General features: G+C 39.6%; 1 protein-coding gene across 1 annotated transcript; it reads left to right on the top strand.

Moving 5' to 3' along the window:
- Positions 1–35722: 35722 nt before the first annotated feature.
- znf804b (zinc finger protein 804B) lies at positions 35723–143865 on the top strand. The gene is made up of 4 exons (XM_065245500.2): positions 35723–36396; positions 118144–118287; positions 139259–139389; positions 139684–143865. The coding sequence occupies exons 1-4, from the start codon at positions 36283–36285 to the stop codon at positions 143015–143017; spliced, it is 3723 nt and encodes a 1240-aa protein (XP_065101572.2). The 5' UTR covers positions 35723–36282; the 3' UTR covers positions 143018–143865.
- The last annotated feature ends 314 nt before the right edge of the window (positions 143866–144179 follow it).

Here is a 144179-nt window from a genome sequence, read left to right as displayed (position 1 = left end):
GGGGTTGGGTCTTTTGGTCATGTTAGCCTTATGCTAGCTCCATGCTAAGTCATACTAGCTTCATGCTAGTTTCGTGCTAGCTTTATGCTAATTTCATAATAAATCTTGCTAACTTCATGCTAATCATGTTAGCATCATGCTAGCTTCATACTAATTCATGTTAGCATCATGCTAACTTCATGCTAATTCATGTTAGCATCGTGCTAGCTTCATGCTAATTCATGTTAGCATCGTGCTAGCTTCATGCTAATTCATGTTAGCATCGTGCTAGCTTCATGCTAATTCATGTTAGCATCGTGCTAGCTTCATGCTAATTCATGTTAGCATCGTGCTAGCTTCATGCTAATTCATGTTAGCATCGTGCTAGCTTCATGCTAATTCATGTTAGCATCGTGCTAGCTTCATGCTAATTCATGTTAACTTCGTGCTAGCTTCATGCTAATTCATGTTAGCATCGTGCTAGCTTCATGCTAATTCATGTTAGCATCGTGCTAGCTTCATGCTAATTCATGTTAGCTTAATGCTAATCATGCTAGCATCATGCTAGCTTCCTGCTAATCATGCTAGCATCATGCTAGCTTCATGCCAATTCATGTTAGCATCATGCTAGCTTCATGCTAATTCATGTTAGCATCATGCTAGCTTCATGTTAATTCATGTTAGCATCATGCTAACTTCATGCTAATTCATGTTAGCATCATGCTAGCTTCATGCTAATTCATGTTAGCATCATGCTAGCTTCATGCTTATTCATGTTAGCATCATGCTAGCTTCATGCTAATTCATGTTAACATCATACTAGCTTCATGCTAATTCATGTTAGCATCATGCTAGCTTCATGCTAATTCATGTTAGCATCATGCTAGCTTCATGTTAATTCATGTTAGCATCATGCTAGCTTCATGCTAATTCATGTTAGCATCATGTTAGCTTCATGCTAATTCATGTTAGCATCATGCTAGCTTCATGCTAATTCATGTTAGCATCATGCTAGCTTCATGCTAATTCATGTTAGCATCATGCTAGCTTCATGCTAATTCATGTTAGCTTCATGCTAATTCAAGTTAGCATCATGGTAGCTTCATGCTAATTAATGTTAGCATCATGCTAGCTTCATGTTAATTCATGTTAGCATCATGCTAGCTTCATGCTAATTCATGTTAGCATCATGTTAGCTTCATGCTAATTCATGTTAGCTTCATGCTAATTCATGTTAGTTAGCATCATGCTAGCTTCATGCTAATTCATGTTAGCTTCATGCTAATTCATGTTAGCATCATGTTAGCTTCATGCTAATTCATGTTAGCATCATACTAGCTTCATGCTAATTCATGTTAACATCATGCTAGCTTCATGCAAATTTATGTTAACATCATGCTAACTTAGTGCTAAACATGCTAACATGGTAACTTTTGGTATCATGTTTACGGAAAGTTATATTACTAAACTAAACTTGTTTTAAATTTCTCTCAATCTGTTTTAAACGTTCAGGCTAGGCTTTGTCAAGCCAACATAAAGTTTGTCTTCAAACTTTTCTATCTAGTTATTAGTGGTGCTTGCATTTATGCAAAGCATCACTATTACTATCTTGCATACTTATTATTATTATTATTATTATTATTATTATTATTCTTCTTTTTCTGGACACTTTTTCGGCGCGTAACTCGTCCCGCACGCTTTGTCGTAGACCCATAAATTAGGGCTCAAATCGACCGGCTTATTGAGGAGAGGTGTGCTATGACTTTTATAAGCGATCGGGTGCAGGATTTCCGAAAGGGGGGCGAAAAACCACCCAAAAAATCCCATTGACTTAACATTGCGCCCAACTTTGACGAGTCATAGCTCCGCTCGAGGATTTTGTAGAAACATGTGGGTTACAACATTTGAAGAGGGTGGTAGGCTCTGTAAGAACATGGATCACAATGGGGTGTAAGTTGTACCCCTGGGGTGTAAGAGGTGCCCAAAAGTGCCCCAATGAAAAGTCAATGGGGCAAAATCCCATAGACTTACCATTGCAAAAATTTTGACGGGTCATAGGTCCGAGCCAGGATTTCATAGAAACATGTGGGTTACTAAATTTGAAGAGGGTGCTAGACTCTGTCAGGACGTCCCCCACAATGGGGTGTAAGGTTACCATAGCAACCATTTTGGGCACCCTAGCAACCTATACCATAGACTGCCATTATAAAATGCCCGGATGGATATCTTTGCACCACAGTGTCATAGAGACATGGGGGTGGGCTCATTTTACTCAGGCATCCAATCAGTCTCACAGGATCCTTACAGACTTACTAAGCCACGCCCCTAGCAACCACTTTTGAGCACCCTAGCAACATAAAATACAAACAGTTATATCTCGGCATCAGAACATCGTAGAGACACGGGGGTTGGACCGTTTTACTTGTGACTAGGGGTGTAACAATTGGGCACATCATTGGCCACTCCCAAGCCACGCCCCTAGCAACCAAATTTGAGCACCCTAGCAACCGAATAAACAAAGCCTTATATCTCCGCATCAGAACATCGTAGAGACACGGGGTTTGGACCGTTTTACTTGTGACTCGGAGTGTAATCACTGGGCACATCATTGGCCACTCCCAAGCCACGCCCCTAGCAACCAAATACAGTACCCTAGCAACAGAGTAAACAAAGCCTTATATCTCCGCATCAGAACATCGTAGAGACACGGGGGTTGGACCGTTTTACTTGTGACTCGGAGTGTAATCACTGGGCACATAATTGGCCACTCCCAAGCCACGCCCCTAGCAACCAAATACAGTACCCTAGCAACAGAGTAAACAAAGCCTTATATCTCCGCATCAGAACATCGTAGAGACACGGGGGTTGAACCGTTTTACTTGTGACTCGGAGTGTAATCACTAGGCACATCATTGGCCACTCCCAAGCCACGCCCCTAGCAACCAAATACAGTACCCTAGCAACAGAGTAAACAAAGCCTTATATCTCCGCATCAGAACATCGTAGAGACACGGGGGTTGGACCGTTTTACTTGTGACTCGGAGTGTAATCACTAGGCACATCATTGGCCACTCCCAAGCCACGCCCCTAGCAACCAAATACAGTACCCTAGCAACAGAGTAAACAAAGCCTTATAACTCCGCATCAGAACATCGTAAAGACATGGGGGTTGGACCGTTTGACTCGTGACTCGGAGGGTAATCACTAGTGGATGCCATTTTTTCCCCTAGCAACCAAATACAGTACCCTAGCAACAGAGTAAACAAAGCCTTATATCTCTGCTTCAGAACATCGTAGAGACACGGGGGTTGGACCGTTTTACTTTTGGCTTGGAGTATAATCATAAATTGTCCCCTGAAATTTGCCACGGCAAGCACCACTCACATTTTCTTCAGGAAATGTACCTATCTAGTTATTTTTATTATATCTTATTATTCTTATGTCTGCACACTTTTTCGGCGCGTAACTCGTCCCACACGGTTTGTCGTAGACCCATAAATTAGGGCTCAAATCGACCGGCTTATTGAGGAGAGGTGTGCTATGACTTTTATAAGCGATCGGGTGCAGGATTTCCGAAAGGGGGGCGAAAAACCACCCAAAAAATCCCATTGACTTAACATTGCGCCCAACTTTGACGAGTCATAGCTCCGCTCGAGGATTTTGTAGAAACATGTGGGTTACAACATTTGAAGAGGGTGGTAGGCTCTGTAAGAACATGGATCACAATGGGGTGTAAGTTGTACCCCTGGGGTGTAAGAGGTGCCCAAAAGTGCCCCAATGAAAAGTCAATGGGGCAAAATCCCATAGACTTACCATTGCAAAAATTTTGACGGGTCATAGGTCCGAGCCAGGATTCCATAGAAACATGTGGGTTACTAAATTTGAAGAGGGTGCTAGACTCTGTCAGGACGTCCCCCACAATGGGGTGTAAGGTTACCATAGCAACCATTTTGGGCACCCTAGCAACCTATACCATAGACTGCCATTATAAAATGCCCGGATGGATATCTTTGCACCACAGTGTCATAGAGACATGGGGGTGGGCTCATTTTACTCAGGCATCCAATCAGTCTCTCAGGATCCTTACAGACTTACTAAGCCACGCCCCTAGCAACCACTTTTGAGCACCCTAGCAACATAAAATACAAACAGTTATATCTCGGCATCAGAACATCGTAGAGACACGGGGGTTGGACCGTTTTACTTGTGACTAGGGGTGTAACAATTGGGCACATCATTGGCCACTCCCAAGCCACGCCCCTAGCAACCAAATTTGAGCACCCTAGCAACCGAATAAACAAAGCCTTATATCTCCGCATCAGAACATCGTAGAGACACGGGGTTTGGACCGTTTTACTTGTGACTCGGAGTGTAATCACTGGGCACATCATTGGCCACTCCCAAGCCACGCCCCTAGCAACCAAATACAGTACCCTAGCAACAGAGTAAACAAAGCCTTATATCTCCGCATCAGAACATCGTAGAGACACGGGGGTTGGACCGTTTTACTTGTGACTCGGAGTGTAATCACTGGGCACATAATTGGCCACTCCCAAGCCACGCCCCTAGCAACCAAATACAGTACCCTAGCAACAGAGTAAACAAAGCCTTATATCTCCGCATCAGAACATCGTAGAGACACGGGGGTTGGACCGTTTTACTTGTGACTCGGAGTGTAATCACTGGGCTCATCATTGGCCACTCCCAAGCCACGCCCCTAGCAACCAAATACAGTACCCTAGCAACAGAGTAAACAAAGCCTTATATCTCCGCATCAGAACATCGTAGAGACATGGGGGTTGGACCGTTTGACTCATAACTCGAAGGGTAATCACTAGTGGATGCCATTTTTTTCCCTAGCAACCAAATACAGTACCCTAGCAACAGAGTAAACAAAGCCTTATATCTCCGCATCAGAACATCGTAGAGACATGGGGGTTGGACCGTTTGACTCATAACTCGGAGGGTAATCATTAGTTGATCCCATTTTTTTCCCTAGCAACCAAATACAGTACCCTAGAAACAGAGTAAACAAAGCCTTATATCTCCGCATCAGAACATCGTAGAGACACGGGGTTGGACCGTTTGACTCATTACTCGGAGGGTAATCACTAGTGGATGCAATTTTTTTCCCTAGCAACCAAATACAGTACCCTAGCAACAGAGTAAACAAAGCCTTATATCTCCGCATCAGAACATCGTAGAGACATGGGGGTTGGACCGTTTGACTCATAACTCGGAGGGTAATCACTAGTGGATCCCATTTTTTCCCTAGCAACCAAATACAGTACCCTAGCAACAGAGTAAACAAAGCCTTATATCTCCGCATCAGAACATCGTAGAGACACGGGGGTTGGACCGTTTGACTCATGACTCGGAGGGTAATCACTAGTGGATGCAATTTTTTCCCTAGCAACCAGATACAGTACCCTAGCAACAGAGTAAACAAAGCCTTATATCTCCGCATCAGAACATCGTAGAGACACGGGGGTTGGATCGTTTGACTTTTGGCTTGGAGTATAATCATAAATTGTCCCACGAAACTTGCCACGGCAAGCACCACTCACATTTTCTTCAGGAAATGTACCTATCTAGTTAGTGGTGCTTGCATTTATGCAAGGCATCACTATTACTATTGCTCATATTTATTATTATTATATTTTATTCTTACATCTGCACGTTTTTTCGGCACCTAACTCGTCCCGCACGCTTTGTCGTAGACCCATAAATTAGGGCTCAAATCGACCGGCTTATTGAGGAGAGGTGTGCTATGACTTTTATAAGCGATCGGGTGCAGGATTTCCGAAAGGGGGGCGAAAAACCACCCAAAAAATCCCATTGACTTAACATTGCGCCCAACTTTGACGAGTCATAGCTCCGCTCGAGGATTTTGTAGAAACATGTGGGTTACAACATTTGAAGAGGGTGGTAGGCTCTGTAAGAACATGGATCACAATGGGGTGTAAGTTGTACCCCTGGGGTGTAAGAGGTGCCCAAAAGTGCCCCAATGAAAAGTCAATGGGGCAAAATCCCATAGACTTACCATTGCAAAAATTTTGACGGGTCATAGGTCCGAGCCAGGATTTCATAGAAACATGTGGGTTACTAAATTTGAAGAGGGTGCTAGACTCTGTCAGGACGTCCCCCACAATGGGGTGTAAGGTTACCATAGCAACCATTTTGGGCACCCTAGCAACCTATACCATAGACTGCCATTATAAAATGCCCGGATGGATATCTTTGCACCACAGTGTCATAGAGACATGGGGGTGGGCTCATTTTACTCAGGCATCCAATCAGTCTCTCAGGATCCTTACAGACTTACTAAGCCACGCCCCTAGCAACCACTTTTGAGCACCCTAGCAACATAAAATACAAACAGTTATATCTCGGCATCAGAACATCGTAGAGACACGGGGGTTGGACCGTTTTACTTGTGACTAGGGGTGTAACAATTGGGCACATCATTGGCCACTCCCAAGCCACGCCCCTAGCAACCAAATTTGAGCACCCTAGCAACCGAATAAACAAAGCCTTATATCTCCGCATCAGAACATCGTAGAGACACGGGGTTTGGACCGTTTTACTTGTGACTCGGAGTGTAATCACTGGGCACATCATTGGCCACTCCCAAGCCACGCCCCTAGCAACCAAATACAGTACCCTAGCAACAGAGTAAACAAAGCCTTATATCTCCGCATCAGAACATCGTAGAGACACGGGGGTTGGACCGTTTTACTTGTGACTCGGAGTGTAATCACTGGGCACATCATTGGCCACTCCCAAGCCACGCCCCTAGCAACCAAATACAGTACCTTAGCAACAGAGTAAACAAAGCCTTATATCTCCACATCAGAACATCGTAGAGACACGGGGTTGGACCGTTTGACTCATGACTCGGAGGGTAATCACTAGTGGATGCAATTTTTTTCCCTAGCAACCAAATACAGTACCCTAGCAACAGAGTAAACAAAGCCTTATATCTCCGCATCAGAACATCGTAGAGACACGGGGGTTGGACCGTTTGACTCGTGACTCGGAGGGTAATCACTAGTGGATGCCATTTTTTTCCCTAGCAACCAAATACAGTACCCTAGCAACAGAGTAAACAAAGCCTTATATCTCCGCATCAGAACATCGTAGAGACACGGGGTTTGGACCGTTTGACTCGTGACTCGGAGGGTAATCACTAGTGGATGCCATTGTTTCCCCTAGCAACCAAATACAGTACCCTAGCAACAGAGTAAACAAAGCCTTATATCTCCGCATCAGAACATCGTAGAGACACGGGGTTTGGACCGTTTGACTCGTGACTCAAAGGGTAATCACTAGTGGATGCCATTTTTTTCCCTAGCAACCAAATACAGTACCCTAGCAACAGAGTAAACAAAGCCTTATATCTCTGCATCAGAACATCGTAGAGACATGGGGGTTGGACCGTTTGACTCGTGACTGGAAGTGTAATCACTAGTGGATGCCAATTTTTTCCCTAGCAACCATATACAGTACCCTAGCAACAGAGTAAACAAAGCCTTATATCTCCGCATCAGAACATCGTAGAGACACGGGGGTTGGATCGTTTGACTTTTGGCTTGGAGTATAATCATAAATTGTCCCTTGAAACATGCCACGGCAAGCACCACTCACATTTTCTTCAGGAAATGTACCTATCTAGTTATTATTATTATTCTTCTTTTTCTGGACACTTTTTCGGCGCGTAACTCGTCCCACACGGTTTGTCGTAGACCCATAAATTAGGGCTCAAATCGACCGGCTTATTGAGGAGAGGTGTGCTATGACTTTTATAAGCGATCGGGTGCAGGATTTCCGAAAGGGGGGCGAAAAACCACCCAAAAAATCCCATTGACTTAACATTGCGTCCAACTTTGACGAGTCATAGCTCCGCTCGAGGATTTTGTAGAAACATGTGGGTTACAACATTTGAAGAGGGTGGTAGGCTCTGTAAGAACATGGATCACAATGGGGTGTAAGTTGTACCCCTGGGGTGTAAGAGGTGCCCAAAAGTGCCCCAATGAAAAGTCAATGGGGCAAAATCCCATAGACTTACCATTGCAAAAATTTTGACGGGTCATAGGTCCGAGCCAGGATTTCATAGAAACATGTGGGTTACTAAATTTGAAGAGGGTGCTAGACTCTGTCAGGACGTCCCCCACAATGGGGTGTAAGGTTACCATAGCAACCATTTTGGGCACCCTAGCAACCTATACCATAGACTGCCATTATAAAATGCCCGGATGGATATCTTTGCACCACAGTGTCATAGAGACATGGGGGTGGGCTCATTTTACTCAGGCATCCAATCAGTCTCTCAGGATCCTTACAGACTTACTAAGCCACGCCCCTAACAACCACTTTTGAGCACCCTAGCAACATAAAATACAAACAGTTATATCTCGGCATCAGAACATCGTAGAGACACGGGGGTTGGACCGTTTTACTTGTGACTAGGGGTGTAACAATTGGGCACATCATTGGCCACTCCCAAGCCACGCCCCTAGCAACCAAATTTGAGCACCCTAGCAACCGAATAAACAAAGCCTTATATCTCCGCATCAGAACATCGTAGAGACACAGGGTTTGGACCGTTTTACTTGTGACTCGGAGTGTAATCACTGGGCACATCATTGGCCACTCCCAAGCCACGCCCCTAGCAACCAAATACAGTACCCTAGCAACAGAGTAAACAAAGCCTTATATCTCCGCATCAGAACATCGTAGAGACACGGGGGTTGGACCGTTTTACTTGTGACTCGGAGTGTAATCACTGGGCACATCATTGGCCACTCCCAAGCCACGCCCCTAGCAACCAAATACAGTACCCTAGCAACAGAGTAAACAAAGCCTTATATCTCCGCATCAGAACATCGTAGAGACACGGGGGTTGGACCGTTTTACTTGTGACTCGGAGTGTAATCACTGGGCACATAATTGGCCACTCCCAAGCCACGCCCCTAGCAACCAAATACAGTACCCTAGCAACAGAGTAAACAAAGCCTTATATCTCCGCATCAGAACATCATAGAGACACAGGAGTTGGATCGTTTTACTTTTGGCTTGGAGTATAATCATATATGGTCCCCAGAATTTTGCCACGACAAGCACCACTCACATTTTCTTCAGGAAATGTACCTATCTAGTTATTATTATTATTCTTCCAACCAAATTTCGGCAATTAATACGGCTCGAACCGCTTAACTTAGAAACTTCATTCAAACTCTCAAACGTGCGGACTATTCGGGAATAGTGGGCTATGACTTTTATAAGCGATCGGGGGTACGGTCTTCGCCCCAGGGGCGAAAAAGCAGCCGAAAAATCCCATTGACTTAACATGGAGACAAACTTTGACGAGTCGTAGCTCAGACCTAGAATTTCACAGAAACTTGTGACTTGCCACATTTGAAGAGGCTGGCAGGCTCTGTAAGAACATACCTCACAATGGGGTGAAAGTTGTACCCCTGGGGTGTAAGAGGTCCCCAAATTTCCCCATAGACTTATAATGGGGCAGGAATCATGCCCATATAAGGAACTAAAAACGTCCCGAATGGGATATCTTTGCAGCGCAGTGTCATAGAGACATGGGGGTGGGCTCATTTTACTCAGGCATCCAATCAGTCCCTTAGGATCCTTATTGAGCTATCAAGCCACGCCCCTAGCAACCATTTTGGGCACCCTAGCAACATCTCCCATAGACTGCCATTATAAAATGCCCAGATGGATATCTTTGCAGCACAGTGTCACAGAGACATGGGGGTGGGCTCATTTTACTCAGGCATCCAATCAGTCTCTCACCATCCTTATTGAGGTATTAAGCCACGCCCCTAGCAACCAAATATGAGCAGCCTAGCAACATAATAAACAAAGCCTTATATCTCTGGATCCGGACATCATAGAGACATGGGGGTCGGGTCTTTGGGTCATATTAGCTTCATGCTAGCTTCATGCTAAGTCATGCTAGCTTCATGCTAGTTTCATGCTAGCTTTATGCTAATTTTATAATAAATCTTGCTAACTTAATGTTAAATCATGCTAGCTTCATGTTAAATCTTGTTAGCTTCATGCTAAATCATGCTAGCTTCATGCTAATCATGCTAGCATCATCTTAATCATGCTAGCATCATGCTAATAATGCTAGGATCATGCTAATTTCATGCTAAATTCATGCTAACTTCATGGTAATCATGTTAGCATCATGCTAGCTTCATGCAAATTATGCTAGCTTCATGCTAATCATACTAACATCATGTTAGCTTTATGCTAATCATGATAACATCATGCTAGCTTCATGCTAATCATACTAGCATCGTGCTAGCTTCATGCTAATCATGCTAGCATCGTGCTAGCTTCATGCTAATCATGCTAACATCGTGCTAGCTTCATGCTAATCATGCTAGCATCGTGCTAGCTTCATGCTAATCATGCTAACATCATGCTAGCTTCATGCTAATCATGCTAACATCATGCTAACTTCATGCTAATCATGTTAGCATCATGCTAGCTTCATGCTAATCATGATAGCATCATGCTAGCTTCATGCTAATCATGCTAGCTTCATGCTAACTTCATGTTAATCATGCTAGCATCATGCTAGCTTCATGCTAATCATGCTAGCATCATGCTAGCTTCATGCTAGCTTCATGCTAATCATGCTAGCATCATGCTAACGTCATGCTAATCATGCTAGCTTCATGCTAGCTTCATGGTAATCATGCTAGCATCATGCTAGCTTCATGCTAATCATGCTAGCATCATGCTAGCTTCATGCTAGCTTCATGGTAATCATGCTAGCATCATGTTAGCTTCATGCTAATCATGCTAGCTTCGTGTTTATCATGATAACATTATACTAGCTTCATGCTAATCATGCTAGCATCGTGCTAGCTTCATGCTAATCATGCTAGCAACATGCTAGCTTCATGCTAATCATGCTAACATCGTGCTAGCTTCATGCTAATCATGCTAGCTTCATGCTAATCATGCTAGCATCGTGCTAGCTTCATGCTAATCATGCTAGCATCGTGCTTGCTTCATGCTAATCATGCTAGCATCGTGCTAACTTCATGCTAATCATGCTAGCATCGTGCTAGCTTCATGCTAATCATGCTAGCATCGTGCTAGCTTCATGCTAATCATGCTAGCATCGTGCTAGCTTCATGCTAGCATCATGCTAATCATGCTAGCATTATGCTAATCATGTTAGCATCATGCTAGCTTCATGCTAATCATGCTAACATCATGCTAACTTCATGCTAATCATGCTAGCATCATGCTAACTTCATGCTAATCATGCTAACATCATGCTAGCTTCATGCTAATCATGCTAACATCATGCTAGCTTCATGCTAATCATGCTAGCTTCATGCTAATCATGCTAGCATCATGCTAACGTTATGCTGAATCATGCTAATCATGCTAGCATCATATTTCATCATGATAACTTTTTTAAATCATGCTAGCTTCACACTAAAACATGTCAACAGCCAGGTAAACTACTAGACTAAATTTCTTTTACATTTCTGTCAATCAGCTTTTTGCATTTTCATGCACTGGTAATTCCTTGGGAATTGCATATCTAGTTTTATTTGATGATGCAGTTTTGGACCCATTGGCGGGTCACATCTAAAAATATAAGAAGCCTGGATCAAACCAAATCAAAGATGAGACACTTTTTATCTTCCCCCAAATTTGAAGCATTTATTCCTTTCATTCCAGAACCAGCCTGATTCCCTTTCAGTCGGTCACTACGACGTCACGTCGTGACCGACGAATTGGGAACTCGCTTAGAGAGACCAATCTGCTTCGTATACTACTAAAACGCCAATGAACTTGGCATTGAGATATTTGCATAATGCTGGCGCCGCCCCGCCAGGTGCCTTTATAAGCAGCAGGTGCAAATAGGGAAATTAGCTTTTTCGCTTCGAAAGCCGGCTTTATCTGCTACTGAGAAGCTACTTTACTCTGTTGGGATTTGATTGCTGAAGTTGGTTGAACTAGCAGTATCACAGCGGACGCTTCGCTTATTCCACGGCTCTACATCTGTTTATTGTTTTGAGTTTAGTGTGTGCGTTGCCTTCCTGTGCGCTCATCAACTAAGCATCTGAGTGAATTTCCCTAAAAGAGTGATACGAGAGAGCTTTGTGCCTTGTTAAAGGCAGCCACTCTCTCGTATATGCGGGGATCAGCGTCCTTTTCAGGATAGCTTTTCGCCCGTGCGATCTTGGATGCGAGAAGTATAAGGGTTCCAGTGACGGTCACGAGCGCTGTCTTCGTGCTCAGGCATCGAGCACTCCGGGGCTGCGTTCGTGGAGAGTTTCTGTTCTCTCTGTGAGAGCATAACCCTCTTGGATTGCGGAGACGACTGTCGTTTCTACGGGAACGCTGTCCGCGCCTTTGCAGTGCTGACGCCGCCATGGTGCGGCTGTCAAGCGCTCGCAGGGCGCCCTTCGCGTCACTACGCTGAGTAGGACGGAGGATGCGTCCTCCACCTACCGGCCTTCTCATCCTCAGCCGGTTGAGGCTCCGGTGGAGACTGCAGAGTCGTGTTCTACGATGTCTGCCGAATCCATTGGACCTCCTTCTGGTCCCGTCACTTCTGCAGCATCAGAGGGGTGTCCATTTTTCCTCCGAGGCAGAGTCGTTCCGGAGATGGCGGCCGTGCCCGCGAGCGGCGGAGACGGTAGAGTTGGAAAGGTTAACCCCTCTCCGCCCGAACCGTCCCGCCCACATGATTGGTACTTCGGAGCTGCTCGGGCCTCTCGGTCCTCTCCTCCTGTGCCTTTCTTCCCCGACGGCACGAAGAGCTGACGTGATTTGCGGCCGTCCGGCCGTTCAGCTTTCACCCCTCACCTCCCTCACCAACGGAGCCGCTGAGGGCGGGGACCCCTTCAGTGGAGCGGGATGCGTTCCTGGAGGGACCACCCAACCCTTCCCTCCCGTGTTTGTAGACAGTCGTCCGGTTACGGACGCTGCCCATCAGGCATGCCGGAGAGGCGGCTTCAGCCCTGCACGTAATAACGTTGCTGCAGGCTCACAAAGGATTTACCAGGGAGGCCGCGACCTTCAGTCGTGCGATGTCCACCTCAGTGGTTCAAGATCGCCACCTTTGGCTGTGTCTGGCTGACATGACGGACGCAGACGAGAACAACTTGAATGCTCCTGTCTCACAGACCGGCCTCTTCGGCGAGCCAGGGGAGTCGTACAGCTCCGCTGCACAGACTGAGGCGATCTCTTAGGTCATGCCCCGGCGGAACAGAGCTGCCCTTGGTCCACCACGCCGGCTCCTCAGTCTGCCTCTCGCCGTCGGCGTCCTGCGGCGACCACCTCCGTTCCCCTCCTCGGACCCCATCTCGGCAGCGCAGGGGAACCGGTCGTCAGCAGCTCGCCCCGCCCGCTTAGCCGCTTCCCGTGAAAATCGGGAGTTTAAGTGGCCAGTGAAGGGCGACCCGGATTGGCAGAGGATCACTCTTCAGGAGATGGAGCTCCTTCCCCCGATAGAGGGTCGGGTGGAAAATCCTTGGTTTGCATATGTTCCACCGGCTGTTTAGCCGGTACCCACTAACCACACATAGAGTGCATTCCTCTTCCCTCTCCAGGTCTCCAGAGGATCGAGAGAGCCGTGAGCGGGCACACACCAGCTCACCCTACCTCTCCTCTATCGCCAGCGGGTGACCTGAGGAGTCCGAGCTCTCCGCTGAGGAGACCGGACCACCAGCACCCTCATCGGAGTCTGCGCTCTCCGTAGAGGAGACCAGACGACCGTTACCCTCAGCGGGCTCAGGTCAGTGTCACACACACATACTGTAGATGTTTATGCTGTCACAGCAGACGCACCGGCAGTCCCACCTGTCTCGCTTCGCTGCCCCACCGCGGGTACTTCGGTAGTGTCGTTATTTCTCCTCGTACGGTGCCTGGGTGCTTGGCTTCAGTTCCCAGCCCGTTTCGTTGGGTTTTACGCACGATCCGCCTCGGTTACGAATCCGGCACACCCCAAAATTTCGGGCTTTCGTTTCACTGTAGTGAAAGCGTCCGATGCACATGTACTGCGTGCAAAAGTCGATATCCTGTTGGCGAAGGATGTTCGAGCCGGTCCCTCTTACCGAGATGATGATGATAGGGTTTTTCCAGCCTTATCTCATAGTACCCAAAATACGCGGCGGGTTACGATCGATTTGATTTACGCACCGGCTCTACGAAGGTGTTCTTTTTGGATGATAACGCCGAGGCTCGTATTTCAATATTCAGATCGGTTTGCAGCCTTAGACCTGTAGACGTGTACTTTATGTGTCCATCTCCCCTCGCTTTAGACCGTTTTTCGCTCTGCGTCGTGGGGTGGGCATATTAATACGAAGTACACCATTCGAGCTGTCTCTCTCTCTCCGTGTCTCCATGTGCTAGTCACGGCATTAAAATGTCAGAGAGAGAGCGTTGTTCGCATTCTGCTTTTTTCTACGTCGACTTATAATAGCCCGTTCTTGGCAGACGTGCGCGAACACAGAGAGTTAATGCTTTGGCATCTCGCTCGTTTAAGTCTTCAGGTCGACTGGGAAAGAGCAACTTTGCCCCGTGCAGAGGATCCTTTTTCTCAGTATGGAAATAAGACTCGGTCGACTAATTGACGTGTTTAACAAGAGCGCGCAACCAGTCAGTTCTGACTTGCCTCGGTTTAATTCGAGGGAAGTACGCGGTCCCTCTGAAACAATTTCAGAAGCTCCTGGACATATGACAGCATGCTGCGGTTGTGACGCCGCCCCAGCTGCTTCATATGAGACCGCTTCAGCATTGGCTTACGATCGAGTCTCGAGGAGAGCGTGGCACACCGACATACACCGTGTAAACATTGCACCTGCGTGTCATTTAAATTTTTCCCCGTGGTAGACCCGGCATTTCCGATAGAAGATATGCCCCTGAGGGGTCTCCTGGCATTCTGTATATTGCAATGCCCTCAGCACGGGATGATCAGCCACGTATGACGGGCTTGCAGTCTCAGGGGTGTGCATACCACCCCAACTGCCGCGAGCGGTGCGCTGTATATCTGGGACTTGTACGCTCCGCTATGGAGATGCGAGGGAAGGATGTATTAGCCGACACCAATAACATTGCGACTGTTGCGTTATTTACCGTTAAGGCGGTTTTGCGCTCTCGTCACCTGTCGCATCTCGCTCGTCATCTCCTCCTTTGGAGTCAGAAGCATCTGAGGTCCCTTCGTGCCATTTACATCCCGGGTTCGCTCAATTCAGCGGCAGACGCGCTTCCCGAGCTGCGCCCCCGGCGAATGGCGACTCCACCTCCAGACGGTCCAGCTAATTTGGAAGAAGTTCGGTTGTGCGTAGATAGATCTGTTTGCGTCGCCGGACGATACCCACTGTCGCCTATTTTATTCACTAACCGAGGGCAGCCTCGGCGTGGATGCGTTGGCACACAGCTGGCCGCGGGGGGTGCGTAAATACGCATTCCTTCCAGTGAGCTTTATTGCGCAGACACTGTGCAAAGTCAGGCAGGACGAGGAGAGCCTTTTATTAGTCGCCCCGTACTGGATTGGTTTTCAGAGTTAATGCTCCTCGCGACAGCCCCTCCCTGACGATTTCCCCTGAGGAAAGACTTTCTTTCTTTAGGAAGGGGCACATTATGGCACCCGCGCCCCGACCTGTGGGATTTCCATGTATGGTCGTTGAGCGCGCGCAAGGTTTAGGTGATTTATCGCAAGCGGTATCTAACACCATCGACGCGGTTCGAGCACCGTCCACAAGACGGGCTTACGCGCTTAAAGAAACCTTTTTCGTCACCCGGTGCTCTTCGCAACGCGAGGACCCCAGAGAATGCCCATTAACATTGTGCTTTTATATCTTTAACATAGGTTAGATGGTAGGCTGTCCCTCCTCCATTTAAGTTGATATCGCCGCTATTTCTGCTCATCACTCACTTATCAACGGCAGATCAGTTGGCCAGCATGATTTAATTATTACATTTTAAGAGGCGCTCGCAGGCTAAACCCCTCGCGCCCTCCCTCTTTCCTTCTGAGACCTGTCCATGGTGCTGAAGCCTTCAGGTCTCCCTTTTGAGCCTTTGCAGTCTACGAGTCTGATGTTTTTATCAATGAAAACTCTGACCCTGATAGCATTGGCCTCCATGAAGAGAGTAGGGGATTTACATGCATTCTCTGTTGACGTTTTGTGCTTTTAGTTTGGTCCTGCTGTCTCACTGAGACCCAGACCAGGCTACGTGCCCAAAGTTCCCACCACTCCCTTCAGAGATAGGTGGTGAGCTTGCAAGCGCTGCCCCCGGAGGACGCAGACCCAACCATGGCTTTGTTGTGCCCCGTACGCGCACTGCGACTACGTGGTTCGCACGCAAAGCCTCAGGACCTCAGACCAGCTCTTTGTTTGTTATGGTGGCCAGCAGAAAGGGAAAGCTGTCACTAAGCAGAGGATGTCTCATTGGATAGTTGATACTATCACCCTGGCTTATAATCTTCAGGGTATTCCTTGCCCCTTTAATTTGAGAGCGCACTCCACACGGAGCGTTGCCTCATCTTGGGCTCTAGCTCGTGGTTCCTCGCTAACAGACATCTGTAGAGCTGCTGGTTGGGCGACACCTAATACGTTCATTAGATTTTACAGTGTTCGTATTGAGCCTGTATCCTCTCGTGTTCTTTCCTCACCAGGGGGAGCACGGAGAACAGTCTCACAGGTCGGCTTGCAGCCTCCATCTGATGCTTCATAACTGTGTCAGTATGGAAGGCCTTCAGAACAAAAATGCGTAATGGTTTGAATTGTTCTTCCTCCGCTGCCTTGGCAGCCTTTGTTGCGGAGCATTGGCTGTCAGCCTTCACTAGCTGCATCCTCGCGAACCTACGTGTTGGCTCGGGCTCCACATTGTGTCCCACCGGGTTCCTTTGTGAGTATTTTTCCGTGGGGTTAATCCTACTAGCCCACGTTTCCCTTAGCAGAGCACTGCTTTGCTTACACAGCCACGGCTGTCATTTTACCTCAACTACGGTTGACTTTCGCCCACCATTAACCCTTAAGACGGGTGGTGGCTTCCGCAGCGTTCCTATCCCGCTCAGGTAGGGCGCTTCCCAGTCGCTGGCACTTCTGTGGGGTTAAAGGAACATCTAGTGCCCGGCCTTCTGCCTTAAAACCTAATTCTCCTTATCCTTAAGTGGAACCGGAGGGCTTTACGCAGACACTGGAAGAGGTCAGCCCCTAGTGGCGTTTTGGTAGGGATTCCCAATTCGTCGGTCACGACGTGACGTCGTAGTGACCGACTGAAAGGGAACGTCTCGGTTACGGATGTAACCCTCGTTCCCTGAAGGAGGGAACGGAGACGTCACGTCCCGTCGCCACAGGTGCTGCCACCTGCTGTTTATCGGCCGGTCTCATTTTCCCGGCTTTCTCAGCGAAAAGAAGCTAATTTCCCTATTTGCACCTGCTGCTTATAAAGGCACCTGGCGGGGCGGCGCCAGCATTATGCAAATATCTCAATGCCAAGTTCATTGGCGTTTTAGTAGTATACGAAGCAGATTGGTCTCTCTAAGCGAGTTCCCAATTCGTCGGTCACGACGTGACGTCTCCGTTCCCTCCTTCAGGGAACGAGGGTTACATCCGTAACCGAGACGTTTCACAGTTTGTATGTATTTTATGAGCTGGCTAATTCATATGAATTTTTATTAGGTGATTTGCAAAATAAATGCCTTGCTCAAGGGCACATGAGTCGCTAGATGTGAGAATAAGCCTTGCAATCTTTGGGTTACAAGCCTGGCACTCGAGGCAATGACTCCTATCCCTATTGGCAATGATGTTCTCCAATAATCATGTCAGCACACCAGAACTGAATTGGACTGAGACAAAAAGGGAGATAGGTGTTTAAAGAAGTGCTTACAAGTGGTCACAGATGTGTGCATGACTCACATCTGATTGCTCCCGCTGGGAATAAACGTGTGATGTTTGTGTGAGGTAGTGAGGGGAAACAACAGAGCAATGTAAGACTCAGACACTATCAGACAAGACTTCAGATGCACAGTTAATCTAGCCAATATGAAGCAATAAATTCTGCCCACACCGGTGACCTCCAAAAACACCCTTTTAGGTTTCACTATTAAGTATTACAAACTTACCGACATAATCTGAATCTAAAACTAAAAACGCTTCAGTGGTTGTGGGTGGGAGTTGGCACAAACTGTATGAAAAATCCCAGAGGAGGGAGTCAGAGACAGGATGTATAATTATCACTTTAACAGCAGCTCGGTTCTGTTTTATTTCTCTTTTATTGAGTAATTGGTCAAACAAGACAAAGATTTCACATTTGTTTCCCATGAAGGGCTACACCCCACAACAGTAGCCTGAAGTTTCATCCTTAGTATGAGTAATTTGGATGAAGAAGAGGGTTAACCCTTATGTGTTGTTGGGGCCATTTTTGGCCATTTTTGCAATTTTTTTGTCTTAATTTGGCCACAACTTTCTCTGTGTTTCAGCAAATGGAATGATTTTTGGTGACAAATCTTATATTTACACATATTTTAAGAAAATGCTTTGAAATTTTTCAAAAACGTAACAATATACCGTGGGCAAATTTACTACCCTTACGTGTTGTTAGCGGCCAAAAAAGGCCACTAAATTAAACTGCTGTAAAAATTTATCGGATGAAATTTTTTTCACATTTTTTTTGCATAAATCTGTTAATCAACCTCAGTACTGATCAAAACTACCAAATGTTTGCAAAAATTCCATGATTTTAACTCTTTCATTGCCAAGTTTATAAGTAGTGTCACTGATTTGTGGAAAAAAAACACACAAAATGACAGATTTTCAATATAAAACGTGACTGTGGACTGGATTTTCTTTTACCTTTTTTACAGTCTTGGGCATGCCAAAGATTGGTAAAAACATTGGCTTTGATGCATTTTTAGTTTTTGTGCAGCATCAGATTAAATTTTTTTCTCCCTCATTTATTGTTTGTGGCCATTTTTTCCCCATTGACTTCCATTATAACAAAATTTTTTGATTGCTGAGCCATGACACCTTATTACCATGCATTCTTGATTCTTTGTGCCTTTTCCTTTTGCAAAGAGGTAAAATTTGTCATTTTTACTGTTGATCACCATGTGGCACCATTAACCCTTTAGTAGCCTGTGCAAAAAAACAGAGCATAAATTCTGGTCTGTACATTGAGTTATATGGACTATAAAACCATTGTGTGTGTACGAGTGTGTGTGTACGAGTGTGTGTGTGTGTGTGTGTGTGTGTGTGTGTGTGTAGGGTTAGTGTTAGTATTGAGGAGAGACCACCTCCCTCGCGCACCAGTTAGTGCTGCACTGGTGAGAGGGATTTAGTCTCCTGTAGCTGTCCCTCTAGACACAAATCCACAGACACCAGCAGGCACCAGCAGCTCAGGAGTGAAGAGGGGAACATGCAAGTGGTGTACAGAACCAAAAAAAGAACAGTCAGGATTTGTATCCGTTGTGGTAGACACACTTGCAGAGAGCACCAAGTAATATGCTGCAAGTCCTGCTAAAAAGACTGAACACACACACGTACACATATACACACCAAAAAATTAGTTTGATTGTTTAGTTCTCCATCCATCCTCTACTCTTGCTTCATTGTTCAGTTTATTTGAAGTTGTTTTTGCATTTTGGTTCATAATAAATGTTGTTAATAAATCTGATGAAGAGAAGATTTTTTACAGATTTTTCCACACAGACGCACACACATGCAAGCACGCACGCACACACACACACACACACACACACACACACACACACACACACACACACACGCACACACACACACACACACACACACACACACTCTCTCTCTCTCTCTCTCTCTCTCTCTCTCTCTCTCTCTCTAATATGCTGTTATAGTCCATATAACTCAATGTACAATCCAGAATTCAAGCTCTTTTTTTTGCACAGGCTACTAAAGGGTTAATTGTGCCACATGGTGATCAACAGTAAAAATGACAAATTTTACCTCTTTGCAAAAACTAAAACCACAAAGAATCAAAAATGCATGGTAATAAGGTGTCATGGCTCTGCAATCAAAAAATGTTGTTATAATGGAAGTCAATGGGGAAAAAATGGCCACAAACAATAAATGAGGGAGAAAAAAATTTAATCTGATGCTGCACAAAAACTAAAAATGCATCAAAGCCAATGTTTTTACCAATTTTTGGCATGCCCAAGACTGTGAAAAGGGTGAAAAAAAATTCAGTCCACAATCACTTTTTATATTGAAAATCAGTGATTTTGTGTTTTTTTTTTTCTCAAATCAGTGGCATCACTTATGAGCTTGGCAATTAAAGAGTTAAAATCATGACATTTTTGGAAACATTTGGTAGTTTTGATCAGTTCTGAGGTTGATTAACAGATTTATGCAAAAAAATTTGAAAAAAATATTAATCTGATACATTTTTACAGCCGTTTAATTTAGTGGCCTTTTTTGGCCGCTAACAACACGAAAGGGTAGTGAATTGGAACAAGGCACAAGGGTTAAATTAGCCATGACAAATCCATTTAATAATCAAATAGGTAGAATGAAAGGAGAATTATTCAAAACCTACTTATTTCAATTACTCGGCTTGTATTGCTAAATGCTACTGTACTAATTCCTTCTCATTAGATTAATTATTTTCTTCTGTTTTACATCTCTCTCACATTTTCTCTCTTACTTTATGTTGTATGTGCGTGTCACTCTTCTCATTTCCACCCGCATATAAGGGTAATTGCAGATTTTGTGTGTTTTAACCCTGTGACACCTCTTTGTGATCTTGTTAGGACTGACCATAGGTTAAGATTGGTGATGCAATACATGGTTTAGAATTAGCAATTAACTGTTGCTAATTGTACATTTATTTATTAGGTTACATGGTTCAAATCTGTTTAGGAAGCAATTTTATATTTTAAGTGTAACTGAGCTCTAGTAGTTCAGTGGGTAGAGTACTGCAGTAACATTGCATTAGCACGCTTGTTCATGTTTCCTCTTTTTCTCTGTCTTATTATTCAAAATACAATGAATAGAATTATCCACAGTAAATGTACCTTATCTACCTCATGCTTGGTGCTCTGCGTGGGACTCTGAGAGTTTGCAGCTGTGCGTCCAGATGGGATACTGTTCCTAATGGACAACTGTAATGATTCCACTTCAATCTCTCTTGAGTCTCAGAATTCTCATAATCATGATAACGGCCCAGAGGGTATTAAACTACTCGGCCCTTTTTGTTGAGCAAGCCATAATGTAAAATATACTAATTTCTGCAAAACCGCAGAAAGGATTTTTCTTTTTCACAGAGGGACCTATTGAACTTCATTTTAGAAACCTAAAATATGCTGTTACAAATTACCAATACAACAAATCCTGTTTTAAATAGATGCTGAAATCGAAATTTTCGCAAATGATACTAGCACTATAATTTAACTTAAATTGCCAATAGTATGAAAAGATGTGTGCCATATATATCCTATATAATATAAAATCATAGATGATATGAAAAAGAAAATAGGAGAAAGAGATAGGAGGCGTTAACTGTTAAATCGGTTGTGCATTATAGAAGAGTATCTGTCACTTTGCAGAAGTGGTGCATTGTGGGTAAGTGCGAACAAGGGTTGACATTTACTTTCACGTCATATCATCTCCTGTCACATTAGGCCTCAATGCTCATCTTCTAATGTTAATAAGTCTTAACACCCTTTCCGCCCCCTTCCTAACACATAAATTCAGTAAAACACAATATCACATCTACATACACAACATTTACCACACACACAAACTCATACATACACAAAAATAACGTTAATGATGTCATGCTCTCCCAAATGCACAAACTCATTTTGTGTGACAAGAAAATGTGCACACATGCTCTAATCCTGTACTAGCAATCCCAGTTTGACCAAGTACCATAGACAATTGAATGAGTAGCGGTGTATCATTGCAGCCAAGGCATAGAAAAGATGTGACACACACACACACACACACACACACGCACACACACACACACACACACACACACGCACCTTCTGGTTTACATGTTTTCTGGGGACATTCCATAGACGTAATGCATTTTATTTTGTACAAACTGTATATTCTATTCCCCTTACCTGCCCCATTCCCTAACCCCAACCATCACAGGAAACTGTCTGATACCTTAGATTTTCAAGAAACATTATTCTGTTTGATTTATTAGCTTGTTTCCTCATGGGGACATCAAAATGTCCCCACAAGGTCACAAAAATACTGGTATTCCTATCTTTGTGGGGACAATTGGTCCCCCCAACGTGATAATTACCCGGCCGCACACACACACGCACACACACACACACACACACACACACACACACACACACACACACACACACACACACACACACACACACACATCTTATGTGTTCAAACCTCAGCCAAGCAGTGTTGTCACTGAATTACTGTACTCTAAAAGCGCATTGTGTTTGTTTGTTTGTGCAGAGTTGGTTGGCGTTATAGAGTTAAGCTGTCTCATTTCCCACCCTTTGTTAAAAAATGCTCTACAAAAGCTCTTCGTTATTCATGTCACCTTTTCGCTATGATTATTGTACAAAAATCACTTAGAACAGCTTGTTCCTAATGCTTTTCAAAACGGTTTTGATAATAAAGCAGCTTTTTCAGTTTTTTTATGGATGTAATGACACATTTTACCTCTTGTCTCTTTACAGAGCTATATCTGTTATTTATTTCTTCATAAAGAATCACTTAGAATTACTCTGCAAAAAAATAAAAAAATAAATAAAAGACGTTTTTGTGTTCCTGTAGCACAAATGGTGGTGCATTGCATCAGCAGTGCAAAAGGTCATGGGTTTGATCTCCAGGTAACACGCATGCTGATAAAATTTTACCTTGTAATGCACTGCTTTGGATCGGATGAAAATGTCTGTAAAATGCATAAATGTTAATGTTATAAAAGCCCACATATGTTAGACCAATAATATAATAAGATTTTTCAAACATTTCCAAAAAAAAAAGAAATAAAACCCACACACACTCACTAGTCATTTAAAATTATATGGACAGTGATGTTTGTAATGTGTTGTACAAACCTCAAATATTTCATTTATTTAAAATGTTTCAGGGATTGTTTTTTGTTCACAGTACTAGAAAAAGTTTGAATCAATGATTTTGTGTTTTTGTATACCTAATAATGTAATTTAATGTAAGATTTTTAAAGTGCCAGTCAGATGCAATTTCCTAATATTGTTAAAGCAACACTAAAGACGTATTGCTCTTTGCTCCCCCTACAGGTTAGAAGCGTAATTGTTCATTACCACTGTCGTAAATACTGCAGCATAGCTGGCTCTGATTGGATTGTAGGTCTGCCGTAAAGCAAGTTTTTGTAGTTTTCCCTCGAACTACAGGACCACTACCCGACGGTTGGAAACTTCTTTAGTGCGGTTTTGGCCGATGGAGGGCTGCAAAGCGAATGTGAAAGTGCCATTCACCCTGTTTTGAGTGGATTAACCACTGAAACTTTTTTGGAAACGTTATTTTAAGGTAAAAAAAACTCTTTGGTGTTGCTTTAAGGAGTCCCCAACAACAGGTTAAAATGCATGCAAAGTCAAAAAACAGTGTCATTTTTTTAAAATATAAATTAAATATTACCCTATTTCTCAGAGATCCCCAAATGATTCGTGTGAAGTCGTACAGCGACTCAGTCTGCCTAAACCCCACCTTTCGTTAGCCTACTCTGCTCTGATTGGTCAACTGACACAGTCTCCGCACAGTCCAACAATAGTGCAACACGCGTTGACCTTGTGCTGCTAACATGACTTACTGAGAAGACATTAGCGACATCAATACACATCATTCATCATTAATCCAAGCAATAAAAACAATGACAGACATTAACATTTTTAAACTCATCTAAGCAAGTATGCAAGCTGGGCTATAGCCAAACTGTAAACAGTAGTCCAACATGCGTTAGCCGCTTGCTAACGTGGCTCACTGACAATATATTAAGAGTTTAAATGCCGACATCAATACACATCATTCATTATTAATCCAATCAATAAAAAAGACGACAGACATTAACATTTTTACACTCATTTAAGCAACTATGTAAGCTAACCGGGCAATAGCAAATCTTTAAACAGCTTACTGATACGACATAAACTAGACATTTTAGAACACTCGGGGGAAAATAAACACATATCGTAATATTCATACTTACAGATATGGGTTGGGAGATGCATGTTGTTCCAAATAAAGCAAGTACTGAACCATCTTTCATTGCCAAATGTTTAGTAAATCCCTCCTTGAAAAAGTAATTTTAACCACCGATTCTTCACATCTTCATCCTTTGGTAGTGAAAACAACACAACCTTACCTTTAAAGCTGAAAACACATTGTCATGATGTTTACACACTAACTAGCTGAAGTGTCTGTGGGCAGGTCAGAGTTTTCGTATCTCTCGGGCAAGACTGTAGGTGAAGATTATTATGCAAAATGTTTATATCTGCGTAGATAGAGACAGGCAGAAGATTCAAACTATGTGACGAATCGTTTCAGTGATTCAGAGTCTACTCCCTACTTTAGAAGCCAATAAATGTATTAATCGTGCACTTTTTTTGTTTAACTAGTAATGCACATTGTTTACATTGATAGACAGCTATGTGATACACTGCAATACAGATCATTTTCGATTTTGGATCCGTGTGGCACTTTAAGTAACTATTAACTTTTTTTCTCGACAATAACTCAAGAATAGCAATTATAAGCTCTAATTATAACTTGCAGTTACATAAGTAATATGTTTCAATTATGAACAGTCCATGTTTTAATCCAGATTTAAGTTTAGTTCCAGCAATAATAATTAAAGCAATAATTATTCTTCTGAATTAGGTGGTGGAAATCATAATAATAGCCTGGGGACCTTACTTCAGAATCCCCCCAAATTCTGATTAGACAGGAACTCCAGCAATCATTGGAGCTCATTATCTGTGGAGGCAGGGGGCGTAATGATATAGCCGAGCCACTTTATTCTGAGAAATCAGAGAACATGTAGGCATGAAAAGATTAGAAAAGATTAAAAGATAATAGAGTTCCTCTTCAGTATAAATGAGCTTTAATTTAGATAGACTATAACTTTAACTTGCAGTTTCACTCTTCTTTCACTAATTCATGTTAAGAAACTATTTTAAATGACATTGTTAGTCTTGTCTCATCCAACCAGAGCAGCACAGACTCCCATGCCCCCCTTACATAGGATTCCTGCCAAATTACACTCAGGGGGACGTCCTGGAGACTAATTGTGGCTGTAATAATCTTTGGCAGTAATTCATTAGTTATGTGCTTTATATCTAGCGTAAACCCGGATGAGCCAAGCAGACCAGCCGTGATTTTACTGTAATGTGATTTGATCACTGCACATATCGTTCATCTTAGATAGTTATCTTTGAGCTACACCTTTGGAAGACTTAACAAAGAACAACTTTATGCTAATCTGATGAAAAAATTAAAAACACAATGGAATGGAAAATTCAATGACAGTTAGTATGACCTGCAATGCAATTATGTATTAAGACTCACAGTAATTGCTAGATAAATGCTGAAATTATGCTTCGGGCATCTCTGTCTCAGTTGTTTGGTGATTTCTTATAGCAGCATATAATGGAGAGATCATTTGAACTTGCTCCTAACCTTCACTACATCTTAGCCGATGTCTCTGATTGATCGGATGTCAAGTGGTTGGTATGCTTAGAAACAATCACACACACGTACTTAAACTTTTTACCTTGAGAAGAAGGTAGGGTTTGAAAGTATACACAGGCATCTTGTGCTAATATTATTTTCTATATTGATATCTTCTGTTTATTTGTCGATATTTGTTGTGTATTCTTCTTGCAGTTTCTGTTTGATCTTAGGCTTTGTATTGTTGAATTAAAATCAGTTCTGTTTCCCTTCTGCTTTAATAGCATCATGCACTTAAGCTGGCATGGACTGTTTGTGCCATAATCTGCTGATTCATATTGTCCCAGTTTGATTTGAGAATGCTCCAAAGGGCATCTTGCACCTTTCGAAGAGTGCAATAAAATATGAGATTTCGTATAAAGGAGTGAACCTGGCTGATATCACACGTTTTCGTGTTTGATTTGTGATCTACATAGAAATAGTGCGGAATCCAACAAGGTTTTATTCTTATAAATGATAGTTTTATCACTGCAAACTAAATTTTTACATAATTACAGAAATCTTCCAATTTCATCTAAAATCCTTTATGCATCCATCCTGCATGGCAATTGTTTGTGTTGTTTGCAGAGAGATTTTAAGGGACAGCCGAAACACTCATTAATCATGAATCATAACCTAACGTGGTATTATTCCGCACAGCACATAAATAATATATTTTTAGGATCAGGCAATATGGCCCTCTGGATAGCATCCAAACTTTTCATATGCAGGCCTCCATTGTGTGTGAAATTGACAAGGGATGAGAAACTTCCTCTGACTGGGTACTTCTGAATGCTTTGGAGCAATAGGTCAGAGGAACACAGTGAGAAATGCAAACACAGGCATTGATGCCATGTGGGCAGGCAATTCTTTATTTCAGGGAACTGTGAAGTGCAACACACAAACATGCTTAGATGACCCTCTGCTGTTCTCCTGCGTGGGTGTGTATATACTGTAATATATGCAAATATATTGTTGTATTTTAATCAAACCAATTAAGATTTCACACCTCTGCACCGAATTGGCAGATTAGATATGTCACTGATTTTGTGCCAAGATTTGCAGACGCTTTTATCCTTTCATGCATTGCATTTGGTGTATTAATTTGATCAGCCTATGCATTGCCAGAATCAAAGCATCATGTACCTGTTTCTCTTGATCCGTTGAGTCACAGGAACAGAAGGACCACAGGAGATTTCTATCCATTTTCTATTGATTACATTATGAAATTCACAGTCTTCCACCTCACCTCAAATTATATATTGTTTCTATTCAAAGGGTGTTTTTACCTTGATTGTTATTTTCTTCATGAAATCTTACTGTGTTTTTAGTCTCAAACACAGACTTTACTGAAATTGTTATTTCTTTAGTAACCATCAGTGTCGGCGCCAGAGAATACAGAATGAGGGGGCCTCCTGTTTCACTGGGGGGGCACCAGGTTCATCTTATTATTATTTTATTATTATTATTATTACTACATGGCACTGTAAAATGCTTGGTACTGAGTGGCCAGTCGCAACATTCAAAGGTATTTTATTCCTTGAACAACCGCCTGAAACACAGCCTCACCCGGGTACTGCGAGCGAGTCACGTTAACAGGGACAGTTTAATATCTAAAAATTAATACAGAATAAATATGCATAATTAATAACGTATATGAGATTGTATTTAGAATGATTAAACCGAATGTTCGTATTTTGACTTTTTACTTGTTTTAACGCGTCTGGCTTTTAGCCATTGGTTTGTATTTCTTAAAAAGAAGCTAATAAAAGACATCAAATCAAAATGTTATGTCTATATATTTACTCATATAGCAACTAGCCGTGAAATTAGCGGGATTGTTACAGCCAGCCAAGTTGTTGTCACAAATAAATCCCTCACTACAGTAAAAACATAACTTATAATGACGGTAAAGTGCAAGACTGGATAACTCACGCAAATCATAAAGACCAGTACATAACCAAATAACAGCAAAAGAAAACAATGTTACTGACATATCTAACACCAGAATGAACTATGCATTTTACCTTAAGAAGAGCTACAGGCGACGAGAGGACTTTTTAAATCTTTTTAAGAAGGTCCTTTTATTTGTCGCGAAATTTCTTCGTCTTGCTCAAATGCCAAGAATTACAAGTGTACATTATTTAGACAGATTGAGTTCTCACGCATGGCGATTGAGACCCCGACATGACAGTAACTTTCAGTGCAGACAAAACACTGGGGATAGCTTTAAGAATTTGTGTTGTTCAAATGTAGTGGCTGCGTGTATGTAACTGGCTGACTATATGTTAGCATTGCATTGTGGGTTAGTATTTTAATTATTATGTTTTTATTAATTATACTCCGAATTTTAATCAGTATTCATTGTATAACCAAATGTATTTGCAGCACATTTTTTAAAAATATTAAGTTCATTATTATTTTGAGAAGTAAGGGGGCACAGTGACTCAAGTGGCCGGGCCATGCCCCCTAGGGCCCGCTCGTGGCGCCGACACTGGTAACCATACACTTGGTTTTAATAAAGCTATGCTAAAATTGTTTGTTGTAGTAAAAGTGACATCTTATATTAATGTTTACATTAAAATAAATAATTTATGCGACAATGGTTTAAAAATAATAAAATATAAAAAATAAATAATGAATAAAGGTATAAACCAATACTTAAAGTGACATCCTAACGCAAACACCAAATCTAACCCTAAACCGAAGCGTAAAAACTGTTACTTAGATCTAACTCAATAAAATTAAGGCAACATTTTCCAATTTTAAAGCGCAACATACTTACAAGCAGCAGTCTTCTCAACAATGGTAACTACAAAACTCAAAAGAAGAAACAGAAACTCTTCCATATTTTGAAGATAAATGAACATTAAACACTAACAAGTCTTTCTTTTTAGTTAAAAACACATAAAATAGAGTTTAAATTAAAATTATACTCTCCACATGCAGTCCCGTGCAAAGCATGCTGGGAAGTCCACTGAGTTAGTTATGTTTAATAATAAAATCACATAGTTTCAACACAAAATTATTAAGTTAATTTCCTTCTTCCAAATTTAAGGGATTATACATGATAAAATGAAGTTGAATTTACTCAATGATGTGTTTGTTTAGAATTACTCAAATTAATCTGTAATTTAAACTCATTACAGAATAATTTTATATAAAAAAAATTGTAACACAGTTTACTCATTTTATTAAGTTAAATCTACTAAGGCACAGAAACAGTTTTTACATTGTAGGACAAAACACAGTTGAGTAACAAATACGTGACAGTGACACGTAAACAGAAATACTTGACACGTTCACGCAAAAAGGCGGAAAAATATGTCACTGTCACGGAAAAGACTCACAAATTTACATAACTATAGGTACATAATTTTGTGATACATATACATATACATATATATATATATATATATATATATATATATATATATATATATATATATATATATATATATATATATATATATATTTTAGGGGTGGCACGGTTCATGAAAAAAATCCGAACCGTTCGGTTCGCTTGTCTCGTGCCCTGTATGTGACCTCAGATAGCGTGTTTCCATTTGGCGCGAAAGAAGAGGTGACTGGTTTGGAGTATAAGTAACTGCAGGTTATGTCACGTGTAGAAATGGCATGTGGGAGAGAAAAGGAAGTCTGCCCGCAGTTGGAGCATGCGCCAGCGTCGTATAAGTTTGGTGTGTGAAAACATTTTTATTTCATGTTACCTATGATGACAGCGGAAATAAAACAATAGATAGAACTGAAGTCTATGGGTTGAATGTGTTCGAACCGCCTTCTCTCTGCCCATTTATCTAATCTGACGTACTGAACACATTTTACGTCTTTTCGTATTCAGCGCTACTTTCGCCTTTCATTGATAAAACGAAAGCGGCTGATTTCCGCGTAGTTTAATTTTGCTAGCGTGTGAAAGTTGCGCAATCTTATTTCATAAATTGCCCCTCAAAGTAATCAGGACAGAAGTGGTCAAAAGTGGACAAAAAGAGACGGATGTAAATATTACAGGTGTAAACGTTATGTTTCTCTCTCATCCACATATTCTATCTGCAGTATTTAAGCAGCCTCTCAGTGATAAATCTAAGAGCTACACTGAAGTTGGCATTTTGATTAATGCAAGTTATCTTTGTGTGCTAAAAATGCACACAAAGTTCATGTAGATGGCAATACACATTCTCTTTTTTGCCAAATAAATATAAAGCATGTTGAAATCATCAATGTCTTCCCTCTTGCTCTATCAGAATCTCATCTGGCTTTCCTCAGGGATGGTCCCAATAATGTGCTTAAAGTCAAATTCAGTTTGTGCATGAATACATGATATAACTTTTTTTTAATACTGCATCCTAAATTATGGATAATTAATACATTAATAAGATAATACATTTCTGGAGTGTTAAAAATTTAAAGAAAAAAAAAATATTAATATTAAGGAATATTAACCCAAGCTAATTCAATAAAAACGTAATATATATTATATATATTAAAAATGTGGAAAATAAGCTATGAAGCCATGCAAGTTTTCAGAATATTTATACAGTATAACAAAGTGCTTCAGGGAAAAAGTTCAAATCTATTTGAAGTTAACAAATCAAGCCCCGTAACAGGAAGGGGTCTGTTGTTGATGAAACACATGCATTTGTGAGTACACTTGTGAATCAGCTTCATACATTATGTGGTCCTTAGGAAATAAGGGCAAGCCAACTGTGTCATGTATGAGTGATTATGATAGCAGGAGATTTTTAAAATATTCTACTTATCATCCTCTTAGAGATTTGAAAAGGCCAGAATTAAAATATATAATGCTTGTTCTCGTACACAGTCTTGATAAAAGACTTTGCATGGGTGTAAGAAAGGTCTGCTGTATTCTGACCTCCACTTTATGTATTTTTACTGAGTGTCACTGGGTCGGCAATAAACACACACATTCACAGATTCTCACACACACGTTCTCACACACAACCTTATTGGATGTATAACCGGAGGTTGTCTCTCACACAGAAGTGGTTTTCTGTAATGAAATTCCCAGTCAGAGTCAGGGCACATAAAGCCATCCGGAAATAAATTCACCCACTTGAATCCCAGCCTTTCATCTGAAGCTTCGCTCTTGTGTGTTTGTGTGTGTGCATCTGTGCGTGTGTTTTGTTTAATTATTGTGAAGACGGGTGTGAGGACACTTTTACAAAGTGAGGACATTTAGGCCGCTCCTCACTATGTTTTTACTGCAATTGCCTCCAATGGCTGTATAAGCTTTTCTCTAAAGTGGCATTTTAATGCGAAACACATCACAGTTCGCATTAAAAAATTGTAATGTGGAAGCTGTGATGCGGAGCCTGGAGCCCACAGGGATTCCGAACCCAAGACTACCTGAAGGAGGAGGTCTGAGCTCGGTTGCAATGGAACTGTTTCACAGAAATGTGAAAGCACCTCGGACTCAGGTGCGCACTCGTCCAGGAAGCAGAGTAACCTGCGCATGTGTGTTAGGCAAATGTCGATCATTAGTTTCCACAAAGCACGATCACCATGACAACTGATAAATTCCACATTCCAAAGCACATATGCGCAGCTGTCGCCATCTCTGCTTGTGCCAAAATATTAAAAAACTAAAAATATGCTGAGTCGCATTTTGTTTTACATCCTCTTGTACGTGCGTGTTGGAGATAACTTGAGATTAATGCAAGTGAACTGGGGTTTGAAAGAAACCAGACCAGATCAACGCTGCGGGGTGCACCCAGTGTAAAAACGCCCTATGTTTTAGAAAGGTCCTCAGTTTTGCCCTGTAAATGGCGCACACTTCATGTGGACTTTTGGCCTTGTGGCCTTAAATTGCGCGTGCTTGCTTAGTCTTGCTTACGAGTCCGTATGTGTCCCATCTGTCATTTTTATGCTCTGAAGTGTGCTCATCAGCGCCCCCTTTGAACCCTTGATGCGGTCTTCGGTGAAGCCCGCACTGCAGCAGGCTTCGTGCACCAACCCAGAAGTCCTTGCGAAATAGAAATCGGACCAATCAGATGATGGAAGGGAGGAATTCACACTGTTGGGTCTTTAAACCCATCTCTTCCTATTTCTGGTGTGATGCTCGAATCTGTCCCAAAATACAACTTCGGTGCACCCTCTTGGACTCGCGTCAAGGGTCCCTAGGGTCTGCACTACATGATGTCATCAAAGTGTGCACTTTGAGGAGGTCCACAAGTCTGGAGTGTGCAATCTGGGACAGAGCTATTGATGACAAAATGAGAGGGAGTGAGAAAAAATTTTCACTGAATGCACACATAGTTTGCACTCTATCGCCCCCTATGACCTTACAACATTCACTGCGCCTATATATAGTCAATGCAATATCTCTGAAGAATGTTTTTTGGGTATTTCTAGATAAGCGTGAGTGGGTGTGTGACCTGATTTTGAGGGTGTCTGTAAGTGTGTTGATGATAGATTGTCTCTCTTGATGTTTGCATTGCTGAATTCAGCATTGTAAGAGTTATTAGATTACAGACAAGATTTATGTACCTACTTAAAATGATCTACAACAGACATTAAAGGAGTAGTTCACCCCAAAAATGGAAATGTTGTTACCATTTATTCACTCATGTGTCATTTCAAACCGATTCTATTTTTTTATTGCTGTAGGTAAAATGTCCAAGTTGCTTCATACAAAAATAGGGATTCTAATTTCTTCCGTTAAGCTTTAAAAAGACACCAAAGTAATATAGTTCACATGACTAAAACGCTGGTCATTTCCTCACACAAAGCATTTGTATTGACTTTGGACCTCTGCCGTATATTATGGAAAAGTATCTATTCATTATGCTTATAAAGTAACTAAAATATGTCAATGAATTCATGCTTTCATTGCATTTTTGCTGTCTTTCTCTCTTACACTATCAGCATGAACTGCCAGTAAATTTTGTATGCTGTAATTGTGCAGAAATCCTAGCAATAAATTTCTCTTACATTTACATTTAGATTGCAGAATATTTCATTTCTCTATACCTCCACAGACTGGGGAGTTTCCAGTCATTGCTTTGGTGTGTTTGAATCTAAATATATGTAATATATGGTTGCGACCCCTTCACCCTCTATATTTGAGTGTATGTATGCGTATGTGTTGGTACTGTACTGTATTATGACATCCTAGATTGCCTTGTTCCTCGGACTGAGAAGCATGTGAAAGTTACTGAAGGAAAATGGGCCAAAAAAGTTTAATATTTCATAATATCATCAGGATATATGAAAAAGAGAGTAAGTGAGAGAGGGAGAGAGCAGACAGAGTGAAGAGGTTTAGAGTGGATGTGTGTATGCGTATGACTGAGTGAAAACTCAGCAGGGGCAAAACTAGGAAGGATTTGATACCCAGTAATTCAGGAATGCAATTCACACAGCCTTTTTTTCTTTTAAATTACAGGCAATGCTTGATGGCTGGGGCATCTTTTCATAATGGGAAATGGTTTTGCTTCCACTCTTTTTGAAATATACACAAAAGAATTTGTACCCTGGAGATAATGGCAAATCAGCAGTTCAGAGTACTCCAAAAGCACAGTAACTCCAGCTGCTACCCCGGTGCATAATGGTAACACATCACGGTTTTATATATTCACACAAAGGAATAGCTCTGTTAAGTCCTGAGTGGCATCACAGTTTAATTTGTTTGCATTGTTTAATTTGTACAGTTCTGGTTAAATGTTCCAGAGACTACTAACACAAAGGTACGCGTCTGTCTTCAGAAGACAAAAGACTAATGTTTCCTAGAAATAAAGAAAATGTGACAGTCACACACAGATTTCATGGATTTTCATGTGGTCTAAGGATACAATATTGTAAACTACAATAATTGTTAAATGGAAAAAGTAGATTTACATGAAGGGATATGAGAACTCTTTTGTCCAGACTGACTTACAAAAAGTGCTTTTTTAACATGAGATCAACAATTGTATCCATACTCTCTTAGAACACAGACAATGGTAAGTGAATGTGAAAATGAATAAGTTATTGTTAAAAAAGATCCAGATAATTTACTCACCACCATGTCATCCAAAATGTTGATGTCTTTCTTTGTTCACTCAAGAAGAAATTATGTTTTTTGAGGAAAACATTCCAGGATTTTTTTCATTTTAATGGACTTTAATAGAACCCAACACTTAACACTAACAGTTTTTTTCAACAGAGTTTCAAAGGACTCTAAACAATCTCAAACGAGGCATAAGGGTCTTATCTAGTGAAACAGTTGTCATTTTTTACAAGAAAAATAAAAAATGTGCACTTTTAAACCACAACTTCTCGTCTATCTCTGGTCCTGAAAGCGCCAGCGCGACCTCACGCAATACGTCATCACGTCAAGAGGTCACAGAGGACGAATGCAAAACTACGCCCCAGTTTTTACAAGTGTGGAGAAAGAGGACCATTCCGATGTTGTTTTATGTGGAATGATACTAATTAATGTCTTTGTGTCAGATTATTGTTTAAAAATGGTCCGCAAATGTGCGTTTCATATGTAACAGGAGACCTTTCTACTAGCCTGGTTAGCCAGACCTACATCAAGATGTAAGGTCTGGCAACTCTTCACACAAACGGCTCAATGCAAGGGGCGGGATATAAGGTTGTCCCTCAAAATGCCTCTGCACGCAATAGGATAGCGCTATGACGGATCAGAGCAACGAAGAAGGTGACGTAGTTACCGTAACCAGTCGGCAAAACTCCAAACACATCTTTCTTGCTTAAAAAGGACTTCAGTAGGGTTTATTTGCTCTTCTCTCAAAGAAAAACATAAGTCTAAGTCCTCCAGAGTCGCGGCCAAAGCCGCTTCAAAAGATAGCTGTTCGCCAGCAGCAGCAGCAGCCATTCTCTGTTTTCAAGTAGGAACCGTTGCAGCTCTGTCGTCATCATGTTAAGCCCGCCCCACAGACACTACACACGATGTGATTGGCCTGAACAAGTTTTGGTTTTTGGAGCTGTTAAGTGTATTGTGAGTGCCTAGACTAAACCCTGGCAGCAAATATATTTTGCGGCCGCTAGGGTGCGTCTAGATTTCTAGGCTACCTTTCTACGTCACTATGCATTAACCTGAGGTCGCGCTGGCGCTTTCAGGACCAGAGATAGAATAGAAGTTGTGGTTTAAAAGTGCATTTTTTTTTCTTGTCAAAAATGACAATCGTTTTGGTAGATAAGAACTTTATGCCTCGTTTGGGATGATTTAGAGTCCTTTGAAACTCTGTTGAAAAAACTGTTAAGTGTTGAGTTAAGTGTTAAGTGTTGGGTTCTATTAAAGTACATTAAAATGATAAAAATCCTGGAATGTTTTCCTCAAAAAACTCGACTGAACAAATAAAGACATCAACATTTTGGATAACATGGTGGTGAGTAAATTATCTGGATTTTGTTTTAAGAAAATGGACTAATCCTTTAATATATAATGTTAATATATGTGAAACTCAAAAGCACTTGCCTCTTAAAGGAAGCTCATTAAGACCAATTGAACCCATTTTAAGGGAACCTAATGACCAATTATTCTTACTTGATGGTGCAGTCGAGTCTATTGAACTCAAGACGTGCTGACTTGCATCTACACCCCAGCCCCGTGCCAAAACATTGTTAGTTTTATTGCCCTTAAGTACAATGAGGAGCTGTCTGATTTCAGCACTAAAGTCAGCGGACAGCGCCAGTGTCCACGCGCCCAGCTTTAGATTTTCTATTACTGTTTCAGTATTAATTTCAAATAACAGTTTATTGAAATGCACTCAAATAGACTATATCAAACAAATACATACGCGTCATTAGTTAATGTAAAGTAACATTTTCATCAACATAATAGCCTACTGTAAATCCTACAAGATTTGCATGAGTGTGAAGGTGTGTTTCCTTATTGCTGGCAAAACTGGCCACGTTCCGTTGAAAGCTTCATTGCACTCTCTGTCAAATCCCTCCGAGGAGAGAGAGAGAGAGAGAGAGAGAGAGAGAGAGAGAGAGAGAGAGAGAGAGAGAGAGAGATTGAAGAAACCTGTACACTCGTTTGGACTCAGCGCAGAGCGCGGGCGATTGCGGCGCATGAGAAGCGATTTCGATCCGATTTCAAGTGAGTTGCTCAGGATTCAAGCTAGAGTTGTCATACTTAGAAGACGACACAAGCGCGAGCATTTGTTTTGACGATAACTTTAAACGAGATGGACAGAGACATTACTCAAATTCAAATCTGAAAGTATCACATGAATCCTCGTATGTGTGCTTCTACAGGCACACGTGAGGTATTAGATAAGACCATGACCTCCGTTGTAATGATTTGTTTATTTGTGCAAGAAGAAATGTTGAGTGATTATATGTAATGCTAAACAATCATCGCATATCAGACTGGAGAGCAGCTGTTTGTGTCTTCAGTGCGAACAAAGTGTGGGACAATCCGACTGCGACGATTAATATAAATACAGGTAATAATTATAGTATTACCCTAAATAGTAAAGCCTTCTCAGTGGACATCGCATTCAGTTCAGCTCCTCCATTGAAGCGATCGCGTCTGACTGTCCGTCCATTTGTAAAGTAAGTTGCCCGCCCGCTCGTCCCTGGATCCCGCTCATGGGTGACGCTGGACCGGATGGCGTGCTACTATCTTGTGATCAGCTCCACGCACCTCAGCAATGGACACTACCGGAGCATCAAAGGGGTTTTCCGGGGTCCGCTCTGCAAAAACACCGGAGGCGAATCACCGGTAATGTGCTCGATCGCACTTCTGTCACTTTTGCTATTTTGTTTTGTACAACGTCACGACTTAGGCTACTCATGTTTCTTCAAATGGTCACATATTTACGTATGCTTTACGAGTAGCTGATTCTGTTTTTATTTCTCTAAATGTTTATCTGATCAAGAGTGCGGTTTTAAAACCCTATCAGCTCATCCTAGCATACTTTATTCGAAATGACGGTGCTTGTGGTCACGACACCTTTGGATGAAGTTGAACGGTTGTTCCATAGGTGAATAAGATTTGATGATCTATCAAACGACTTGAATTTTTCCAGTATTACAGAGTTAACTGTCCGGTCACCAATAAGACTCAAATTGCATGTACATTGCATGACATATTTGTGTCTAAGGGTCATGCATCATGTTTAAAGTGCAAATAGACTGATGACAGGTTAACCTCTGCTGAACTTAACAGTGAAAAGCAATAAAAAAGACTTTGAGGTGTATGGTAGACTTGGTCCTCAAGCACTACTGCTTAGGGAATACATTTACATTAACAGTAATGAATTTGGCTGACTTTTTTTATCCATAGCAGTGACTTATAGTGCATTACAAGGTATACATTTCTTACATCTGTATGTGTGTTCCATGGGTTCAAACCCATGACCTTTTGCGCGGCTAACGCAATGCTCAACCACTACAGGAGCACATAATGAAACGCAACACTTAAAGGAAAGAGACCATTCTTATTGCAAATCTGACAAATGCAGTTTAATGTTTTTTTGATGATAAGGATGATGGGGACAATGTATAAATTAATCTCCTATTTGCCATATAGTTTCCTTTGTTTAAAGATGCCCATGGGAAGACCATGCTTTGGAGGGCATCATAGACTTGCTTCACTGGTCATATCACATTTAGATTGTGCTTAACAGGAAAAAAATGGCTATATATATATATATATATATATATATATATATATATATATATATATATATATACTTGCCAATATTGGATTATGACTTAATAGCTTCTTAAAAAAACTTTTACATTATAGATCAAGTTTAGTCCTTGTACAGTCTGTAAGAAACAAGAACAAACTGTAACAGAAGACCGCTGGGTGAGAAAAAATGCTGAAAAATGTTTTCGTATTGTCCTGGCTTTTTCACTATGTCTTCTTGGCAAGCAGCGTTCTCTCTTCTTCTTTCACGCACTTAATTGTGGCTCTGCTGTTGCATATATGTTTGTGTGCGTGTCTAAATTTGATCTCCAATACAGGCATTTACAAGAAAATTATGTATTCTATTAAGTGTTGTAGTCGAACAGACACACTCTAAATATGCAAATTGACTTGTATTATCGCACCCTGTAAGTAGTATGAGGGAGTTGTATGTGTGTATTTGTTGATGTGTGTGCGTGAATGTTTGTTTTCCGCTGGACCAGAGCCCCACAGGACGACCAGACATTGCAGGCTGATTGGAATGAGGCTGGGCTCGCTGGTGATGATTTTGATGGGTAATTTCAGAGCAGCTGTTGTGAAAGGTGCATTTGCTCCAGCTTAAATCAGAGTGCCATGTTTGCTCTAACTCAAAGCGTGAGGACACACACATACGAGCACACACTCACACGCTCAATGACTGAAAAATGACTTGGTTATCTCAGCTGCTTTGACTGACAGCCTCCATTGTCTTATATCGCATCACCATTATTAATCTTGTGCATATGTTGCAAGTGTTCTGAAAATGCCAGATATGCAATAAATCGTTTAGGCGATGCTAAATGTCTTCTTGTATGCTCATATTAATAATGTGGTAAATATACAAAGTTTTGATAGGCTTTTGTTATAACTGCCAAGTTTGACTCTGGTGCATTGTGTGAAAAGATAAAGAGCTTTTGAGGCCAACAGCGAGCTGCGTGGGAACCGTTCTCATTTAACAGAACAAAGGCACACTTTTCATAGTAGTAGGTAAAGCTGTTTGTTATGGAGGAAGTAACATATGTGGTACTGAGATCTCACTTTTTTTTCCATTCTTCTTTTGTTTTCATTCTTTTTGTTTGTTTGCCGTGTCGCTTGTTTTAATTATTTTCTCCAGTAGGCAAACATTCACCTACCAGCACTGAAGTACTGTACTGTATGAAATGCCTGTTGTTTCCTAGCTGAGCACTAGAGGGCACTTCTGCGGTCCAAAGATGTCAAAGTTTTTAGTGTAAAAGGGGTTAATTCTGGTTCTTTCTTCACCTTACTAGCACACAGGTAACAGTGTACAGAAATGGTTTGTAAAAATCATTCAATCGGCAAAAACAGGCAAGTCTTCTGTCTATAGCATCCTGTGGTTTAGCCCCTAGACAAAAACACAGCCTGCCTTACCAAAAAGGTTCTCCATCATTGCACATAACGGTCTCCTGTTTAACTCAGTGAACTGGAATGAGTCCCACAGTACTTATTTGGGATCAGCAGCAGTCAACACCTGTTTGTATGCCCTGCGGTTCACCCAGCACAATTTCTCTTGTCTTATGGGCATGCATCTTTGCTCCATGTGGAAAAGCTCTAACAGATCTTATGTTAAAGCTCACTCAGTATCTAGGTTATTCCCCTTCACTCCGCCCAGAATGCTGTGTGGATGTTTGATGTTGAGGGGCGGCAGGGACCCGGTTTGCATTCCAACCTGCCATCTCGTATCGCAATTTAAAATGCATGCCACTGAAGAGGCATATGTTAATGGTTTTGCCTGCAAGGGAATGAGACAAATACACAATGTGTGTGGAGAAGCAATGAGTTTTAACAAGGTTGAACATTACAGCGATTGCGTTAGTGACGTGAGTGAAGTGGTTTGTCAATTTGTATTGGGTGCAGTTGAAATGCAGTAAGAGATATTTCTTAATGATTTTGATATATGTGCGTGTGTGTTTGTTTGTTTTTGCAACATATTGAAATATTATGATTATTTTTTTTATCTTTAAGCAAATTGCTTAGTTTTCTAGCAGACAAGTTGTTGGTGACTAGATTTTAATAAACCGTGCACCATGCTCCCTATGTATGTAGGTCGACAATTTAATTATTTATTGTAAAACATGATCAGACTCAAGTATATAAAGAACAACTGTGGCCAAAAGTTTAAAAAAGACACAAATATTAATTTTCACAAAGTCTGCCCCTTTTTGTCATTATTTGTTTATCGTTACTAATGTATAATAATTACAAGCATTTACGTTTATACAAAGATTTAATATTTGTAGTATTGACCTTTCTTTTTCAAGACCTTTGCGATTTGCCCTGTCATGCTGTCAATCAACATCTGGGCCACATCCTAACCGATGGGAATCCATTCTAACATAATCAATGCTTGATGTTTGTCAGATTTGTGGGTTTTTGTTTGTCCACCCACCTCTTGAGGATCAACCACAAGTTCTCAATGAGATTAAGGTCTGGGGAATTTCCTATCCATGGACTCCAAATTTGGATGTTTTGTTCCCTGAGCCACTTAGGGCGGTTTCACATTTGGTGCGATTGCCTGGTCCGAACCCGGGTTCGATTGCTCCGCCCCCCCATGCCCCCCATGGACTGTGTTCACATATTATTTTTGCATCCGAACCGCGGTACGCTTGCATCATCAAGCTGCAGCCGGCGCGTTCTCATGTTGCTTGGCAACCGCTGTAAACGAGAAGACGACAAGCGTGTGTCACGGTTCGATCCGTGTCATGTTTTGTGTTTGTCTCTGATCCTTGTCACCTGGACTTTCATTGACTGATTACATTAACTCATTACACCTGTTCCTTGTTTGATTGTCTGTGTATTTATACCCTTGTTTTCTGTCATTCACTCACCGGTTCATCGTCGCCTGTTACCTGTTGTGCTCTGTTTTGTTCCAGTTTTACCTGCCTGTTGGTTTGCTCGTGTTTTGTTTGATGTTATTTATTTGAATAAATGTAATTTTGTCCGTAACCTGCATCTGCATCCTCCTTCGTGTTCCTCGCCTTTCGTCCCGAATCCTGACAGCGTGATTGACGAACTGCAAGCAGATAGATGATTTCTGAATGCCTCCGCAAAAATTGACGTCGGCGGACAGCCCGTTGTCATCGAAACGACTTTAGTATGTTTGGGGCAGACAGACGCAAGTGCGTTTCTGTATTATTTCTTTGAAAACAAAACTCAAGGTTTAAAAAATAAGAACAAAAGTCAAGCAAGCATTCTATGCATTTTATTGTTAAGGAAAGTGCACGCACACAAACACACACGTCTGTTCTGGTGGGACATTCCATATATTACGTAATTAACAGCGGTTCACTTCCGCGATTTGGTACGATTGCGCTCACATCAGCAGCGAACCGATCTGGAGTTCACATGAACCGGACCCCAGACCACCCTTTTTAAGCGGACTCAAGTACGTTTTGCGGGTGCGCACCAGAGTTCGGAAGACAGCGTTCACATCATCCAAATGTACCGAACTCTGATGTCAATCGAACCCGGGTGCGCACCAAAAGTGCTAATGTGAAAACGCCCTTAGTTATCACTTTTGCCTTATGACAAAGTGTACCATCATGCTGGAAAAGGAACTGTTCATCACCAAACTGTTCTTGGATGGTTGGGAAAGTTGCTCTCGGAGGATGTTTTTGTACCATTAAAAAAACTTTTGGCTATGGCTGTAAATAATGCTGAAGAAATGACCAATATATTTACTTTTGATATATAGTACTGTACTACTGTGGAGCACTTGTGCATATACTCGCTTAATCGCATGTGTAGTCAAGTTTAGTATTAAATTAGTGTGCTGGCCACTAATTTAAACCACATATTTTGAATTCACCCCTCTTGGAAGGAAAGTCACTGGCCGCCACTGGTCATGACATTAAAACATGAATACATATAAATACATGAATGTTGTTGTACTTAACCTCTGTCTGCTGGACTAGCAGGAAGCCGATGTGAGAAATCATCAGATGATGTTTTTACATCAAGCCAGATGACCTTTAATAACCTTATGGTCAGAAAATGTCATATTGTTTTAAAAACCAATGTCTTTTTAGTTAGCAAGGACTTTTTATTGCTTGTCTGCATTCCAACATAATTATAATTTCTGCTTGTTGTTCCTAGTGCTAAAATCTAACTTTTTTTTAATGGCTGCCATTCAACTTATGTAAGGCAGCTTAATGTGCTTAATAGTGGCCAAGTTATGTATTATTGAGCTAGAACTTTTATTTTGATATTCGGCCAAAAAATAAAATAAATAATACTGTAAATAAAGAAGAAGGAGCAGGTGTTGCTAGACTTCTGGCCTCTAGTGCTCAGGGCTGTTGTGTGGAGGTGCACACTTCATCTCCAGACACTTTCACTTTAATTCACAACAGAAAGGTTTTGTTTGCTTCTCTCATTTTTACAAAGCATCTGGTCTGTCTAAAGAACTGCAAAACCTTCTCCTTCATTAAATGTTTAGATTGCACTAGTGCAACACTGTAAAAAAAATCCTTTTTGCACTTAAATGTTAAATCAAGTCATTAAAACGTGTTTGACAATTTAGAAGTTGCTATAAATAATAAAAATAAAGTTGTAATAACTTAAGCCAAATCAACTTAATGTTTTTAATCTATAATGTAATGGCTAAGGCCACACTAATATAATAAGTTTATTTTCTTTTTTCTTTTTAAAATTGTTTTATTTTGTTTTTGTAATTTTAGGATTTTGATTATAAATTAGCTTTGAAGAAGCTGTGCATTTTCAAGGTTTATTTTTACCCTTAATACATATTCACGATATATTGTTTATATTATTTCTCTTGCTAGAGTGCACGATAGTAATTGAGTTTTTAAAAGAAACAATAAGCTTAAGATTTGGGTCTTATTTTCATATTTTTATTTTATTATTTTTTTCTATGGTTGTGCCACCGTTTATGACCGCAGCGTGAGTCAGATGTCAGCTATTTAAAGAGTTATTTTTGAAGGTTTGAAATATGTAGTCTTTAAATATTTTGTATTTCTTTTTGTAAACGCATAAAAATGATTTTCCTTTTTATTTTCATTTGACAATATCTTCTGGTGATTTATTCATTTAGTTTTTGAACTTTGTCCACCCTATCTAAAATGTATTGGTTTCGGCCAATTAGCGGGAATGCATAAAGCTGTGGTCTATTACGTTAATGAGTTGTTAGTTTCTGGGGAAAGAATGCGAGACCGGGTTCTGAGAGTAGACGTTTATTTCCCTGTTTCTCACTTGTGGGAAATATTTTTTAACTTGAAAAAGTATATAATAAAGTAGTCCAACAGGACATTTAATGCCAGCAGTAGTAAATAAATGGACTTTATGTAAATATCCCCAGTTAGTTCTTAGGCAGAGCAAAAGTCATCCGGTATGTGCTTAAGTTGTTTTACATGTTACATTTTCATTTGTTCTCTCTGTGTCTCTCTCAAAGGTTTATTAATGATTTGTGATAATCAGTTTCTACTGTTATACTTAGCTCAGCTCTTTTTCAGCAGGGTAAGGCTCTGTCTCGCAGCTCTAATGGAGTGTAGCAGACATTGTTTAATATTCAGCCCCAGGCCTGGCCACGGTCGTCCTCAGCATTTGCCTGTCTGAATCTCTTTGTGTTGAGGTCCTGACGTTAACATGGCCAAGGAACACTAATCACACAGGAAAGGTTAATGATTCACTCCTTCTTTTTGGCTTACTGTGCGGAAAAATATAAACACAGGAAAACCCAAGAATTCACGTATAACGGGCCGATGCACCTGTTCTCTTTAACACATCTGGGGGTCAACTCTGTGGCACTGATTAATGAATGTGCCTGATCAACTCATTAAACGCTTTAAGAGAGCCTAATTCATCAAAGAGGTCATCTTATATTGACAGGCACACACCAGAACAGGGATTTCCCGGACTGGGATTATCTTAAACCAGGACTAGGCCTTAGTTTGTTTTCATGTTTGGACAGTTCTTACATTTATTTAATGGCGCTTTTCCATTGCATAGTACCCCACGGTTTGGTTTAGTTTGGGTCGGGTCAGCTTACTTTTGGGAGCTTTTCCATTGGGTGCAGTACGTAGTACCCAATACTTTTTTTCGTACCACCTCGGTTGGGGTTCCAAGCGACCTGAGCTGATACCAAACGTGACACAAAAACACTGTAGGTCACTGATTGGTCTGAGAGAAGCGTCATCGCTATAATGTAAATATTAGCTTTAGCTTACTGCTAGCTTGCGCTGTCTCAAGCAAACATGTTGTTATCTGTGTTCTGCTATAAGTTTCCAAACACCCTTTTAGCGATGAAAAACATCCGCAGGTTGAGAATCCGGGACACCATAACAGTTTTTTCCAGACTTTCAGTTTGTGGCGGCACATTCGCGATGAGCACGTCCGCATTATATATGCTTAAATGCAACTTGAATGAGGCTCAGCGGAGCGCCGTTGACTGACGCCACGGGTCGGGTGTTTGAACAGAAACTGTCATGTGAGACAGAGGTAGTTATAAACGCGATGTGCAAACATCTATTTGTGGTGTCCAATTTTAATTTTGTGGCAGACTGAGAAATAAATGAATGTATGGGAATGTACAACAACGCTCTCACTTGTATGATGTCACAGCAGTAGGCAGCGTAAATATAACGACACGCCTATAATCCCTCCCACTTCGAAGTGATACTAAACTCGATGGAAAAGCTAACCAAGCCAAAGTGAGGTGAGCTGACCCAACCCAAACTAAACTAAACCGTGGGGTACTATGCAATGGAAAAGCGCCATTAGTCTAGGACTAGTCTAATCCCTGTCCCGCCCCTAATTATTTTTGCGATTTACCTGAAAGAAAAAATATCTTGACATGCACTCTTAAAAATAAAGTTGCTACAAAGAGTTTTTACTACTCTGCAGTGATGCCATAGATGAACCATTTTTGCTTCTCTGAAGCACATTTTAGTGAAAGGTTCTTAAAAGCTCCATTTCTCACCTTTTTATAGTCTGTGAAACCTTTATCAACTAGAAAGAATATTTTCTGTGCATGTTAAAAGGTTTTTATGGAACCATACAGCCCGACAAAGACCCTTTCAGGAACTTTTGTAGCCCAGGATGTGTAGCATATGACTAAGTAATAAAATACACATTGTTTTCAAATAGTAGGCATAATTAAATGTTTATTAATGGTACTCACTTACTGTATGCAATGAATAGGAACGAAAGGTAAGGTGAAATATTCAACAAGAATGCATGTGAAAGAGAGAGCGAGAGAGAGAGAGAGAGAGAGAGAGAGAGAGAGAGACAGAGACAGAGCCTTAGGCTGCCAATGCTCAAAATATCTCAACCTCACACTGTTTTTAGTGAGTTGGGGAAAGACAAAGGGAATGAGAGAACAAGTCTTGCTGGGTGCAAATGACATAATGTATGCATGGTGTGAATGGCTTGAGGATTTTTCTAAGATGTTTGAGAGCAATTCGTCCAGGCACTCAAAGGCCATTCTAATCAGAGGAAATGATTGTTAATGGGTTGTAAGTGTTTCCAAATGTCTCCAGAGGAGAGATTATGGGCAGTGAGAGAAAGAGAACGAGAGAAAGAAAGAAAGAAAGCATTCATATTTATCTCTGAGGTGACTCACTCCCTTTGAAAGAAAATCCTTTCGATGAACTTCTCTTAATGATGGGCTTTATTTGAAGAATGATGATATGCTGATGAAGAAGATAACCAAACACATTCCAGAATATCATTCATTTGTTTCAGTTTCTCAGAAACATTCAGTGCGAGAAACTAAGAAAACTTCCCACATTAGAGAAGTGTAGGCTTTTGGTCTCTTTTATTTTGTGGGTGTGCTTGAAACTGTGTGTTGTTGTTTGGGGAGTGACGACTTTGAAAAGCCTCTCACACTGTAAGTGGGGTGGCCAGTTCTAGTTGTCACAGTGAGTTGCTCTGAATCTGTTGTCATGGGGATAACATTGCCAGAGGTGAAGGTGAAAGTTGTGCATTTCTTTTGATAGACCAGATTGTTGAGAACAAATTTAGTAAAAAAGAATGAGAGAAGAAAAATGTGAAACCCATAGCACAAATTGGATCTCATTAATATCACAGTTATCTCACCTGGACACCAATGAGATTAAAAGGAGGGTAAATGGATAAGTGTCCTGCTGCCGTGAAGGTTTTTTTTTCATTTAAGATAAAGGTGCCAGTCATCTCAAATGTGTCTACCTTAGAGTTTTTAACAGTGTCTCAAAGTGTTATCAGATTTGCCAAGAGATCATTCATTATATTATGAAATTAAATATTTCTCCCACGACTATCTGCATCATTTTTATAGGTTTATACACTTAAAGGTGAAATAGAATGATTGAACGGGGTATTTTTCCTTGTTCTGTTATGTGACATGTAGACAAAAAAAATTGTTTGGGTCTGTAATGCCTTAGAAGACTCCTAAAACCTCTCTCAAATAGCTCTATTAGGGTGGGGGATTTTAAACAAGTGGTTTTGCACCTATTTGGCTCCCCCTACTGGCTTAACTTGCAATCTCATTACTGATTGGCTGACTTTGCTGCCACTCAAAAAATGTAGCCAATTAATTTGAAATGGGGGGGGGGGGGGGCAGTTAGATGCCTGTGATGTCATAAACATCAGTTTTTTCAGATTGGGCCGTTTTCTGGCTGACATTTCTAAAAGAGGAATTTCTATGAGACTGAGATGTTTAGCATGTCTAGCACTGTTTGTATGTTCGTGAATGCGGGTAGACTACCATTATTCAACAAAGACAAGGTAAAAATGGTTTTTCATTTTCTGTCCCCTTTAAAGGAAAAGTTCACCCAAAAATGAAAATTCTGTCATCATTTACTCACTCGCATGTTGTTAAAAACCTGTATTTTTTTTGTTTTTCTTATTAACACAAAGGAAGATATTTTGAGAAATGTTTGTAACCAAACCGTTTGTGGACCCCATTCACTTCCATAGTATTCTTTTTCCATATATGGAAGTAAATGGGGTCCATAAACTGTTTGGTTACAAACATTTCTCAAAATATCTTCCTTTGTGTTCATCAGAACAAAGAAATTTATGCGGGTTTGTGTAACAACATGAGATTGAGTAAATGATGACAGAATTTTCATTTTTGGGTAAACTATCATTTTAAAGGAAAAGTTCACCCAGAAATGAAAATTCTGTCATCATTTGCTCACTCTCGTGTTGTTACAAACCTGTATTTTTTTGGTCTTGAACACAAAGGAAGATATTTCGAGAAAGGTTTGTAACCAAACCAACAAGAAACCCCATTGACTCCCATAGTCGGAAATATACTATGGAAGTCTATAGGCTTCTAATCAGTTTGGTCAGACACCCTTTGATCAGAACAAAGAAATATATACAGGTTTGGAATTGGAACAACAATTCCAGTTAGTAAATTATTACAGAATAAATTTTTTGGGGTGAACTATTCCTTTAAAAAAGAGAACAATTTATGTAATGTGTGTATTTCACCTAAATAATTTTAAAAGAAACATCTTAAACAACATTTGAGGTATAAAACTGAGTAATAAAATCTCCCCTGGGCAAGTATAGGACAGGTTTCGCCTGCTGTGTATTGTAGGCACCAGTCAACGGTTCCCCTGAGGATAACAGCATAATAAACATACCAAATTATATCTAAATGGTTTCCATGAGTGCTACGGTTAGGGGATACAAAATATCAGTATATAAAACAGTCAATAGAAAATCTCCACCATGATAGAAAAACAATTGTGCATGTGTGTGTGTCTGTGCGTTTTTCCTGTGATGACCATAAACAAGAATGAAAGGCTGTTATTACCAGCAGCCATGTGTCATGTGTTGGATGAATGCCCGTCTAAAGCATGCAGGTTAACTGCTTTGAATTGAATAGATCACGTGGATTCGATGTGCACGTATGTAATTTCCAACAGAGTAGTCTGCAATGCAACAATACACTGATTTTGCGTGATTGCTTTCTATATGCTGCTATATGCTGTCTTTATCCCTGCAATTACAGATAAACTGTTGTGGATTACAGTCACATTACGTGTGGTGTTGTGAATGTATTCTTACACGCTGGTTTTAGAGATCTAGATTTGAGAACAAAATGCAAAAGATAAGTCAATCATTTAAGAGGTGGTTTCCAGGACAGGGTTTAGATGAATCTATAGGCCTTGCCGCCTTATTATTTAAAGGTGACATAGAATGATTGAACAGGGTATTTATCCTTGTTCTGTGATGTGACATAACTTTTGTAGACAATTTGTAGACAATTTTTTTTGTTTGGGTCTGTAATGCCTTAGAAGCTTCCTAAAAACCTCTCTCAGATAGCTCTATTAGGGTGGGGATTTTAAACAAGTGGTTTTACACCTATTTGGCTCCCCCTACTGGCTTAACTTGCAATTTCATTACTGATTGGCTGACTTTGCTGCCACTCAAAAAATGTAGCCAATTATTTTAAAGTGGAGTGGCAGTGAGATGCCTGTGATGTCATAAGCATCAGTTTTTCAGATTGAGTTGTTTTCTGGCTGACATTTCTAAAAGAGGAATTTCTATGAGACTGAGATGTTTAGCATGTCTAGCACTTTTTGTATGTTCGTGAATGCAGGTAGACAACCATTATTCAACAAAGACAAGGTAAAAATGGGTTTTCATTCTCTGTCCCCTTTAAGGACATTTAAGTAGTTTTTACAAGCATACCTTACAAAAAACTATACTGGGGCTGGATTCACAAAACATTCTTAAGAAGAAAAATCTTCTTAACTGCCATTTTTATCTTTAAATTCAAGCTTAAGAAAAAAGTTAGGAATATTTTGTATTCTCAAAAAAGCTTCTTAAGAAAGTTCTTAAGAAAAAACTTAAGAAGAATTCCAATTCTCGAAAAATAAACTGTCTTAAATAACATCTTAAAGTTAGGATAACCTTACAGTAGTCTTAAATCTCAAAATGTAAGATGTTTTATAAGTTAAAGTGATTGTTTTAAATGTGACATGTTGTATTTTGTAGTCTGAAATGGCAATTGAATCAGTTTACTTCACATAGATTAGTTTAAAGAGGAATTCCGCACTCATAAAATGAAGTTTATTGGCTTACTCAGTAAATAATCATGAAACACAAGTAAGTATTAGTAATAGCAAACATTTATAACTTCCTCTGTAATAGCCTACATTCATTGTGAAATTACTTAACAGCTAAAAGTCGCTCTAAGCGGGAGGGGAACCGGTAATCGCTTCGCCATGTGAGTCGAGGGCTCCGAAACCGCGGTCACGCTTCACCCTCCGCGTCCATCTCTTGACGCGTGAGACAAAGCCATGGGCACGGAGAGTGAAGCACGCACAGCCAGAGCGCTCGACCCGCATGACGGACCGATTGGGACATTATGGAATTATATTTGCGCACCGCACCGCCTTGATACTAGCTGGCCTCTGTTACAACAGCGAATAACATACTGCACTCTAAAAAAATTGGTGCTTTATAGCACCAAAAGTGGTTCTTTACTCGTAATCATAGAAGAACCGATTTTAGTGCCATATAGCACCGGTGAAGCACCTGTGTAGAACCATATAGTGCTATGTAGAACCATATGTGGTGCTATATGGGCCCTATTTGGTTCTACACAGGTGCTTCACTTGTGCTTCACCGGTGCTATATGGCACTAAAAACGGTTCTTCTATGATTACGAGCAAAGAACCACTTTTGGTGCTATATAGGACCTTTTGTTTTTAGAGTGTGTAGTAGTCTTAATGCATCACTAGTTTGTATCGCGTTAATGATCACAAGGTACGTAGTCAAAAGATGAATGGATACGTGTATTGTTACCTCATTAGCAGGGTATCTTAATTCATTTAAAAGCTTGTCATTTTATTCTTAAGACACAAATTTAAGATATTCTTAAGAAAAAAAATTAGAACTTCTTAAGAAATGTTCAAGAATTGCACTTAGGAACATTCTTACGCACTTCTTATAATTTATCTTAAGAACTTTCTTATTTTTTGTCGTAAGAATGTTTTCGTGAATCCGGCCCTTGGTGTGCATCTTGAGACAAAACAATGTCACTGATATATTTTAAGATACACCAGTGCAAGATGCTTTTTAATCGAGGTAGCTAAAACATGCAGGATAGGCCTTGTCTGGGAAACCGGCCATATGAGTGCTAACTAATCCCAGGACATTTAATAAGACAATCCGCATAGTAACCGGCAATAAACCAACTGAAAGAGAAACAGGTTTTTATATGCATTGCTCTGTCTGTCGCTGTCAACACATCTGTCAGCTGTTGATTAACTAAAAGATTTCCTCAGTGTTTGTTTACGTATGTGCAGGAATAGGAGATGCTGAGGAACACAGTGATGGTACAACAAGCGGTCTCATTTTAATTCAGCTGATAAGGCTGTAACAGTATAAATTTAATACAGCGGAAACACAATAACATCGCCCTGACATTTTGAATGATGGCGGGGGGGACTTTTACTGTATTTCTCACCACCCAACGGTAAAATGAGCTGCTTAATGATAAAATTATTCATGCTTTACTCTTTTTTTATCTCAGACACTAAAACAAACTACACTTTAGTTTGTTGGGCCGATCCCAAACATTTCGTTCTCTGCTCTCTCTGTCTCCATGTATTACTTTAGCAGCTGGTTATGCACACGCACGGACACACACGCACACATTCTGGTTTCCATGTTTTGTGGGGACATTCGATAGACGTAATGGTTTTTATACTGTACAAACTGTATATCTTCCCCTAACCCCAACCATCACAGAAAACTTTCTGCTACTTCGCATTTTAAAGAAACGTCATCCTGTTTGATTCCTCATGGGGACCTCACAAATGTCCCTACAAGGTCAAAATGTACTGATATTCCTATCTTTGTGGGGACAATTGGTCCCCACAACGTGATAATTACCAGGCACACACACACAAAGAGAGAGAGACATGTTTCTTAGGAAACCTGGTTTACTCAAAACATATTTCAGCAGTCATTAGTATGTGTAGGGAGCATCAATGCATTGCTACAGCAACTGGCCAAAACATACAGTCTAACTATCAGTAATAAATCAAACACTGCCGTCATCCTGCATCAATCATTCTGTTTGTGCTCTGCAGTGCATTAACCAGTCTGACTAACTCCATGTTTTGTAATCAGTGACGTACCTCAAATCTGGAGGCTCGCAGACACAGTTAATGGAACATAACGAAAAAGTTATTTTATTGGTCCTAACATAAACACGACTGTCTAGAATGTTTAAAAAAAAATTAAAACCGTTTAATCTTAATGTGTGAAGCTAAATGTTTCAAAGATGTTACTGGGACAGTACCCTTTCGAAAAGCACATCTTTCCACCCCAAAAGGTTATATTACCTCAGAGTTACATATTAGTACCAAATGTATACATATAGTATATGTCAGGATCCTGTCAGGATCTTGTCTTGTATTACATCTAGTTCATTGTGACAGGGTTCTGACAGTACCATGTTTTGTGTGAGAACACGTGGCTATGGATTATTTATTATCAGGCCACATGTTTTCCTTGTCCCGTCACTTTTTACCCGATCCCTTACCTGTTATGATATTCACCTGTTCCCCTCATTAGTTCTCTTATTTAAAGTCCTTTGCTGACTCCCAATTTGCCTACTTATACTACGACCTAAAATGTACTGTTTTTGTGAAGAAAACGTACATACTTTTGAGTGTGTAGCAAAAGAGTATGCACCTTCTGGGACATACTACGATGACGTCATGCAACGTGAACGAAAACGTGGTTGCCTAGTTACGCACACCATGACTGTTAACAATATTTCATTCATTCTTATAACTTATGTCCAATATTTTTTTTTCTCATCGTTTTTTTCCACAATACATTTCACAATGTGTTCTACCAAGTTGAGGAGTGAAGCAGAAGTATCTTTGGGATACTCATTTCATCATAGTACGATTTGGGTAGTACTAATTCTAGTTTCGAATACTATTTAGGACGGATAGTATGCGAATTGGGACTCAGCACTTGTGTTTGCTGTTCTGTGCACGTTCCTTTTGTAATACTGTGTCCACATTTTGTTATCTTGCCTGTGAGTATTTTGTATCTAGTCTGTTATTTGTTTAGTTTATTGTTAGTTTCCTTGTATAGTTTAGTGTAAGTTTAGTGTTCATCCTGGCTTGTTTTGCCCCCTCGTGGGTTTTGTTTTCCCTTTTTGTTCAATAAAGTCCTGTATTGTTCATCCCTGTCTGCGCTTGGGTTCATCCGTTGGAAATTCCTAACAGTATATAAAGAGTTTTGTTCCAAAATGCGATTTTATTATTATTATTTTTTTGTTTAGTTACCACCAGAATCAGTATTGTATGTGGTCAGTATTAAAAAGTAAACTCTTACATTTACGCAAAATCTGATGTCCGTCGATCAAACGCCAGTCCTCCTTCTATGCAGAATGCAATAAATCCGCTCAAGAAATTACAGCGCACCATTCCACACATTGTAAACAACAATGGCGATGCTCACGGAATCTTTGTCCTACTCATCTACTTTGTACAATGACAGTGTTCTTAATATGACAAAGTAAGTAATTTGATTAATGACATTAATGTTTTTTTTATCAGTATACACTAGTCAACTAAATGAATATAACATGGCAAAGATGAATGCACATTTATATATTGATTCAATAGATTTATAGCATTTATGATTTATAATAAATCTTTGAAAATCAAATTATTGATTTGAATGTTTAATGTTATTATATTCTAAAGATGCTATGGGAAAGTTTGTAACAGAAAATAGTGGTTTTTATCTTGTCACTTTTTTGGTATAGAAAAATTAGTTCCCAAATTAGTCAAAATGGACTTATTACGTTTTGGAACCAAACTCTTCATTTGTACACAACCATATTAGAACCTTTTAGGGATAAAGGATAGCGTCCCAGTGACAGCATTTATCTGATTTTATATTTTATCTGACAGTGTAAACAGTAATGTATGACTTGGACCAAATTATTTGGAAAACTCCAAATGAGCACAGACTCATTCAATACTGTTTAAAAACATGGCTACGACCTCAGGTTGATAAAATGCCAAGAATGTGTTTTGGAGATGCAAAGAGTGGTAGAAGATACTTAAAATTTATTTTTTAATGTATTGTATATTGTTAATAACATAAATCCCATACATACATTTGTGTGATTTCATGGTTTTGATATAAAAATATAAGGACAAGTGAAAACCTAAAACTAATCCTACCCCAACCCTAACCATAATCTCTAATATCAGAGGGATATTGTAAGTGAAAAACAATGGTCTAGAAGCAGATAATCCTGATTGTAAGCTTAAACTTGAAACAAACTGTAAACTTATTTCTGAAATCTGATTGGTTGATTAAAATTTTTGTCCCGGGATCTACCTTACACTGTCAAAAATAAAGGTACGCAGCTGTCACTGGGGCAGTACCCTTTAAAAAAGGTCCTAATACTGTATGTACCATTTAGGTACAAAAATGTATCTTGTAACTGCCAATATGTATCTTTGAAGTACTTAGAGGCACTCTTTGGGTACAAAGGTGTACCTTTTTGAAAGGGTACTGTCCCAGTAACAACTTTTGTACTTTAATTTCTGAGTGTGTACGTTGCCCACGAGGACATCAACCACTTCAGGAGATCCTAAAATCTACAATATAAATATAATACAATTAATTTAATTTAATCATTTTACATCAACTATTAATATTATGTTAAGTAAAACAACAGATCAAAGAGGAAAACACGAGCAGGTGAACTCTCCAGGCGTCATCCAGCTAAATAAGAGTCTATACTGATCTAATGAAAACCGACTCGAACAGTCTCTTAGGAAATATCCCGCTTGTGTTAATGGCATAAGTGAATGGCGTTTTCCTGAAATAAACACTGCGCTCAACAAACACCACAAGTTTCAGCAGTAACTTCAATATGTACATGTTTGTTGATTATGAACTATATGATTAGCACTTCATACTGTGTTATTAAACTCTTTCATTCATTATAAGATGCTTTCTCGATCTCCTGCAGTGATTGAATGCAGACTGCAGCTCTTGGCCTGTTTGTTGCACTCAGCAGCACACTGATTTCCTCCCTGTCTCAGACAGGAATGAAGGAATACTGATGAAAGTCTTATTGTTTATTTGTGTGTGTGCGCGCGTTTGTGTTTGATGTCTGTGGCTGTGTGCAGCATGGCTGTAATCACAGCTTAGTCCGATCAACATGATGAGAAATAATTTTATTATAGCACACAAAGGCAAACACAGGTAATTAATTTCTTTGGCCCCCTATTAACCTCTCTCAAATGCACAAAAGTAGACACGCACAAAGAGACTAGCCTCACAAATTGCCAGTCCCATTGTTTTCTCCACTCTTTTGTTTTTTGTTTTGATTACTTTAATCACTACCAGAAAATTAATCATTTGTGTAAAGCGCGCATGATGGTCTTTTCCAATATTATCTTGGTATAGTAAAATGCATAGTTTATTACTGACAAAGGAAAGGATGCATGCTTGTTGTCATGTTGTACTGTAACACACTATCACAGTGCTGCAGTGAACATAATCTTTATTTATATTTTGTTATTTATAGAAAAGCACTTTAACACCTTAATACGTCAAGCATACTTTATTATTACAAGCCAATCATAGGGGTCACCCATGTGTACTAACACAGCAGTATTTCATTTTTATACTTGGAAACACAGCTTTTGGCTGTGTGGAAACACTTGCTGTTGGCTACTTATAGAAAAGCTGTTTGAAGTGCTTTTGGATGAAAGGTAATTTAATCAATTAATTCATGTCATTGATTAATTAACATCCCTACTTGAATACAACACCACCTTGTTTTGTCAGTCGTGCCTTATGTACAGTGCCGGATTGTAATGCATTTGACTAACTGTGTTTTTGTTAAAAACCCTGATTGACAAAACATGAGTCACTATCAGTCTATGTGTGCGAGCTAATTCAACTACTATCGGTTACTCAATGGGGTCAATATTTGTATTTTTCTAATATACAGTAAATTTATCCCCATACGTACTTTAATTATGATGTTGTTTCATTGCATGCTATTATTTCCCTCCAGCTTTTATTAGGCATTATAATACATTAGCATTTCACTGAGCAATACGGGAATGATTCACTGTTTATACATGCTGACTCAATGGCATCCACCAGACCAAAATGCAACGCTTCAGGCGCAGTCAAACTCATGAGGTCAAGGTTACAATGACAGCAGCATCCTGGAGGGTGTGATATTTTCTCGTTTTATGCCCGGGTTTATCTGTGTGTGCTTGATATATTCAGCTGAGTCCTCATTTTCAAGTCAATTTAATTATTTATTTATGTTCATCTTTGTTTTTGGAGTAAGGTCAATAGACAAGGGCGGACGGGAAGAGCCAGTGTCTGACCATGAGTATAAACAGTGATGCCAGTCCTAAGTGATTATGGAGAACTTCTCACCTCCTGAAAACAATGGCTATATTTTGTTTTTTACTGACCATCTTCTTAATTTAGGTAACATTTCTGATTAAATGATATACATATTTCCTGTCTGTGAAATCCAGACTAAAGTCTCGTAATCTAATTATAAGATTATGACAAGGGCGTCGATTTGGGTATCAATATTTGTGGAACACTGAATTGTCCATAGCACTAATTTTAACCAAACAATCAATCTTTATTTGATCTTCATCTTTAAAAACTTTATCAATATATAAACAACCAATGGGTGTCTGTTTCTTGTTTGTTTGTTTGTTTTTTTGCTTATTGCTTGTTTTATTTAACATGAATTTATTCAGGAATCATTTAAAGGGATAGTTCGGCCAAAAATGATATTAAACCCATGATTTACTCACCCTCAAGCTGTCCGAGTTGCATATGTTCATCGTTTTTCAGACAAACACATTTTCGGATATTTTTGAAAATATTTTAGATCTTTCAGTTGATTAAATGTAATGTTACGGGGTCCACCCATAGTCCACGACCTTCAAGTCCAAAAAAAGTGCGTCCATCCTTCACAAATTAAATCCAAACGGCTGCAGGATGATAAAGAAAGGTCTTCTGACTGAGGGTAATCTGAGCGGTGTTGTTGTAGAAATATCCATATTTAAAACTTTATTAATGAAAACAAATACCTTCCGGTAGCGCCGCCATCTTAGACTCCTCTGTATTCAGGAGAGAGTATTAGCGTAGCGTATTTCTACAACAACACCTCAGAAGATCTTTGTTTATCATCCTGGAGCCGTTTGGATTTAATTTGTGAAGGATGGACACACTTTTTTTGGACTTGAAGGTCGTGGACTATGGGTGGACCCCGTAACATTACATTTAATCAACTGAACGATCTAAAACATTTTCTAAAATATCCGAAAATGTGTTTGTCTGAAAAACGATGGACATATGCAACTCGGACAGCTTGGGGGTGAGTAAATCATGGGTTTAATATCATTTTTGGCCAAACTATCCCTTTAAATGAGATAAAAAAATGTTTACAATCACCAACTGTAAAAATAGTGCTATTTGTGGTATACACAAACGGTTAATAGTTCTCATTCTCTGAAAGTCCCATATCCGTAACTGTCATCGCTAATATAATGTAATATATGTTTTTCTGCTGGAGCAGATTGGGAGGAAATCTGATGGTTCAGTATTTTACTTGCCCTGTCAAAATTTTCACCGGCTTCACAAAAACTTAAAACATCAAAAATTAAAATAGGCCTATTCTATGTTTGAAGAGTTTTGTTGCAAAACGAGATAAATCAGTTTTTAACATTTTTGTCAAAACATGTTTATTATTATGTTATCATGTTATTATTTTGTTTTATGGTGCTACTTAGCTGTATTTTTTAATTTATGAAGGTTTAAATCAAGGTTCAAAACAAAACAACTGCAGTTGAATTTATATTCATTGGAATGCATAACCAAAAAATGAGATTTCTGAAAAAAAAAACGGTCTCGTTTTGCAATGAAACTCTTCATATGTTGTTTTAGAAATGTGTAACCTTAATAAATATGTCACCTATGATTAAGATAATGACATTATTTACGTCCACATTAATGTCAAAATCAAATTACGCCCTTGCATTAGGAGTATCAAGGTTTGATTTCAATCATTGATTTCACTTTAATTTCAATATTTAACAAGACCTTACTCAGTTAATATTAAAGATATCAAGGTTATATTTTTACCAAATGTCCTTTACATTATGCAGGATGATTTTTTGTAGGAAACGGTACATCACAAAAAATGACTTAGCTGGGTATTCACAGATTGCATCACTCTTGCAAGTGCGGCAAGTTCACTATAGCTCGCCTGTGCATTCAGTCTTGATAAATAATGGTAAGCAAACTTGGCTTTCTGTCCTCCAAGGTAGTTTAAACCCGAATTAAAAACCTGGGAAAGAGCAAATGAAGGAGAAGATTGGGGAGGACAAATGATGCTGGAAGATTTGTCACTAGGAAGACTGAATCGCTTATATAAACTCTCAAAAATGATTGACAGGACTTAATGTTAAGGCTACTCCTGAACATTTGATGAAAAGAAAGTATTTAGTGAAGTGTTCAATCTAATTTTTTATTTTCACTTTTGCTGTAAATGGTATATAGATATTCCAATAAATATCTTCTTTTGTGAGGTTGATAACAGTAAAAAGCATAAAGACTTGTAATTTTTGATGTCTATTCCAAGATACACTGTAAGAAGTTAAAAGTTGATTCAACTTAAAAAGCTACTTCAATTGGTAACACCCAAAATATTAAGTTTATTCACCTATAGTGAAACTAAAGTGAAATTTTAAGTTGGAATAAACGTACATTTTTTTAGCTGTTACCAATTGAAGTATTTTTTTAAGTTAATCTAACTTTTCACTTTTTACAGAGAGTCTTTAATGAGCTCCCTTCAGTGAAATGAATGTGAACGTTGTAATTATGGTGTGTTTGTGCTTTCGCTGTGCCTGTGTTGATTGGATCTCTTCATGTGGATGTGTGCGTTTGTGCACATTTCCTCTGATGAGCTATTCTGTTACCCACAATACGGTCATCAGACTCTCACAGATAAACCCAAACAGATTCACTGAAACCAAACGTGTGTGATTGAATGTGAGTGTGTGTGAAGAGCAGCTGGTTCTCTATGTTCTTTAAGATCCAGCAGAAGGGGTCCTATTTCCATGTGCACACCGCCCTCGGCACAATACTCCATCTCTTGAAAAACAGTCAAATCCACTCCCAGCCTTGCTGTGTCTCGCACACAAACATACACAAACACCAATACTATTTAGTTGCTGTTAGCTGCAGTGGGTATTCAATCCAAAACCACACAAAACAACACTTTTGGTGAACCTACCCACAATGCATTAGCGATCAGCTCCTCAATCATCTGATAAGTCTCTGTGCTGGCTGGGTATGGGCCATTTTCCCATTAAGATAAATATAACCTGGCATGGAAAAAACAACCACCATCCACACTTTTAGTAAAGAGTTATTTTCTCCTTCACACAGGGTAGGAGCAATATTTCAGGGGACTGGGACAAAAAGGGTTGGGTGTAACTAGTTACTAAGTAATTTGTTACTGTAATTGAATTACTTTTTCCTTGAAAAAGTAAAGTAAGTAATTACTCTTAATTTTCCAGTAATTTAATGATGTAACTGAACTAAATACTGTGTATGATCCCAACAATTATATATAATACAATAATAGATTTAACATCAAAATTTAAAGTCTAACGTTACAATGCATACTTTTTATGTATCCTTCTTATTTTAAATATTTGATGAGTTTATAAAAATAATAGTAACACTCTATAGTTTCCATTTCTTACTATTAACAAGTTTGTTATTAGCATTAATATTATTGAGATTTTGGCGGTTTATTAATACTTAAAAAGCACATATTAATGCCTAATTCTGCAAAACCTTATTCTACACTGTCAAAACTAAGGCACACAAGCTGTCACTGGGGCAGTACCCTTTAAAAAAAAGGTCCTAATATGAACCATTTAGGTACAAATATGTATTTTTGGACTACTAATATGCACACTTCTGGTACAAAGAAAACTTAATAACTACTTTACTAGTATTAATAAGCAATAATTAATAGTATATTGCGGCAAAAATAGGTAATAGTTAGTTAATTGTGAGAGTTGGACCTCAAAAATAATTAATGTACTTTTATATTATTTATTTGAGCCATTTCAAGCCTATCTTTGTATAATTTACTTAATAGGATAAAGAAAATAATAAGTAATTAAATACTTTTTGTTGAGAGATATTTGTAATCTAATTACATGAAATGAAGATGTAATTTGTAACTAGTAATTAATTACTTTTTTTGAGTAACTTAACACCGTTTGGCACCTATGCGTCTCTTAGTTTTATTCTGATTCCTCTGTTTCTTGTTATGGCTGCAAGTATATGGCAGACTATACCATATGGTAAAAGGGTTTTTAACAATGTTTTCTTCCATAAACAGGAAAGGTTTCATGCATGTGGCTGTTCGTTTACACGACAACAGCATTTTGGGGTCCTTAAAAGCATTCTTTTATAGACAGGTTTTAAAGTGCAAGATTTTAAAACGCTGCCTTGTCATCTCCGTATGAACTACGGAAATGCGAATCTGCGTTAACAGTGATGTCATGTGCATGTGTAAACTCAGTCTAGGCGTGCGCGAGTATAGACAGTTTCATCGGGCCCATGTGCGGTGACACGATAACCGTCTGGTCCGAAATTTACTACCAGGTTTCTGTTTGCTTAATGGTCTGACTAGTTGCTGAAACTAAACTCTTAAACAAATACCTCGTCAAAAACAACAAATGTTTTGGGTTCCTATGTAATCTACGTGTTGTTTATTTTGCTTATTATATAAATAAACTACTTTAAAAGGACTTTGATGTTATTTATTCTTCGCAGAGTTTACCGGAAGTTACGTGATGACCACGAACTCTGCATGTTTATGTTGTTAGTGCTGAAACCGTCTATAACCAGAACAACAGGACTGTTTGTTTTGCTCAATATACAGATTTAATTATGTCAATACATTTTTTTTTTTTTATAAAATCTTTATTACAAAAAACCTACCTCATCATCCGTCTAAACAAAACTGCTCGATATTTCCGCCATCTTGATGATCGCTCTGAAAAGAATGGGAATGTGCGCAAGCGTGTAGTGCTTTTACAAAGTAACATTGCCATCTACTAGCCTGACACATATAATACAGCATTATACTCATCTTCGCCTTGTAAATGCAAGCTTTTTTACAGCGCTGCCGTGTGTATGTAAAATTTATTTCATAAACGGGGTAGAAGAACTTTTATGTAACAGCAGACGACTCCAGGCCGGATCTGCACCGAATTTGGCCAATCCGGTGTGGATCTGGCTTGGAGTTGTCTTCTGTCTGGGATTGTTGCTATGTAAACATAGCCTCATTCCTTCTAGCACTGCCAATTTTATCATTTATTTATATTAATATTTTGACCATTCTTGATTTCGTCGCAAAGTATATGACTAGGTAGTATGCTCAAATTTGGGTAAAAAGCCCATCAACTCTATCAGTGTGTTATTGGAACACAAATGGAGACCTGGGGGCCTTTGTAACTATTATAAATTTGTCGAGATTTTCCATATAACATTTCAATATTTTGAACCAGTTTACCTCATTTTTTCCTTTTACTCGTTTACCTTAACTGAACGGAAGGGTTTACCTTTATGTCTCAGATCATCTTTTAACCAAGCCTCACAAACATGAGTAATTACATTTTTGATTTTCCAAACCATTTGACTGTAAAACAGCAACAGATTTAATAAAAACAAACAGGAAGTGAGGCTGTATCTTAGCAACCCTGTTACATATTGAAACAAACGCTATCATTTGTCATTGTCAATTAAACTCCATACTTGTCAAAAGTTATTAGCAAGTATTTTCTTCTTGCTTGAACTTCATATCAGTAAAATACTAGCTGCTAAGTAGTACAATTATCACATAAATCCACTGTATGCAGCTTAACTACTGTAGGTGTATCGCACAAACTTAATCCGCATTTCAGCGCACAATACACTAATGTTCTTGGCCCCATAATTGCCGCTTGCAGCTATATTTTTCCATATTTCCATTACTTTTCTGCTCCTAACCTAATTTATGTATTTTTAGCTCTGCTTACACAAACCGTGTTGTTCCTTAATGTTTGCCAGAACTTTATTACAAGTTAATCATTTTTTTTACTGAATTTCAGAGTGTTTCATCTCATCTTGATCATCGTACACAACAAGCGAGAAGGAAGATGTCTGTTCTCACACAACTCTGAAATATTACACTTATAATCGTTCTGTGACTCTATGCCCCCTCACATCCATTAGTAATGCCTGAACATCCTGACGGATGAGGAGCTCTGTTCGTCAGGCCTGGGAATACTCCATCACGCAGGGTGGGTGGCTGTTATTACCATAGATTACACGCTCGCGTTCCCTTTAAGATGACCTGTGTATGCGTGTGTGGAGGTGTTTGTATTCAGAGCTGTGGGTTTGTTTGTTTATTCATGGCTCCTCTGTGTGGATTCCATGCTGATCTTCTCTGGGATGTTGTGAGATAATGTGTCAATAATGCGGTTGCTCTCCGCGGTTAAAATGTGCCATTTTCTCGATTTGACCAAATCGCTTTGACTCATTAGGGCAGATGTCAGTATTATGGTATAATTTGTGTTGTAAAGTCAAATCGTGATGTGACGACCCATTCCCTTCACTGTAAAACCATTTGCTTTGACCCCTGAGCCATACATTCAGGCCGCTTGCTTTATGTCAAAATAATCACAAGGAATGATTGTATGTTATGTCACAAACGTTAGTGTTTCAAATCCACATGAGATTAGGACCTGTAGGGCAGTGTTAATGTGATATCATTAGCACCCGTGTCATATGTAATTTGAGTATTGCTGTATTGCTATACGATAGCTTCTCTGTAGTGTTAATGTTTTAATGTTGTACTCCGTATGCCTGTAAAGCTTCTGGATTGCTTTCTAATTCTGCTGAACTCCACATTATGTGTACGTTTTTAGAAATGCCTATGAGGGTGGGCGTAGGTGTGCCCTCTCTGTATTGACTAATCCCCTGTTCTTGCACAATGCGCACTTATTTGCTGCAAGAGGCAGCCGATAAATTCAAATTATGTTTATAGTCATTGGTCTTGTATGAGGAATGTAAGTGCTGCCACAGTCATTTTATAAGAGGAAAATGAAGGTGACAGTGTCAAGACATCAATTTATAGTGAGCAGCTGTACAAATGACATGAGGATTCAGAGTATGTGGTCCAAAGCTTCCACTTTTTGCTGGTACACGCTGTCCTAATGAGATCTAAGCAGGCGAATGGATATTTTGATAGATTTTAGTCACAACACTTCTGCCTCTGTGAAATTTCAATCATCTGAAGTCCTATTTCACAAACACTCCTAAAAATGAAGGTACTTCATGATTCCATTACTGTAAAAAAAGGTCAAGTCAATTCAACCTACTTTTGAAAGTTTGAGTTGTGATAAGTTGACATAACTTTAAGGGGCTGTCCACACGGAGACGCGTATCACTGTATACGTATACATTTGTTATCATATTGGCGTTTCATCCACACGGATCCGGCGTTTTGGGAGACTGAGGCTATGTCCACACGAAGCCGGTGCATTCCCTATCCGAAAAATTATCCGTAAACATGAAACCGACTGAAAGCGGTGTAGTATATATGCCGGGCCAGTATGGGGCGCTGTAATTCTGCCACAGATATACACTATACACGGAGAAGAAGACTTTGAGCATGCGCATAACCAACGTATGGTGTTGTCCAGCAATAGATTTTGCTGTAATAAAGCTAGTAGGCTTTAGTAGCTTCTGTAGCAAGAACACAATCACGTAGTCCGCCGTTATTGTTGTTGCTGTTACGTGTGACGCTTCCGACACGTGATGTGATGACGTTTTCGCTTCACAAAATATACGGATTGGCTGTACAGACGAAACCGCAAGGGTGTCGGTTTCAGATTTATCCACTTTAGGACCCGGTTTCAAAAAATAGCGGATTCAGTCTCCCAAATGCCGGATCCGTGTGGATGAAACGCCAATAGGATAACAAATTTATACGTATACAGTTATACGCGTCTCCGTGTGGACAGCCCCTGAATCCGCTATTTTTTGAAACTGGGTCCTAAAGTGGATAAAGTCTTCTTCTCCGTGTATAGTGTATATCTGTGGCAGAATTACAGCGCCACATACTGGTCTGGCATATATACTACACCGCTTTCAGTTGGTTTCAGTGGTTTCGTGTTTACGGATTATTTTTTTAGAGCAAGGGAAAAAAATTATCGGATAGGGAATGCACCGGCTTCGTGTGGACATAGCCTAAAATTATTTGGAATTGTTTAACTAAAATTTTTACGTTTATAGTGTTTCATCTGACGCACATGCGTTGTCGCAGTTACGCGTTTGGTCGGAACTTTACTTCCTATTGAAAATAACAAATGTTTTGGTTTCCTAAAGACGGGGGGAAACGGCGATCATGAATTATCACTATGTGAAGGGAGTTTTGGCAACCGGTTTGAGGTTAACATTGTATACATTATAGTACACATTTTACACAGCAATGTTAGCTCAGTGTTGTTTTTATACGCTTAAGCTATGAAGGGTGAACTAAGGTAATGTACTTGGTGTTTATTTAGCTTGTTATCAGAAATAAACTACTCTAAAAGGACTTTGTTGTTTTTGATTCTTAGTTTACCGGAAGTTACGTGTGTTCCACGAAAGTTGTTTGTTTATGTTTTTACTGCTGAAACTGTCTAGTAACATAAAAATATATGTTGATATGATATAATTCTTTTTACAGAAGAACAATTTTTGGTTCCTCAAGGAAAGGTTCTAGAAGAACCATTCCTTTTTTACTGTAACTATTAATAATCTAAAGAAACTATTTTCACTACAAAGAACCTTATTTGAACCAGAAAGCATTTTCGGATGCGTAGTGTTCTTTGTTAAACCATTCAGCAAGTAAAAATTGAGCACCTTGAGACACCTTTATTTTTTAACCCCTTAGGCGTCACCTCACCCTATTGAGTTAAATCTACACTTTTAAGGTACGTTCACATTATAAGCGACTTTGTTGCTATGTGTCGCTCGTCTCCTTTTAAAAGACGCGTTTCAATATCTAGTTGTCATAAACAAATGAGTAATGTCCACTCCAGTAACTGATAAAAGACGGATGACTTGAACTCCCCTCCTTCATTCTTATTGGTAGTCGCTCCCGAATGTTGCTCTTAATTTGCATAAAGTTAAACATTTCTCAACTTTGTTGCATGACTAGACACGCCCATCCAGCCGTCAATGTTAACCTTCGTTCCGTCGCCAAATGCCACCGGGCTTCCATTGAAATCAAGAGATTGCGTCGCTCTGCTAATGCTAGTCGCTTATAATGTGAATGTACCTTTAGAGCTTCCAACCAATATACAGTTTGTCATGATTACAGTTTTTTTCAGTCGCTAACAAGCGTTTGTCCAACCAGTTGTGACCATTTGGCCAATTGTGTTTTGTAGGTGTGAGTCTGTGTTAAGTGTTTAGAAAAAGTATCTGAAGTATGGGTAAGCGCTTGTTAGCGATTGAAAAAAACTGTAAATAGTTCACATGCAAAACACTGAAGTAAACGTAGGCGTCCCGCTGGCGGGACAGTAACATTTAGCAGAATATAAATGTTTAGGGGCACACTCTCTTCATAAATTAATCAAATCTCTCTACATAATTTATTTAGACCTTTCCAAGTTCCAACAATATAGTTTGTAGTGATAGATTAAAATTTACATCACAATATTAAAGTAAACTTAGGTGTCCCGTATTCAGGACAGCGACGCTTAACAGTTTAAAATGTATTAACCCTAACTCCTTTGACATTTAGTTGAAAATTACTAAGAGTTAGTTGACATGTAGTTGCAAGCTTTGTCTTGTGATAAGTTGACATAACTTAATTTGTTAATTTAAAGAACATAAAATATAAATAAAAAGATTACTTTGGGAAATTTAGCAGAATTGGAAATTATATGTCAAACCCCTCAGTTTAATCCAGTAAGTGCACAATTAAATGTAATATGTTTAGTATGTTTATGTAACTTGCTCCAAGTTTGTAACATTTTAGATGCTCTGACATTAAATGGAGAGATACAAAATCCTCAAATATATGTACCCGTAAAATGTCTGTCAGATGAGTTTATGAAGGGGAAACATTTTAGGCATGACAGCACTGCTAAGAGTTTAGGATGCTGACAAGCATAAAGAAGCTGATGATGGAAGAGAATCACTAATCACAAGCATTTGTGTTTCTATGTGTGTGTTTATCTGAGAAAGATGGAGAGATGTGTGTGTGTGTCTGCATGTGTGCATATGTATGTGTGCGTTTTGCTTGGCTTTGCAATTTATGTTATTAGTAAAGATTTTTTGAGGATAGCCCCTTTGAAGATTTTACAAGCAACCAAAGATGGTCTACATTTTACTTAAAATATATATTCCGACATTCTGAAACCTAAAGAGTACTAAAGGGCTAAACTGTAATTTAACGCAACAAATTTATAGCCTGTTAAGCAAAGTGTGAAATGCCTGTGGGTCTTCTGTAAGGAAGAAGAACATTATAGCCATCTCAGTATCAATACTTTTGCACTTTGCTATACTTAAAGTGCTACAAAAACATTTCTATTAAAAGTGCTGTAGGATGCTCTTCACAACTGGTCACATGAAAAGAGAGGCAGCAGAGTGTTGGGCTTGTACATGTTTGGGTGTGTGCGTATATTTGTGTTAAGTGCATGCTTGTTACTCTATATATCGTATGTATGTATTTGTTGTTAGTGTGGGAGGAAGATTTTAGTGCCTGGGATTGTGTCATCTCTTGATGTTCTCTGTCTCTCACATGCGTTCTTTATCTATCTATCTATCAATCTCTGTCTCTCTCTCTCTCTTTAATACATTTGTGATGTTTCCTTGAAGCTCAGAGGAAGGAATTGACACCTTTGATGCATTAGCAGGCAGAGAGCTCTGAAGCCCCAGATGAATCTCTAAAAGCTTAAGGACGAGTATGTGGTGTACAAGCGCATTATCAGTAGACATGAGGATGCTTCCTTTGCAGATTACCTGACCTCACTAAACCTGCGATTGCACAAGTTTTTTATTTTATTCTATTCTAAATAGTCACATACAAGGAAATGACTCACTGAAAATGATGCCAAGTAGATGAAAGATCTATATATAAAATGGAAAAATATAAACATGCAATCTATACGGGTATGGGTCCGTGTGGCTTTTATGCAAAGAAAATAATATGCACCCTTGCAGATGCTGAACAAAAAATTCGCCATCATCATGTTTATAGCTGGGTGTGTGATTGATTGAAGCCATGTGATAAAAGTATATATATTTCTAATATATATATTGTGTGTGTATATATATTATTAGCAATGTGTGTTATGGCTGTAGTATCTGTTAATAGTAGCAAGGCACAAGGCCACAGTGTGTGATTGTAGCACGGAAGAGAAATTGAAATTCATTGAGGGAGATAGAGGGCATGTCATTGGAAATCCAGTAAGACAGGGCTGCTGTTTTATATAGGCACAGACAAATACCCTTGACGACAGTTCCTTGGCATGGCTATAAAAATGCGGTAAGAGAGGCGAGTAGAAATAAATAACAGCAAGCCAAGGAACCGAGCATGTGCGCTGTGTGTTCAACTTTGTTTATATCAGAACCAGAACCGGGAAGAAATTGTGGCAGAAGGTTGACAGCAAACAGATACACTTTGGACAGCAAGGATTTTAATGCTATATTGTGTTTCGACATCATGCCAATCACTTCCAGAGTCAATGTAAGAGATTCACCCGTGAACCAGCGGTGGGGCAGTTTGTCTTTGATTAGAGGCGTCGGCTGTCACTCGATTGGTCAGAATGGCTTTCCTGACAGGCTGAAGAAGACAAACACTGCCATGAATCTGCTACATTTGTCAGTCATGTGAGAAATCGGCATTTGAGCAGCAAGATAAAGCATTCATCTTTTCTGCTTTTCACACCTTCATCCTGCACAAACATCCACCCACTCCAGTTTCTCTCCTCTGCACATCACTTTTTTAGTGAAGACACAAAATGTTTTCAATGTATAGACATTCAGTGCTCTACAGGACACTCAAAAAAATGCTCATGGCAAATCATTGGATGGCAATGATTTGTTAATTTTAGGTCAATTAAAATAGTATACATTCATTTATAAATGTGTTTTTGTTGCTTTGGAGAAATTTAAATTTTTCATGTTGTGTATATAATAAGGTTACTATAATAGGTTACTTGGATGAACAAATGAAATTTGAGTTGGTGTCCTGAACCCCATTGGCATTCATTTGATAATAAATCATCGAATCACCTAAACCATAAATCGTCTATTTTAGATCAATTTAAATAAAAAAAATTGGGATAAATGTAAATTGTTCAGGTTGTAAATGCAGTGGGTCGTACATAGCGCAAGTCAAAGCAGTTTCTCACTATTTCTGATTCTGGGTAAGTCAAGTAAAGTATGAGTACTGAAGAAAGCATGGGCTGAAACGTCTACTTTCTGGTCTGTTTTTACACTTTTTTCTACACTTTGCACTGTTGTCACTTTTTGCATATGAAATAATACAAATATTTTTGATGGACCTTTTTTGGTCTGATTGAATTTTTCAGTGTACGGCAAATTCCCACTATCTACTGTTTCTGTTTAAGAAAATGTAGCCTACTTTTAAGATTATTTAAGGTGATATACACTCACCGGTATACCTTACTAGTACCGGGTTGAACCCCCTTTTGCCTTCAGAACTGCCTTAATCCTTCTTGGCACAGATTCAACAAGGTACTGGAAACATTCCTCAGAGATTTTGGCCCATATTGATAGGATAGTTCAATATAGATTGATAGTTCCTTCAGGGAACGAGGGTTACATACGTAACCGAGACGTTCCCTTTCAGTCGGTCACTACGACGTCACGTCGTGACCGACGAATTGGGAATCCCTACCAAAGCGCCACTGGAGCTGACCCTTCCAGTGCCTGCGTAAAACCTTCCGACTTCACTTTACGAGAGGCGGAACCTGGGCTTACAGCAGAAGGCCGGTCACTACTTGTTCCTAAACCCACGATAGTGAACTAGGCAAACTGGGAAGCGAATCCAGCCTGGGCGGAACTAGGAGACGCTGCGGAGCCAACCCAGAGGAGATTGTACGAATGGGTGGCGAAAAATAGCCCATAGGTCTATGACGTGACTCTCATAACTATATTTATACTAGAGAGAGAGCAGAGCGGGATCTGCAAGGGACAACGTGGCAGATTAGCTCCACGGAAATACGCGCATAGGACACCTCACGGGGGCGCTATACGGGGGCCTAGCCAAACACAGGTTTTCAGGAATACAGCTAATGAGAGGCTGACAGCCGATGCTCCGCAACATCGACTGAAAAGGCGATGGAGGAAAGGCAAAACCTTATTTTGTGACGTTTTGACCTTATGGCCTTCCATATTGGCGCAGTCGTTCAGCACCAAAACGGAGGCTGCAAGCCGACACAGGAGCCGACTCTGAGTGTTTCTACCGGTTTGAGGAGAGAACACGAGAGGATACCGGCTCAATACGAACACTGTAAAATCTGGTGAACGTGTTAGGTGTCGCCCAGCCAGCCGCTCTACAAATATCTGCTAGCGAGGAACCACGAGCAATTGCCCAAGATGATGCCACACTTCTAGTAGAGTGGGCTCTCAAATTAAAGGGGCAAGGGACACCCTGCTTTTCATACGCGAGGGCGATAGTGTCTACAATCCAATGAGACATCCTCTGCTTAGTGACAGCCTTCCCTTTCTGCTGACCACCGTAACAGACAAAGAGCTGCTCTGAGGTTCTAAAGCTTTGAGTTCGGTCCACATATACACGCAAAGCGCGCACAGGGCATAACAAAGCCATGGCTGGGTCTGCTTCCTCCTGGGGCAGAGCTTGTAAGTTCACCACTTGATCCTTAAAAGGAGTGGTGGGAACTTTGGGCACGTAGCCGGGCCTGGGTCTCAATGTTACACTGATATTAGCGGGCCCGAACTGAAGGCACGAATCGTTGACCGAGAATGCATGAAGATCCCCTATCCGTTTAACCGAAGCCAGTGCAAGAAGAGTTAAAGTTTTCATTGTGAGAAATTTGATACTCACAGAATGCAGAGGCTCGAATGGGGCAAGCTGGAGTGTTTTCAGCACCATGGACAAGTCCCACGGAGGAATAGAGGGCGGGCGAGAAGGATTCAGCCTTCGTGCACCTCTTAGGAATTTAATAACTAGATCGTGCTGACCCACAGATTTACCGTTTATCGGCGAGTGGTGCGCGGATATTGCCGCGATATCTACTTTAATGGTAGAAGGTGACAGCCTCTTCTCCAGACGATGCTGAAGATACGAAAGCACGATTCTAATAGAGCATTCTCGGGGGTCCTCTGACTGTGAAGCACACCAAACAACGAACAGGTTCCATTTAAGCTTATAAGCCTGTCTAGTAGACTGCGCTCGCGCCGCAAAAATAGTGTTAGATACCGCTTGCGGTAAATCATTTAGAACCTCCGCGTCCCGTCCAGCGACCACACATGAAGGTTCCATAGATCGGGACGCGGGTGCCATAATGTGCCCCCTTCTTGAGAAAGAAGGTCCTTCTTCAGGGGAATCTTCCAGGGAGGGGCTGTCGCGAGGAGCGCGAGTTCTGGAAACCAATTCCTGGTTGCCCAATACGGCGCGACTAAGAGAATGCGCTCCTCGTCCTCCCTGACTTTGCACAGTGTTTGCGCAATGAGGCTCACTGGGGGGAAGGCGTATTTGCGTAAACCCCGCGGCCAGCTGTGTGCCAGTGCATCCACCCCGAGAGTTCCCTCGTTCAGTGAATAGAACAGGCGACAATGTGTCGTTTCTGGGGAGGCAAACAGATCTACCTGTGCTTTGCCGAAACGTTTCCAAATTAGCTGAACCGTCTGGGGGTGGAGCCGCCATTCGCCAGGACGCGCCGCTCGTGAGAGCGCATCTGCCGCTGTATTGAGCGACCCTGGGATGTGAATGGCACGAAGAGACCTCAGATTCTTCTGACTCCAAAGGAGGAGATGACGGGCGAGATGCGACAGGTGACGAGAGCGCAAACCGCCTTGGCGATTGATATACGCAACAGTCGCAATGTTGTCGGTGCGAATTAATACATCCTTGTCTCGAAGCTCGTTGCTGAAACGAATGAGAGCGAGATGCACAGCCAACAACTCGAGGCAATTTATATGCCAGCGTCTCTGGAATGTCGTCCAGACACCCGAAACTGCATGCCCGTCGTATGTGGCTCCCCACCCCGTGTTGGAGGCATCCGTGTACACAATGGCATGCCTGGAGACCTGTTTTAATGATACCCCTGCTCTGAGGAATGACGGGTCTAACCACGGAGTGAAATGGAGACGGCACGTCGGTGTGATCGTTACGCGGTGCGCGCCGGTGAGCCACGCTCTCCTCGGGATTCGGTCGTGAAGCCAACGCTGAAGCGGTCTCATATGGAGCAGCCCGAGCGGTGTCACGGCCGCTGCTGCCGCCATATGACCCAGGAGCTTCTGAAATTGTTTCAGAGGGACCGCGCTCTTGCCATTGAATGAATTTAGACAAGTCAGAATGGATTGCACACGCGCTTCTGTTAGACGTGCGGTTAAATTGACCGAATCCAGTTCCATACCGAGAAAAGAGATCCTCTGCGTGGGGCAAAGTTTGCTCTTTTCCCAGTTGACCTGAAGACCGAGACGGGCGAGGTGTTTTAACACACGGTCCGTGTGATCGCAAAGCATCTGACGGGACTGGGCTATTATTAACCAATCGTCGAGATACGCTAGAATGCGCACACCGTTCTCTCTCAGGGGTTTTAATGCCCCCTCGACTACTTTCGTGAATACACGGGGAGAGAGAGAAAGCCCGAACGGTAAGACTTTGTACTGATATGCCCGCCCCTCGAACGCGAAGCGGAGAAACGGCCTGTGTCGAGGAAGTATCGAGACATGAAAGTACGCGTCCTTCAGATCGATGGCTGCGAACCAATCGTTTGGACGAATGCATTGAAATATGCTCTTGTGCGTCAACATTTTGAATGGCAATTTGTGAAGCGCTCGATTCAGTAAACGCAGGTCCAGGATCGGTCGCAACCCGCCGCTTTTCTTGGGTACAATGAAATAAGGGCTGTAATACCCAGATTTCATCTCGGCTGGAGGGATCGGTTCGATCGCATCTTTCGCCAAAAGAACAGCGATCTCGGCACGGAGAACATGCGCGTCGGCATTTTTCACCGTGGTAAACCGAATGCCCGCAAATTTGGGAGGGCGCCGGGCGAATTGAATCGCGTAGCCGAGACGAATCGTGCGTAAAAGCCATCTCGACGGGCTGGGAAGCGCTTCCCACGCCCCCAGATACCGAGCGAGGGGAATTAACGGCACGATCGGAGTACCCGCGGCGAGGGGAGCGGATGTAACGGTTGCTGCGCTCTCTGTGATAACAGCAACGGAGGTGTTGTGAGGTGTGCCACTCACCTTTTTCCCCTGAAGGGGGGCAGAGCTGGGGAGATCTCGATGTAGAAGACTCACCCGTCGTGACACACCCGGTGGCGAAAGAGGAGGAGGAGGACGTAGGGCTTTGTGCCCGTCCGTAGCTCTCACGCTCCTCTGAAGACCTGGAGAAGGAAGAGGAATTCGCTCTTTTTGTGGTTTTGTGGGTGCCGGCTGAAAAGCCGGCGGAACAGAAAAAAAAAAACTGAAACCAAGGATTCCCCACCCGGCCCTCCTCCGGTGGGGGGAGTGGTGCCTTCACCATCTCCCGTAGAGCGATCCCCCCCATCTCCAGGTCGCCCGTCTCAGGGTCGTTTAGCCTTACGTTTTCCACCTCTCTTGGCAGGCTGCTGAGCGGGCGGGGCGGGCTGCTGGCGGCCGGTTCCTCGCTTCCTAGAAGAAGTGCCCCGAGGAGGAACGGGGGCGGCCGCCGCAGGACGCCCTCGGCGAGAGGCAGACTGAGGCGCCGACGTCGAAGGGGCAGATGGACGTTTCCGACGCGGCAGGATCTTCGCAATGGCCTCAGTCTGTTTCTGAGCGGTGGAAACCGCCTGTGCAAAGTTTTCCACCCTCTCGCCGAACAGGCCGGCCTGGGACACCGGAGCATCTAGGAGCTTAATACGGTCCTGCTCCCGCATGTCGGCCAGGCACAGCCAGAGATGGCGGTCCTGGACCACCAAAGTGGACATCGCACGTCCGACCGCCCGTGCGGTGACCTTAGTGGCTCTGAGCGCCAAGTCAGTAGCCGCACGGAGCTCTTTAAATGCGGCCGAATCGTGACCACCCTCGTCCAGGTCACGCAGTGCCTTAGCCTGGTGTACCTGAAGTAATGCCATGGCATGGATGGCAGAGGCCGCTTCCCCACAAGCACGGTAGGCACATCCTGTTAGTGCAGAGGAGTACCTACATGCCCGCGAGGGGAGGGTCGGCCGATCTCGCCAATGGGAAGAGGACCCGGCCGGACACAGTTGCATCGCGACGGGACGCTCAACCGGGGGGAGATCGGTGTACCCTCTAGCGGCCCCGCCGTCGAGGGTGGTGAGGGGTGAGGGCTGATACGGCCGCTTCCGGGAGGAAAAAGGATTTTTCCACGACCGTGTCAGTTCCTCATGAACCTCGGGAAAGAAAGGCACTGGTGGCTGGGTCTGCTCTGTTCTAGCAGACCCGAAGTACCAATCATCTAGGCGGGATGGCTCGGGTGGAGATGGTTGACGCCACTCCACTCCGACCGTACCCGCCGCCCGAGCGAGCATGGCCGTCATCTCGGGGTCGAGCGCAGTGCCCCCTAACCGTCCCGAAGGAGGCAGAGGGTCAGACTCAACGTCCGAGAGAGACGGCCCCCCCTCCGATGCTGCGGACGAAACAGAATCCCGTGTGGTGCCAGCAGTCCCCGAGGGCAACGTAGAACACGCGCTCCCGGTTTCCATTGGCACCTCCGGCTGTGGATCAGGGTGCTGAACTTCACTGCCACCGTCGGTGGACTTATTCAGCACCGTGATGTGCAAGTCGTCCTTCGCAAGCATCACGGCCGCCTTCTTAGCGCCGGATGGCTTGGAAGGGGGGCGGCGGTCCCGGAGGTACGCCACCCGACTGCGCAGATCCACCACAGTCATGTTCAGACAAACCTGACATGTACTGTCGCGAAACGCTGCCTCCGCATGCTCAAGCCCCAAGCATGAGAGGCAACGATCGTGGCCGTCACGAGGATTCATGTACAGCCCGCATCCGGACGATGCACACGGTCGGAATGTCATCCTGAAAAGGACGCCACCCGACCTGTGACACGAGAGAACGGCTGCCTTTACAAAGGCACAAGTTCAAGCTCGTGTTGCTCTTTTAGGGAATTCACTCTTTAGATGTAATGCGTGAGTTGATGAAGCACGCAGGGGAGAGGCAACGACACACTCAAATAAAATCAAAAAATAGAAATTAAAGAGGTGGAACAAATGCGAGTCTCCGCTGAGGTGCTGTCTGTCCTACCAACTTCGACACACACAGAGGTCCCAGAAAGGATTGCTTCTCAAGAGCAGAATGCTGCCGGCTTCGAAGCGAAAAGCTGATTTGATTACTGCACCTGCCTCTCATTATATACCCGCGCGGCTGGGCAGCGCAGCAGGTGCAAATAATCTGCATGCCAATTTCATTGGCCTTTTTAATAGCTTCTCAAAGTAGATTTGCCACCGCGGAGCGGTTCCCAATTCGTCGGTCACGACGTGACGTCGTAGTGACCGACTGAAAGGGAACTCATTGTCATGTTCAAGAAACCAGTCTGAGATGATTTGCGCTTTATGACATGACGTTATCCTGCTGGAAGTATCCATCAGAGGATGGGTACACTGTGGTCATAAAGGGATGAACATGGTCAGAAACAATACACGATGCTTAATTGGTACTAATGGGCCCAAAGTGTGCCAAGAAAACATCCCCCACACCATTACTTCACCACCACCAGCCTGATGTCCAATTTTGGTGAGCCTGTGTGAATTGTAGCCTCAGTTTCCTGTTCTTAGCTGTCAGTAGTGTCACCCGGTGTGGTCTTCTGCTGCTGTAACCCATCCGCCTCAAGGTTCGATGTGTTGTGTGTTCAGAGATGCTCTTCTGTATATCTCGGTTGTAACGAGTGGTTATTTGAGTTACTGTTGCCTTTCTATCAGCTCGAACCAGTCTGGCCATTCTTCTCTGACCTTTGGCATCAACAAGGCATTTACGCCCACAGAACTGCCACTCACTGGATATTTTCTCTTTTTCAGACCATTCTCTGTAAACCCTTGAGATGGTTGTGTGTGAAAATCCCAGTAGATCAGCAGTTTCTGAAATGCTCAGACCAGCCCGTCTGGCACCCACAACCATGCCACTTTCAAAGTCACTTAAATCACCTTTCTTCCCCATTCTGACGCTCGTTTGAACTGCAGCAGATCGTCTTGACCATGTCTACATCCCATAATGCATTGAGTTGCTGCCACGTGATTGGCTGATTAGAAATTTGCATTAACAGGTGTACCTAATAAAGTGGCCGGTGAGTGCACATTTAAGGAACTGTTTTATTTTTATATCTTTTTTATTTAAGTATAATATAGAATATATAAAAATAAAAAATAAATATATATACACATGTAAATGTTTCTTAAATACATACATGAATGTGCGTGTGTTTATATATACATAATAATTACACACAGCACAAACTCATATGTTATGCAAAAATTACTTTTATTTTGACATTTATCTGGATATCGCCATTAATTGTGCAACTGTAAAAAAATATGATTAAAGTGTTTAGTTCACAAATAAGTACTTAGCAACAGTGGAGCAGTGATACTTGAAGGGTTACCGTTGTATTTTATCACAGCTTAAAATGCGTTTCGACCAATCAGAATGAAGGACTAGAAATGCCCGTTTTATAATAAAAATTACATTAGGTCAATGTAATAAAATCATATTTATAAACCAAATTTGTTTAATGTAATAATGTTACGTGGAAATTTGCCACGTAAAAAAATTACATTCATCTGATGTGGGGTTTGATTTAAAAAAAAATTACATTAGGTCAATGTAATAAAGTCATATTTAGAAAATCACATTGTTTCAATGTAATAATTTTCCGTGAAAATTTGCCACGCAATAAAAAAACTGATGAGGCATTTTTTTGTGTATGTTTTAATGAAAATGTAAGCTTCTACAGTATATGTCAAAATCAAGCTTTTATACTTTAAAATAATTTGTTATTCAGACTGTAGACACAAGGTATTTTGTGTTCACAGGCAATTAAACATAACATATTTTCACACACATTCCTCATCTTCAATCTCAAAAGATGTTTCAATGGCGTGTGGATCTGTTAAGGCTTCCTTATTTAATTCTTCCTTTGTCTGCTTTTTCTAATCCACTTCAGGTTTCCATAATTTCTGCTCTGCGTTTTTTTTAAATCTATACAGTCTGCTCAAATCTGTTTTCTCAAAGGTGATCATTTCAGCGATGTTTATTTAATGCCACAAAGGCAATTACTGTACTTGAGAAGACATCAGTGGCGGCCAGTGACTTCTTTTTCGAGGGCGCACGATGCAAAGCTTGTTAAAACGTATTTAGTCTGTTGTGTGTGGCTCGTCATGTCAAATGAAGTAAAATAAATAGTGAATTTGTCAAAAAACTAATATTTTAATAAAAGTTGCAACCAGAAAACATTAAAGTACAAGTTCGATATTTTACACTTAAAGCCCTGTTTTCAGATTGTTTATGGTGAAATAGAGTTTTGACTGAAATTTCGACATATGCGGCTGCCCTGAGAATTTTCGGATGTTTGTGTTTCATCTCACACCTCTACAATGGGTTTAATGGTGCACTGGAACAATCCTTTCTAAAATGCATTAAACTTTCGTTTACAAAGACTTGAAATTCACCGAGTGGTCAGGGGTGTTCACTGATATGCTCACACAAAAATCGCTGCAAAAGATGCTTTCCAACAGGTGTTTTAGCATTCGTTGTTAACTTGTGGACCTATTTTTCCAAATGCCTCACCACCCGTATATTCTTCCGCTTAGAGCTTGAATAATAGACACTCCAGCCCAGGTGGTGGCGCTAATCCGCCATTGCCAATTGCAAGAAAAGAAACAAAGTTCCCGGCGCGGAGTAATACCGTACCTCACAGCACAACTAATACAAGTCAATGGAGTTGGCAAAAACTACGATAAAACCTGTTGGAATGCGTATTTTGCAGCGATTTTTGTGTGAGCATACCAGTGAACACCCCTGACCACTCGGTGAGTTTAACGTCTTTGTAAACGAAAGTTTAATGCATTTTAGGAAGGATTGTTCCAGTGCACCATTAAACCCATTGTAAAGGTGGGAGGTGAAACACAAACCCCCCAAAATTCTCGGGGCAGCCGCATATGTCGAAATTTCAGTCAAAACCGCTCTATTTCATCATAAACAATCTGAAAACAGGGCTTTAAGTGTAAAATACCGAACTTGTCCTTTCATACTGAATATTTTAGTTGCTGTTTATCTGTCTGCGCCGAACCACATGAAGTCAAGCACACCTATATTTTCACATGACGAGCCACACACAGTACACTCCAAACACATATTTTTAATTTGCACCCCTCGAAAAAGAAGTCACTAGCCGCCACTGGAAGTTTTATAACTACAATTGACTCTCAACAACCAATCAGTGGCGGCCAGTGAGTTCTTTTTTCGAGGGCGCTCAATGCAAAGTTGGTCACAACATGTATGTAGCCTGTCATGTGTGTGGTTCGTAATTTCAAAATATGTGTTCGGTGCGTCGAGTGAACCAGTGCGTCGAGTGAACCAGTGTGATCACGTTTCTTGTCAAAATAAGTGCCTGGTGCAGACATGTCTAAAGGGTTTATGATAAAAGAGACACTCGCGTTTGCCAGATACTCACGTAATTTCACGCGTAATCAAAGTTTACTGTTAAGTCTTGCGTGTGAAGTCTCTTTAATCATAAACACTTATTTTGAATTGTGCCCATCAGATGAGCCGTCACTGCTACCAATGTTAAGTTACTCTTGTAAAAGTTAGAACGTACCAATTTGTTAAAGCTTTTCAATTCAATTATTATTTTACTCTTGTGTAGCCTGCACAACACTGGTTATGTCGGAATTGGTAACAGTGTGGTTTAAAAATACATGTAATCCTGTCTGTGAAATCCAGGCTAAGGTCTTATAATTTAATTATGAAATAAGAGCATCAAAGTTTGATTTCACTCATTGATTTTACTTTAATGTCAATCTTTGACATGGCTTTACTAAGTTAATAATAAATATAACAAGGTTGAAACTTCACATAATGTCTTTCACATTATGTTGTATGATTGTAGTAAATCACATTCAGCAAAATTACTTCAGCTTGGTTTTCACAGACTGATTCACAAAGCTGTTACATCATTTTAAGTAAAATTCTTGAATAATTTAGATATTTTGTGTTACAATTTTAAGGAATGTAAAATATTTGTAAAGGAGACAATAATGCAGCATAATAATTTTTTTGTTATTTTCACTAACATTCAATTAAAGATGTTGATTGACAGCAAAGTGAACAGAAGGACGTTCATGTCAGCTTGAGTGGTGTTGGCTTTAAAAAAGTGCTGTCATAAAGTGCCGTGCTGGGGTGTAAACCACTGTGGATACAGAGCGGCAGTGAAAGGGAGTTAACTTGCTTTAAACGTGAGGTGTCGCGTGGGCAGATCAAATCTTTATGTCTTAGCTTTGAGTGTTATTCACTTTGTTTCTCACCCCTCTGTATGAATGGGAGACACTGATATGAATTACCCTCCATGAGCTATCTCTACCATTTGGAGGCACGCGCCAATTGTGATTATCTTTAGTAACAGATGTTCGGACATCATGCCCGTTTGAACAGAGAGAGGCAGGTATCGGCCTTTAACAGATGCGAACGTTACTTGTGTGTTGCAATAAAGTGAGCATCTGCTTTATATTCAAGATTAAATCCTGAAAAAAATAGTGGGTGAATTGGCCTAGACATGAGATCTAAGTACTATCCACTGTGTTATTGTCTCTTTATTTCTTGATTTAATTCATTCTATTCATCGCTAATAATAGCATGTTAAATGACAGACCTATTGAACCTCACTTTGCAAGACATGAGCTCTACTTGAGACTTTCACACCTCCACTTATACATAAGCACACACGCACTCGGAGAGTAAAATCGACTGCTTTTCAGATAAACGGTCTGATCATGTATGAACGCTGAAGGCAACGCTTTTATTCTACCTAGCCTTTCGAGTTCACAATGTGCGCACACTGGAGCATGAAGCTTACATGTGTGCTGTGATACACTGCCAATCTTCAATGATCCTCACACAAAAGGTGTTACACGGTCCATCAAGGCATACCATTAAAGAATTACTCACTGGCCTATTAGTGACCTCTTGACCCACTGATAAAGCCGTAGAGAGGATGAAGTTTATGGCTAAAAAAGGACAAGTTAGAATCAAAGGAGTAAAATTTGGGTAGAGGTGCTGAAATTGAGAACATTACTGCTCATTTGAAAGAAAGAAGAAAAGAGGGGTAACTATACTTGTCAGTGGTAGACATGCCTCACAAAAGTATATATGCCCCGTCTCATATGTGCCATCACACTCTTACAGACATATTTCACAAAAGAGTGTGCAGATGAAATGAAAGGCAAATGATGGCTTTAACTGGCTCGGTGAGAGAGGAGCTGTGATTTCCCCAGCCAGATTCTCATTTTTTCACACTCTGTATTGCTGTTATTTTCAGATTCATACATTTCTTCTCTTTCTTTGCCCATAAAAAGCACCATTGTACTGCCATTATTTTTTGGACAGCTTTAGAAAAAGCACCGTGGGGTTGTTCTGTGGTACAGTGATGGTATCAGATTGCAAAACCCTCCTGCCGAAGTCCTTTAAAATAAAAAATAGACCGCTCCTATTCAGGAAAAACTTCTGAATTTGCTTTTCACAGGTATTTGTTTAGGTAAAATTATCATTTTTTGTTGTGTTCTGTGAACTACTGACACCATACCTCCCAATTTTCAGAAAATGACGCTTGAACAAACTGGTTCTGGCCTTCTGCCTTTACTCTCTGTTTGCGCAAGATCTTTACAATGTAGATGCATAATGTTCAGTGTTCAAGTTGTGAGGATCAGACTAGGGCTGCACGATTTGGGTAATTTTTCCCATTGCGGTTATTGATGCTAAAATTGCGATATGCGATTATACTAAATGGTATCATGAGTCAACTTGATGGGTTTTAAAGAATATCCACACACAGTTTAGCTAAAATGTGTATTTGTAAAACTAGAAATGTTTTCGTATTGCCACGTGATGTAGCAACAGCTCAGTGTCAGTAATCCTAAATCCAAAATACCGCCATACAACAGACATAGAGTTTTTTTCTAGCTACCAGATCACTGTAAACCTCCTCTGTATCCATCTTCGCTCTGGTATAAGTGACGAAGCACACCACACACGTGCATGCCACACGTGCATTGCCGTTTTTGTTCATTTTTCTTTCTTTTTTTTAAACAGCAAGAAAAATCATCAAACTGTTATCAGGAAGTTTGTGTTCACAAGTCCACACATTTATTTATTTAATATAATTGCAACATTTTGCTGTCATATAATTGCACAGGCTGACATTGCGATTGCGATTGCGATGCGATTAATTGTGCAGCACTAGATCAGACTCATTCTGTATTTGCTTTGTGATTGTTTACTTAATAATTGGATCTGGGATCAGATATGGTTTTGAGGTGCATGAAAGGCAGGGGGCTTGATTTTTGAAAACACTTTGGAAAAGGGAGTCGGGAGCCGAGAACCAAAACAAACTTGTAGCCAATTAGCAGTAAGGGGCATGTCTACTAAATGACATCATTGCCTGGGTTGTGTATGTGTGTAACGGGTCTATCAAAAGAAGGTTCGGATTCTATTGAAGGAGGGGCATGTTTGCTTAGGTTATTTCAAATATCCACATTGGCTGTTAGAGATCATGCACCCCGCCTTTAAAGGAGAAGTGGGTTATTTTATTGCCACTAACTGTGACACACAGAATTGCCATGTGTTTTTCTGTCAGGAAGAGAACAACAATTGGCTGTTAATGGTACAGAAATGACACACTTGACCTTTAAATCGTTTAGTCTCTAATATTTTTGTGTGAATCCCATAGCGTGGCATTAACTTTAGTATTAGGGATGTAACGATTAATCGTGTGTCCCATAAAAAATTCCTGTCTTAAATCGATTCTGAATCGCAAGGCTGAGATTCTTTGTTTCATGCACAGCTTGTGCGTGTACTACGGCATTTGGCAATTTAAAGAACAGCGATATAAATATTCCTGCAGACATTTCCTGGAGTAGCGTTCGTAATGCTGCTACTTCTGTTTCACAAAAGAAGTTTCTGCATGAGAGCGCACCCTGGCGTTCGGATGTGCCGGGATTTCACCGTAATTCATTCAAATTCATTCATTGAGAAAACACGCATTTGCACACACGTATTTAGTATACAAGTCAAAAACAAACTACACCTTGTTTAAAGCTGCACTGTGTAGATTTTAGCGGCATCTGGTTGCAAATTTCTTTTGAAACACAAGCTACGGTAGCTGCCACAGGACAAACATGTCATCATGTGAGACAATGTAGTGACAAAATGCGCTCTTTAGAGCAGTTTGTCAGTTTAGGACTTGGGGAGAACCGGGGCAAAAGTAACGCGGGACGAAAGTAACAAAGCTATTTTCTCTGATAACATGCCCTGATTACATTTGCATCCCAAACTATGGCAGCATCTCAAGCACACAAACCCTTGACAGACCTGACAAATATCGCGTTATTTCATCACCGTTTCCGCGTTTAGATCCAGAAATGTGTTTTCAACCATGATAAGTAAATTCCTAAAGCGGTAATTCTTTTCTTATAACGCATTTCTGGTTTCATGTGTTAAAGTACTGATCAATCTACAGGTTATTTAGTGCTCTAACTGACACATCCTGAAGTTTGACTTCTCAGAGTTTTTCAAAATAAAAGTAAATCGTGTTTAAATGTGAGGAGATACTGTCGGGACTAAAGTAACACTTGTTACTTTTGTCCCGCTGCTCATACTGTTGTATATTTAAAAAAAATATTATTCTAATTTGATCTATGTCATTCTGTTTAATTTTTTTATTCTCAACAATTTAAGTTTGTACTGTTGGTTACTTTTAAAACATTTCATAAAACTGAAATTTAAAATGAAAATAATTTTTTAAAGATAAATTACATAATATGTTTGCAGTTACAAATTAACAGGGTCACAGTTATGTATATTTAATAAAAACATGTGTAACACAAAAATCTATTTTGTTTTCTTGTGTTACTTTTGACCCACCTGCAGGTGGGATCAAAAATAACAATTCACTAGTCATTACGTTTAAAGTAAAATTAAGTTGTTTTACATTTTTACAAAATTCCACCTGGTATTAATAGAACACACTTGTGAGTTACTGACCACAGCAAAAAAAATCTCTTTGTCTATAACATTATCTCTTAAAATTATGTTTTTCTGAAAAATGATACTTTCGCCCCCTGCTCTCCCCTACTGTAGAGACATTGCAATGCAAAATGGTGACTTCCAGGTAGGAGGACACACAGTGTATGTAGATAAAATTGCTTATTCTAAGGTAATAAAAACATTATGGTTCATTATGTAAGGTCTTTATACACCATAGAAAACATAGTAATGTATATTATATTTCATTTATAATCCTCCTAAAATGTACACATTGCACCTTTAAAGTAGAAATCATAGCAATAAACAGCAGCGCTTGCAGTTGGAATGTCTTGTAGCCCAAGTTTGGTTCACTTTAAACTAAATATCCCCAGTGTTTCAAATAAGAGAAAATGATTAAGGCTATTTCAGGTTTGATTATTGCCTCGGTTCTCTCAGCTGTAAAGCTGCATGTGCAATACAATCAGTTTTTAATGCTACACCGCAGCTTATTAAAAACACTTGCACGATAATAGAAAAAGCCACTCTGTTTTTTTAAAATAGCTCAGCTACTAAAATCTCATTCCCCAATACTGCTAACAGCACATTATTCAAAACAAAAAACGTAGCCTATGGTAAAATGTAACATTAATCAAAAATAAGTTTCTTTGTTTAGATCTGGAAGAGTCCAGGCACGAATAAAAAAAAGCACAAAGAAACCTTGAAAATAAAATAATAGAGGGAAAAAACAAATCTGGGTCACTTCATGCTACCTGTCTAAATGTAGCTTTATATCCCAGAGGGAGGTTAGAGGACAGACTGATAGAGTGATGAATAAAAAAAGCAAGAAAAGAAAGCCAGTGTATTCATTTCACACCAGCTGTCCAAGAAACTCCCTGCTACTTAAAGAAAAGACTTGTTTGCAATGAATCAAAGTGGACGGATGCTATATAATATATGTATGCATGTGAAAATACAACATTTATAGCATGTGGTATATATAGTGCATGTTTAACATTTCAAAGCATTGCTCTACATGATAAACTGTGCCGCTTTATGTGAGCTTTAAGTGTTTAGACAGTGGAGGGTCATAGATCTTTGTCATCAAACGCTTTGCACATGACACTGATCACGCTCGGCTGGTTCCAAAGGAGCCATCATGTTTACTGGCCCTACAGTCTGTCGTAGGAGAGAGAGTCTCTTGTGTCCTGGACTATATAACTGGTGCGTATCATCCGTTTGTTCGCAGCTCATTTCCCAGTCTCCTTAGGGCTTTGCCTTTACTGTAAGCGCCACTGTTTACAGGCTGTGTTTTTGCTGGGCTGTTGTTCACAGACACGGGGTGAATTATTGCTCGTATAGCTCTGCCTTTGATAAGTTACAGTATGTGAAATGATATTATTCTGAGCTAAAAATTTTGTTGAATCTCACTATTGCGATGATGGAGCGAGACGGATGATGTTTACATGCAGTTGAATTCAATTTTAGAGATGCTGTGGATTGGAAGTGGGCTCTGATTCAAGTCAGCACATTGATATTCAAATAAAGATTATCTTATATAAAGTGTGTGTATCTCTCTCTCTCTCTCACACACACACACACACACACGCACGCACGCACGCACGCACGCACACACACACACAGAGAGAGAGAGAGAGAGATTTGTCATATTCGATTGTAAGATATTATTATATAATGATGTATTGCCTTTTTTCGCTTTTAAAAGGTTTTCGACAAATGAACTTCAACTTACTTCTTATATCGTCTTTGTGTACAGTAGGTGACTTTGTATATGCAACAAACTGAAAGTAGAAAAGTGAAGGGGGGATTAAGTTATTTTTGCTTCAAATTTCTTCAAAAGTTGTTTATGAACTCTGTATTCAGACACAGTGCGTCATGCAGTGTGGGTGGAACAATGTGTATGTTCATAATCATAGGGGAATACTGGAGTATAATGATTTCCAATGCAAACTCTTTTCTATATCTCTTATTGTGTATTTAGAGACAGCAGTTAAAACAGTCGTTCTTACTTTTAGGCTTTATGATTTATATTGTACATTAGTCAAGTGGTGAGTAAACTGTGCCAGAACTGTTTATCAAACAAAAATCTTTTGAAAATATTTTTGAACTTAAAACCCAACAAAATGGAAATGTAAGGTAAATTGACAATTTTGGACTCCTCAGTGTTTACAATTTTACAATGTTTTTGTTCTAATGTTTGGGACCAGAACATAACTTGTTGACTTGTTTTTTGGGCCGAAACCAAGGGGCAACCTTCCATTTTCTCTTGTGAAGTCAACACGAAGTGACTTATTTAAAACAATTCCAAAAGGGAGTCAATCCCATAGACCCCCCCATGTTAAAATTAAAACTTTACAGCAAAAAAAAAAAAAAAAAAAACACTTTACAGCCTGGTTCAAAAAGTGGTTTTGGTCTATAAAGCTAATTTTGCCCTTCATGAGAACTCTGAGTGTTTTTTACAGTAACTTATCCGTTTAAATTATATTATAAGTATATATAAGTGTTAAAGTTCTGCTGCTGTTACTAACTTCGAGCTACTGTAGGTGGGCTGGTTTTAGCAACCAGGCACCTCAGATCCATCCACATTCAGTCTTTTTGCCCATTTTCAGTCATCGCGAGTGACGCGCTGCCAGGATGGTGACAGCAGGCCCGGCCACCTTTGGACTAAAGATATTATATAAAGAAGATATTTTAATAAATGATAGCAAGCGCTGCATTGACTTTCATAGTAGGAAAAACACATATGGAAGTCAATATGTACCATCAATATGTACAATATGTATAACTGTGTGATTACCATAATTTATCAAAATATCTTTTTTTGCGTTCAACAGAATAAAATAAAAACTCATGCAGAATTAAAACAACTTGAGGGTGAGTAAATGATGACAGAATTATCATTTTTGGGTGAACTATTTCTTTAGGTTAAATTTTTTGTTTACTGCCCAGCTCTTATGCTACGTACACACCAAACGCGGGCCATCGCGTTACTCGCTCTAGATTACTCGCGGGATTTAACTTCGTGTCATGCAAATTTTTCACTCAAGTTGAATATTTTCAACTTGGTCGAAGACGCGTTTGAGGCAAATAACGCGTGTTTTCGTGGCAAACGCGACGCTCATATTGCATCATTCGCATCACCCCACGCGATGACGCGTTTGATTGTGTCTTTGCATTAACTTTGTATGTTATCTACTCGCGCAAATCGTTGAACTCGCATCTGGTGTGAACCCACAGTTACACTAAAAATGTTGGGATGCTTTAATCCATGGTTGGGTCAAATTTGCACAAGCCTAACTGCTGGGTTATAAATAAACCTATTTTGGGTTGTATTAACTCAAATTCTGGGTTATTTCAACTAGGGATGTCAATTTATGCAGTTCCCCATATTCGATGATCGTTTAAATTAAGGATCAATCAAACTGTAATAGCACAATAAGTCTTTACTGCAGTGGCCATTGACCTGAAAGTGTGCGTAAATGGCAATCAAAATGCCAGCTTCCTTTGGGATTGTAAAATGAGTCAATAATGTAGTTGGTGTTTTTATAAAATCATCAATTTAAACTTATATCATAATGAAATATAATGACTAATAGACAGTGTTTAACTCAGCCTCACATGGGCACTCTGGTAACAGTCGCAAATAAGTCCATGATATATCAGAATTAAATTATAATCAAGTGTTATTTTCTCAGTTGTTCACCTCGCTTTCTGAGTCGTTGATACACTGTTTGTTGTTATCCAAGAAGCGTACGAAGGGCATTTTTCCCGTCGTCACCGCCAGCTTGGACCTGCAGCGCACTTTGAGCAAAGATACTTATATTATGGAGATAGCAAACTTCAGTATTCTACCATTAGAAAACCCATAACAGTCATCTTGGCTAGCGTGTAGCGCCTTGATCAGTGATATACTGTATGTTGCAGGCGTTCAGAGTCAGTCAGTTACAGTTTACATTTGACAGTTTCTTTCCAGAATTTAGAACAACATAGATTTAGTAATAACCCAACACTTGGGTTTCTCCATATTTGACCAAGTCCATTTTGTTGTACCTCACTCCTATTATAATTTAAAAAATGCACAATAAACTGCCAACCTTTTCAGACACACGATCATAATGCCACTCGGGCCGCTGCCAGTTTCCGACTATCAGCGTCTAGTATTCCATTAAGATCGCAACTGCAGCGTCCACCCGCTTCCATATTTCCCCACACATGCTTCTCGCTGCATATATATGAATTCATTTGTGCTGTTGATGATATTACACATTTATTGTAATGAATAGAAGAAGCGTTCTTTCTCCTAGCTTCATAACATCTTCCTGAATATACCGTAGTGTCACTTGCAGGTGAAGGCATATTTTACATGCAGCACTGAGTGTTCTGCACTTCTCTCACTTTGTCTTTTTTATCTTTCTCTACCAAATATTTTAACCAGATTACATCCAGGAAATCAAGGAGACAAGGTCTCATGAATATTCTGAGGTATCAAAGAACCGTCTATTTGAGTTACGGGAGATCATACCATCTCTGATCTTCTTATGAGGACGGGATCATGGCTCATATACTCTCTCTGACTCATTGCTGCCATTTGCTGTGACATTAAGCATAAAGACTTCCACTTCAATCTGTTGATGCACATCATCACTGTGCAGTCGGATGGCGCTGCGATGATTTATCTGTGGTCTGATCATTGAGTTGATTGACTTACAGTGGAAGAGATAATCTAATGGGAACTGAAAGCTATTGCTTCATGTTGGTTTAAAAAATCAGCCTAATTGCATGTGGGCCAAATGAAACTGGCAACATCTGTCTTCTACCCTTCTTACATGATGTAACAGCATGTTGTAACATGCTGGATTATAGCTGTCTTTGCCCCTTCATTTTCCTTGGAGTGATACTCGCTAAAAGATTTGTTACATTCATGTACTGAAATAGACGATTTTTTTCCATTCTCTTTGTGAATTGCCAGTTTTGTTATATGAACTTTAAACTGTGCTATTTTAATGCTTGAACCTGAGTCGCATTCCCCTACTATGGACAATCCAGCTCCAGTTTCCTAAACAGAACTTAATTGTGTCATTTTATTTATGGCTGCATGATGCCATTGTTTGGTGAAACAGATGCCAGAAGGAGTCCAAGAAACAGTTCCATCAGCAGGCGCAGTTCATTCTTACTTAGTTCCCAGCACCTGCCTTTCATAGGCGCCTATTACAGCAGCCCACCTGTCTGTCACTTCATCTCTAGAGTCTCACCGGCAGCCCTGCAGTAATCTATGAGAGACAGATTCTATTATTTTTGAACTTATCCTTTCCTACACTGTCTAACAGCTAACACAACGCGCCTTCCTGCCTGTAAGCCGGTCACACACACGCAGACCTGCAGATAACACCAAAACCATTTTCATATTCCCGGCATTCCGAAAAGTGGGGAGCTGGGATTCTGCTCCAGGGTAAGGAGCGATCTGCTCCACATGGAATCACCTCAGTGTTTCATAAACCCGTGTAAAATCTCTGAGCATCGCAGCTGGAGTGAGTATGAGTTCACACAGCTACAGTAGATACAGTATGTGAATTATTTTAACTTCAGCGGTGAAACGAATATATTTAACACACAAAATCAAAAACAATAATATAGGAAAAATATTTGTTCAACTTTTTTCTTTATAAAAAAAATAACGCTCAAACTCATCAGACAGTGATGTCAGGTGGCAATGTATCAACTAATGAAATTAGCCATTGAAGTTTGCTGAAGCCCGCTCATCTCTCCACATACTTCTCTGTCACTTTAGGTGCACCACGCTTTTTTTGTAGTCCGTTCAGATACGACGCGTTGCTAAGAAAGGCGCAAGGTACGGAGCTCAAAGAAACACATTTTAATTGACTTAATGCTTATGTTTTAGATTAATTAACATGACATGTCATAGCATTTCAAAAAGACAATTATTGTTATTATAAAAATATAATTCTGGGAATATTCTGGGAATATTTCAAGGCCCGGTACCAATGGTTGGGAATCACTGATTTAGAGCATTGGGATCGGTTAACAAGGGCCTAATGTACATATTTTTATGAAAACCTCAATTTCAACCAAAATCGACATCAAAATTGTCCAAAACAAATCATAATTACATGGTTCCCTACACTTTGTTTATAATGACTTCTAAACATCGCGCCTCAAAGCCATGTTTATTTGATTTTTAAAGCTAGTCCCCTAACACAGTGGTTCTCAAACTGGGGGCTGTGGGGCCGCGAGATGGTGCCAGGGGGGCCCCAGTTTTATGACATTTGATAAAATACATTAATTCGTCATAAATTCTGTGCAATGAAACCTCAGAAAAATAAGGCTACTAACCAACAGCAATATGTTGTATAATTTGATATGTTTTGTTTAATTAAAATGATTAAGTTTGGGAATGTTTTATGTCATAGATTGTCTTTTGGAGACCGCGAAGGGATGCACCGTAGGGGGGGCCACACGCAGAAAAAGTTTGATAACCACTACCCTAACAGAGTAGCCACATGTATAGCCTAGTTACCTACTATATGAACTAGTATTTACATTAACTATTGGTATGTTTAATTTATCAACCATTTAGTGACCTCATAATTTTCTAACAGTATATGAAAAGGATAATTTAAAAAAGCATATGTTGATTATTGAAAACCAATAAATAAATAAAAAATCGAGAAATACTTTGCTTGTAAAGCATGCCTGTTTTATTTGTCTTTGAATTAAATGAAAATTTAAATTTACGTTAATATCTAATGGCAAGGGTTGTGGTGTGGTCGAGATTGTCAAGCTATTTCAGCGTAATATGATGATAATGAGAGTTGAGGGCCGACTCCCTGAAGGATGTGTGCTCAGGGAAAGACAGACTGGTGCCTTAGATCACTGCTCCCATGCTAATGTCTGCTATGTGTGCCTGACTGCCCTTCACTCACCAGGAGAGCAAGCTTAACACACAGTGCCCGCTTGCAAAATTCTCTAAAAAGAGGGCAAATTTTAGAGATATGGAGTTGATGGTTGGCACAAAACTGTGGAGGATTTCAGTACCATGTGCTACACTCTCAGAAATAAAGGTACAAAACTGTACCTTTTCTGTCACTGGGGCTGTACCCTTTCAAAAAGTACAGCTTTGCACCTAAGGATTTCATTTTAGTACCTCAGAAGTACATTCTGGGACCAAAGAGAGCTTATTAGTACCTCAAAAAAACATATTAGTATCTAAAAGGTACATATTGGTACTAAATGTTTACATATCTGTACCTAATGGTCCATACAATACCTTTTTAAAGGGTGCTGCCCCACTGACAGCTAGGGTACATATTTCCAGTTTTATTAATAAAAAAATAATGTTTTTTGTGCAGATACATTAAAAATCTTAATAAGCTTCGTAATGGTTTGTTTATATTAATAATTTAGAATTTGAGTCGATGGGTACAGTTTCGCAGGAAATGTCAGTTTGATGTCGAATATTTCTCAAACAGAAGGCTGCATCCTCCGGAGATTTCATACGTCATCACTACGTTTACACTTGAGCAGCTATTTTCATAAATAGACATTTCAAACTCTCCGGTTTCAAAAAATTATTTCGTGCACACCTGTCCGTTTTCAGAAAAGTGTTCATTGACACGTACCCATGTATATATGCCATCCAGAGCATGCCAAACCTCTAGGTGGCAGTGTAACGAGAAGCTCAAGCCCACGTAAGCCAATCAGAATCCCGAAAACAGCAACAAATAACTTTCTGTTCATGAACAAGGTTGCACTTTTGGCGTTTGTGCGAGCTCTGGCGCATACTGTGATGTTGGCTGCCTAAACATACATTTAATATTGTGAAATAAGACAGTATTTAAAACGTACGCTGCCTACAAATACAACATTTAAATAATGTAACATTCTGAAACAGCCATTATTTGACTTCAACTCATTTTATGTTTCGAACTGAGATGGCAATACAGAGGCAAAAGTAATGGATTGCAGCTTTTAGTTTGCTAACGCTATGGTGAACTAAATTGAGTTAACCATGTAAGTACAGAATTATAATAATTTTTTTCTTTTTCTTTTAGATAAATCATCATTAATTATGATAAAAAGCATCATATATGTTTTTACTTGATCTTCATTTAATTTTATTTATTTAAAGCTTGTGAAATTTTCGCTGTGAAAATATCCACAGAAGCCGGCACAAAACAAACACATTTTTTATACTTTTTAATTGTTAGAACAGCTGGAAGGCTCATATCAATAAAGTTTTTTTCCTTGACACACAGAATCTTTTTCACATGAGGGCTGTTTCCACAGCAACTCCAGCATCTTCAGTCATTAGCAAGCTGACAATATTTTATTTTAATACGTTCTCTTAATGTGACCTCAAGGTGACGCTCACCAGATAATGTTCTCATCATTGAAATTCAGACGTGTAGTTATCTCCCGACCGAGCGCGGGAAGCTTTGGCCGTTGCCAAATGCGATCCTCTACTTCAACAGCACGTCAATAGAAAGCTCTGATAATCGTAGGGGCTGACGAATCGACAGCGCAGTGCCCTGGAAATTCATTATCATTCCTTTAGAAGGTACATAAACAGCATATGGTGGGGAGGCAGGAAACATGTGCGAGGGGTAAATTAGCTTGTAATGGTTCCCGTAGTGGAGGAAACCTCTACCACTGATGTGCCAGCCAGCCTCTTTTCTCAATCTGCTGATTTAAAAAGAACAAAAAGATCATGATGGCCTGCTCATGTTTCTGCTCACTACTTTATACTCTGAAAGGCAAAGTGAAAAGAGAGAGATGTTTGCAGGTAAACTGATGTGTTCTTATCTGTTTTTACATTACCAAGTGATCAATTAAGCATGCTAAATCTTTACAAAGCACGCCATCTGGTCGTGCTAACTGGAGCGGAGTTAGACAAACGACTGTTTGTCATTAGAGACTGACATTGAAGCGATTTTACAAGCTTCGATAACAACCCTCATTAAATGTCCATAAATAGTAAAAGGTAATTTACTAACACTGAGAATTCGTAGAAATATAAATCATGTTTTTGTTTTTTGAGACTGTACGCGCGATATCTTTCAGTTGAAATGCGAAGTTAAGGCACGGTTGGGTTTGTGTGTTATACAAGACAATGAATCATCAGCATCATTTCCATCCTGCTACTGTATATTAGCTGCCAGTTGTCTTAATATCCTCATCTCTGTTCCATATAGGATCTATTCCAGACAACTAGTTGACTAGCAGGCTAATAGTGGAATATGCTGTTAGACAGTTAGCATGGTAAAACTATTTCTATTCACTAGAAATTCACTATTCACTTTTAAAGTACTGTCACTACAGTGTGTGGGTCATTTTTTGGCCACGCCATTGCATATAGTATAACGCTGTTTTTTTTGTGCACACAAAATGCAGTGTCATAACATAGACTTCAAAAACACATTCCAGACCATTGCATTCGGTTCATTATCATCTAGCTGTACTCAAATCTAAACAGGGAGAAACAGGGCAAAAGTGTCTTTGACACTAACATCAAGACTTTTTTCAGGACGACAGGCCAGAAGAAAGGCGTGTAAAGCTGTCCTCCTTATGTAAACATTTCACAGATCAGAGAAAGATTGTTGGTGAGCGTTTGACATCGCTCTGATCTCTGGCCCGCGCCGCTGTCCTGTCTTTGCTGTGAGCGCCCCAGCGACGAGCCTGTCACTCGCATGATAAATTGCACGGTAATGACTTCCCATCATGCAGCAGCAGCACTGCTCTCAAACAGACTGATGGTTCGGCTTTCTTTGCGCAGCGGCAGATGAACTTCACCGGAATGCCGAGCAGGCACGACCTGGCTTTCCTCGCTTCCTCTTTTTCTTCTCTCTCATTCTCTTTCTCACTCAAAAACACGCTTTTACTCAGCCTCCGCTGATCGATACGCATCCATCCATCTCCCTCACACTTTCTATTTCGTTTCATGGTTCCTTCCTGGCTCTCTAAATTATCGAGACCAAGGTTGACCCTTTTCCGGTGGGACATCAATTATAAAAGCAACAGCAAACCCAAAAGTAACTATGAAACAAGGATGTGATTTATTATGAATAGCAAGTCATAAGAATTTGAGCAAGTGTTACTGCACAAACCAAAGATTATGTCACTTCTGTGTATAAATGTATTGCATTGTCTCACAGAAGGCTAACGTTAAAGATGGACAGCTGGCTCATACGCATCCTCCCTTAATTCATCCCAGTTTAATTCCATTTATTTCCCAGGTAAATTATTTTCATTAGCTGTAAATACATAACAGTATATAAATACATATAATGTCTCAAGCTGCTATACTATACTTTGGCCTTTATGTTCCAAATTTTAGCCTTTGTGTGATCTCTAGTGGGAAGACTTCTTTTCACTTTTCACTTATAGACGGTTTGCATTCCCATTCATTTTCAATTGGGGTCATTTTGACTATTTAAGTAAAATTTTTTATGCCTCTTTAGAATGACCAAATCAAGCCCAGTTTTTTATATGAATCTTGACAGATAATCTGGAAAAGTCACAAAATCTTATTCCACTGAAGGGAACCATGTTTTTAACTAATGAAAATTGGCTTGGGGGTAAGATCGACCCCAAGGGTCTTATTAGGGTTAAGAAGTTTTTACAAACATACCTGACAAAACACTACAGGTGTGCATCTTGAGATAAAACAATGTCACCGATATATGTTCAGATTAGCCAGGACAAAGTGTTTTTAAATGAAAGCAGCTCAAACTTGTATTTTAGTCTGGGACTATACTGTCAAAAATAAAGGTACAGTACAAAGCTGTCACTGGGGCAGAACCCTTTAAAAAGGTCCTAAAATGTTCCATTTAGGTACAAATATGTACCTTTAAAGGTACATATTGGCAGTTCAAATACAAATATGCACTCTTTGGGTACAAAGGTGTGCCTTTTTGAAAGGGTACTGTCCCAGTGACAACTTTTGGACCTTTATTTCTGAGAGTAATCCCTGTCCGGGAAACAGCCTTTTACAGTATAATTTGCGTCCATTGATCTCTACTGTACTGTACTCTGCTCTATGCTCATCTACTCCAATTTAATACATGGTGTTATGTGGTTAAAAAATTTAGACGGGTTACGGGTAACCAAAAGGTTACAGGTTCCAACCTTGCAAGGAACAGTTCTTGGCTGATCACCATTGTGTCCTTGAGCAGGGCACCCAAATACAGGTGGCTCTGTTGAAACCGCTTGTACAAAGTTGCACAAAAATGTCAGCAGTTCTGATTGTGTGGCCAGGTTTTGTTTTGCCTTTCATTGCTTTTCTCCCTCCTACTCACTGCTTTTTCTGCCGTACTCTTCTTTGGCTTATTTCTCCTGTGATGGATTGTGCATGGGGAGCAGCAGAGAAAATGGTACTTATAATAAACCTGACAAATGATACATTCTCGCAAAACTGGCTATTTTTTCTCCTCATTTCTTTTTCGTTGCATGCAATTAAAAGCGTGTTTACTGATGGGCTTTGTACTCAAATATAGGTCTAAAACAAACCATCTAGAATTGCAAATAATTGCATACAGCTCTCAACAAAGCAAATAAAAGGTGGTTTATCACAGAGAAACACTTTTGACAGTGTAATACTGAGGTTGTGAAAATCTTTGGCTTCGCTGTTAAAGGAAAAAACGTCTATCTTTGTTGAGTGCAAGGAGACTTGAAAAACTGCTTTAAGTGGAGTAGAAAACGGCTTTGTTTTCATTGTTTTATGTCCTATTAAATATAATTTTCACCTCATTGCTTCATTATTGTATTGCTCTCATGGAGTGGAAAAAAACGTATGGGTATAAATTCAGGAGTCTCTTGGGAATAATGCTCATACTGAATGTTTTTTTTTACATTGAAACAAACTGATATTCAGCAAAACATGCATACAGTACATCAGTGCACTGTAAAAAGGTAACAAAAAATAGTCCCTAGCTGTCACAGGGGTAGTTCTTTCAAAAGTATATATTTCTGCACCTACAGTAAAGAGTTTATATTAGAGGCACATATTGGTATACGAAACAGGGCCAGAGTGGGACTCATTTTCAGCCCTGGAGTTTTATGCCTTGGACCGGCCCACTTTAGTTCATGACTGACTATATAATAATATCATTAAATCCTCAGTAACCTTGGTCTGCAATAGTGCACTGTTCTCTGCAGCCTTGCAATTCATTGTATTTTTCAAATATATCATTTCCAATTCAGTGCAAATATAGTAGCCTAAACAATTATGATTTTTGCCATAATCGTGCGGCCCTACCATAAGGTATTTTAATATTATTCAAATAAACTTATTTAAAAATGACTGAAAGGGAACCAATGTGTTTGTCGTTTCCTCTATATTTCTATTTTTATAAAAATGTGGGTCTTGAGATTACCTGTTGGGTTGAAAAAGTTTGGTAACCCCTGATATACAATACACAAGCTACATTTATCAAGTATGCAGGGGAAACAGATGAAAAAATTTAAATCCTTATCCATTTTGACTAATTTCAGGAAAAATGTGTTTTCTATACCAAGAAAGTGACAAGATGAAAACCATTATTTTCTGTTACAAACTTAGCATCTTTAGCATAGCATCTTTATGTGATAATAAAATTCAAATCCATAATTTTGTTTTCAAAGATTTAATATAAAAACTGATTTTTTTTTTTTTCGCAAAAAGCAATAAATCCATGACATGTTTTTTCAAAATGCTATAAATCTATTGAATCAATATATAAATGTGCATTCATCTTTGGAATGTTATATTCATTTAGTTGACTAGTGGTATAGACTGATTCAAAAATTACTTTAATGAAAATCATTAATGGTATTTATGAAAACACTTACTTTGTCATATTAAGAATACTGTCATTGCAGCCTTCATCCTTGGGACGATGTCGCTAAACTTTTTTGACAGCGATCAGCTGTAAAATGTTTTGGTCCTGCTCGATTTCCATTGACTTTGAGTAAAATAATGTAAAGTTTTTCATAAGATCCCCTGGGGTCAATGTGTTAGCATGACAAAAGCTTGATGCTGTCCTGTAAGAACAAGCAACAGCCATCATTATTTCATCGCCCGAGTGCCCAAGTGGTTTACGTTTCTTTCCCGCCACAGGTTTATCAATGCCATCAAAAGTATTACTTTGTTTTTGTTTGTTTGTTGATCACGAAGTACAATGTAGATGAGGAAAACTAGTACTCAGTGTGTATTCAACGCGCCACCATTATTGTTTACAGTGAGTGGAATGGTGAGCTGTGATTTGTTGAGAGGATTTATTGCTTTCTGCAGAGAAGAAGGACTGGCGTTTATCGCATTTTGGGAAAAAGGGAGAATTATCGGATTTTGGGTAAAAATTAAGAATTTACGTTTTAATACTGACCAGATACAATAATGATTTTGGTGGTAACTCATTTAATAAATGGCGTTTATCGCATCTTGGAACCAAACTCTTCATATTGGCAAATAACGTAAGGTACTGTAGGCCTTCTTTGTGTTAAAAAAGAACAAATACTTTATATAATGGGCTTTTGTTTGAATTTTGTTTTACTTTTAAAAACATCATATTCATATGAAACTTACATTTTTCCAATAAACTGATGAGTTTTGTATCAAATAGATTTTTGATACTCTTACAATAGTTGATGAATAATGACTAGTTACTGTATATACGATTCATTGTAACTATGATATATGATTCGTAGATCCTTTTTCTCATAGAGGCCATTCGTATCAAGTCACGCTCGCTCAAGTTTATTTTAAATCTAGACGTGTAGCAAGCGCACTCAAATAGACGTGTCTAAAACAAAACTCGTGTTTACAGGCGAGGGCTTTGAAAAGCAGAAAAAGGGCCTCGTCCTCCGTTTTTCATGCGTTTTAGATGTTAATGGACCCTAATACAAGAATTCTTCCAACAAGTGGTCAGGACTCGGGACATAATCAACTTGGACAAGTGGGGCTGGATAAGTGCTGGTAGCCTAGGGACAGCAACCTAACCCGGCGGCATGAAACGGCCCTCGTGAATTCTCCTGGTCCTCCCTATATGGCCAATCCAGGCCTGATACGAAATGTATACATATATGTACCTAAATGGTACTAGGGCCTTTTTGGGTACTGCCCCAGTGACAAGTTGGGACCTTTTTTAAGTACTTTTTCTAACAGTGTAAGGAGACCGAGTCCTAGTAAACCTTAACACATGCAGACCAAATCAGAGTGATGTGCAAGAATGTAGATGGCCAAGTTGGTTTTGCGTAAACTATTTAAACCCAAAACCCATTAAAACAACAGAGTTTAGGGTTTTTCACGTTGTCAGGTCTCTGAACACAATCATTGAAGAAACACAAAAAGCAAGCACAAAAAAGCTCTTCCAGCGAATGTTTAGAGCAAGCAAGCATTCATATGCAGATGTGTAACCATTACTTAAAGATGACAGCTGTTTTTCGCTAGCTAAATAAATCTCTTCTAAATTTGTTTTGCTCAGCACTTAGCAGTTTAGAATGGCATACGAGAAGAAGGAATTAGACATTTGAGGCCTATAATCATAATGTGAACGATTAATCTGTTTCTTTTTTCCGTGCAACAGCATCTAACCTGAGCAATCCCAAGCAAACGGCAGAGGTTCCTACTATAAAAGCATGACATTTTTATGACATTACTGTTTAATGTAGCCATTCAGCACTTTTGCCATGCAGCTCCATAATTTAAATAGCACACTTCATTACGTTTAATTTAGCAAGAGATGAAAGGCCAACAATTGAAATGCCTTTTTCTTATGGCCAAGGTTGCAAAAACTTATTTACTGTCTAAAATTTCAAATGGCTGTAGATTTATCTTGTATAGCGGGCTTGTTACTGAAAAACTAGCCGATTTATTTACTTGTAGGTAGTTATCACCAACTGGATTAGTCATTTTCTTTCGGTATCACCACTTTGACAGCATCATTTTATATTTTTGTTAATGAATCTATTTCTTCTCCGAGCATTGCACCTAATAGCACATGTTAACAGGGACAGTTGCGTGGGAAAATATAGTGGCAATGATGGAGGATGGTGGTAAAGGATTGTGATACTTGAAGCATGAGACCACCCTGCGACTTAATGTGTCATTATCACAGCTTGTCAAGAAATCTTTCCAATCTGCAGATGATACTGAAGTTGGAGCGATGTGCATACAAAAAACTAACCACCAGTTTGTTATAAATCATTTTCAGCTATTAATTAATAATTGCTGGCACAGTCTGACAAATGGAGTTAAATCCAAGTTGTGACTTTTTGTTAGAAGGGTACTCAAGGTACAAAAACTACACTTAAAAATATAATTTTGAAACACTGTTTTGTTGGATAGTAGCACTTCAAAGCACACTTTAGACAACCAAAAAAAGTCCCTACTCGTGACACAAGAGACATTTCGCTGTGGTGTGCCAGAGTCTTTCCTCCCTGTTATTCTTTTGAGCATTTATAGTCCGCAAGGCTTTTAAATGCTGTAACTCTGCAACGCGATTAGTTTTAAAATGAAGTGTTGAGATTTTGAAGCATTATGAAGACAAGTTATGAATACCACACTCTTCACCAGCTGAGAGCATAAACGCCCACTGCACCTGTAATGAAATTGTACTATTCAAACATACAGAGGCAGCTCAAGGTTTAATGCAGGAATGTAGTGTCAGCTGCGGTGATTTAAAAGGAACCCTCCATTTATTAGACTTCCTTTACCTTGGACGAGGCCTTCTTGTTTCAGAGTATGTCAGAGACTTGGAATAATTTAGGTGTGACTTTGAACAAACCTAGCATGTCAGAGACTGTATAGTATCGAAGGAGAATGGACATCGATATTTCAAAAGGGAAAATAATGTAAGAGCCATACGAGAGATTGATAGAGTGCACAACATTCCCTTATGCCTTAGAGGTGTGTGCTTGTTTACCCCTCAGTTTTTAATGTTGGGTTCCAGTAAATAACAAGTTTTACACAATAGACAACAACAAGGAATCTTGTGAATGCTCGGAGCACCGTTTTTGCTCCTGAATTGCTTTTTTTCCCTTGAAGGATTAAGGTTTGAAATATGGCAGAGCTATTACCGTTCCTATTTGTACTGTAAGCGATCCGAAAAACAAAAACCTAAGGACAAAACTTAAAAAATGTATACATTACCACCACTGACACCAAGCAGACATTTTCTTAAAATAACTTAGAAACACGACCACCCCATATCGACACCTACACCCACATACCAATTACCACAATCTTTTAAAAACAGGCACAGCCAGGCCTATAATTAACACTCGTCAAGCGCCAAATGCAAATAAAAATCAGCAGTTGGCCGGTGATAGTTTTATAAATTCTAGGCACAGTGCTAACGGGTGTTGTCGACTTCATGCAGTGCTGCACAGACCAATCTGTGATTATGACATTAAGGTATAGGGAGAATGAGTCGTGAACTGTGCTTATGAACCTCTCTTGCGGTACTTTGAGTCATAATGCGTTTTTTTTTGTGAACTTCACCACAATTCAAAAGATGATGCGCAAACATAACCGACAGTGTCTGGCGTTTCAATGCTATAAATCAGAGACACAGGGTTGTTTACTGTGAGGTAAAATAGGAATGGGTGTAAAAAGGCATATCAACCTACAGCAGCTAGTATGAATTTCACAATGAACAATATATTTTTTCATATTTCTTAATGTTAGATGACATAAGTGTTAGTTGATTAATGTCTGTTCAATGATAAATTAATGTATTTTATGAAATGTAAAAAAATATTTTATAAAATGTTCTTAGGTTTCATTACACAGAATGTATGGTAAATTAATGTATTTTATAAGATGTAAAAAAATATATTTTATACAATTTTCTGAGGTTTAATTACACAGAAGTTATGATAAATTAATTTATTTTATAAAATGTAAAAAAATCATAAAATTTTCTTAGGTTTCATTACACAGAATTTATGATAAATTAATGTTTTTTTTATAAAATTTAAAAATATATTTTATACAATTTTCTGAGGTTTAATGACACAAAAGTTATGATAAATCAATGTATTTGATCAAAATGTTTAAAAAAAATATTGTATACAATTTTCTGAGGTTTAATTACACAGAAGTTATAATAAATTAATGTATTTTATAAAATGTACAAAATTATTTTATAACATTTTCTTAAATTTAATTACACAGAAGTTATGATAAATTAATGTATTTTATCAAATGTAAAAAAATAATAATGCTATTTTCTTAGCTTTAATAACACAGAAGTTATGATAAATTAATGTATTTTATGAAATGTAAAAAATATTTTATAAAATATTTTTAGGTTTCATTGCACAGAATGTATGGTAAATTAATGTATTTTATAAAATGTAAAAAAAATGTATACAATTTTCTGAGGTTTAATTTCACAGAATTTAAAAGTTTTGAAGTTAAATATGGTTAATGTCTATGGTTTAGGTTAATGTTAATTAACATGTATGATTCATAAGATTAATAAGATTAATAAATCCTGCAGAAGTATTATTTATTGTCAGTGGGTTAACTAATGTAGCTAACTATAATGTTAAAGGTGAAGTTGATTCTGAATCCACTGCATAAAGAACATATGCAAAGTTACAACCCTCAAAGTTCAATGCAACGGGAGATATTTGCTTTAACAGAAATCACTTTTAGAAAACTATAGTTAATGGATGGATTGCCTACAACTAAGCCTCTTTCTGGGTTAGTGACATCACAAACCCCCAAATTTACATACACCTTGCCCCTGGGAACACCTAGCAAAGGGGGCAATCACAACACACTGGGACAACTAACCAATCTGAGCATATTAAGTATTTTTGTGGGAGGAACTTCATAGGCCCAGGAACTGAACAGCCTGTTTTTATGAGGATGGAAACAGCGGTGCAAAATTAAGCACTTGTTACAGTGTACTCCATATAAACAATCAAACCTTAGAAAACTGCAGATTTCATATTTTAAATATGTTTAGTTAGTGCAGATGTAGTTTTAAAAAATACAACTGTAAAAAATATTTATTGGCCGGTGTGGCAAAAAGTTAGTTTTAGGCCCTGGGCGCAGCTCAAATTGGTTCCATTACTCCATATGGCATGTTTGTGACAACTATTAAAGTATTATGCTTGTCTATGTCTGCACTGAGTTCACACAGGGACGATTTCACAGGCTGATTATCATTTGTCTTTCAACTCTTAATTATCGACTTCAGGACCTCTGAGAGCGACAGCGTACACGACCACCCAGAAATCACACGTTCGGTACATGCCTTCACACAAACACCCTCACACGCTTTAATATGCTCTGGTGCCGTTGGTGCAGCAATGATTTAGAATAGCGTATAAACCCGGGATAAGTGGACTCCCGGGTGGGGATATTGTCTTTCCCTGGCGTCACACTGGCCTTGTTTTCTCAGAGTATAATAATATCTAATGATGATGAGCCTTGATTACCGCTGCAGAGAGTAGCAGGCTACTGAAGCATAGAGGAAAAAGCAATTTAGCCTAGCACAAAATCTGTCTCCCGCAGAGACCATCACCATAGTAGACCACGCTGAATCATTAAAGTTCTTACAGGGTCTGAATCCTAATAACACTGACTCTGCCACCTGTGTTTGTGCACACTCTGTTCAGGCAGGACAGTTCTAATCTAAAATCAGACACCCATCAGTTTGTCCTCATTTGTTTCTGGTAAGTGTCAGATGGCATCACCTAATTGTACAGCCATCAAAGTCCTCTAGCTGCTGTTTTACGGCACGATTCCTACTCCTGGCAACAAGCTAAAGAGACTCATTTTATTTAAAATAAATGGTGTGGTGTTTTATAATTTATTGTTATTTTATAGTTTGATACCAGTTTGGCCACAATGTTTTATAAATTCAATTTTTCAATTCAATTTTATTTATATAGCGCTTTTCACAATTGTTAATTGTTGCAAAGTAGCTTTACATGAGTAGATGTAGGGAAAAACACAGAAAATCAATAGATAATATAAGAAGTAGAATATAGCGGCTAAGGATAAACCGTACAAGCGAGCATAGTAATAATGTAACGTATACAGTAAAGAGCTTAGTTAAGCCAAAGTTGGCTGACTCTCCCGGGGATGAAAAAAACCCTAGGAGACAACCCAGTGGGAAAAACTCCTAGAAGGACAAAAACCCTTGGGAGAGATTAATATATATTTATATATATATAAACACAGTAGGGATAGGAAGCTGGTAAGCGGATTAAACTGGTTCAGCCAGTGGTCGTTGGTCGTGCATCGGCTGGGCATCACGTTAAAGGACAGCCAGTAGATCAGTGGTGTGATGACCTTCACAGCAGCAGGAACTGGGTCTGTTTGTCTCATTGTCCTTGGGGTCGAGACAGGAAGAGAAAAACAGAATTCTATTAGCGTAGGGGCCGTTCGCATGTAATGCAAGTGTCATACAGTATTGTGGTTTAAAATCCGCTTGGTTCCAGACAGGCTACCTATTGCGGCATAAGTATACTACCCATATGAGGGATGTGAGTGCTTTGTTCTAGACAAACTAACTATTGCGGGATAAGTACATTTACTGGACATTTTATGTGAATGCTTTGTTAAAGAAGAATGTCTTTAAATTGATCGACTTGTCTGATACTCGAACATTATTTGGTAAATAATTCCAGAGCTTAGGGGCTAAGTAGGAGAAGGATCTACCACCTTTAGACACTTTTGATATTCTAGGGATAATTAAGTGGCCAGAATATTGTGATCGAAGTGTACGTGGTGGATTGTATTCTGATAGTAATTCTTTATAATCATGTAACATATGAGGAGCTTTGATGCAAAAGCCGCTAATTGCCACCTCTGTCAAAAAGGAGCATGTATTATATAGTGATGCACCGAAATGAAAATTCTTGGCCGAAACTGAAAACCGAAAAAAGGAAGCCAAGGCCGAAAAACCGAAACCGAAACACCGAAATAAATTATTATGCCAATTATTAGTACAATTGCATTTATGGACATCACTGTGTACTAACTTTACTAGGGGTGTGTGACGAATAAAAAAACTCACAGTTCGGATCACATTACAGTTTTTGAGGCACAGATCAGATTATTTTTCGGATCAGCAAAAAGCAGGTGGGAAAAATCTATTAAACAATAAGAAATTTGCAAGAAATTGCAAACATTTATAAAAGAGAACAAAGTTGTACATTAATAAGGTCTGAAATTAGCATTAGGTACAGAAATCAAATTAAATGAATCATAACACAATTAATTAAATATTATTCTTTTTAGAGCTATTTGTCTCTTTGTCACGTGTTGTTTGATTAACATTAATGACACAGATTTAAGTAGGTTAATCTGACTGTAATCTATACATACTCTTAAGACATAAACAAATGTTTTTATTAGAAAAAGAATACTGTGGAGAGAATTTTGTTTATATGTGCCCTGTCAATAACAGCGAGATTTTATGTTTGCTTGTTTTTTTTTTAAACGCGTTTCTCTCTTATGTGCACTACCGAGGGCACTTAAACGCATGCACATACAGAGACCGAGGGTGAATCCCAAACAGCGCAACAGTCGCTCCACATAAAAACGTTACGTTGTGTTTCATTGCTTTATTCGCCAAATGTATGTTAATGGATTACAGTATGAGACACATTAGCGCGACTCTCTCTAAAGTTTACACATCAAGACATGCTTAATCTTTGCAGACGCGTGCAAACAGCTCGACCGTGAGTGAAACCTGCTTGAGCACGAAGGGGAGGGGTGGGTGACGACTGGACTGATCACCGTGAGTGAAACCCAAGCGCTAGCGCACAGATGGGAGGGGCGCGGTTGACATTCATTTTCGGTTTACATTTTCAGCTGGATTTTTTATTTCGGCCCGAAACCGATAATGCCATTTTCGGCCGAAATTTTCGGCGACCGAAATTTCGGTGCACCCCTAGTATTATACGTTCACCAAAGTACTTTAGCTTCAAATCCACGTAAACCTGACCTCAAACCATTCAGAAATATAACGTATTGTTGGCAAAATCTATTAAAAGTCTGATACAAGAATATTTATTTACAAGAAAACATCTTAGAAGCACTTTTTGCTCTTCATATACAAATAATAAGCTTTGTCCAAATGCACTGTATCTGTATGCATTTTATTTAAAGGGTTGGTCAAACAAGTCTCCAGGTTCTTATTAAAAGACATTTGGTCACTGTAAATTGCTTTCAGTTTAAATAACAATGCCGGTTTGAGATGAGAGGGCATGAGGTAAGAGAAGCAACATTTGACCATTAACAATTCTTTGCCGATGCGTCAAGTTGAGCTAACTTTAAACTAATGCAAATGAACAGTGACTACAAGTGGGTCTGTAGACAGTGGAGCTCATGTCATCCGCCTCCTGTCAGATACTGAAGCTGAGGGAAGGCAAAAGGGGAAAAGTTTACAGTAACTGTACAATTTCTCTCTATATAGTTGATCTCAGCCCACATACGTGGACATAATAAAAACAAAATGTGAGAGAGAGTTGATTTATGCACTGAAATTCGTCTATCTTGTTTATGATATAATGCATCATGTAATGCTGCAATTTTATACAAACTCTTTTCCCTACAGAATGCTAAATGTCTTGACAAGTTTTATTGTTGTAATTAAAAAAGACATCATAATTTTATCAGCAAACAAACTCTGGGTTGTAAGCAGATGTTCAGTAGCTACCAAGTTGTTCATTGTCATTAGGGCAAACAGCAGTAGATGCAATAGGCGACCTCCAGCATTGAAATAGTTAGTATGAATGGCCCTCAAAGGGATAGTTCCCCTAAAAATCAAAAACTCTGTTATCATTTACCTACCCTCATGTTGTTTTGAAACCTGTATGAGTTTTTTTTTTATTCTAAAATCCAAAAAATTTATAAATTATGGTAAGCACACAGTTGATGGTACCCATTGACTTCAACAGTATTTGTTTTACCTACTATGGAGGTAAATGGTACCGTCAACTGTGTGTTTACCACCATTTATTAAATTATTTTCAAATACAAAATAAAAACGGGTTTATAACAACATGGGGATGATTAAATCATAACAAAATTTATTTTTATCTGATGAACTATCCCTTTAACTTAGGCATAGTGGAGCTGTCCATGGTGCTGATCTGTTTTATTATCTATGCAGTGCTGAAAAATGCTTAGAAATAAGAACATAATTTGATAAGAGATTGAAGGGGAACAATCATAGACCGTGTAGTGAAGAATTATTCTTTGAACATACTGTAGAGCAGCCTTAAAGGTTCAAATGTATTATTTAAAGTGTAAGAAACAAACAGGATAGATTTCAAGATTTTATTTGCCACATACACAGTTATAAATATACAACCTGCAGTGTAGTGGAACTGTGGGAGGACACACAAGTCATGTGTATAAAGGGAGAAGAGCAGAGGAATCAAGCCATAACCATTTGCGAATCCTGTACTCATATTAGTGAATGTAACCTAGACCACTCTCACTACCTGAGGTCTGCCTGAGAGGAAGTCCAGGGCCCAGTCACAGTAAATATTTAGTCCAAGGTCTAAAAGCTAGGAACCCTGTTGGTGTGGGTATATTTTTTATAAAACTGATAAGTTCATAAAAAATAGTTATTCATATATATATTATCAATTAAACTCAATTATCAATATATACAATTATATACAATTACAATATATACAATTATCAACCAGGACCATAACTATATGTTTCAAAATGTTTAGAATAACTATTTGTTATGGCATTATCAGATGCTTGAAATTATTAGTTGCTTGAATCAGAGCCATATGGAGAGAATATTTTATATAATTGAATAGGAAAGCCACAGAAAATATCAAACATCATCCAGCAAATGAATGTTAAAGGGAGGCATCAGAATAAATGCATGTTTGTGGAATGAGAATGTTTGTACAACGCTTCTGCCAATCAGGTTCCATTTCCTGTCCAGCTGCCACGTGTATTATGCTAAAGCACTTAAAGAGCCGAGCATACTCTCGGTGTCAGAGTGCACATGACAGCTCCAGCATGCAAATTACCATTTTACTCCAACCAAAGTAATTAGACCTGAAAGGTTTCATTTGTACAGGAACCTACAAGGCACGCTCACGCAAACATCTTGACACATCTTCAAACAAACATTAAGTAAAGTACATTAAGCTGCATGATAAAATAAAACAAGAGTGATGAACAAATATCACAGTTGCACATTCAAGAACTTGTGTAATTGTCATTAATGAGGTTTATTAACTTTGATAAGGTTCTTTATTAAACATTTAAAGAGTTTTTTATCTATTTGATTATTCAAAGCCACCTTAATAAAATTATCTAAATCTAACCAGCATCTGAACAATTTAAAAATGTGTAAAAAATATATGACAAAAATAAATAAGGTATTACAATCTATTGTATTTCCATACATCGCGCAGTAAATGATTAATCAATAGATACAGATAATATTTAATAATATTTTGATAATATATAGTTCACCCCCCAAAAAATGAAAATTTTGTCATCATTTACTCTCATGTTGTTACAAACCTCTATATATTTCTTTTTTCTGACTAACACAAAAAAAGATATTTTGAGGAATATTTGTAACCAAAGCGTTCATGAGCCTCATTCACTTCCATAGTCTTCTTTATACCTACTATGTAAGTGAATAGGGTTCATGCTCGGTTTGGTTACAAACATTACTCAAAATATCTTCATTTGTGTTCATCAAAACAATGAAAATTATACAGGTTTGTAACAAAATAAGAGTGAGTAAATGATGACAGAATTTTTTGGTGAACTATCCCTTTAAGTGGGGAAATATCATGAAAATCTGACTTTTTTATTTTTAAGTGCTATAATTGGGTCCCCAGTGCTTTTATCAACCTACAAAATGTGAAAAAGATCAACCCAGTAACTTAGTTTTGGTAAACCATTCTCAATTTGACTCCCCTGGTGATGTCAGAAGGGGATAATACCACCCCTTAATCCGTACTATCCACAGCACTGCCATGTAGTGCAGAGATCAGCTCATTTGCATTTAAAAGGCAACACACAAAACAGCACATTTTTGCTCACACCTACAAAGTGGCATTTTTAAACATGTTAAAATAAATCATTATGATATTTTGAGCTTAAACTTCATTTACGTACTTTGGGGACACCAAAAATGTATTTGACATCTTATAAAGTCTTGTGAAATGTCCCCTGTAATACATGATGTGTATTTATATAAAAGTCATGTCTTATAGTGTAAAGAAAGGGATGTTGGCTGTTTAGATGAAGTGATGTGTAGCACAGAGCTGAAGCTTGGGTGTTAGTAAAGCCATTTCAGCCTAATGTTGGCACATTTCATTGTTTTATATACTATTAAAGGCATGCCTCTAGGGATATTACACGGTTGTTAACAAACCCTTTGCACCAAACTATTTACAACCCAGTTTGTTTGTGTGACTATAATAATAATTATTGTTTTTAGCACAACCATTGCCTTAGATTGACATTTAGTTGGTGCATAGATAAACACTGATATAATGATGTTTTCTTGTGAAGTGAATTAAATAGGGGGGTGCAGTATTAAAAAGTCAGATTTAAGACTGCAAGTTAATTCAACTACAATGCTTTTATAACTTTTAATATTTATTTTTAGTTGGCTCCACAACACAGCACTTAAAATTGTAGTTTGCTAAAAAATAGAGCCCGACCAATATATCGGCATTTTCCAAACTATCGGTTTCGGCATTCATAATGGCCGATAAATGAATATTTAAAAAAAATAAAATATGGACGAAACAGCCATCATTAGATTTCCTCACTGTTGAGCAGTTTCTCAATACCAAGTACGCCAAACTCGGACTTGTGTCCTTCGTAGTTCGAATTTGCAAGTTCAGACTCGGAAGAACGAACTCCTGATGCAAAAATGCATTCGCTATCATAAGTCCGCACTTCGCTATCATAAGTCCACACAAGTCTCCTCTGATGCATCCTCGATAAAATGGGTGAATCAAGAACACATCCGGGGATTTTATGTGAAATTGGGCTTGATGCGAACTTTGATTTGGAATAGTACTTGGTCCGCGACTGATGATGTTTCACAAGTCCACAAGAACACAAGTACAGACAAGAACGCATATTGAGAAACGGCCTTGGTGTTTTTGACAGAGCGCTCTGAACCAGTAGCTGCTGGAGGGGTCCAGATTTAGGCGTCTAGCCACTGCCTGAGTCAAGTGATCAGCAATTTATATTTTGCTGTTGCTATTTTTATTTATCAGAACTTAACAGAATTTGTCTCCAGTCCTATTCAAAGTTTTATTTATGAAGTCTTTTAAAACTGGTAACTTTGATTTGATTTTTGTGTTTATGTTTCATATCTTAAGTTTGTATTTTTATACATTTTATTTATCAGTACTTTAATATATTTTGATGTTCCTCTGTTCTGTTGTGACAATAAAAGAAACAAGTTTCTTTTTTTTAAATGCATTATCATATTATTTTAGTTAAAACTCATAAAAAACTACAAATAACTTATGTTAGGGAAATCTATTAATGTTTAGTTGTGCATTTCTGAAATAAAAAATATCTGCCGATATATTGGATTTTAAAACCAACAAACATTTGTATCGGTATCGGCCTTCAAAATCCTTTATTGGTCCGGCTCTACTAAAAAATTAGAATTCTGTAATAAGGAAGATCAAGGGCACCATTGACTTCCACAGTAGGAAAATATTCTTCCATGGAAGTGAATGGTGCCCCAGCTCTGTTTGATTACAAACATTATTCTAAATATCTTCCTTTGTGTTGAGTTTTAGGAATGGTATTGTTGTATTGTGTTTCTTTTCCATTCTTGATCCGCGTTTGTTTTCTCACTCACAAATAGAAATAGGGCCCACTGATATGTTTAATAGGTTCTCTCACCGTCTTTTGGTTTCAGTGAAATATAAAATAAACATTTCCAATTGGTTTAATTCATACTGAGAACATTGCAGGCCGTTTGAGCTCCATTTCTAAAGATATGGTATCGGTACTCAGCCACGTAATGCCTCAGCCATGAAAATTGCGTCTTGATTCTAAATTCTGTGATTTGTTTTGACAGGAAGAGAGGGGCAGAAAAAGTTAACCCAGATTTGGCTCTTCTCCTTTGGGGCAGCATTTGCCTGAGGCTCAGCTCTTAGTTCTCACCGCGGAGAAACCACAAAAAGATATCTGACAGCTCAGATGATTCACAGCCTGAAAAACAACTAATATTTGTAGCTCATTCGATAAGGTTTCATTTATGTAGAAAGTTAGTTTCCTTTCTTCTCAAAATATATTCAACTAGAATCATTGCCGATGCCCGTATTCTTTCATCTACATAATTATAAAAAAATCTCATACACAGCAGGACCAAGAAATTAATCAGAATTCCTATTAATTAGGGCCACACATTGTGATCCGATACATGCGGAGATGGAACGAGAGAAAGGCAGCGGGAGAAAGAGGCAGGGAGGCAAGGAATCCAGCTGATTTTATTTTAGGTGAGTAATAACCCTTTTGATGATGGCAGGTCCTATTCCGTCTGTTAACAGGTAGAGCAGCCCAATAACTTAATCATTTGGGCCGGATTTAATCTGTTGGCCTGATTCCTGTCATCACTGCTGGTTGGTTTATCTTCTTGTTTAGAATGATCATAAGGGGGGGCAGATACAGTAATTCATATGATAAATGAGTCGGGATACATTCTCATATCCCCTGATTCATAATACACACAGGTTGAAGTGTGTGTGTGTGTGTTTGTCTGCATGCATGATTGTGATTTATTCTTCGGTTGTAATATACTGTGTTTATTTATTGAGTTTCATCAGCAATATAAAGATCAGCCGCAAAAAATATCATTAATAAGACCTTTAGCCACAGAGAGATCAGCATAGGAAAACTACCTCAGCCAATGAGAGATGAGTATTAAGCATATTATATTAACCAACAAAAGATATGAAACCCCTGTAGTGAAAAGACAGAACTAGAGGAATTAGTAGTCAAATATAGTATGACACAGAACATCAAGCATTTAGGCAGCAGGGATCGTCTTTATCATACAGGTTAGGCTTGACAGCTAGACATCACTTATAACAACGGATGACAGAGTTTGTATTCAGGATGGATAGACCTGCTGAGTTTGTCTATAAACTCCCTGTTCACACTCAGACATTGATTTTCATGCTTTGTTCTCATTTATGATTCTGACACGTTTCTCATTTTTCTCTCTAAATTTTCTGTTACTCTCATATTAGGCAGATTTATGCACGACCCTTTTCAAACTACTCTGGCTTGGTATATGTTTTAGACTGCTCAGTGGGTCTTGTGGGGATCACACCAGCATAAGGGACATTAGCACGATCGGCCCAGGGTCTAGTTTAGCATCAATTAGTCTTAATTATTTCGATTATTTTAGGAAGCCTCATTTTCACATGACCACTTTTAATTACTAACAGCAGGTAAAGTGAACAAGATCAGTGCTCCGGGGTTATCGTCTCCATTGAAAGGTCCGGCGTGAGATGACAGAGCGTGTACAGAAGGTCATGTGGTTCGCTGAAATCAGCCACCGCCATCTGGCTTCTCTTACAAATGCTCTGTGATGCTCTCGACTCCCGTCTGCACCAGTTGTGTGTTGATCTGTGGCCAAATGCATGAGTTTGCTATAATTGTACATTTTTCATCTGATTTATATATGTGAACTTGCCTTTGAGAATCGAGCTAAAGTCATTTTTGTGATTTGTGTATGTGTGTGTTTCTGATATGATCAGTAAAAGAGAAATTCAAACTTCTACGAGCTTGTATACACACACACGTACACACACGCAGACACACTGTGCCGCCCCTGTGAGGCAGATTAAGCTGGTGAATAATTGGCTCATTTCCTGGTTCTCGGTTTTTCCTCAGCAAAGGATTTGGCCTAAACACATAGACCCTCAGCTATAGTTAGAAACATCTGGAGGTGTTTACGTGCGAGTTTATTTCTATATTTTGTGTTTATGCTGTAATTTTATGCGTTTCGGAATATCTGTGCGAGCTTGATTCATTTCAAGACAGATCTATTTGTGTGTGTGAGTGCTGGCCGGGTGCTGGCCTGTGAAGCCCATCTGGGTGTATGTTAGTGCAGTAGTCATCAGTCTGCCTGTAGCTGGGGCCAGATGGTCGTGCCTTTGCAAGCCATTCAGTAAGTACATCACAGATCCGGGCATGTGGGCCAGTCGCTCCACTACATCTTACTTAAACACATTCTGTCTCTCTTTGGCTTGCTACTTTCTCCCATCTCTCTCTTCTTCTCTTTCTACATATATCACTGTGATTCTGGTGCATTAATACATTAGAAAGTCTACTGGATATATTGCACTCACAGCACACAGTACAGGGCCGTCTAGCTCAAAGAAACTCTATAAAATAAAATATTACACGACTTGCTTGCCCTATTCCAAGCTCTGGCGTAACCTTTGTGTGAGGAACAGACCGAAATTAAACACATAATTCTTTCCGGCCTCACAGTCTAGAATTTGTGTGAACTATTACTTTTGTTTTCTTTTTAAAGACAAAAATTAACAAATGAATACGTAAATATTACAGCGAAATATGACTCAAACTTGTTTCCTGTCAAAATGTGTGGCATTCACTTCACCACAGCTCTGACCTGTTTTCTTTGTGCTTCCCATTTTTATCATTTCTCTTCCTGACGTTACATCTTTCCGTCTCCTCATGCTTGCACTGTTCAATCCTCTTTCTGAAAAGCTTTGTTATAGATGGCGGCGTACAAATCGTCCGCTCAGCCGCAGTCTCGGTTTTCAGGACAAGATTGCATCAGGTTCTGGAGAAATGACAGTAAGCTGTGGAGAATAAATCTAGTCGACCGGCTCCACGTTTTGGTCTGGTCTGAAGATAATGACTTTTTTGTTTTAATTGTAAAACCACCTATGGTGATGGTAATGTTATTTTATTTTGGCAATTGTCGCATGAAGGCTATTACCGGTTTTAGCTACCCAAACGTATACGTGCACACACACAGAACAACAGAAACTCACAGAGAGGCAAATTACCAGGGAAATTAGGGGCAATTCTGGGCCCTCACCACTTAACCCAAAGCCAATGAAAGAGAGGGAGAAAAAGAGAGCAGAGGGCCAAACCTGCTGCCCATGATGAAACAAGCCAGTGGAATTTAATTTCCCTCCGGTCAAGAGATGCCAATAAACACTATTGAATCCTGTTCCTGCCCTGACATGATAGGAATTTAATTTGAGACCCACAGGGATCCCTCTCTCTCTCTCTCTCTCTCTCTGTCTCTCCGTGTGTCTGCTTCGCTGGAACAGTGCCCCTCTCTCTGTTCTGGATGTTTGTACGGACAGCAAAAGAAAGAAGGAAAATGATTGAAATTCGTAGTCCGCAGCCGAGAACACACACACAAACAGCACCACACGGGTTGGAAGGAATCTCACAACGTTGCCCTTCAGACACGCTTGCGTAGAAACTTCAGCGATGTAGCCTTGATTCAAGCCATTCAAGGTTTTAGAGAATGTTTTGCTGTGTTATGATCTTGCGGCAAAAGTGCAGCATACAGATCAGAAGTGCTGCCTTAGTTCTTGTGTTGTTGTATCGATTAAAGCGCCTGGAAGCGTCACGCACCAATTTGTTTGGAGCCCTAGGCAAGAGGAGACATGGTCAAAGGAAAGGGGAAAAACACAACTTTAAAGTTGGATTGTTCTCATTTGTTCAAATGTTAGATGTTTTCGTGTAGTGATTTTATTTTTGTTAAGCCTTAACTTAGGGGCGACACAGTGACTTAGTATATAGCACTGTTGCCTCATAGCAAGAAGGTCCCCGACTCAAGCCCCCGCTAGTTAAGTTAATTCTGTGTACTGTTTTTTCTGGACATGAGTCGCTCCGGAGTATAAGTCACATCAGTCATAAATGTGTTTTGAAGAGGAAAAAACATATACAAGTTGCACTGGACTACACGTTACGTTTATTTAGAAAATTATTTCACGAAATCCAAACCGAAGAACAGACATTTAGGGTGCTTTCACATATACACTGTTTAGGTCAGCCCAAATGACGTGTTGCCCCGAGTACGGTTTGTTTGGGTCAGTGTGAAAAAAACAGCCGCACTCGGGTGCGCACTAAACGGCCGCTCCGAGACCGCTCTAAACAGGTGGTCTCGGAGCGGCTGTCGCTGAACTCTGGGGCGACCCACCTGTGGTGTGAACACTGCTGGACCTCGGGCCGAACCAAATACAGGAAGTTCTCCACATGTTTGAGCCACTGGGCTTCCGTCGTGACGTGAGCTGGGTGTTATATTGTGGGTTGACAACAAACAAGCCAATCCTGGTCCGTTGCAGAGATTCGCTGTCTCCTGGACGTTTGAGCTGATGATTCTATAAATGCATAGCTGTCCTCCACACACAAATAGTGACATTATGGGCTTTTTTGCAAACGGCTCCGTGAGAAAGGCTTTAATAGAACAGCTACGCAATTTCGCGTTAAAGCAAAGAAACTTTGCAAAGACGTGCATCGTTTATCATTGTACATCTTGATAGCTGCGCTCTCCCTGTCAGGCTGGTTGTCATGGAAACGTGGGGGTGGTCATGAGACGGTAATAGCTGTCAGAGACCAGAGCTGTCAGAGACCAATGACAGCGCTGACCGTTGTCACGAGGCCGCACCACGGTGCGCACCAACATATGTGAAAACACTCTTAATCTGGAAAGGCCAGTTATTCAACTAAACAATAACACAGAACAGCATGGTGAATAAGTGTCCGTACAAGTTAAAGTAACATAAACGGTTATTTACACGATACACAATTGCATACAGAACATACCTGAGAGGCTGAATGGGTTAAATTAACACGACAAGCCAAATCAATTTCAAAAAGGTCCCGAAGTCATTCCACATCACTGAATCCATTGAATTACATAAATACCGGAGCCGCATTGAGCGGACACTCGCGGCTACAGACGGCAATGGTTTCTCTTGGTTCTTATGAAATAATTTTGACGTATAAGTCGCACCTGACTATAAGTTCCAGAACTCGGCAAGCTATGAAAAAAGTGTGACTTTATAGTCCGGAAAATATGGTACTCTGGTTTCCTCCCACAGTCCTAAAACATGCAGTTTAGGTAAATTGGAGATGTCAAATTGCCCTTCCCCCTACATGTGTAGCATTACATTTGTGTAGTATTAACTGGTTCTCCATGATAATAGTCATACGCTAGATGCTGGAATGGCAGAAAGAAAAGCCTACATTTAGCCCTGCCTTTATACATTTCAATGCATGAAAATGTGAGCTAACATTCATAACAATCTGAAAGGAGCGTGTGGCTCTCAGTTTGAGCTGCCCTACTTCTGAGGGCGTCCAAAGTGGAGGATGATGCCAACGGGGTGTCGCTATGAACTGGAAGAGAGAGTTTTGGTGGAGGGGATGAAATAAGTTCCCGTGGTTTTAACAGTGGGAGAGCTGGCGAGTGGACATCCATTAGAGAGAAGTTTTTCTTGATCTACATGCACCAATCTCACTGTGGGGGTAGAAATTCAGATCTCTTATTTCTCTCGCTGTGTGAACAGTTTGATTAACTGCCACGCGCACATACATTTACTGCATTCTCTGTGAATAACCAGTTTGGCCTTGTAAGGGATATTTTTGAAGTATTAGTCATTAAGTGCGACTTTGCTTGCTTTACTGAAACATTTTTTCACATGTTCTTTGACAAGCATAATCGATGTGACATTTTCTTGTCAAGGGATGTCAGCATTCTCATTAAAAATATCTTAATGTCTTTTTTTTGAATATTCACACATAGGCGAAGGATAAAACTTAAAGGCTCGTGGAAATGTTTCTTTTTTCATAAATGTAACAAGAAAAAAAGATTTCAAAAAGCAAAAATAATAATGTCTAGAGAAAGAGAGATTAGAATGTGTTAGGAGAAAGAAAAAGGGACTATTGTTTATTAAAGGATTAGTCAGTTTTTTTTTAAAAATCAGATAATTAACTCACCACCATGTCATACTAAATGTTGATGTCTTTGTTTGTTCAGTCGAGAAGAAATTATGTTTTTTAAGGAAAACATTCCAGGATTTTTTTTTAATTGCTTTACGCAATTACGTGAGGTCGCACTGGCGCGTCACAGGACTGGAGATAGACGAGAAGTTGTGGTTTAAAAGTGCCTATTTTTTATTTTTCTTGTCAAAAATGAGAATCGTTTCGCTAGATAAGACCCTTATGTCTCGTTTGGGATCATTTAGAGTCCTTTGAAACTGCAATTTTATAGTGCATTTAAACTGTTAAGTGTTGGGGTCCATTAAATTCCATTAAAATTAGAAAAATTCTGGAATGTTTTCCTCAAAAAACATAATTTCTTCTCCACTAAACAAAGAAAGACATCAACATTTTGGATGACATGGTGGTGAGTAAATTATCTGGATTTTTTTAAGAAAATTGACTAATCCTTTAACTACTAATATTGAAAATGGTATAAATGTAATGCCCCTGCAGTATTAACTGACTGTTTTATTGAAACAGTAAGCTGTGTTGGACCGAAGATATCAGAGGACTTTTTTACACAGCCATCAGCACAAGTGAGACTGTATTGTAATGACTGCTGCAGTGAATTTTGTCAATGTTCAAAAATAAGGCAGCATAAAGATGTAAAATATAGCACAAAATTCATGAGCTTCATGAACTGCTTTTGGTGTTGTGTTAATATGAACTGTTGTACAGCAAGAGTTAAATAATGAAGTTTCACATTTTCTCTTCGTGTTCAGCTAATACAACAAACAGCATACGAGTTTGGAACAACATGAGGATGGGTCCGTTTTTTTGGTGAACTGTTCAATTGAAGGTGCTCTATAAACTTTGGTCATTTTTTGTAGTTCAGGCGTTTGATGGAGAAATTGTTTGTGTGAACTGGCATTCTGTTTACAGTCAACCTGTGCTTAATGTCCTGTATGTGAGTGCTGTTAAGGTCAGTGAGCGGACAGAGAGGCGTCTCTCTCTCTCTCTCTCTCTCTCTCTCTCTCTCTCTCTCTCTCTCTCACTCTCTCTCTCTCTTTCTCACACACACACACACACACACACACACACACACACACACACACACACACACACACACACACACACACACACACACACTGTTAGAAATAAATGGTTATTGCCGCAGTGACCATTTCTTCTGACAGTGTACAGAGTACCATCTCTGCCTCAATTCACATTCCCTGGAAAAGGTGGGGGATCTAAGTAACTATTTTCTGCATGTGGATGTCACTTTATTCACTTCTTGTACAAAAGCTGAAACATGGAGCTTTGAACTCCCCTCCTTCCCCCATTTAGCCCGTGACACAACAATTAGATATTCAGCCTCACTTCCATCCACCTCCACTTTTCCCCATCACACATTCAAAGCCAGTATTCGTTGTGTCTTTATTTCGGGCACTTAGTGATCAATATAGCCGACCCCTGTGGATGACATTCTTACAGGTGTATTTTATAGTAATGTTAGAAAGATCTTCTGGTCTAAGATTGTGCACATGGAGCAATATTATAAACGGCTATTTGACTAGAATGGAAAACAGAGCTGAAACCTTTTCAGGTTTCAGAAATGAAAATAGCACCTCACTCTTGAGTGGCCGTGAAGAGATTTCTGAGAACGATAGCGCCAGCGTGAAGTCCGCCTCTTATGCACACTCCACAGATAGACGGGTTACATGCTGATACAACCTGTGGCTGTCCAAGAGGTGCTGGACCACATGATACAATTCATAAGAATATAGCTTTTGACAGCTTCTTTTATTTATTTCTATACGAGTTTTTTTTCGAAATCTTTGATTGGTAACAGTTAACAGTTATATAATTTCTGAAATAAAGATAAAAGACACTTTTCAGTGTGGCACTTATACAGAATCACAAAAGCTGTCAGCGCACATTGCTCTCGGCTTTTCGTTTCAAATTAATTAGTCCGGTGTGTTCGTGTTGTGTACGTCCAATAGCCTCTCATTTACCCAGCATACTGATCTGTTTTTCATTAAAACTCATTGAAAGTCAATTTGTAAATGCTTGTCAATTGAAAGAGGACATGGCAAGCACCATTACATTCCTTTTCCAGTGTGCCATTTGAATGCAACGAGAGAGAAATGTCAAGTGTTTGAAAAAAGGAAACCTAATGCTTCAGATTGTACCTCCAAATTGCTCAAATTTAAAAGGGAGAGTGTTTGTGGCTCCCTAGACGGCCGCATTAAGGAGATAACCTACAAATGCTCAGTCAATTTGCTTGCGTGTGCTCTTGCAAAACAGTTGCATTTGAAATGGATTTAGCACCAGGCAAAGCAGAAGAAATAGCTTAACATGCAAACACGCGCGCTTCCCATGCAAATGAAAACACGTCTGCTTTAATGCGTTAGACATTGATTGCGTGCGTGGAGTTCAGCTGGTAATCAAATAAATGATGAAGACCGCTTGCTGAATCTATCGGGTGGAGATACCCAACCTCCTTCAGTTCAGATCCTGTCAATGAAGCCAGCAGTGCAAAGAAAGTAATACATAGGCTTGTATACGCTTGAGCTGTGTTAACACGCTGATATCTCATGGCCTTAAACGGCTTCAGCCACTAATAATTAATCCATTGACTGCCTAATGAAAACTTGAGGCAGCTTTACGCTTTAATTATTTGATAAGATTTCATCCCTTGCTGATGAATGTAAACAATGTCGGTGAACTTGTTGAGCTAATACAGATGGGTAGCAATGTCTAACTCCGTACGTACATCCTTGAAGGGTTGAGCATGATAAAATGTACTTTGATTACATTCTGAAGTCACTTTGGATAAAAATGTCCACCACATGCACCAGCTATCTCTAAATATAACGCACATTGAAGGCGCTCGTAAAGGAGAGAGGAAATGTGTTTATGAGATCTCTCTGCCAGTGTTCTGCAACCCTACGACCAGGTTTGAATGGTGTGGATGGCAAGTGAGTCCAGAGCACGTGTAATTCATTTTGATGCAAAATGCATCCAAAAGCAATTAAGAGTTAACATCTGTTGTTTTGAGTCTTAGGGACGGGGCGCATGTTAAAATGACAGATGTAAAAAGCGACTCTTCTGAGCTCTCTCACTCTATGGTTTCACTCCACCACACATCTGTGAGTACCCTATTTTTAGTGTTACGTGCGGTTGGGGGCATGTGAGGCGTTTTGGGAGTCAGCTGTAAAGCCCTGGGGGTCCGTATAATTTGAGAGTTGATGATTGTTTCTGTGTGTATGTGCTAGATTGAATGTCTTTAGGGATGCTGGGCACTATGTAATGGGTGTACGGATCCCAGCCACATGCAGTTTATGCAGGTTATCCATTCTGTACGGCCAACTCAAACATAGCTGCAGGAAAACTTTGCTTGTGTATTACTTTGTGTTTTTTGTGTACACTTCATAACCTCTTTTTTTGTATGGTGGAAATGGTGTGTATCACATAGTGAAATGAATCAATTTGATTGGTCAGAGATTTTCTGAGACTTTGTGGTTACAGATCTTTAGACTGTCATCCCCAACCGGATGCTATTTTAGGTATTTTATTCTATTCTGTAAGTTTGTATGTTATTAATTCATAATATATATGTCTCTGAATGGTTTGAAGGGCCTGACAGCACATCCCTGGCATTTATTGTTTTTTAAACCATATATTTTCTTTCAGAGACCATGTGTAGCCACTGAGGAGTCCGCAGGCAATCTTTTGCAAAATGTTGTCTATGTTATGTTATGGACATTGCCACTGTAAGACATAAGTACAATAGATTCCCTGATAGGCCCAATAAATGCATCACATCACCTGGTTTATATCTCACTCACAGCGAAGCAGGAGTGGTGTTTAGGAGGCACAAGATATTTTAACAATAATTATTTTATTAATTATTATATATAAAGTATTATTTTGACAATTCATCTCTGTTCGGGAAACCACCCCAAAATGGTTTGTTTATTTTTACAAGTTACAGAAACTCGCCACTGGTCAAAATTTAAAATAGTACATTAAAATTACTTGTGAAGGCAATTTGATTGTACTTAAAATTAGTAAAAACATAAAAATGACTAAAGGATCCTAGGGTTTGGTTTAAAAGAATGGGATATAAAATATCATTAGCTCAGTTTAAAAACTATTATGTCAAGGACAAATGTGTGTCTTTCATAGATGAGTAATAATTTAGATGCATAAGGAGGGGGGAGGTGTAGTCTTAAAGTGCTGTTGGACAGAGACCTTTTCCCTTTGTTTTCCTGAGATAAATGTTGATATTTTGTGTGTGCGTGCTTAAGTGAGTGTGTGTTTACTGTTGCAGTCAGCACAATGTGTTTGTATGGTTGATGTAAGTCCCTAAGGTCTGTATAAGCAGACTTTTGATACTGAATTAATAGCAGAAGCCTTTGAAGTTATAGCTAAATTTGATGTGAAGTTTGCAACAAAGCAAGAATTGACATAGGGGGAGTGTGTGTGTGTGTGTGTGTGTGTGTGTGTGTGTGTGTGTGCGTGCGTGCGTGCGTGCGTGTAATAGTAAATTTTATGTAGTGATCCATCAATCTCATCTCTGAGGAAATGTAATAGTTGCAAACACTGTGTTTTTTTGTGTTTTTGTGTGTGTTTAATGCCTATGCACATGTTTTGAATCTTTATGCTGAAACCTTAATTTGAATGTCTTACAAGTACCTGTGGATAGTCATAATTTTTTTTATATAATTAACTGAAGAAATTTATATTGCACAAAAAGAGTGTTAATTAAGTAAACATGGCCAGATCAGTAATATTTTTCTTTTTGCTAGAATGTCAATATTATCTTTCCAGAATTCATCAGTCACTAATATGAATCCATGACCCCGTTGTCATAGTAACTCAGCTATAGTAATATTCTCTCATAAGGATGATGGCTCAATAGTTTTAATATTAGCCTATTAAAGATTCAGTTCTTTCAGTGCGGTTGTTTCATTTTTATCACAGTTTTTTTCACTGTTGAGGAGAGTCTGGATGCTTTATTCAAGTTATGATAAGGCACATTCCAGCAGTGTATTGTGAATAAAACTCTGCTCATTTAGTTAAATGCATTTTTATGCATGCAGCCCGTACTAATTTCCTACCTTTTGTACTTTTAAATAATTTAATCAGTAAGATTATAATCATTCTTAGAAAAGGACTGTGAAAGTCAAACTTAGTTTGGGTAAATTTAAATTCAGTCTACACAAACTTGCTTAACTAATGCTATCTGTCTTTGTCTCTCTCTTTTTGTCTCTCTCTAGGACTACGTTGAAAAAGAGAAAACCATTGCAAAAGCCCTGGGGGATTTAAAGGCTAATTTCTATTGCGAACTATGTGACAAGCAGTACCATAAACATCAGGAGTTTGACAACCACATCAACTCATATGACCACGCACACAAACAGGTAAGAGTCAAACAGCAGGGGACAGAGCTCATAGAAGCAGAAGGAAAGAAAAGACAGAGAGTGAAATATAGAGATAAGATAAATAAGGGATTACTCTAAACCAGTGGTTCTCAAACAGGGGGTTTTATGACATTTTATCAAATAAATCAATTTATACTAAATCCTGAGTAAATAAGCCTCAGAAAAATAAGGCTACTAACCAACAACACTACATTGTATAATTTATGGGTGATTTCTCGGACAGGGATTATCTTAAACCAGGACTAGGCCTTAGTTGAATTAAGAAATAAAACTAGTTTAAACAAACATGTCTTACTAAACCATTACTTGTGTGCATTTTGAGGCAAATAAAATGTCACTGATGTAAAAAATATTTGAGAACCACTGCTCTAAACTCCAACACAATCTCACATGAATCTTGTAAGGTGTATTTTATAAGTGTCTAATTTGAATTCACGAATTTATGAATTCACAAGACCACTTTTGTAATTCAGCCCTGTCGGTTTAGGGACACTTACAGCTTGATCAGAATAATTATTTTTTACTTTTCTTCATCCCAAATGATCTTGGAGAGCAGGAGAGATCAGATTAGAATACTGCATAAAAGCAAAAATCTGCTAATGGAATTGATAGAGAGATTGATGGGAGGAGAAGAACAAGTGAGGAGGAGGAGGAGGAGAGCGACTTGTGATGTGCTTGCTGGTGCCATGCCAGTATGTCAGATTAATCTATGGTACCCATCTGTATGGCATTTGAGATTGAACATGCACTCTGCTGTTTCCAGCAGCAGATTAGACGGTATGTCAGTAAAGTTTAATTCCAACACCAGGACTGAAGTTGAATAGCCCTGCACTAGTTGCAGCACTAATGCAGAATTGACTAATTCATACTGTACATAGAGCAATGAACAATGGCACAGGGAGCAATTAAACCATAACTCTCGTTTGATCCTCACAGCCTCGTATTTCTCATTCATCATAAGCTGTTTGCCGCGTCATTACAGCTCTATCTAAAAATGTAACTTGCAAAACTATTACGCTAATGCAACGTTTTACGCGGTAACAGTTACATGAAGCCGAGAGTGATGCTGTGAGCCAGAGACACAGAAAGAGAGAAATATTTGAGACTCTCTAAACGGATGCTTGGTGACAGATACACGAGAGAGAGAGAGAGAGAGAGAGAGAGAGAGAGACAAAGAGAGATAGGAAAGAGAGGAAAGTAATTACACATGTTGTTACAATAAATTTCATCTCTGCACAAACACACTGTAGCTCAGATCAAGCTGCGGTTGACTGCACACATATTCGTTGTGCAGATGTGTCGGTTCCTGTTAGTCAGAGTAAATGAGTCTGAGATGATTGCTGCCAGCTCAGCAAGAAGATCCGTAATATTCCAGAATCAATCAACAGATGAGTGTTTTACGTCAACACTTTGTCACGGAAAGATTAGCATGTCATTCTTGTTTTTGGATTAATGAATTGTGACCAAATGCCTTTTCTTCTGTTATAGGTTGGGATTATTTCTTTTTAAGGCAAATACAATAATTATTGGTATTTTATGACAAAGATCCCTTCAAGTGCCCCTTCGTCGCAATACACAATTTTATATAGATATTATATGGGATTTTATTTAGCATTGTTTATATCAAAGTGGCTATTATAGTTATTTACACTTAAATCCAAAACCATTGATTGTTTTCACTGGATGTGTGGAAATATAGTTGAATAAAAACAAATAAAATAGTAATTTCTGTTTCATAGGCTCATCAAAGTAAACTCAGCCCTCTTGCTTAAGTATCTCTTTTGGTATGCTTACATTTTTATAAAAAACAGGCTATAGATCAGTGTTTTTGTGATATAGACCAGTGGTTCTCAAACTTTTTCAGCGTGCGGGCCCCCTTGTGTACAGTGCATTCTTTCGCAGCCCCCCCCCCCCGAAAGAACATTTATGACAAAAACAGTTCTAAAATGTAATATTTTAACTAAACAAAACATATTAAATTATACCTAGTGCTGTTGGTTAGTTGGCTTATTATTTTTTAGGTTGAATTACACAGAATTCATGATAAATGAATGTATTTTATAAAATGTCATAAAACTGGGGCCCCCTGGCACCATCTCGCGGCCCCCTGTTTGAGAACCACTGATACAGGTATAGACACATCAAGCTTTTGTTGTTGTGATGGAGGCAGGTTTAAAGGGCGCATATTACAAGATGTAATAAAAGTCTCAGGTGTGCCTAGAAAGTGTCTGTGAAGTTTCAGCTCAAAATACCCCACAGATTATTTATTATATCATGTCCAAAATGCCTCTCTTTGGGTGGGAGCAAAAAAGCGTTGTTTCATTGGTTGTACTTTTAAATGCAAATGAGCTACAGCTCCTTTCTCTCTTACCAACTGATAGTAAGTGCTTTCGATTTAAAAAAATTTATCTTTTAAAAAAAATAGATCCTGATTCCTGTGAATGCAGTTTGTGACAATAGTAAATTTGGTCGCATTAGCACTACAATGTGCTAACAAACACATTAAGAAAAGCTTATGGGTAAAATTAACCAGTCAGTCAGTGGCCGTGGGCTGGGGCTTTGTTTTAGTGATGTCACATTAACAAAAGAATCAAAACAGCATGTCTAATGAGAGCGCTCATTGGTTTAATGGGGGATTTTTTCATTGTAGGGTCGTTGTGTTCACAGACTGTCAACACACATTTATAGTAGCCTGGCTCCGCCCTCCTACCTCCGCTTAATTTTCATTTCGCTTCAGTACTACGTTTTGGACTTCTGTGTAGAGTTTCGTTTTCTCCTGCAAAAATCTGCAGGTCCAATCAGCGAACAGAAGGGGGTGGCTAAGAACGATGACGTTGAGGTTGTGCGTCAGTTTGAGTTGAAGTTCAGTAATGGCAGCGGAGAAAGACGTGAGAAAAGCTATTCGGTCCGTTGTTGCAAAACTGCCGAATATACAGAAGTTAAAGCCGGAGCAAAAACAATGTTTGCTAAGTTTTGTTGGTCTGATCATTCAGACTTGTTGTTTCCGGACAGTTTCGGCGCATGATATACGTCACGACCACACGTTAGCGGTTGCCTATGGCAGATCCTGAGTCACTCTGGGCAGATCCAATAGTTTTAAACTTCAACAGAGGACGCTCCTTAAAGGGATAGTTCGGCCAAAAACGATATTAAACCCATGATTTACTCACCCCCAAGCTGTCCGAGTTGCATATGTCCATCGTTTTTCAGACAAACACATTTTCGGATATTTTAGAAAATATTTTAGATCTTTCTGTTCATTAAATGTAATGTTACGGGGTCCAGCAATAGTCCACGACCTTCAAGTCCAAAAAAGTGCGTCCATCCTTCACAAATTAAATCCAAACGGCTCCAGGATGATAAACAAAGGTCTTCTGAGGGTAATCCGTGCGGTGTTGTTGTAGAAATATCCATATTTAAAACTTTATTAACGTTATAAACTACCTTCCGGTAGCGCCGCCATCTTAGACTCAGGAGAGAGTATTAGCGTAGTGTACGCACTTTTCTTAGTGACGTATGACAAATTCGGAGGGCGGGGGCACAGAGCAGCAGCAGAGAAACTCTGTACGCTGCGTAAGCTCTCATCCTGAATGCGCATCACTCCAAAATGGCGGCGCTACCGGAAGGTAGTTTATAACGTTAATAACATTTTAAATATGGATATTTCTACAACAACACCGCACGGATTACCCACAGAAGACCTTTCTTTATCATCCTGGAGCCGTTTGGATTTAATTTGTGAAGGATGGACGCACTTTTTTGGACTTGAAGGTCGTGGACTATTGCTGGACCCCGTAACATTACATTTAATGAACAGAAAGATCTAAAATATTTTCTAAAATATCCGAAAATGTGTTTGTCTGAAAAACGATGGACATATGCAACTCGGACAGCTTGGGGGTGAGTAAATCATGGGTTTAATATCGTTTTTGGCCGAACTATCCCTTTAACGAAAGTAACGCTTTGCAATGGAGCGTGGTCAGACTCTCTGTAGAAATTAAATGAATGTACGAGAGTCTGGTTGGACCAGGCTACATTTATAGGGCCTTTCGCACCACTTAATTTGGGTACTAATTACCAGAACAAGTACTGGGGCGATTTTCCGAACTAAATATTCCCTAGTACCATTTCACCGGTTGCTTTCGCACCATCAGTACGAGTGAAATCAGAAATCAGAGCAAATGGCAGCGGAAATCACACAGTGATGGGCGACACAGAAAACATCCAGACAGCAATCTAGCCCAAGCAATAAATGGTAAATGGACGGCATTTATATAGTGCTTTTAACAGACCTATGGCCGTCCAAAGTGCTTTACAAGTTTTGTCTCACATTCACCCATTCACTCATTCATTCATACACCGACGGCAGTGTCAGCCATGCAAGGCGCCATCCAGTTCGTCAGGAGCAGCGGGGGTCAGGTTTCTTGCTCAAGGACACCTCGACACTTGGTCAGGTGGAGCCGGGGATTGAAACACCAACCTTCCGGTTTTTAGACAACCTACATGAACCACTGAGCCACTGCCTTATAACACATGCTATCGTGGTGCAATATGCCCTTACTGTATGTCCAAACACCTTGTAAAAGTGGATTTTGCATAATATGTGCCCTTTAAATTCAACCTGCGTTTTGTCTTAGTGGCATCCCCCCGTTTAAAAATTGTCCACTATAGGTCACCCGTGACTTTACCTCCAGCAGTGATGTTCTTTCATTTGAGAGCAATGCAGAAGCAATTAAAGGTGCTGTTGAACCCTTCCTGCAGGCAGTAAGAGTGTTTCATTAGAGAGGCTTTATATTATCTGCCAGGGTAAAATGTGCATGCCTTAAGGTTGACGTGTACTGCTGAGGTGTCACCCAAAGCAGACGGGTTCACATCTTTCAAAAACACACAGCCTGGCCATGCTCCCTGTCCTGAGGAACAATACTGTATATTTTACAAACCATAAAATCCTCAGTCACTAAATCTTTAAGAGCAACTAAACCTTTCCTAGAGAGCTATGCAAATCAACGACTACAACTGTCCTTGGTTCAATAAAAAAGGAAGGAAAGTAAGAAGTGACGTTTAGGTGCACATCAGTGGCGGTTCTAGACAAATTTCACTAGGGGGGCCAAGGAGGGGCCAGTGTTTTACCAGAGGGGCACATAAAAAAATGGCAAGAAATTATATTTAAAGATTATAGGGTTGGTTACAGGAATTAGTTTAATAGAGGACTAGGCCTTAGTTTAATTAGGGAATATAACTAGTTTTAACAAACATGCCTTACTAAATACATTACTTGTGTGCATTTTGAAGCAAAACAAAGGGCACTGGTGTATTTTAAGATATGGCATATTGGCATTGCAAGTTGTTTTCAGTTTGGACAGCTCTTACATTTATTTTAGTCTAGGACTAGTCTAATCCCTTTCTGGGAAACTGCCCCGTAAACTTTATTTTACTTTACAATCATATAAATATTTATTTAATACAAGAGTGAGTGCAGGTGCAAAAGGGGAGCTTGGCTCTTTTCTAAAGACCCCCACCGAAAATCATGCGAGCCTACTCAATAAACTTTATGAAATGTACACTTTTATAAAGACAATCGTTTGTTTTAGTTTACATTTTAAACACACATTGCTAGACGGTTAGGGACCACAATCTAATCAGTATTTAAAATAATATTTATTTTAAAATATAAACATTTGTATATGTAACATTTAATTATATTCCTCCAATTTATGCACGTATATGTAAGAGCATAATTACAAGCGCTTTTTACAATATGTAAACTTTAAAAAGTTAGCGAGATGTTGGTTTTGCCGGTTGGTGATGAGTAACAGCTGTGAATGATCACAACACGCAGCCACGTCACAGGAGAACAATGCTGCGTCCGAAACCGCCTACTACATACTATATAGTACGCGAAAAGCAGTAGGCGAGGCGAGTAGTATGTCCGAATACATAGTATTCGAAAAACAGTATGCGAAAAGTACCCAGATGACCTACTACTTCCGGTTAGATTTTGCAGTGTGCATACGATGGACGCTTCACTATCCCATGATGCCCCGGACGAGGAGTTATCCAACGCAGAAGAAGAGGCACGCGGCTGTTTTCGCGCTGAAATGACATGACGTGATGACGATGTATGTCACGTGATGTAGCAAGATGGCGGATGTAGTACGTCCGAATCTCATTCATACTACCAGGATTCATACTATACAGTACCTACTGTTTTAACGGAAAGTAAGTAGGTACTTCATCTAATTCAGTACCTACTATACAGTATGCGGTTTCGGACGCAGCCCAAGTGAACAGTGTCCCAATGTCAAGTCAGCTAGAGTCCTTACCAGTGCCCAAACCTGCATACACATTCTCAACATTGGGAGATTGGTAACGAGTTCGGGTTGGGTGCGCTGCTCTAATTTGCCCGTGTAGAACGTTGCGTCGCATTAGTTCCGCTTTTTGCGCTCGCGTGTAAACTCAAAATGAATTTATAATTTTTTATTTGGTCAGCACGGGGTAGAACCGCCACTGGTGCACATGGTATCCGTGAATGTGGGAAGATCTGTCGATTTCAGCAAAATTGGAACTATTTGCCATTGTGTATTCATATAGGCTACTTTATCAATAATTTGATGGTTTCAGTATTTTTTCAGGTGTGAGTGTAGTACTTTCAGTGTGATTCGGACAAGTGATATGTTTTAGCAATTTGTTTTTGATTTTAAAGCAGTTGCTTGTGTGTGGCGGAGGACCTAATTGGCAAAAGATGCCTTTGGAAGAATTGCTGTATTTTTCAGCAGGGACTAACAGGACATGCTAACAAGCCGAACCTTGAGCGCTTTACACATTAAACCACGGTTTTCTCAAAATTTGTAAAGGATGCTTTCTGCACCTAGACAGAATGCATCGCCAACAGTCACAGAAGAAAAGATGCCGACCAGCTTTCAAACATAAAGCTAAACCTATCAAGTCTGTATATGAGAGTCAGATATTGAAAAGAGATAAGGAGATAGAGAGGCAAATATTAGTCAGAAGTGTCAAGAGGACATTCTTGAACAGTTTCACTCGAGATTCAGTACAGAATTTGCAGGGAATCCCCCTTAGACATCATGTTCCCGAGGTGGATTTCAAGCTATAGAGCCTTGCAGATATGAGCTTGCAGATAATCCATATTTCATAGCCCGCAGTTAAGGGAGTGGGGGTGCAGCTGAGAAAGGATACAGTCAGATCTAAAGAAGCCCAAGCCTAGTCATGTCTATGTTCCTATAAAAAGCGCAGCAGGCTGCTTAATGTTTAAAAAATAGCCGAGAGACATGAGAGAGTATGTGAGCGTAAGGTCTGTCCTCCGGGCATTTAATGGTGTGTGAGGGGGTTTCTAGAAGAAGAAAAAGATCATTTATTTTTAATGCTGCACAAATAGACCATTTGTCCTTCAATGAACAATTCCACCGTGGGTTAGCACTCAGAAAGTGTTTCTGAAAAAACCCCGGCAAGAAAATTAAAAAGTGCCGTCTGCTTTTGTAGACAAAAGCGGTGAGTCAGCAGATCGCCTGAAATGAACGAATGGATAACAGTTACACGGGAACGAGGGGATAAACTCTAATTGCACAAAACTTCATTTGCAGCAGACGGAGGATTTGCAAGATTCTTTATGAACTTTTAAAAGCCTCGGGGTATTGAGACCGGTTCTGTTCTGTTCTGTAAACAATCACTTTAGATGTTCCAGTCATTGCTCGAAATCTCATTGAGAGCATCTGACAAGACAATAATAAAATCTTAGCTTGGGGCTCAGAATCAATACCTACTCTTTTGTCTACAATGCATTAAAAATACACTGCACTTATATAACCATTATGTTCTTTTCTGCTAAGTACTTACTCCCCAGTAAGTTAAATCTAGCGTAACATTGACATTACAACTCTCTCTTCTTTTTTGTCACACACAATGTTTCTCAACCAAAAGAATGACATCTTTCAGCCTGTGTGCATGGAGAGAAGATATTGATGGGTGCTTCACATCACCTTTTTGCAATCTCCCGTTTCAAATCTCTTCCCTCACATCCCCTCAGCTTCAAAGGTTTTGCTCTCTTGATCCTCTAAGGCACCTTACGCACTGACTCATTACAGCGTTCATGCACACGACACACATAAATGTCACACATCACCTAACCAGACAGCCTGTCATCTCAAGAGCTGCTGAGGTAGGTTTTGCCACCGTGGCCTATGATTTCAACGCGTGAGCTCTTTGTTATGTGCGTGTGATACAGCGGTGAATCTAGAAAATGAGAGGATTATCTGTGCATACAGATTGGGAGAGAGGATAATCCACACATTGATTTTTTTTCTTCTGGGAAGAATAAGGAGTGGTGGTTTATGATCAACTGTAAAGTAGAGACACCAGTCTCCAAATCTTGGACAGGGATTACACAGTCTTTCGCGCTTGGATGTCAGATAGGAGATTGTGGAAGGGACAGTACATTGTTTGAAACAGCTCTCCGTAATCTTTAGTTTACATTTCAAATTGCTAGATAGGTGCTTCTCACGCGTGAGACTTTATCATATTTCCAGGAATTTTATTAAATATCCTCCTGAGCAAAACGCTCTCGCTCTGCATGAAACTGTCCATAGAGATGGTACGCAGCGAGAGAGGGAGTTTTTCATTTTCTTTTCAAGTAAATGCCCCAGGCTTATCGCTGCCTCTCTGCACCAGCTGCAGTTGGCCACAGAATCGTCAGTGATGAGATTAGGGTGAGCGTGATGGGCGCAGACTCCCAACAGACTGTGTATGCACTGAAGGTGGCAGAATACAGGTGATAGGTTTTTCATCCAGCAGGAATGGATTTAGAGATCTGAGAATGTGCTGAATTGATGCCACTGAGCAGAGCAGAGTTAATGCATAGCCATTAATGACATTGGTGTCTGTCTTTGTTGCATGGTTAAACACCTAAGCCCTTCACTTACGCATGCCGAGTTAAACTAATAGAGGAAGTGCTACACTAGAAACAGGATTACAAATAGGTACTCGCTTTTGAAGGGTTGTAGGAGGGCTTTGACATTAAGTTACCCATGCATAATGTGATTTACAAAAGTAGGGCATACTGTATTCCTGAATCGACAATCTTTGATGTTTCTGTAACAACATTCCTAACCATTTAGGGTTTGCAAAGGCCTATGACTGTTTGATGGAAATGTTGTTTCAGTACAAATTAAAAATGTTGATGTAGGAATGTTTAAGTCACATTATGTAATTACATGTGTAAATCACATGCCATATTTGGGTAACTTTATGAAAACTAAATTCACAGTTAAAAATTGGTTTATTTTAGTTGCTTATACAAACCAAAAGACAACTGGTAACAAACAGTGCTTTCTAATTTTTAACTTATTAACATATTTTACTTTTCGGAGCCACTCTGAATTTTTGCATATATTGTCAATTGGCATTAAAACCAAACTTTGGTATAAAGAGTTTACCTATTATTCATAGTGTCCTAGTAAAATGTTTGTATTTTAACTATTTCCCCGCCAGCATTTTAGGCAGTGCCAGCATTTTATATGATTTTCACAAAAGTTTAATAAAGTCCAGAAAATGTTCTTCTTTAAATATATAAACAAACAATATATCAAATGAAAGAACGGAAAAACAAACAATATCATCCTACCTTAATTTTTCTTTTTTATTACCTGCAAATATGGGTAGGTTTCTTCAAAAATACCAAATTTTAAGCAAAAACCTGATTTAAAATTTTTTTTGGAATTCCATTTTTGTAAAGGACTTTTGATAGAGATCAGATTCAGAGTTCTTACTGTTTGCCCTTAGGGGTTGCTTCCAGGTTTTATCCACCATGTTTTATCCTCCAGGTGTCCCTCTTCCAAGAGCGGAAATATGGATTTGCTGGAAAAACGCGTCATTGGCAGGGAAGCATTTTCTCTTATTTTCTCAATGGCGGGAAAAGAGTCAGTAGATCATTTTTCAACATTTACAATATGACACTGTGTCATATAATTCTTGTTACTTCTCAACCTTTACCCTTGACCACCAGACTACACTGTAAGGACATTTTTAAGTTTACTTAGCTTTTAGGCTAAGGGAAAACATTTTTTTAAAAAAATATTTATTTTTTTACGTTTTTTACTCTGTAAAGAATCAAACCATCCCATTATCCTCCCACGGTTCAGCACACACGTACACCCCAGTGCACCGTTTGATTCGACAACGCATTTCTAATATGTTTGGTGAAAAAAAACGCCAATGTATGGTTTTGAAAACACTCTGCATTAGGGATGTCAATTTAGGCAATTTCCCATATTCGATGATCGTTTAAATGAATGATCAATCAATCGAATAATTGTTAAATGTAATAGTGCAATAAGCCTTTACTGCAGTGGCATAGGCTATAGCCAATGACATAAAAATGTGCGTAAAAACGCAAGCTTCTTTATGCAAAATAAAATATTTTTTTTGTCTGTATGACATGCGTGGATTGTAAAATGAGTCAATATAGTTGGTGTTTTGATAAAAAATCATCAATTTCATCTTGTAATAAAATAGAATGACTAGACACAGTAAACTCCGCCTCAAGTTGTTCACCTCGCTTTCCGAGTCCTTGATACACCGTTTGTTGTAATTATATCCAAGCAGCACATGAAGGGCACTTTTCCCGTTGTCACCTCAACTTAGACCTGCGACATATACTTTCAGCAAAGATGCTTATATTATGAAGATTTCAAACTTCCATTAGAAAACCCGCAACAGTGTTTAGCGTGTAGCACCTCAGCCAGTCAATAATGATGATCAATCATATATGTTGCGGGCGTTCAGAGTGTAACACTACTCATTTACAGTTTACATTTTAGTTTCTTGCCAGAATTTAAGATTACATTTTAATCTGTTCATTAAAAACTTCCCTGTGTATAGCAGCGTTGCTATGCTAATCTTGCAGGCTTCCCTGAAGAGGGTCTTTGCTCTCAGTATACTAACAGTATTTGCATTTTTTGTATCGGACCCTTTCAGATCCACTGCGGATGTCATTTAGTTGCGTTATCAGCCAGCCTCTCGCATGATGTTAAAAAGCCCAGGTGTGTGTTTGGCATCGAGCATCGTGATCCTGGCTAGTTTAACTTCTACAGCTTGTTTTCTTCTTCTTCTATTCTCTTTTTATGGCTGATGGCAAACCAACTAATTGTGCATTTGCCGCCACCAACTGGACTGGAGTGTGAAGCATAATACAGCTTGTTTTCACCCGCTGTATGTTTGCGCGTGCTTGATTTTTCGACAATCGTTAAGTTTTATCGATTGAATTCTTATCGACAATTAATCAAAGATCGATTAATTGTTAACATCCCTACTCTGCATGTGTTTACGTGAGAGTACTTGTCCAATCAACTTGTAGTATGCAAATCTGTTGCCAACCTCACAGTTCTGGGGTGTGTTTTTGTGTGTGTGTTGCGGACAGATTAGTGTGGCAAGCGAAAAAGAAAAACCGCTAATAGGGGCACCGGCAGCTTCATTTAAGTCTACTGCAGGAGCGATTGTTAAAAAAAACATGGACAAAACTTTAAGACTGGCGTATGCTTAAGTCTATACATCTAATATGACGAGTCACTTTTTGCGGCGTCATCACCAGGGTGTTGTTGATAGCACGTGATCGCAGGTGAGACGGAAACAGTACACATTGCCTTGTGTTTAAATGTTAACAAACTGATCTTCTTGCGAAGACTTGAGGATAGTTGCACAGAATATAAAAAGTAACCCAGTATTCTAAGCTATTTTATGTTCATTTTGAAGTGCACTGTATGTTGGTACATGTAGTATAATAATGCAAGTTCTCTTAAGTGAAAATGGTGATTTTGGCAGAGGGTAAAAACTGCTTAGGTTTTTATTTTTGTAGAGAAGCCTTTTGTGACCAAAGTGCTAGGTGTTTGTTACCCAATAAATCATTTTATTTTCTTTGAATTTGACAGTAGCCTTTTGTCCCCGTAAACATACACACACCGAAACCGTGACCCTAAAACCGTGACACACACCGTTAGTAATTTGAACCATTGAACCCCTATGTTCACAAACTCACACACCCCGTCTACTTTAGCTTTGTTTATTCTCTTGGCTGGAGAATTGAGTGTTAGCAAACTGACCTGCTCAGTGACAAACTTAAGCACTTGATTTGTGGTATACAGGAAGTTCCAGAGACCTGGATTCACTGATCCTAGGTGCAGTGAACTAAGGGAGGAGCCGATGTGCATTTCTCTCTGTAGACTACCAGAATGAGTAGGCTCTTATTGTCTTCTGCCCTTGTCAAACGCCTGGAGCTCTCCAGGGTCTCAGCAGCCCAGCTGAGGCTCTATTCATCTCCACCTGCCACATCCCGATAAAGGTACAAGAGAGCACAGTGTTAAAAAAAGAAACAGAGTAAGAAAGGAAGAAAGGGAGATACGACTCATTTTGAAAGCATCAGAGTACCAGATATACTTGAGGGGAAGAACAGATGGATGGAACTGTGGACAGCTCACACATACATAGATAGAGACGTTCAGACACAGGTTTGCAGTCTTGTCCATTTCAATGCTTTATTATGCAGAGGATACTCTTTGTGTTACTTATCAAAGAGAGAGAAAGACAGCAAGAGAGAGAGAGAGAGAGAGAGAGAGAGAGAGAGAGAGAGAAAGAGAGAGATCCACCTGTTTGTTGTGTCAGGTTGTAGAATAGGAAGCAAGATGACTGTTGTTGTTCATCTGTGTTCAGTAGCTCAGGTGGTCCAGAGAGGCCTGTCACAATACGGCAAATTAACCCAGAGAACTAGAGCGTAAAAAGGACCGCATGCACTTTCAATCATATGCATGCACAGGTGGTTTTAGTTAACCCAGAGTACAGGACAACTAAAGACGTGCAGACAGTATAAGTGGAACTGAGAAGCCGGCAAGCACGCCTGAATGAAGTGTTTCTGTAACAGTCCACACTACCCTACCACCCTCCCTAAGTACACTGTCAGAAAAAGTGGTCAAAATATCTACCCCAGCTGTCACTGGTTGGAATAACACATTTTGTGTACTTTGAACACAAAATCACAAATTTTATTTTATCACAACATCAACACAAAATGATACATATGTGTTAAAATTACACATAATGTGTTAAAAGCTTAACGCACAAAGATGCGTAAAAAATTAACACATGCTTTCTAAGAGTGTAGGTTATGTCATGATCCTTTTTTATTCAATGCCCAGATTTTCCAAATGTCGCCAACCACCACTAAAACAGCCAAATAATAAATGAAAAGGATTCCAAGCAGCATATCAGTGTATTTTACAGGACCGTCACAAAACAAATGACAAGAAATATTACCATTGAGAAAGAGACAACAAAAACTATCGTCATTAATCGAGGGGAACTCGCAGGATGACACAGGAAAGCAGAAATGAATCTTTGTTATATTAAGAGTATGTTATGCATTGCTTTTTTCTAATAATATTATGATTTAAACTCATGTTTTTGCATGCAAGTTTCTGTAATGGAGGGCAGCTGGAAAGTGAGAGCTGTGCAGTAAAGTAAACCTCACTTCCAAACCTTAAGAAGTGCTCTAGTGGCAGACATTAAAGTTCATGGCTTTAGCCCCCTTGTTAAAGCGCCCGACTCTTATGCCGAATCTCGCTTTAGCCGCCTTTCCACTGCACACAACATACAGACACGACAGTCAGATTGAAGTTTCAGTTTAATTGTAACATGGGAGAGAAGCTCATTCCAGCGCAAGATGCTTCATTCCAATATTTACCATAGTGGAATTAATAAATGAACGCAAATTAATGAAAAAATAAACAGCTCTGCATATATGAACAATACTGTATATGAGATTTTTTGGAGAGATATGGAGACAAGATTAAAATAACGTATACTGTAAATATTAAATTAATAATATATAACTTTTTTTAAGGATTGAAATGTTACACATTTTTACCTAATAATTTTCAACTTACACACAGTTTATGATTGGAATATATTGAAATACATCACTTCCGTTTGGCATATCGCAAGCTGTGTAGTTAAAAAAAAATTTTACGGATCCAACGCTCAAAACGGATCCGAAAATTACGCATCCACAGACGGTCGGCACCTCACGCAGCCCCTTCGCAACACTCCATAGGAATTGGTTTATCGGCTGTTGTTTGTCGTGTACAGTGGAAATGCAGCTTTTCTATAATAGAATTTCTAGAATTAATAGAAATAGCTTAATACTCTCAATAATCTATATAATCCAGTGGTTCATCATTTATTTTTATAAATAAAAATATTTGAAACATAATATGTACCGCAAAGGTACATATTAATACCTCAAAAATACATACTGGATTAGTACCACAAAGATACATACTTGTATTACAGTAGTACTGTACCACAAAAATAAATATTAGTACCTCAATAATACATGCTAGCACCTCAAAGATATACATGCTAGTACCTCAGAGGTACATATTGGTACCAAATGTATATATATCAGTACCTATGGTACATTTTAGGACCTTTATAAAATATGCTGCTCAAGTGACAACTGGTGTAGATATAACATTTTTGATCAAATACTGACTGACTAGGCAGCAAAGATTAAGGTTGCTTTAGCTTTACAGAGCTTTACAAGATTAAGTTTTAAGTGCCACTTTTTAAATTTTTAAAATTGACTTTAAGACTTCCTTTTTTCACCCTAGAAGATCTGAAGTATGCAAATATTACTATTACTTCTAGGAAGATCTCATGTAGAGTTACATAATTGGACAAGGCAGTTGTGATGGCATTGATGCCTGTAAAGAAGACAGCTGTCTCCATCACCCGAACTAAACTGAGAAGACGAACTACAATGACGCTTCAAATTTGTGCTGAAGTAGCAGCACTGTTTCTGGTGAAATTTTACAAGGTGACACTTCTTCGCCTGGGCTCCGCAAGGTGGAAAGAGATGTTTCAGCCAATTAGAGAGCAGTCTGCTCATGTCTCAGTGCTGAAATGGCAAATCTGCTAATATCTGCAAAGCAGAGTTCACAATTGGTTTCAGTCGTCAAATCAGATTTCACACTGAAATGGCACCCATGTTTGTTTGCGTATGAGTCACCGGTGAGCTCTGTGAGTGATGGGAGTGTTAAATTTGTTTGTTACTGTAATAGAATGATGCTTAATGCTCAGGTCATATGTTGTTTTTGTAGGACATTACTCATTCTTTTGGCAAGTAAAATGTGGGACAGTGCGCTCATGACTCTCATTCAAATCACATTTTTCATGAGAAGGGTTGGGATATTATGTACCTGTTGACACAAACTCAAGACAAGACAATATATTAAGGCAGTATCTCAGCCAGGACTGAATGAATATATGTTTATTATGAGAGTGACTAGGAGAAACCGTGATGTGGCGGCGAGTGGGTTGTGCTTAAAAGCGCAGTTAGATGTTAATGTATTCAATAGATGTAGCTAGCCACACCACTTTGGGAATTCTAGCCGAGGAATAAAGCATAGGTTTTGTCTAACTAAATCTTGTAAATATATCTTGGTTTAATGTAGAAAATATGTAGACATATTGAAAGGATTTCGCATTTATTAAAAGCTTTACGATTGCTGTATATGCTTTATCAAGGTAATGAACAATCAGTTGACTCTGACAGCAGATGTCTATGTTGATTTTGCACCTTCTATACATTTCCGCCTTACTAGATGGCTACTTAAAAAATAAGTAAATACACTGGGAATTACATTTTTGTTAACACACACAATGCAACATTAGTGCATCATTAATCCACTGCAAATTACACTGCATGTGGTAAAAAACCATTCCAGTTTAGTTCAATTCCAGTGCATACATATAAAAATAAACCATAATAAAAACCATGAAGCTCCAGTAAATCACCAAATATTTAACACCCGTCGCTGCTCCACAAAAAACAAAAGTGACCAACCGGTGGCATATCAGGAAGAGATACAATGTAGCAAGTCACAAAAAGACAGACAAAACAATTAAAACAAACAAAACAGCAGTGTAGCCAGGGACTTTGCCAGCAACATCAATTACTTTGGACGAGTGGTAAGCTCCCAACACACACACATATGCATACACAAACAATAGAAGACAAAGGTTCACAGTGCAAACTAGAACAAGCATTATTTCTGAAACAGAGACACATTCACAAGCATATGTGTGCCTTTGGAAACCCCTGCGGATTAAAAATAATGATCTTGGCTACTCGACTCAAACAGAGGGTACTGAGAGTGCCAGGATGAAACATGCTGCTTCGACCTACCAGGTAATGCTGTACATTTAGAGGTCTGTCTATTGCATATAATCTTTACAAAACAAACATCTTTCTTGTTTTTCTTTTTTAGGAATGTATTTTTGTTTACTTGTCCTTGCTGCCTTAAACAGCATTCAAATGAGCAACGATCATCACACATACGATGCAGGTGAAATACTTCAGTAATCCGCGGCACAAACAATAAACAATATCACTTTCTGCTTTCTTCTGGAGTGCTAACCATGGAAAGGAAAGCTAATCAAAAACAGCCTCGGTTGCTCCAGTGCATCATGGAGCCATGATTATAGGCCCTCCCAAAAAATACTGAACTCGTGAAAAACTGTTTAACGGTGTAGCTCCACAATCAAGAACCACATAATTGACAGTATATGTGTTTTAGCAATACATTTCATATATAATATATAATCTGTTATAATCGGACAGAGTTTAGGTTAATCCAGGACTAGGCCTTATTTTTATTAGGTCATTCAAGGTGTATTTACAGGATTCCCACAGGTCCTTGAAATCCTTTGTGAATCTATGGGAATAATTCAAGGCCCTGGAAAGTTTTTTAAAATTATACATACATAGATAAAGGTAATTGAAAGTGCTTGAATCTATTTTATTCAAGAAGTTTTCTGGAAAAAAAGATCCATATTATTTCCTGTGTAGTGTAGGATACTATTATACAAATTCTAGACTTTTTAAGCACACATAGGCTACTAAACTTTTCACTTTTCTTGCTTATATCTTCTGTATGCGAATGTTGATTCATACCAAAATGCTTTTTTGGCAAATGTTTCACACCTTAAAACGTCTCGGGTTACGTATGTAACTGTTGTTCCCTGAAAAGGGAATGAGACGCTGCGTTTCACTTGCCATACTTCCCACGTCTCTTTAACGCCGTCTTTGGCAATATTTCAGATAGCAATATATTTTCTGGCTCCCGCGTCACCCCGTCTTTGTCGTTAAGCCTCACCATTGGTTGAATTTGATATCACATTAAGACGCACTTGGAGGCGTCCCCAAAGTGTCACCGCAGTGACCTAGCGCGAGTTCCCTTGAAAGGGAACTGTAACAATGTATCTTAAAAGGTAACACAATGCAACCTTGCTCTAACTTGAAATGTGTCCCCACATTTAGTCCTTGAATTTGAAGGTACTGGACCTGGAAAGTCCTTGAAAGGTCCTTGAATTTGAAGTTAACTGAGGTGTGGGAACCCTGTATTTACAAACATAACTTATAAAAAACAGTATAGGTGTGCATCTTAAGACAAAACAATGTCACTGGTATTTGCTAAAATTAAACAGGACAAGGTGTTTTTAAATGAAAGTAGCTCAAACATGAGTTTTAGTCTGAGACTAGGATAAGCCCTGTCTGGGAAACTGCCCCATAGTCTATTATCATTTGTATTTTTACTAGCATTATAAAGTCTGTTATCTCATACAGTGAGTGCTTGAGAAGCAGATACAAAAATAAAGAGAACTGTTTCGCTGCTGTGTTAATGTGATTTTTTTAATAGCTGCCATTACAGGGACAGTATACAAGTATCCTTTATCACAATGCACTCAAACGACACATACATCAATAATATGCTAAGGGGTCTTTGACAAACAGACAAACCGCTGTTCTTCAACAATTATTTATTTGTTAGTGTTTGATCATTAGCACAAAACAGAATCGATGGACTGGAGGTCAGAGGTCAATAAGAGCATTGCTACACTAATCCCAATGCAACTTGGTGTTAAACCGATTGTTTGCCTTTTGTCCATAACTTAACAACTCCAACATCACATTTATAATTTTACAATGTACTGAAAGTCAGTGGTGGCTCATGACTGCTTATCTGAGAGGCACAAATTCAAAATATGTGTTTGGAGTGTCATGTGTGTTGCTTGTGTTTTCAAAATATGTGTTTGTTGCGTCATGTGAACCATGTGCATCACGTGTTTTGTCAAAATAAGTGCTTGCTGCACACACGTCAAAACCATTTATGATAAAAGATACACTCATGTTCACAAAATACACGCAAGACACTCGCTTAACAGTAAACTCTGATTACGCATTACTTGACAATGCGAGTATTTGGCAAATGCGAGCGTTTCTTTTATCATAAACCCTTTAGATGCATCTCCAGCAGGCACTTATTTTGACAAGACACGTGATGCACACAGGATCTCTCGATGCGCAGAACACATTTTGAAAAAAGGAACCACACACACGACGGGCTACATACATGTTGTGACAAACTTTGCATCGAGTGCCATCGAAAAAAGAAGTCATCGGCCGCCACTGCTGAAAGCAAAGGAAACACTATATTCAGATAAAAAATTTGCATGTTTATATCAGGATCTTTGACTGTTGCATAGTTGCTTTTGTCAATAAAAGTGTGTAGGTTTGAGGTCATTTGTTTATATTTGTTATATAAATGTATTTTCCAGTGAATGGTTAAAACGTTCTTTTGTTCTTTCTCTGTCTGTTAGTTATTCATGAGGCAGATGTTTCATTAAAAATTTCAAATGATTGAAAATCTTTTCTAAAAGCGGAAAACGACAGCAACATGAAACTATTCCAAGCTAATTATGATTGAAGCATTTAGACATTTAAATCATCAACATCTGACGTCTGATCTTTCATTGGTGCCATACGATGGGTTTAGTACCATAAGCACGTCATTTTGTCATAGACATTACATTGTTTTCAGGCTGTAAAAAAGATCGATAGAGAGAGAAGATGCAGAGCTTTCTGGAGTAGCACTTCGTGTGAAAAAAAGGCTGACTTGATCTTTTTTAAAACTCAGAAAATGTAGCAATTTTCTATGTGCCTTGCATCCTAAAGAGTAAAACACTAGAAAAAGAAGATGAGGAGAAATATATTAAGAAATGGCCATTCGGATGGCATTATATTATAATGGTATTATATTATTTTTAAATGACTGAATTCCTTTAGCATGCATGAAACTTGTCAAGTGCTTCAGTGATGTCATCAGGTCATGGTATTTGTGAAGGTCTTGTGAATAACACTTTATTCAGACAATAAAACACATTTTCTACCTCAATGATGAGTGCAGTTTAGAATCTGGAGAACATTTCTTACCTCTTGTTCTCTTTCTGTCATGCTCTCTTTTTTTTTGCATGTTTTTGTGAATTTCAATTCGCTTTAGGGATTTGCTTATTTTCTCAACCCTTATAATCAGATCTCTCCCCTCTGTGCCATTAAGAAGAAAATGATCTTGTTGTCTCTGAAACGTCATCACATTGAATAGTGAGCAGAACTAAAAAGCATCTACAACCAATTGGCTGACATCAATGATGTCTTCAGAAAGCCAAAAATCTTTTATTTCACTCACTAGAATGAAGCTTTTGTGCAGAAGTTGCGTATTTCTTTTGCATCTTGTGTATTTCTGCATTGAAATGTGGGTTTCGCTCAACCACATCATTTCTGTTGTTTTGTAAGATGGAGTTTTTTTTAGGGGAGCATTATTTGTTTATTTTTGCATACTCTGAATACTCTCCTCTGTGCAGCTCCCTGCTCCATTGAAGCCACATCATTAGTGTGTTTTGCTGTGTAAAGTCAGCAGGCTCAGTTGGAGTTTGGTAACTTCTCGCACATATTCTTCTTTACTGTCAGTGCTTGTCACCATGCAGGAGATAGAAACTGTCCTTCTCCTAGACTCCTAACATTTTAAAGTTGTGTGTGCGTGCGTGCATGCTTGTGTGTGATTATAAAATAAAGGAGTTTTTAAAAAACGAATATGCTTTAAGTCTATGATATACAGTACACTTGTGGCAACCCTTAGCACATTTTAGCTGAAGCCAATTAAACACAACAGTTTTTCTTACTTTAATGTGTAAGTGTGTTTTATTACTACAGCAAATGAAACACCTGTGCACTGGCAGTAAGAAGGGAATACAGTGGCCATGAAGGAGGCGGGGTGAAATAAATATCACAATTTCATTCCCTCTCACGAGTCTGGCTTTTTTATTTCCCTTCAGAGTAAAGTCAAAAGCGTTTGGCTGTGTTTAAGTGACTTTCCATTCATGTCTGCTGAACAAATCCAGACGCCACTGACACTTTTATTGTTTTGTGATTGTAGTTTGGCTTTGCTGATTTTCTGTTGACTTTGTTTCGATCTTTCTCTCCTCTGCCCTCAAGGGATAAAGTGATAAATAGACAGATACCAACTGGTCTGGTGGTCTGGGCCTTTAAAAGGGAGCCTTTTATGTGGAAAATTGATGGGAACTCTATTAACAGCTGTTGGAGAAAGTGGTGGCTATAGTCAGGAATGACCATATATATACAACCAAACACCTTGTAATCACCTTGTAATCATTGTTGGCTTTCCTTACATGATGCAATATTATATAACGCAAGTTTTTATTTGCAAAAACAGCATGTAACCATATTCAGTCCATAAGTGGTTTACTTGTAGCTGGACTATATTATAGACAATGGGTAGGCAACGTCGGTTTAGCTCCAGCTGTAATCAAGCACACCTGAACAACTAATCAAGGTCTAAAGAGTCACCTGAAAACTACAGGTAGGTGAGGTTTTGTTAGGGTTGGAGCTAAAATCTGCAGGACATTGGCACTCCAGGACCGACATTGTCTACCCCTATACGCTGAAATTATGGCTATTGTTTGCTGGGATACTAGGAAACCAACAAACATTTTTCTTAGTAATTTTCTATGTGCCTGCTTTGTGTCACAGAGGCTGAAGGAGTTGAAGCAGAGAGAATTTGCACGAAACGTTTCCTCAAAGTCCTGGAAAGATGAGAGGAAGCAGAAAAGAGCTCTGAAACGTCTGCACCAGCTCGCTCAACTTAAGCAGCAGCGAGATGGGTAAATTATATATTTATATCTACAATCTCATTCAATCTCTTCTGATTGTACAAAGCCATAGAGTGCAGTAAATGTATCCTTTATATCATGCAGCCATCTTAAGGGGGTCATGTCTTGAAGCCTCTCCCTTGATCATTTGAGATGAAAGAGTTTGATGTTTTATAAAAACACACTCACTTTCATGACTCAAAACTTTCTGCTTAGTCCAAGAAGAGCAGTTTTTTGAACTGCTCAGCAATACATATAATTGTAAAGAATGTTGACTGATTTTACATCTTTCATCTCTACTTACAGTGATGACAGGAAAGATCCAAAGTTAAAGTCTACAATCAAAGATCAGGATCAAGTTAAAATCTCATCCGATGGCAGTTGCAAGTTTGACACTAAACCACCTGCATCTTCAGTCGAAGATACAATTCCCATCACCACTGATGTCTCATTAAAGGCCTTGTCCTCCACTCATACGCCTACACATCAGCAGCCGTGCCATGAAAAACACCACTCCTCACCATCGAAGGCCTCTGCAGGACACCGGAGTCCCAGGGCAGGGGTCTCGTTCTGCTTCTCCAGGCGAGCTCAGCTGAAGCTTGACTCTTGTGCATCTGTGTTTAGCGATGGGCTTGAAGATGCCAGTGACTCAATGGAGCTCCAGGGCCACAGGCAGAGACTCGCTCTGGAGGCACTTTGGTCCTGCTCTAGCTCACCAAGAACCCCATGTAATGATGACCGCGATCTATCCCATGATCCTCCAGCTTTGAACTGGGCAGATGGGGACTCTCAAACAGTGCAAATGGAAGCACAAGTGGAACATGTGGAGAGCCTTCAAATTCAGGAAAATTACAGCACAACGGAGCTTGAGAAGTCAAACTGGGAGCCAGCTGGTTTAGAGGACAGATTGGCTGATGAGGGGCAGAGACCCAGGGCAGAAGGGAATTATGGGGGATCAGAGGAGAGGGAATGCCCCAGCCCCAATGTTTACACAGATGGACAGGGTACCATGGCCCAAAGCCAACTCCAAACACACGCTGACGCACACCAAAATACAAAGAAAAACAGTGAACAGGATTTTATGCAGAATGGGAAAGACTGTGTTTCAGAAACAGATATGGAAAACATCCACCCAATTTGCATGGATGTTAATACAGATCAGAGCAGTAAGGCTTTCCTAAATGTGCTCGGTAAGGACGGGAACACTCTGAAATGGCCTTCTGAACTCGTGCAGTACACCTCAGATGAGCAGCGTGTATCTTACAGTTGTAATCCGCTCTGCTTCTTTTTCAAACACAGGGAAGGCAAAGAGAAGAGCACAAACCCTGTAGAGATGGAGTTTGGTGTTGTCGATCGACTCGCAGGCCAGGATGACAGGACTGAGTCACAAACACACAATGTTCCTGGAGATAAATTAGGCATTTTAAAACCAAAGAGACCCAAAAACAGGAGAAAGGGGAAAACTCGTAGGCGTAAATTAGATGCTGTCAGGACCCGGCAAGCAGCCTGTGCGCTTAAAACCTGCTCACAAACAGAAGCTGGAGAACGCTTTGAATTCCAAAGCGCCCCAACTGACGCGTCACAACATAAGCAAGCACGCGCTGAGAGAAGGCACAAGCTTGGGAAGAGAAAAAGATCAGTGAGAGATGAAACTTCAAATGAAAGTGACACCCCAGAGCACAGCCTGAAAAGCATTATCGTAAGCTTGCATTCCACCCCGGCACGTAAAAGGAAGAAATGTCGAACGGTGAGGGGGTTGGTGTCTGCGCTGCGTTTGGTGAAAAGGAGGAGGCCTTTACCTTACTCTCTACACTACACAGCAGGAAGAGGGGATAATTATCGATGGTATGATGATGTTTATGAGTCTAAGAGGGAAGTTGCCTCAACTCCCACTAGTGACAAATCCGGGTCATGGAGTGGACTGTCAGATTTGGCATCAGATGGAGAATGGCCTGTGTACCACACAGAAAGATGCTCCACTTCACCAAGATCAAAGCCTTGGAGAAAGGAACACAGTCGGTTTAAGTCTTACTTTAGAGATTCCTCACCAAGTATTCCTGACTATGGTTACAGGCACATGTCTGATAATCTGTGTAGAGATTTTGAACATACAGAGTGCTGGGATTACACAGATTTATGCCTCTACAATAAACAGAAATATTCTGCCGTTTGTAACAGCCCTAATCAGAACGAGAAGTACAGCATCAGAAGGCACAAAAGATTTACTGAGGAGCATAAAAACAAAGAGCACAGAATTCCAGAAAATAGCAGGTTGATTTATAGAGTCTATGACAGTCCTGAACCTCAAGATGATATCAGGGACTGGTGGGATGAAAACCTCAGCCCTATAAGCAGGAGGTACAGGGATAGAGAAGAATCTTCATGGTCAAGTCCAGATAGAAGTGAAGACAGGTGGTATAATAAACCAGTATCTATTCGTAGCCCCAGCTCTTCTAGTAGCACTAGCATCTCTGATCTTAGTGGAGAATGGATGCATAATTTGAATATTCGACCATCTCCTACTAGACAGAGCCATAAATATAGCAATCGGTCAAAAGAAAGAGTAGTCAAGAACTCTAATTCTCCTCTAAGAAAGGAAAGTCTTTCCCCTCCCTTAGCTTCAAGTAACACTGTAGCTCAGCAAGATTCTTTAAAATCAAGTGTAGGGCGGGAAGATACTACCCCCAAATCTACCCAAGTGTCAACAGACCGGTGCACATTGGTTGAGAAGGATATTAAAGCAAAGAAAGCGAATGGTCCTCTGGCCCTTCCTCTAATTGGTAAACTCCCATCAATTAAGAAAGGAGCAAGAAAAATAGGGATTACTAAGGATACAAGTGGCACTATAAGTAACCATCTTCGAACATCTACAAATGTCCCATCAAATGTACAAGTTACACCTCAAACTGACAATAAGGTTCCAGAACAGCACACAGAAGAGCAACATTTAGCTGTAAATTCAAACTGCTCTTTGTCACAAAAACATGAACTCAGAGACCAAGTTGACAAAGCAGACACCACAGGGATCTACTGTGCAAAATGCACAACCCCTCCCCTTTCTGAGCAGCCAATTACATTCACCGAAGAAGAGATTGAGAAGTACAGACTTCTCCAGCTTCAAGCCCAGCAGCACATGCAGCAGCAACACCTTCAGGAACAACAGGAACTACATCACACATCTGTGGACATGAGCCATACAACATTAGCAGCTCCAGAACCGGCCAATCAAACCACTCTGTCAACATGCATGCCATACAGCATACTCCAGCCATCATCCTCTTCCGTTACACCCCACAGATCCCCTGTTAGCCTTCTTCCCCTTCATCCTTCCCTGTCTCAGCCCCACTTTGTCCCCCAAATTCCTTCTACATTTCTTCCAGCACCTCCTGCCACTGTGTTGGCAGCTCACCCCCTCCATCTGTTCCCAGCCTCAGCCTTCCACACCATTCACCCTCACCATCACATTCCTGGACTGACTCTCCACCCCCTACCACCCACCTCATTACTACCCACAATGCTAAGTCCAATGCCCATTGCCGCGGCTGCAGTGGCTGCTGCCAGTAATCTCCAATTCCACCCCCTACTACACCCTTTGTTTCGTAGCCAGGATCTTCAGTGCCACCCTGGACCATCTAGCTAGTACCGTTCAGATTGAGAATGGAAAGAATAGAAAAGTATTTCTGACATTAAATGTCCCCCAAGTGAACTTGTGATTAGTTTTTCCTCGCAGCCAAAGTTCTTGTTGAGTAGTGATTTGGTATTTCACCTGTGAGTGTTGCAGTGCCAACCAACCCAATGAAATGGGTCATTTTTCTTTTTTGATTACTTTACCACTTATCAAACACCTGCTGTCTCAACGCATCAACACAGGGCTGAACTTCTCCGGTCTCAGCGCACTGTGAACTATCAGCAGTTGAGCCCATTCAGCAGTTGGCTGAAAAAGACTATAACCTGAAGTCAAGTTAGAACATTAATGCCTTCTTCAATTAGTAATGGGTATAATTTGCATATTTTACATTTATGCTGCCAAGCAAGTTATTCAAAGGGTTTTATTTATCAAGGTCTAGGGGCCAGTCTCAACTACTGTACAAGTATTCATGAACATTTTTAAGAGTATGCAATCTGAGGTGATAACTGTATTTGATCCAGAAATACAGCATGTGATTAAGTCATTGTTTTTGGGTGAAGACATAGAATTAAAAAAAAAGTTTAAACCCAATCATGTTTTCTGTGTTGTTAAGTAGGGTAGAGTACGTTTGGATACTGACTATCTCAGCTGTAGTGTGGACATGCAATAATGTTTCTCGATCTATTCAGAGTGTAATATCTTCAATTGTATTTATGTATTCATACTTCGTAATGTAAGAAGAAATAACATGCACTTGATTGTTGCATACATGTTTAAAGCACTTTTTATTCGTTCTTATTTTGGTAGAGCCGAACATACTTTTATCTGTATGATAATGTCATGGGAAGAATAATAAATTAAATGTCATTTAAAGGTTTGTCATTACTAGCATTTTTACAGTTTAGACTTAAGGAGGACTTTTAAACACAAAAAAGACATTGACGAGCAGTTGGCATTTGCCTAGAGGTGGATTGTGGCTGAACTGGCATTTACCCTTCATGACAGCTCTTAGTAAAATCAAGTCAAAAACAGTAAATGTTAACACACCTTCGTTTCAAATGAGCAGCTTTCTCTGTTCAGATCTGAGGGACTGGGACTTTGTGTTAATGATGCTTCTCATTGCCAGCAGTGGCCCAATAACACAACTGCGCATTTGTGTTAATTAACTCTCTCT

This window comes from Paramisgurnus dabryanus, chromosome 13 (assembly GCF_030506205.2).
Source record: "Paramisgurnus dabryanus chromosome 13, PD_genome_1.1, whole genome shotgun sequence".
In the NCBI taxonomy this organism is placed as follows: domain Eukaryota; kingdom Metazoa; phylum Chordata; class Actinopteri; order Cypriniformes; family Cobitidae; genus Paramisgurnus; species Paramisgurnus dabryanus.
The sequence above is the reverse complement of the archived record's forward strand: the minus strand, read 5'-3'. Positions and strand labels throughout refer to the sequence as shown.

Bases quoted from the DNA above. Each gene is read 5' to 3' on its own strand.
- znf804b (XM_065245500.2), top strand. From the start codon at position 36,283: ATGGCGTGCTACTATCTTGTGATCAGCTCCACGCACCTCAGCAATGGA. The intron at 36,397-118,143 runs GTAATGTGCTCG...GTCTCTCTCTAG, and splicing joins ACACCGGAGGCGAATCACCG to GACTACGTTGAAAAAGAGAA. The intron at 139,390-139,683 runs GTAAATTATATA...CTCTACTTACAG, and splicing joins CTTAAGCAGCAGCGAGATGG to TGATGACAGGAAAGATCCAA.